The sequence below is a fragment of the Pogona vitticeps genome, chromosome 3 (assembly GCF_051106095.1).
Source record: "Pogona vitticeps strain Pit_001003342236 chromosome 3, PviZW2.1, whole genome shotgun sequence".
Taxonomy (NCBI): Eukaryota; Metazoa; Chordata; class Lepidosauria; order Squamata; family Agamidae; genus Pogona; species Pogona vitticeps.
The window spans coordinates 19,403,345-19,547,523 of record NC_135785.1 but is presented as its reverse complement, the minus strand read 5'-3'; the positions used below and the strand labels follow the sequence as shown (position 1 = coordinate 19,547,523).

At 41.5% G+C, this 144,179-nt stretch overlaps 1 protein-coding gene and 1 long non-coding RNA gene across 5 annotated transcripts; one reads left to right on the top strand and one right to left on the bottom strand.

Annotated features, from left to right (window-relative positions):
* Positions 1-65,090: 65,090 nt before the first annotated feature.
* Positions 65,091-131,863, bottom strand: ZBBX (zinc finger B-box domain containing). Of its 4 annotated transcripts, XM_020805761.3 has the most exons (21): positions 131,738-131,852; positions 125,770-125,828; positions 122,862-122,988; positions 122,323-122,436; positions 114,865-114,955; positions 112,779-112,827; positions 111,971-112,086; positions 99,635-99,730; positions 96,340-96,393; positions 93,628-93,808; positions 92,289-92,409; positions 91,691-91,842; positions 90,034-90,134; positions 82,232-82,305; positions 81,088-81,236; positions 80,010-80,284; positions 76,980-77,133; positions 75,104-75,256; positions 71,377-71,547; positions 68,879-69,008; positions 65,091-67,364 (listed from the first exon to the last, which is right to left on the bottom strand). In XM_020805761.3, exons 3-21 carry the CDS (start codon positions 122,927-122,929, stop codon positions 67,292-67,294), a joined length of 2,322 nt encoding a protein of 773 aa, XP_020661420.3. In that variant the 5' UTR covers positions 122,930-122,988; positions 125,770-125,828; positions 131,738-131,852; the 3' UTR covers positions 65,091-67,291. The 4 variants fall into 4 exon arrangements, with proteins under 4 accessions (XP_020661420.3, XP_020661422.3, XP_078245814.1 ...); XM_020805763.3 differs by lacking the exon at positions 125,770-125,828 and having other exon boundaries at positions 131,738-131,863; XM_078389688.1 differs by lacking the exon at positions 125,770-125,828 and having other exon boundaries at positions 122,319-122,436; positions 131,738-131,804.
* Positions 131,864-138,231: 6,368 nt separating this feature from the next.
* On the top strand, positions 138,232-142,618 carry LOC144587945 (uncharacterized). The gene is made up of 2 exons (XR_013543215.1): positions 138,232-138,604; positions 140,509-142,618. It is a non-coding gene; the product is annotated as an uncharacterized LOC144587945 (long non-coding RNA).
* Positions 142,619-144,179: the final 1,561 nt, after the last annotated feature.

The window sequence follows — 144,179 nt, the reverse complement described above, 5'->3', positions numbered from 1 at the left end:
TCATGGTCCCATTGAGATGGCTGTTATTATAAGTCTTCCTTGAAACAAAAAACAGTTCTTGACACCACAGGAGCAAAACATAATTCCTTCAAGAAAATATGTGTTGAACCCATTTACATTTTAGAAAATTAAACTAAAGACTTGGACCAAACTGGAGCCACTACATTAACATGAAATTGCATTTGGAGTAGCTCTTAAACAAGATGATCTGTAAGTGCGGAACAGCAGATAGCAGCCATTCAAAGTTTACACCAACCTTCCCTTAAAAAGTGGTGCATTCCCAATGTATTGTCCTTGTGGATTGGGATAACAATAGGCATCGCTCAACAAATCTAGGGAATTCTGAGTTAAGGAATGCTCAGAGGTGGAAGGGACAGGAATAGAGTGGGAATACAGATTAGGTCCATTCCAGGCGGCAGCATATGTTGCTGATGTCATTTTTTCTCAAGCTTCTAGTCTTTAAATCAGAAAGATAGTGAAAAATGAGGATTGGGTGGATTTATAATTCCTTGTTTCTGAAGCAGACACACTCTTGAATGATCAGTAGTCATGACAGTCATCATGTATCTGTTGCTCTGGCAAATGCCCCTCCCCAAACTCTACCTCTTTACAGTAGCAGGCCTTTCTTGAGTTACTTTTATAGATTCACTTTATGTTGGCTCTGCTGGAGTAAATTGGTGATAAATTCACTCCAAGGGCTCCCTCAAGCAAAACCTCTTTTTTTTTCTTTCTCGTCTGTCTTTCTTTATTATAAACATAAGAGAAGTACTGGATCTGTTCCAATGTTTCTTGGAAAAAACGTAAGATAGACATTGTGCCTATGAGCTCCCTTGTAAGAAATGGTTAGGGGTTTTCAAGAAAGAAGAATCTGGAAGCAAAACCTAATAGCTTTGGACTCCTTGATCCAATGAGTAAGAGTCCTTGTAGAAGAGTGGTGGCCAACGCATATTGAGACTGAAGTGTACATCTGCAATACCCAGTTCCATAAAGCCTGGAAACTGAATTTGTTCCAGGTTTCAGTCCAAACTTTAAAGGAGCTCTTGACCAGTTCATCACCTTGGATAGTTCCTGCAAGTTCCACCTAAAACCTTCTCCCAAGTAATTGGAGTCACCAGCATCCATTGTTGCCAAATAATCTCAAGTAAATAAGTAAAAACACAGAAAAACATGTGGATATCCAGTGTGGTATAGTTTCAACTCTTTCGTGTGGTAGTAACAGATTAGGAGTCAGGAGACCTGGGTTGTGATTCCCGATTGGACATGGAAAACTCACTGGAGAGAGGTGGAGATGTAAAACCACTCCTTTAATATCTCACTTACCCTATTAGGGTCACTATGTCAGTTCTGACTTGACAGCACATAACAACAATGACTAATAAAATAACTAAAATTGGGAAGACTGGAAGACCAACTATTGGCTGAACGGAAGCAAGACAATAACTAAGACCCCATATTTTCATCATTTAGCAGTGTGAGAATTCTAACAGGATTTCAAACCAACTGTATAGGGCCTCATGGTTAAACTGCTGTATTGCAGCCAAAAATGTGCTCAATCCCAGGTAGCTGGATGAAGATTGACTCAGCCTTCTATCTTTTTGAGGTCTGTAAAATGACTTACCAGCTTGCTAGGTGGGGTGGGGGGTCAATGTGTAGCCTGTATAATTAACTTGTAAACCTACCAGAGACTGTTTTAGGCACTCGTTGTTGTTCGTCGTTTAGTCGTGTCCGACTGTTCGTGACCCCATGGGCCAGAGTACGCCAGGCCCTCCTATCTTCCACTGCCTCCCGGAGTTGTGTCAAGTTCATGTTGGTTGCTTCGATGACACTGTCCAACCATCTCATCCTCTGTCGTCCCCTTCTCCTCTTGCCGTCACACTTTCCTAACATCAAGGTCTTTTCCAGGGAGTCTTCTCTTCTCATTAGATGGCCAAAATATTGGAGCCTCAGCTTCAGGATCTGTCCTTCCAGTGAGCATGCAGGGTTGATTTCCTTTAGAATTGATAGTTTTGTTCTCCTTGCAGTCCAGGGGACTCTCAAGAGCCTCCTCCAGCACCACAATTCAAAAGCATCAATTCTTCGGCGGTCTGCTTTCTTTATGGTCCAGCTCTCACTTCCATACATCACTACAGGAAAAACCATAGCTTTGACTATTCGGACTTTTGTTGGCAAGGTGATGTCTCTGCTTTTTAAGATGCTGTCAAGGTTTGTCATCGCTTTCCTCCCAAGAAGCAGGCATGTTTTGATTTCATGGCTGAAGTCCCCATCTGCAGTGATCATGGAGCCCAGAAAAATAAAATCTGTCACTGCCTCCATGTCTTTCCCTTCTATTTCCCAGGAGGTGATGGGACCAGTGGCCATTATCTTAGTTTTTTTGATGTTGAGTTTCAGACCATTTTTTTCACTCTCCTCTTTCACCCTCATTACGAGGTTCTTTAATTCGTCTGCATATCAGAGGTTGTTGATATTTCTTCCGGCAGTCTTAATTCCGGCTTGGGATTCCTCCAGTCCAGCCTTCTGCATGATGTATTCAGCGTATAAGTGAAATAAGCTGGGGAAACAATATACAGCCTTGTCGTACTCCTTTCCCAATTTTGAACCAATCAGTTGTTCCATATCCAGTTCTAACTGTTGCTTCCTGTCCCACATATAGGTTTCTCAGGAGATAGATAAGGTGGTGAGGCACTCCCATTTCTTTAAGGACTTGCCATAGTTTGCTGTAGTCCACAATGTCAAAGGCTTTTGCATAGTCAATGAAGCAGAAGTAGATATTTTTCTGGAACTCTCTGGCTTTCTCCATAATCCAGCGCATGTTAGCAATTTGGTCTCGATTTCCTCTGCCCCTTCGGAATCCAGCTTGTACTTCTGGGAGTTCTCGGTCCACATTCTGCTGAAGCCTACCTTGTAGGATTTTGCGCATAACCTTGCTAGTGTGTGAAAGGAGTGCAATTGTACGGAAGTTGGATCATTCTTTGGCACTGCCCTTCTTTGGGATTGGGATGTAGACTGATCTTTTCCAGTCCTCTGGCCACTGTTGAATTTTCCAAACTTGCTGGCATATTGAATGTAGCACCTTAACAGCGTCATCTTTTAAGATTTTAAATAGTTCAACTGGAATTCCATCACCTCCACTGGCCTTGTTGTTAGCCAGGCCCACTTGACTTCACTACGGGGTGGTATATAAGCAGCATACTTTTACTTTGGCCCTGCCATGCCAAATCTCTTCAAGGAGCCAGTTCTGTAGAATATGGCACAAAAACAACAACCACCAAAAGCATAAAGATTTATACTTCATTTGCTTTGCACGAACGTGCTTGCTATAAATAAGTTAGAATAACCAGGGGAGGGTCACAAATGGTTTATTGTACTGTACGGCTATGAAAACAGCCTTTTAAAGACATCACTGGTTCAAGCATCAAATCCAAGCCATGATGTTGTTATTTTTCAGGTACAAAGCAGAACGTACTGAAATGGTTGTCAATGTGTACACATGTGTGGGTGGATGTGGGTGGGTGTGGGTGTGTAGATACACACAAAATACTGTGAATAGATACTTGCGCTACAAGGAGTATTTACTTTAAAAAAAGAACAGCCGTATACTTTCTGTTGCCGTCTTGATTGAAAGTCAAAAGTTCCATCCAGAACAAGAGACTAATATATGTACTAACAAAGCAAACTGTAAAATCTTTATCCTTGTTCACATTTGCTGAAAAAATAATGGAAGGCTTCAAATAAGAAAAAAGAGCCTGTTAACCATGCTTGTGAAGTGGTGTGGTTGCATTCACACACACGCATACACAGATATATATATCCCTTCTAAGATTTAGTTTGTTGTATTAAAATAAGGTGCAAATAAAATATAATAAGTGGAAAATGTTGACATAAAATAGTGAGTTCCAGAAGGGAGAACTAAGGCCAGCTTTATCTTTCCTCTGCAATGCATATTCCATTGTTTCCCTCTGAACAGGGTCGTATATAATTTTAATGGCACTTAGGAATAAAGCCTTACCTTTTGATATCTGCTTAATTTCATCTCCCTGTTTCATACTAGAACTGCTGAGGTCCTCGTGCAGCACACACTGACCTTTCACTAATCCAGGCTTGAGCAATTCATGACCAAATGCCATTCAAGGAAGAGGTGGTGTGGGTGTGAGGTAAGAATAAGGGAATCATCCTGTGCTTAGAACAACATTTATTAATTATTTATTTTAAACAGTTTTACCTCTAACTCCTTAAAAAGGACCCAAGGCAGCTTACATCGTTAAAATACCATATTTACAGCTTTAAAAAGTACACAAATACTATAAAGGATCAAACAACAACAACAACAACAACAACACACACACACACGTCATCGCTGTCGTTTAGTCATTTAGTTGTCTCTGACTCTTCATGACCCCATGGACCAGAGCATGCCAGGCCCTCCTATCTTCCACTGCCTCCCGGAGTTGGGTTAAATTCATATTGGTTGCTTCGATGACACTGTCCAACCATCTCATCCTCTGTCATCCCCTTCTCCTCTTGCCGTCACACTTTCCCAACATTAGGATCTTTTCCAAGGAGTCTTCTCTTCTCATGAGATGGCCAAAGTATTGGAGCCTCAGCTCCAATACAAAGTTAGGCAGCACACAGACAAAGGTAGGCAGAAGAAACACCAAAAACACATTCAAAGCAGGAGGGCATGACAATCCATTAAAAAACCCTACTCAGGCAGCCAGCCGCTAAGGGAAAACTTGCCTGAAGACAAAGGTCTTTGTCTGTTTGTGGAATGACAGCAGAGATGGGGCCAGTCTGACCTCCTGTGGGAGGGAGTTCCAAAGTCTGGGAGCAGAAGCAGAGAAGGTTCTCTCCCCTGTTTGAGGAGCTGATGTAGCAGACATTAAAAAGCAGTGGGATCTTTTATGATGGGGGGAGGTATGTTTGCACAGGAATTAGTTCTGTTCACACCAGGAAATGTGGTTCCAGCCTAGACTCTTTGAAAGCAGAATTCCATTCCATTCCATCCCAAGACAAAGCTTCTTTTTTTAGGACTGTGTTTGCATTTAGATTATTGGGGTTTTCAAAATGGTTTAAATGGGTCTTGGAACTTTAATCCTATACGCAGTTTGATTTTGCTGTTTTAATTTGATTACATTTTATTTTGTTTATTGTAGACCATTTGGGCCTGTCCAAATGTTCCACTTGGCTTACCCACATTCAACACATTGTATGAGGACACAGTACAAGCAGGAAGGCACTGAGAGGGCGATTCCCTCTCCAGACTTCAGCCTCCTACAAAAATTGACAGGTTTTCTAGTCCTCTAGAGCAGTGGTCCCAACCTTGGGCCTCCAGATGTTATTGGACTACAACTCCCAGAAGCCTTTACCACCACCTCTGCTGGCCAGGATTTCTGGGAGTTGAAGTCCAAAAACATCTGGAGGCCCAAGGTTGAGGACCACTGCTCTAGAGGCAGGTATTAAGAGCAAATAGCAAGTTGCATGGACAGGGGGAAGTCCCTCCTGCCATCTGCAATCAGTGGAATGTCTCTGCTGGATCCTGCTCACTCTTAATTTATTTTTTATGTTATATATATAAACCATCCAGAATAGACACATTCTAGATGGGTGGTATATAAATCTAATAAATAAATAAATAAATAAAAGTAACCATTATTTTCATTTCTGTAAGTGCTTTATGAGTGTAAGCTTCTCAAGGTTATTACTGTCATTTCTTTTTTCAGGACTCAGATATATACAAAGAGAGACAGATGGATAACAGTGATGCCCAATTACAGGCATCAAAGACAAAAGTTATTTTATTGTCCCTTTGTAACCTCTATGAAGGGGGTGGGACTAACAAAGAGTGGGGCTATGAGTAAGAGATTTGAATCCGAAAGAGCAGGAGAATAGAAAAGGCCAGAGCTGCCGTTGCCACTTAAACTTCAAAGGCCCTTGTCAACTTGGTCTAGATATAATTTCTATATGCTTGTGTTGGAGGGGTGAATCCACTTAGTGAATTCGTGAATTGCATGCAATTGAACTGATATTTTATTTCAGCGTTTATGTAGAGTCCACATCTGGAGCTGAATCTTCGAGGTATCTTCCAGACATCTTGGATTTCTATCTGAATTTGAATACAAAGAGACCCTTGAACTTTGCAGTTCTACAAGCAGCTTCCGTATTGTTGCTGTTGCCTAGGGTTTGAGTGCACAAATATTGTCATAATTGCTCACAGTGTCTGTTATAGAACTGCGAATAAGAAAATACTCATTTTGTGAAACTGTGTCTGCAAGGTTCATCAATAGATATTTACGTAAATAGGCAAAATGTAAAAAGAATGTAGAAAGTGTTGCACATTGTTATTGTGTGTCTATGAGACCTTCTGCCAAAATCATCCTAGTTCCTTGACCAACAGCTTCCCTCTTAGACTGTCTTTCTCTCCCAGACTTTCTCCTTATTTATGGCACAGAACTACTAGCCAGAAATGACCCCATTTGGGGGTGGGGGTGGCAGGTACATAATGGAAAACTGCACAGTTCAATAGCTTAACTTCTGACCCATGTTTTTATTCTGATGGGATTTTCCTCCTCCTTCTTGCTTTCTTTAGGAATGCTGTTTTGTCCTATCTCTTGCTTCTTCCCACTGTGTATTTTCCTGTACAACCATCCCCCAACCATTCCATCCAAGAAGAAACTGCTGGTGCTGGAGGCTAGCTCTAGTTTCCAACACTGCGCGAAAATGTGCATTTCTCCAAATAAAACAAATGCCACGTTATCATTTGCCACATGAGTGTGCATGCGGGTGCGCTGAATGTTAAACTGGGTTAAACTGTAATCCCATTTTGCCATGCCCACAATATCTTATTATTCTGCTTCTTTTTCGAGGAAGCAAAAATAATTGTGACAGGCTACCACAGGCCAGTTTTATTCACTCTAGGCTTGTTAGTTCAGCTTTCTGGACAATGTGGTGTCATTAGAGTGACTCACTTATTTGGGCAGCGCTGGGAGTACAGGGAGAAAAAAATGTCCTTTATTTTGAATTCTGTTCCTATTCCTTGTCCTTTTGGCTCTTTTTCTTTTATGTTTGTATGTTATCGTTATTTATCTTCCTTGCTCTCCTCACTACCACCACCTTGCAGCTTTTCCCCTTGAGGATGCAACCAGACCTGTTCAGTTCTTGTCACTTCTTACACACACACACACACACACACACACAGAGAGAGAGAGAGAGAGAGAGAGAGAGAGAGAGAGAGAGAGAGAGAGAGAGAGAGAGAGATCCTACCTTGTTTGGCAGCCTGTTCCATGTGCCTCCCATCTACCATCTTGTGTAGAAATAAGTATTAGGCAGCTGGGTCTTTGTCCTGTTACGCAATCTGTTTTCTTCAATTTCTGGGTCATCCTCATTCGTGTTTCTTCTACTGTGTGTGTTTGTCTATTATTACTATTACTATTACTATTACTATTACTATTACTATTACTATTACTATTACTATTACTATTACTATTATTATTATTATTAGTAGCAGCAGCAGCAGCAGCAGTAGTAACATTAAGTGCTTATTACTGCATTCATAGAATCATGGAATAACAAAGCTGAAAGTGGCATATAAGGCCATGGAGTCCAACCTTTTGTTCAATACAGAAATACAAATCAAAGCAGATCTGCCAGGTGGTTGTCTCAATTTCTCTTGAATGCCTCCAGTGTTGGGGGATTCACCACCTCTCACTGTAATTGGTTCCATTGCCATACTGCTCAGCAGTTAGGACATTTTTCCTGACATTCAACCAAAAACTGGCTTCCTGTAAGTTGAGCCCATTGTTGGATGTCCTGAACTCTGGGATGATCGAGAACAGATCCTGCCTGTCCTCTGTATGACAGCCTTTCGCTTATATGAAAAGTGCAATCCTATCTCCCCTCAGTCTTCTTTTCTGAAGGCTAAACATGCCTAGTTCTTTCAGTCTTTCCTCATAGGGCAAGATTTCCAGCCCCCTGATAGTCCTTATTTCCCTGCTCTGAATTTGCTCCAGTTTGTCATCATCCTTCTTGAAGTGTGGTGTCCAGAACTGGACACAGTACACAAAATAAGGTCTAATGAATGGCTAATACAGGGGAACAAGTACCTCACAGGATCTGGAGACTATACTTTTATTAATGCAGCCTAAAATAGCATTTGTGTTTTTTGTAGCCACATCACACTGTTAGCTCATATTCGGCTTGCGATCTACAACTATTCCAAGATCCTTCTCACTTGTAGTATTGCTGAGCAAGGTATCCCCCATCTTGTAACTGTGTGTTTGGTTTCTTTTTCCCAGGCTCAGTACTTTGCACTTATTACTGTTAAATTTCATTCAGTTTTTTTCAGCCCAGTGCTCAAACCTATCTAGACTATTTTGAATTTTGTATCATCTGCAAATGTAATTAGCATTCCCTGCATCCCCTGATCCAGGTCATTAATGAAAATGTTGACTGAGCCCTGGGATACTCCACTTGTTACCACCTCCCAGTTTGAGAAGGAGCTTAATCATCATCCTCTGAGTACTTTTCTGTCTTTGTCATTTGTTATCATTTTTCCATCTGCAGTGAGTATCTGCGTCACTATTTCTTTTCTTTGTCTTTCGCTATGCACATACCTCAAGAATATCTAAATGCTTTTGATGTCTCTAGCTAACCTGAGCTCATTCTCAGATTTTCCCTCTGTGATGTTTGCCCCTTTTTGGCCCCTGTTTGCCTCCCCAAAACAGAGAGCTCACAAAAAAACAACCCTTTTCACATGCTGCCACCTGTTGATTTCTTTATCAGCGTACTTTGCTTAGGAAAGACAAAAGTCCATTCATCACTGTCTTTTGAAGAAAACAGGTTTATTGATGTTTCTATCTTCTTCAGGTTCATCAAGCATCAATAACTAACTTCTATATTATCTTACTGGTTACTATTCACTCCTCAGACTAATCACTCCTCAGATTCCCATACTAACTCTCCCTCTCTCTCCCTTCAAACTCAGATCCAGACTGTAAACTAAACTCCTCCTCTCTGGCTCCGCTTTTTAACCTCCCTGGTGGCCCCACCTCTCAACCACATCAGCATAAAACATGAATAATGCATAACCTATTCAGCATAATAAGGGTGAACGCCATACCCTCCTAATGCCATTCCTGCAATTCCTTGCTACTTGTCTGTACTCTTCCTTGGTGGCCTGTCCAGGGATTCCAGGTGGTTGATGTGCCTTCCTCCTCCGAGGAACAAAACACTTTCTCTACCTCCCTCCACACCATTCTCTCAGATCCTGTGCAAGGAGATGAGTCATTCTCATCCTGTCTCCTCCTCTTTCCCCTCTTAAAATGCACAAAGGCATTGTGATCTGTTTTATCATGCATCCAGGCATTATAATGATGGACTTATCGATTGTACTATGCTTTGGGGTTTTCTTCTTTAGTTTCCAAAGGTAGGCAAGTGGATACAAGAAATCAAGTCATTGAATTGATAGAAGAATCAGGCAAGTTACCAGCAAACTGTAACAGCTTCCTTTTGCATGGGACGCAAAATGAAAACAAGGTTAACCAAATTATACTGATGTGTGGTCTGTGATCCTTGTCTCTTGTTTGCTTGCTTGCTTGTTTGTTTTATATGTTTATATAATATAAAAGTAGTAGAAAATCAAAATCCAGTAAAATTACTACATTAAAATAGAACTAAATTCACCCTGTAATTCAAGTGAAATTAAAATTAGAACACTTCAACATCACTTGATTAAAATATGGATATTAGTTTGCCTTTTAAAAAAGGAGGAGGGAGGAGGAGAGGAACACATCATCTAAAATCTTATGGCTGATCCAGGGGAGGGAGCCAAGAGTATGTATGACCTTCCAGCTCATGACCTGCATGAGCCTCCCCTTGTGCAAGTTCATGTGAAGGGGGCTAGAGTTCTCAGAGTTCACTTTCCAGTCAATCTAGGAAAGATCCTGGTGTAACATTTAATGAGATCAGACAGTCTCTGTCTATAGTGGACTACTGTCTGATTTACTGTGAGTTTCATGTACTCACTGGCAACTAGAGTTTGAATGTCTGTTTTCCCATCTATCATATTCCGTATTTTGGTCCTTTGGCTTTCAAGGCAGCTAACAGGATTTAAACATGTACGTACCTAATTGTATGTGGCTTCCCACCTACATTCAGAGACCAAGAACCCTCCATCTCCTCCTCCCCTTATGTAAATCATTCATTCCTCTCATGCTGTAGACGAATACATATCATGACAGTTCAAGGATATGATCAGGAAAAGGAAGGCAAGAGATGGCATTGTCTTTCATCTGTCCATGCCAGCTAGTCACATTGATTAAAAATCTGGTCTTCTTTTATTTTATTTTTTACTCCCCTTAAAAGTTGATCTTGAAGTTCATCCAAGCAACTTAATGTCAAAAGTTCAAGGGATATGCTGCAGACAAGAATATGGAGTTACAAAAATCCACACAAGCTGCATGTTGTCTCCTCTGAATTGTTTGGCTTTGTGAACAATGTTGGTGTTGTTTATAAAATGCTAGAGCAGAGCATGGAGGAAAAAATCAATGGGACTGATCTAGATTTTCTCATCTGTTTTTCCCTTTCTCCCTATCCTTCTCTCTGTCACAGCGCTTCCAGCACCCAGGCAGCTAGACCCAACTCCTGCCTCTTTACCTGGATGTATCTTGCCTTCCCACTACTCCTGCCTCCCACCTGCAACTTCCTGTCTCTGCTCTCCCTGCAGCCAAAATCTCCGTTGGGCCTGCCAGATAGAGTATCATGGCCATCGCTACCAAAAGCTGCTGAAGGATTTAAGGCAATGAACAAGGTTGTGTTTTCCCTTCTTTCTCTATCTAAATTATAACTTGAAAGTGGACCTCAGATCAGCACCAAATTTGATACCATTCACACTTGTTCAAAAACAGCCCTGATAAATGCTTTGTGTTTGGGGGAGAAGTGGTTAACTGATGAAAAAAAATAGGAACCAGTTTCTAGAATTTTCCCTTGCGTTGTATCACTTTGTGAATGGTAATGAGCACAAGAGGGTTTCCTGTAGACCACCTTGACTGCTACCATTAGTGATGTCAACATTCAGGCTGTCCTTTGCTATGCAAAGCTTGGCATACTTTGTCCTGCTGGTAATACGGACACAATACTGTGCAGCAATATCGGGCCATTTCCTGACTTTTTAACCATAGGTACAGAAGCACAATGTCCCACATTCATATATCAGAGGGGTTTTTAAATGCATTGAATATAAGGACTAGTTCTTAAATTTTTCTTGTCAGTTTAGACAGTCTTCACTCAGTGAGGACTTTTCAAGCTCTCCCAGATACCTGGCCTCTAGGTAAAAGAGAGACGAGGACTGCTATTTTCACCATCATATTCTCTATAATACACACAGACTCTGTGTGCATAAACTAGTGTCCTCTCACTTTCAGAAGCATTGAATATATTCACACAACAAACACAGAATGACTGGCTGGTTGGTTAAACAACTCCTCCCACGCTTGTAGTTTTTAAAAAGTCAACCAAGAAAGCAGCCTTGGGGTCTGTTACATACAGCACTGATGTTACCTGTCTGTCATGGGTTTGGAGGGAAAGTTCCATCCTATGGGGAGTGGAAGGCGGGACATCAGGAGGAGGGGCTGTACTGTATATATATGTGATGCGTGTGTGGGGAAGTTAGAAGACGCTGGGATGTGAAGAAGCAGCAGCTGGGAAGAAGAAGCTGGTGTGGGAGTCTGTGTGTCAGACAGGGTACTACTGTGTGTCAGAGTACCAACCTGATAGGTTCAGGTGTCTGTATGGTTAGCCAGAACTGATAGGTTCAGGGTCTGTGCTTCAAGTGAAGGGTTCTGTGTGAACCAAACTGTATGCATGTATGAATGAGACTAAGCCACGTTACTATATCTTATTCACCTGATCATTTTATTTTCCCTGTGTGTTGTTTTAAATAAACCTTATTCTTTTATTGGTTAAAAATCCATCCCTGGTCTGCGTGACTTCTTATAGGGAATGGTTGGTGGCAGCTTAGTTAACGTGTGGCAGATCCCAGTAGGTCTGGGTTTGTCACATTGATTGGTGTCCAGCGTGTGGGATACGACTGGTCCAGTTGCCCAGTGGTCCAGCAAAGCCTTGGCAAGTGTGCCCAGAGCAAGGGGGGTCTAGTCAGGGACAATCTGAGAGCGCGTAGGTAATCTTCTAGGTGTACCTCACGGGGGGGTGCACTAGTAGAAGAACGTGTAACCTCAGATTGGAGGCTAGATTAGGGAGCTCTGAGGCAGCCTGTTTTGGCGGGAAAAAGCTGAGGCAAAACTGTGAAACAGCAGTGATCTAGCCTGCCTGCTGAGAGGCCCAGCAGAGGGGGGGTAGACTCTAACTCGCTACAGTTGCAAGTAGTGCTGAAGGACAGCAGCAATCTATAGGGAAAGCTGGTTCTGAGGAAAAAAAAAAGTGGTCGTTTTATTTTGAGGCTTGACTTTTTAAAGCAGCCTGTTCTGAGGGGGGATTATGCCCTTGACTCGAAGCCAAATGGCAGAAATGGGTGAAGTGAAAGACCCCCAGGTTGACCAAGGTTCTGAGGATGAATTTGGCTCAGTGCAGGGTGACAGCACAGGAGAGCAGAACCCAGAACTCAGAAAATTGCTCATAGCCCAACAGCATGAACTGAGGATGAGGCAATTTGAAGTGGAGGAAAGATTAGAGAGAGAAAGAAGGGAGGAAAGGGAAAGGCAATTTGAAATGGAGGAAAGGGAAAGAGAGAAACAAAGGCAATTTGAATTAGAGAGAGAGAAAATTGCTCTGGAAAAAGAAAGGATGGCGTTTGAATTAAGAAAATTGGAAATGATGAACCAGAACAATAATAACAATAGGGATTCTGAGGGAGGCCAATTGTCTAAGGCTGACCTGAAGAAATTCCCTGTGTACCACAAGGGAGATTGTCCTGAGGTGTTCTTTTCCTTAGTGGAAAGAGCGTTTGTGGACTTCTCAGTGAGGGAAACTGAGAAGATGACCATCATGCGATCTTTAATCAGTGGTAGCCTGGCTGAGGTTTATTCAGAGATGCCACAGGAACTGATGAGAGATTTTGCAGAGTTTAAAAAACTGGTGTTTGCAAGACATGGGATAAATGCGGAACAGCTGAGGCAAAGATTCAGGTCCCTCACAAAGAAACCAGAGCAGACTTTTACCCAAGTGGGGGCTCAATTGGTGAGGCTGCTAGAGAAATGGCTATCTCAGGAGGGGACAGAGACCTTTCAGCAGCTCAAAGACTTGATAGCGCTGGAACAGTTCTATTCAGTCCTGCATGGGGAACTGAAATTCCAGGTGAGGGAAAGGAAACCAAAATCTGTGGCAGAAGCAGCCGAGATCGCAGATTTTATTTACCAGATAAGAAAGCCCTTAGGTGAGGAGAAATCTGTAGGAAAACCCAAAGAAACCTACAGCAAGTACTCTCAGGGACCAGGGAAAAGCCAGCAAGGGGGAGGGGCCCATGGTGAAGGGAAGCCCTCAGAAATGAAACCAAGACCTCAGATTTTGGAGGGAAAACCAAAACATGATGAGAGAGACTCAAAATACACCAGAAAATGTTATTTCTGTCAGGGAAAGGGTCATCTAATCTCAGAGTGTGAGAAATTAAAGCAGCTAAAAGGAATTGTGCCTCAGGATTCGAGTGGAACCAAGCCAAAAGCTGTGTTCTGTGTCCAGAAAGAGCAAGGCTCATTGTCACTGAGGGAGCCTGTTGCCATGGCTACTCAATCTGGAACCGCTACATCTGCTGATCAGGCTGAGGAAAATGGTCCTCTTGTAGAGGTCAGGCGCTGCCTGCTGGTGAGAACAGATTCTCAGTTGTTTGAGACAGCAGGGGTGGACGTAGGAATACTTGACCGTCAGTATCGGGGGCTGCGGGACACTTGTTCTCAGGTGACCCTGTGCCATCCAGATATTATTCCTAGGGAGTATCTAATCCCAAATGAGAGCATGAAGGTGGCAGGGATTGAGGGGCAGGTGATTTCACTGCCAGTCGCGGAGGTACCTGTCAACTTTCAAGGCTGGAGGGGAGTTTGGCGGCTAGCAATTTCATCGACTCTGCCAGCAGCCGTGCTCGTGGGAAATGACCTGGCTGAACATGTGAAACGGGTGCTAGTGATTACACGTTCACAAGCCACCACGGGGACAGTTCAGGGGGGTAATGATGAGCCAGAGACGGAAGCAGAGGGGAGTTCAGAAGCTGTGGTGGAAACCTTAACCACAGACAGCAGATTTGGACAGGAGCAAAAGGCAGACGCCACTCTCCAAAAGTGTTTTGAACAGGTGACAGACGCCCAGCTAACACCTGAAACCCCAGTGAGATTTCTAGAGAAAAAGGGGATTTTGTATAGAGAGGCCCTGAGGAATATCTCAAAAGGGGGAGATGGGATCAGAAGTCAGCTAGTGGTACCTGAAAAGTATCGCCCCATGATCTTACAAAGGGGGCACTCTGACATGTTTGCTGCGCACTTAGGGGTGAACAAAACACAGCAGAGAATCACACAGAATTTTTACTGGCCTGACATAGGGAAGCAGATCAGGGAGTTCTGTAAACAATGTGATGTGTGTCAAAGGCAGGGGAATAGCCGCGACAGGACCAAAGCAAAGTTGTGCCCTTTGCCTGTGATTGACACTCCGTTCAAATGCATAGGGGTGGATATTGTGGGACCTTTGCCCAAGGCCACAAAGAGGGGGAACAGGTTCATTCTCACCATTGTGGACCATGCCACGAGGTACCCTGAAGCCATACCCTTGACTAACATTGAAACTAACACAGTGGCAGATGCCTTGGTGGGGTATATGTCCAGGATGGGATTTGCCTCAGAAATAATCACAGATTTGGGCGCATCGTTCACATCAAAGCTCATGAAACGCTTATGGCAAATCTGTGGAATTAAGCACAAGGAAACCACTGCCTATCATCCTGAAAGTAATGGGTTAACTGAGAAGTTCAATGGGACTCTAATGCGCATGATTAGGGCTTACTTGGCAGAGAATCCAAACAATTGGGACCAGAAGCTGCAATCCCTTTTGTTTGCTTGTCGATCAGTGCCACAAGCCAGTGCCGGGTTCAGTCCATTTGAACTTTTATTTGGGAGAAGGGTGAAAGGGCTCCTTGATTTGATCAAACAAAATTGGGAGCAGATCACCCAGGATGACCCACAAGGTGTTGTGACATACATAGACACCTTGATGACTGACCTAAAGAGAAACCTAGAGCTAGCAGCAGAGACCCTGCAAGCTCAAAAGGTCAGAAAGAAAGTTTGGGATGACCAGAAAGCCGGGGAGAGGCACTTTAACCCAGGGGAGGGAGTGCTTTGGCCTAGGCTCTGCAAAGAAAACAAACTGCAGCTGGGTAGCCCAGAAGTAAAGTGCTTGGGTCACATAGTAGGGGGAGGAATGATAAAACCCCTGGAGGCCAAAATAGAAGCTGTTCGTGATTGGCCTAGACCCAACACCAAGAAAAAAGTCAAATCATTTCTTGGGTTGGTGGGCTACTACAGAAAGTTCATCCCGAGGTTTAGCGAGATTGCGGCTCCGCTGACCGATCTGACGAGGAAGAAGACTGATGACCGCATCCCGTGGACCAGCGACTGTGAGGAGGCGTTCCAGAGGTTGAAGGAGGCGCTCGTCCAGTATCCAGTGCTGCGTGCTCCAGACTTCGACCGGGAGTTCATCATCTACACCGATGCGTCTAACAGCGGGGTAGGAGCAGTTCTTTGCCAGGAGGATGAGAATGGTGACCAGCATCCAGTGTCCTACCTGAGTAGGAAACTTCAAAAAGGTGAGAGACATTTGGCAACCATGGAGAAGGAGTGTTTGGCCATAGTCTACGCGATCCAGAAGGCCAAGCCTTACATCTGGGGAAGACATTTTGTTCTGTGCACTGACCATTCACCACTGCAATGGTTAAAGACAATGAAAACCCACAATAGTAAACTTATGAGGTGGGCTTTAAATCTGCAAGACTATGACTTTGAAGTGAAGGTGGTCAGAGGGTCAGTGAACTGTGTTGCTGACGCCTTGTCAAGAAGACCTGAAGAATGAAGACGGCGAAAGAAACATGGACTATGTATATATATTGATGACAAAAAGTTAAATGTACCTGGTTTTCTTGAATTTGGTTTGTATGAATAAGGGTAACTTGATGTAATGTATATGGTAAATGTTTAAATGCCTAATTGCTATGGTTAACTTAGAATGTAAGTATAAGTAAGTATGATATGGTATGTATAACTGTTGTTGTGTGTTTTATCCAGGTTGTTTTTTGGGAAAAAGCACCTTAGCTTTCCCCCTACAAAACAACTTATAAAGAGGGGAGGTGTTACATACAGCACTGATGTTACCTGTCTGTCATGGGTTTGGAGGGAAAGTTCCATCCTATGGGGAGTGGAAGGCGGGACATCAGGAGGAGGGGCTGTACTGTATATATATGTGATGCGTGTGTGGGGAAGTTAGAAGACGCTGGGATGTGAAGAAGCAGCAGCTGGGAAGAAGAAGCTGGTGTGGGAGTCTGTGTGTCAGACAGGGTACTACTGTGTGTCAGAGTACCAACCTGATAGGTTCAGGTGTCTGTATGGTTAGCCAGAACTGATAGGTTCAGGGTCTGTGCTTCAAGTGAAGGGTTCTGTGTGAACCAAACTGTATGCATGTATGAATGAGACTAAGCCACGTTACTATATCTTATTCACCTGATCATTTTATTTTCCCTGTGTGTTGTTTTAAATAAACCTTATTCTTTTATTGGTTAAAAATCCATCCCTGGTCTGCGTGACTTCTTATAGGGAATGGTTGGTGGCAGCTTAGTTAACGTGTGGCAGATCCCAGTAGGTCTGGGTTTGTCACAGGGTCCCTTTGTGTTGTTCGCTTTATTTGCACCGAAGCATTTGGACAATTTTGTTTCATTTCTACCAAAAAAAAAGTCCTTATTCTGCTCTCCTTTTTTCCAGCATGCCACCAAAAACTGCATTTAAGGGAGAATAATTTTGTGGTTATTCATTATCTCAGTATAAGCAAAACAAAGATTTCCATCCCCTAGTTGGACATTGATTACATCAGCACCCACCTGCTATACCATTTTACCAAGGAAGAGAATGTTAGTTGATCCATATACTTCTGAATGCCTGGGTACAGGCTGAAATAGGTATTCAGTAAAGTGACAGCTGGCTTTTTAAGCTAACATGCATCTAGGCCAGAGATAAAATGCAGTAAGCAGAGCTGAAGCCAACAGGGGGAGGAACAAGCTCCAACTAAATCTGGCTTGTTCCCATCTTCCTCCCTAATTACACTAATGACCCTTAAGCTGATGGATTACTATTTGGCAGAGTTTCCAAATAAGTGCCTCTTTATCCATCCCCCTTATCCCACTGCTGTTCTCGCCTCCTCTGACAATATTTCCCAGTGGAGCTCAAATTGGGATCGAGCTGCGCTTTGCTCCAGCCAGCAGGAGAAAGTAGTTCAGTAGCAAGTGTACACTAAAATTTCCATTAGCAAGTATCTTCGCAAAGACCCATGTTTGCAAGAATTCTGGTTCTTCCCAGCTGTGCAGGAGCAGATCACTATGTAGCCATGATACCAGGCACCACAACTCATTGTTGCACACCTTTGAAGGTGGCAGTATGGCAGCAGCGGGGTGGGGTGGGCGAAATAAAGACATGTGGCTACAATAGTGCTGGAAGTCACCGTCATGGACAACATGTTCCCCCGGCACAGATACACACCCAATGAAGTCTGAATCATTGGTATTTCCCGGCAAAGCAGATTCATTTTTCAAGAATGACTGGATTCATGCATGCTTGGTGGAAGCACATGATGTGAGACCAGTGTTTCATCCCAAGAATATTTGCTGTAGCATTTACGGACATCAACAATATAGATTCCCCCACCCTTCAAGATCTTTTTAATTAATATGACCATTTTTGCAAATTTAGTCAACTCATCAATCAACCAAAACTCATACAATCTAACCACTAATGTTTCTTTAAATTGGTGGCAAACATTATAGAAATAAGATATTGAAAACCTAACCATTCTCCTGGATCAGGGGTTCCCAATCTTGGGTTACCTAGGTATTCTTGGACTGCAATTCCATGAAGCCTTTGACATCAGCTGTGCAAGGTTGGGAGCCAATATCCTAGAAAATCACATGCCCAGCCCCAAAAAGCTGACCAAAAATAATTGTCCACATTTTATTTGAGATACAGGAGAATAATTAGTCTTCTCTCACTTAGTTTGACATCAGCTCTTTTTTTCTTCTCTTATATTCTTAAAAATCTTCAATTAGATGTTTAATTAGATATGCCTGCTAGTTATGTCTTCGGTTGACAAATTCATAATATGACTCCCCTTACTTCTGCTACAAAAGTTTGTTTTCCTTCTTTATTATTGTTCCCTCAGAAAAGCATCCACAGTAAAACACACACACACACAAATAGCTACAACTGGGGAAATTCTGATGCAGATATGTTTCCTTTGTTCTCCATTGAGCCAGATACTAGTGAGAGAAGCTGAAACATGCTCTTTTTCATTTCCTGCATATTAAGAAAAAGTATGTTACTTCAGTAAATTACTTTGACATGAGGCCAAAACATATCACCATTTTTTGTTTCAAAATGTTCCCTTCCATTAAGACAATGGTGGTGTGAAATGTGAGAAGTTTTAAGACAAGTTCAGGGTGTTTCCCCTGTGTGAATAGAATGGGGTGGGGTGGGGTGGGGTGGGGAGTCTTACCAAGTATGGAAAACTGCTTGCAAGATTAATCCAATTTTTTTGTTTCTATAATTTTTGCATCAATAACAAACATAAAACATAACGAGATATTATAAACATAACAATGTGTTACACAACAAAACAACTTTTAATAAAATAAAAGCTTCTAAACAATAAACATAAAAGCTTCACCTTCATTATCACCTAATTGATGAACTCTCCCCAAATATGGAAGGATATATTTTTAATAATCTCTTCTTTACTTTAATATTACACATTGGTTTATCATTAATAGCTATATCCCATACTTCCTCATATGAATGTGACATGCTGAAGCCACCATAACTGAGCAATGGTAGGATGATATTCCAAGACCAAGAGCATTATCCCATGACTGCTCAGTTATGGGTGGCTTCATTTTCTTTTAAACTTACTTTCCAAGCTCATTTTCCACATGGGCACTTATGCTGGAGAAAGTCTACCCTGTAGAGCTGAAAAATATTCCCTCAACCTGACCATTCCTTGAGAGCAGTTGGATCGCTTGTTCATCCATCCTTTGCGAAGAAAACTTTAAAGCAAAAACTAGCAAAGAAGAAGCAGACCTATATCATATCCTCCCAGGGCCACCAGCTCTGCTAAACAGTGATTCTTAACCTTTGTTACTCAGGTGTTTTTGAACTGCAGCTCCCAAAAACCCCAGCCAGCAGAGCTGATGGTGAAGGCTTCTGGGAGTTGCAGTCCAAAAACATCTGAGTAACAAAGGTTAAGAACCAGTGCTGCTAAAGATGCAAGTAAAAATACAAATCCCATGTTTGCTATCAGTGAAAGAGAAACAATTTCTAGCTAGTGCCTCAAGAGTCCTGATCAATAAAGGGATTGATCCAAACTTATAAGCAGAGACAGAAGGCTTGTCTCATCCCTCCCTCCTAGTTTTTGCATGTGGTGAACTAAATCTGAAGAAAGCAGTTTCTATTACGGATCAAGCAAGCAAGCAAACAAAATTTTGGTTCTCAAAATTTGCAAACATTTGCTCTCTCAACATATCACCAGATCACCACCTTCTCTCCTTCATTCAGGAACAAACGCTTCTTTTTTGGCACTGAAGAAATCCTGGACCTTCAAAGAAAAAATTCCCTACACTTTATTTTTATGATTATCATTGTTTTTGCTTTGCTTGTTTGTCTGATTTTATTGGCTGTAAACTGCCCATAAAAGTGCATCACACTAATTAGGTGATATATAAATCAGAAATAAATAAATACCCCAATTGATGGGAAATTATATGATATTGATGTGGCATGCATGCACCTAGTCCCATTATGGGAAAACACCGTATTCACTTTAACCTCTATAGATGAGCCTTAATGATATGATTGAGGGACTGAGGAGGAGGAGGGACAGGTCTAAAGGGAAGGTATAATCAACTGGTCTTCACATTTCCCCCTTCCTACTGCTTTAAAAACATGTTATTACATAATCACATTTATCGGAAGAGGCAAATTGGTAGTTTATCTTAGACATTCAAGATCTCCGTGCTTTTCTTTGGAATTAGGTGCAATATATAATCTTCCATGCAGTGTGTAGTGTTTATTAAATTTCTTTCACACATGGCAAGCATACATAATTGATTGAAAGGTAGAGGTAGAACTTCACAGGAGGAGCTCTCAAAAGGCACCGAGAAGAGTTGTCAGTTCATGTTATGTTAATGACTAGAAGGAAAAATATGAGTCAGCTGATAATTTGATTGCCTTCAAGTAAGCACCTCTCCTTGGTCACTATATAGGGGACATTTCAACATGATTGGGCACCCTGGTTTTCCAGTGCTCTATGATCATATCATGAACCCCATAGGTAGAAATGTCTCTCTTATATAAAGATGCTACAGTTCATATGTGAGAACTGGTGCAGGGAGTGGGGGAGAGAAAGACCCTCCTGCTGGTCTGTGCTTATGGGTCCAGCTTAACTGTTTGTTGGGGGACATGGTGGCACAGCAGGTTAAACCCTCAAAAGCCTCTGTGCTGCAAGATCAGAAGACCTGCAGTCGTAAGATCAAATCCACATGACGGAGTGAGCCCCCGCCACTTGTCCCAGCTCCTGCCAACCTAACAGTTCAAAAGAATGTAAAAATGCGAGTTGATAAATAGGTACCACCACGGTGGGAAGGTAACGGCATTCCGTGTCTAGTCGCGCTGGCCACGTGACCACGGAAGATTTTCTTTGGACAAACGCTAGCTCTATAGGTTGGAAATGGAGATGAGCACCACCCCCTAGAGTCGGACATGACTGGACAAATTGTCAAGGGGAACCTTTACCTTTACCTAACTGTTTGTTGAATGCATGAATAAGGTTATCTCCTCTCCCTAAAATGTTATATTTGTCCTGTGGTATGGAAACTGGGAAGGAAGTTTGGTTTTCCCCATTTTGAGCAAAACACAGAGGCTCAGTGACAGATTTTACTTTCTTGGGCTCCATGATCACTGCAGATGGAGACAGCAGCCACGAAATTAAAAGACGCCTGCTTCTGGGGAGGAAAGCGATGACAAACCTTGAAAGCATCTTAAAAAGCAGAGACATCACCTTGCCAACAAAAGTCCGAATAGTCAAAGCTATGGTTTTTCCTGTTGTGATGTATGGATGTGAGAGCTGGACCATAAAGAAAGCAGACCGCCGAAGAATTTATGCCTTTGAATTGTGGTGCTGGAGGAGGTTCTTGAGAGTCCCCTGGACTGCAAGGAGAACAAATCTATCAATTCTAAAGGAAATCAACCCTGAGTGCTCACTGGAAGGACAGATCCTGAAGCTGAGGCTCCAGTACTTTGGCCATCTGATGAGAAGAGAAGACTCCTTGGAAAAGACCTTGATGTTAGCAAAGTGTGACGGCAAAAGGAGAAGGGGATGACCGAGGATGAGATGGCTGGACAGTATCTGCGAAGCAACCAACATGAAATTGACAAACCTCCGGGAGGCAGTGGAAGACAGGAGGGCCTGGCGTGCTCTGGTCCATGGGGTCACGAAGAGTCGGACACGACTAAACGACTAAACAACAACAACAACAACAGGTCTGATTTCAAACAGGATAAAGCTTTTTTTATTGATATGGAGAAGTTCTTTTCCTCTTTCCCCCCTTTTTTAAAATGAACAAGACATACACAATACAAGGGTATGTAAAAGGTTTCACTTTGGATTCCAGTCATTCGAGCAGAAGATTGACTTAAACATGTTTTTGTTCCCATGCCAACTGCACTGCGGTGCAAACACTTTGGGAGGGACTGAGCCCCATAAGGCTATGCTGTTTACTCCTTCATTCATCTCTTCCACAATGCTCGTATGCTTCAACATGCTGTATAACAGGGGTTAGAGCTCTGCCATCCTGTGGGGCAACCCAACTGTAGTGAGGAAAGTAATTTAAAGTAGCATAGTATATTTTTTCCCTGTCATGATAAATAAACCGACTGCCAGATCATGATCAACAGATTTGCCTGCTGTCCTAGACAACAGGGCATCACTAGGTTTTTATCAGGTTTGTAATACAATCACAAATCTTGCAATAGGGGTCGGTTGTGGGCAGAAAACATTTTTTTAAGAATGGGAGGTGTATTACTTAGTGTTTTTCCCTTGTAATATTTATGAAAAGGTTGCACAATGTTTGAGCCTCATGTTCCATCAGAATATGAAAATATGAATATTCTTTTTATCCATGGAGAAGTATAACATCTTTCTCAATTTTGCATATATTATTTCTGTCTCTGGCTGCATATGCTGCTGAATCCTGCTTTTCAATTCCCCAGCTGTATACATTGTGGAAGAAGGGAAAATTTGCTACATCGGCCATAGGCTGGTATAGCTAACAGTCTTAGACAGACTCTTTTCTCTTGGAAGTGGAGGGATCCTAGATTTAATTATTATTCTTTAATGCTCTGGGAAGGCTTCTGGAAGTCTTTGTACTGTACCATGGAGCTTTCCAGTACAACATAGCAACACAGCTTCCATTACCACAGCTGCATCTAGGACAGTACCTTTATTTTGCCTTTACTGAAGCCTAACCCTTTCCAGATGCTAAAGTCGGGAGTCAAGAGATAAAAGGAACAACAGGAAAGTTTGGCCTGGGAGTTCAAAATGAAGCAGGGCAACGGCTAATAGAATTTTGTCAAGAGAACAAGCTGGTCATCACAAACACTCTTTTCCAACAACACAAGAGGTGACTCTATACATGGAAATCACCAAATGGGCAATACCGAAATCAGATTGATTATATTCTCTGCAGCCAACGATGGAGAAGCTCTATACAGTCAGCAAAAACAAGACCTGGAGCTGATTACGGCTCTGATCATCAGCTTCTCATAGCAAAATTCATGCTTAAACTGAAGAGAGTAGGAAAAACCACTGGGCTACTCAGGGAATAATCTAAACCACATCCCTTATGAATACACAGTGGAAGTGAAGAACAGATTTAAGGAACTAGATTTGGTGGACAGAGTGCCTGAGGCTCGTAACATTGTACAGGAGGTGGCAACAAAAACCATCCCAAAGAAAAGGAAATGCAAGAAAGCAAAGTCGCTGTCCAAGGAAGCCTTACAAATAGCAGAGAGCAGAAGGGAAACAAAATGCAAGGGAGATAGGGAAAGTTACAGAAAACTGAATGCAAAGTTCCAAAGAATAGCAAGGAGAGACAAGAGGGCCTTCTTAAATGAACAATGCAAAGAAATAGAGGAAAATAATAGAAAAGGAAACACCAGAGATCTGTTCAGGATAATTGGAGATATTAGAGGAACATTTGGTGCAAAGATGGACATGATAAAGGACAAAAATGGTAGGGACCTAGCAGAAGCAGAAGACATGAAGAAGAGGTGGCAAGAATACACAGAGGAATTATACCAGAAAGATTTGGATATCCTGGACAACCCAGATAATTTGGTTGCTGACCTAGAACCAGACATCCTGGAGAGTGAAGTCAATTGGGCCTTAGAAAGCTTGGCTAACAACAAGGCCAGTGGAGGTGATGGCATTCCAGTTGAACTATTTAAACTCTTAAAAGATGATGCTGTTAAGGTGCTACATACAATATGCCAGCAAGTTTGGAAAACTCAACAGTGGCCAGAGGACTGGAAAAGATCAGTTTACATCCCAATCCCTAAGAAGGGCAGTGCCAGAGAATGCTCTAACTACCGTACAATTGCACTCCTTTCACACGCTAGCAAGGTTATGCTCAAAATCCTACAAGGTAGGCTTCAGCAATATGTGGACCGAGAACTCCCAGAAGTACAAGCTGGATTCCGAAGGGGCAGAGGAACCAGAGACCAATTGCTAACATGCACTGGATTATAGAGAAAGCCAGAGAGTTCCAGAAAAACATCTACTTCTGCTTCATTGACTATGCAAAAGCCGTTGACTGTGTCGACTACAGCAAACTATGGCAAGTCCTTAAAGAAATGGGAGTGCCTGACCACCTTATCTATCTCCTGAGAAACCTATATGTGGGACAGGAAGCAACAGTTAGAACTGGATATGGAACAACTGATTGGTTCAAAATTGGGAAAGGAGTATGACAAGGCTGTATATTGTCTCCCTGCTTATTTTACTTATATGCAGAATACATCATGCAAAAGGCTGGACTGGAGGACTCCCAAGCTGGAATTAAGATTGCCGGAAGAAATATCAACAACCTCCGATATGCAGATGATGGCAGAAAGTGGAGAGGAATTAAGGAACCTTGTAATGAGGGTGAAAGAGGAGAGTGCAAAAAACGGTCTGAAGCTCAACATCAAAAAAACTAAGATAATGGCCACTTGTCCTATTACTTCCTGGCAAATAGAAGGGGAAGATATGCAGGCAGATTTTACTTTCTTGGACTCCATGATCATTGCAGATGGAGACAGCAACCCTGAAATTAAAAGATGCCTGCTCCTTGGGAGGAAAGCGATGACAAACCTTGACAGCATCTTAAAAAGCACAGACATCACCTTGCCAACAAAGTACCCATAGTCAAAGCTATGGTTTTTCCTGCAGTGATGTATGGAAGTGAGAGCTGGACTATAAAGAAAGCTGACCGCCGAAGAATTGATGCCTTTGAATTGTGGTGCTGGAGGAGGCTCTTGAGAGTCCCCTGGACTGCAAGGAGAACAAACCTATCAGTTCCAAAGGAAATCAACCCCAAATGCTCACTGGAAGGAGAGATCCTGAAGCTGAGGCTCCAATACTTTGGCCATCTCATGAGAAGAGAAGAATCCTTGGAAAAGACCTTGATGTTAGGAAAGTGTGAAGGCAAGAGGAGAAGGGGATGACAGAGAATGAGATGGTTGGACAATGTCATCGAAGCAACCAATATGAATTTGACACAACTCTGGGAGGCAGTGGATAATAGGAGGGCCTGGTGTGCTCTGGTCCATGGGGTCTGCTACTGGCAGAAAAATGTCTTAATTCCAGCAGGCACACATTTCCCTTAGTGCAACGGGGTAGCTCATGGACCCCCAAATTGAGGACACAGCCCTCTGCCCTACTTATGAGCTGGTCATGAGACACCTATAGTGTAATGTCCAGTTAGAACCAAAGTTTGCAAGGGTTTGTTTTTTAAAAAATAGGTTATTGTTTTAAAAGGAGTGATATAAGAAGAGGTGACCTAGGATAGATGCAGCAAAGAAGAAGAGGTTTCCAAAGAGAACTTGAGACCGGTAGGGTTGTAATTGAAGATGCCAACAAAGCGGTCTTTTCAGCCACTTTGATGTGGCAACCATAGGATAAGAAAAGCTCATATACAGCTCACCATTTTCCATTTCTGCCATATGCCCAGTGAAATCTCAATAAGCAACATGCTATAACTCTGGCCCAAATTTTATTTATCCATTGATTTATTTGCTTTACATACTACTCCTTTAGCGGATGCACTCTACTCTGGACAGTTTATAGATCAAAAACTTAGAAACCCACACTATCCCAATAATGATACATCAATATGGCAGCTCAGTGATCTAGATCTAAAATAAAACACAAAGAAAGCACAATTATAGGGGGGAAATAATATTAAAAGCATCTGGGGGATACATTACTGAAGGCAGCTTTGTATAGTTCTGTGTTCATTAATTTCCTGAATGTCAGGAGGGAAGAGGCCTGGACTACCTCAACTGAGAACTTATTCCACAGGTTTGGGGGCACCACCGAGAAGACCCAATTCCCTGTTGTCACCTTTCTGGCCTCCCTCAGTGTGGCCACTCTTAGCACCTGGATTTAGAGGAGCAGGTGAAATGGGTAGTTGTTTTTTGAGAGAGACGTTCCAACAAGTATAAGGGCTTTATAAGTTATAACCAGACCTTGAACTCAGCATGGAAACTGACAGAGAATAATGCAGACAAGCCAAAACTGGGGTTATATGTTCAAATTTAGTAGTCTAAGCCAGTGGTTCTTAACCTTTGTTACTCGGGTGTTTTTGAACTGCAACTCCCAGAAACCTCAGCCAGCAGAGCTGATGGTGAAGGCTTCTGGGAGTTGCAGTCCAAAAACATCTGAGTAACAAAGGTTAAGAACCAGTGGTCTAAATAATCAATCTGGTCTCTGCATTTTGAACCTCCTGAAGTTTTTGTACTGTTTTCAAGGGCAGGCCTACATAGAAATCATTACAGTAGTGTATTTCTGAGATTAACAATGCATGAGCCAGGGTTACAAGGCATTTCTTAAGCAGGTGGGAGTGCAAGTGGCCCTTGAATATAAATAACAGTAGAAGAAATACTCATGAACCCCCAGTGTACCTTCCCATTTAAGCATTCTCAGCTGCCACATCTGGAAAAACATGCCTTCATTAAAGGGGAAAAACTTTTTTAAAAAAAAAAACATCAAATGCTCTGCTCTTAGCAGCTTAAATAGCAATGAATTCAACGACTGCGGCAATAACTTTTAAACCTGTGCTACTTTGCACTGTAACTTTATTTTCTTCCTCTACAGGTTTTAAGAGGGAAATGTTTAAAAGGGGGCTACATTGGATTTTTTTGAAAAAAAACAATGATCATTTGCATGTGTTCTAGTTTCATCTTGAGCAAGGAAATTGTAAAAGTTTCTATGACTGTCAGGCTATTCTAATGAGTCAAAGAAAAGTGTTTTCTTATAAATTATTCATCCTGTAGCTCTTCTATTTTTGAGATTCTCCTCTTTGCTATATGACACTAATACACTATTTCTTATATAAAAGAGGGTGTTAAAAATATACAAGTTATTGCAAATGTCTGAAATGCGGTGGTGTCCAATGTTTCCACTCAATGATCGACTTTAAATCTCTGAAAACGCCCGGTTACAAAAGTAAACAGCTTGCACCCAGCTTTTTGCTCCCTAGAGGGCAGGTAGAGATCTCATTGGCTTAAAGCAGAGGAGTGTAGATTTCAGATGAACATGAAGCAACATTCCATGGTGGCAGAAGCAGAGGCGTAAAAGAACAAAATATTTCAAAGTGTGCAGTACTGGACATATTCAATCAGATGCCTGTTGGACATTGATTAAGGATGTTCTAGCTCCCATTTGTTATGGAGAAGGGTTAAGCAAGTGATACAGAACTCCATAATTTTGTGAAAACTTACTGCTCCATAATTGTCAGTGTCTATCATTTGTATGTTGGAAAACCAGAAGATATGCATAGAAGTTGCTTGGGGCTGCCAACATACACAGATGAAGATTGACAAGCACCCAATTTTGAATGGTCATGTCATACAGACATATGTTAATTCACTGCAGCATCGTGTCTGCAGAGTAAAATATGTGTTTCACCTCCATAAGTTTCCAGGCATTCATATTTTCTGAAGTGAGGTCAAAACCTCAGATAGGGTTTCAATCTGGTGATGTCAGCGAGGGGGAGCCCTTGCACAACAACTTCTAAATAATATGCATGCTTGTGTGTGTGTGAAAGAGAGAGAAAGTGAAGCAATGTGCATTTCTGACTCCCTGAATGACTATAATGTGCTCAACCCACATACAAATGCCTTGGTTCCCACTGGAGGCATGGTGACAGTAGGAGCTGAAGAGGTAGCCTTTAAAGCTACCATGCACGATAAAATCAAAGTTTCTTCCTCTCCCTCACTGCTCATCTGAGATTTGCCTCTCTGCCTGTAGACTCCGAGAAGCACAGAAATTTGCTGACACTTCAGCTGATGACATGAGACCTGACAGTCCTAGACTTATGCTATGATGACAAAGGCTTCATGAAATGGATTTTTATTCATTCATTCATTTAAGAAGGGAACAGAAGAAAGAAAGCAAGGGGGGATCAGGCAAAAGGAAGATGCCTCTAAAGCAGCTCCATGTGTAATGAGCAGGAATTTTAAAAAAGGACCAAGTTATCTGAAACAGGACAAAACCATCAGATAGTGAAGGATGGTAAAGGTGAAAGAGAGATGGCCAGAGGCAGAGATGTGTTGGGATATAAGAGTACAGATAAAAAGCAATGGAGAACTGTGCCATCACAAGATCAGGAACATGTGATGGATTCTGGAAGTATAAGGATTTCAGGAGTGATGCCCATCACACTTCTTGACAGAGTTTGGGGAATCAAGATGATAGATCGAAGAGAAGGTTGCAGCAGCCACCTGAAGACCAGGACTTAAGAGATAATCTAGTTGAGAGAGGAGGAAGGAAGAACTGCATCTGTTGGTAAAGGAAGACTCACTTTAAGAAGGATGCCAACAAACTGGAGCAAGTCCAGAGGAGAGCAACAAGGATAATCAGGGGACCGGAAACTAAGCCCTATGAGGAGAGACTGAAAGAAGTGGGCATGTTTAGCCTTGAGAAAAAAAGACTGGGGTGGGGGAGATGTGATACCACTTTTCAAATACTAGAAAGGCTGTCATACAGAGGAAGGGCAGTATCTGTTCTTGATCATCCCAGAATGCAAGACATGTAATAATGGGCTCAAACCTATGGGAAGCCAGATTTAGGCAGAATATCAGAAAAAAATCTTAATTGTTAGAGCAGTATGAGAATGTAACCAATCACCTCCAAAGGTCGTGAGTGCTCCAATGCTGGAGGCTTTCAAGGGGGGAAAAAAAGGACAATCACCTGTCAGATCTGCTTTGATTTGGATTCCTGCATTGAGCAGTGGGGTTGGACTCAATGGCCTTATAAGCACCTTCCAACTCCATTATTCTATGATTCTATGATGGACTGAATGTGGGCAACAGAGAAAATAGTGGGTTGTTACAGATTAAGCAAAACATTGTACCTCTTAAGAAGGAAGATTTTAAGAGAAAAGAAGAGTTCAGTTTTGGACAGACTGAATTTGTGATGATGGTGAAGCATCCAAGTGGAAATATCAGAAAGGTAGTTTAAGGTAAGTGAGTAGATACAGGGAGAAACTCTGGGCTATAACTATAATTTCAGGTGGAATCTGTGTATAGGTGACACTGAAAATGATGAGATTTGATAATGTCACCCAGGGACAGTGTATAGAGAAAAAGAAGAGCAGATGGTCAAAACATAGCCGCCCAGGACTAAGAAAGAAAGAAAGAAAGAAAGAAAGAAAGAAAGAAAGAAAGAAAGAAAGAAAGAAAGAAAGAAAGAAAGAAAGAAAGAAAGAAAGAAAGAAAGAAAGAAAGAAAGAAAGAAAGAAAGAAGATAGAGGAAGAGCTTCCTTCTAAAACACATAGAAGCAGTTGACTTACTTAGAGACTATCTTAAATCTTTTCACCAGCATCCAAATAGCACTTGAAGAAAATCAGATAATCAACTATTTTCTTCTAGTGCTTGTCATAGCAACTGATTAAATTAACTTCAGGCACCACAAGGAGACGAATGAAGGAGATATATATATATTTTTAAATGAGAAAGTGTGGTGCATGTTAGATAGAAAAAGGGGAAATTAACAATACCCTATGCAAGCTAGACCTTTGTTGAAACTGAGATGTCTCTTGGAAACAGGGATAATTTCAACACTGGCTAGAGGCTATATGTTTTTGTGATTTGTCTCTAATTCGCTTATCCAGTACAGTGGAATCCACAGGAAGATGGATGGATGAATTCAATGCCAGCTCCATAAAGCTGTTCTTGTGGAGTTGAACAATGCACCCTAATCTAATCCAGCAGTCTGTCTCCAGCAATAGCCAGACCAGAGGTGGGGGAAAAATTTAGACAGCACCTCTCAGAATATCTCAACCAGTATGACAAACAGTTCCTGTATCTGAATGAGAGAGATGTTTCCTGGGTCTTCACAAGCACAGCACAATGGGCATCTTTTATCAGTTGGAGTCAGGATCCAGAACTAACAGTTACACTGCCTCTGAACATGGAGCATCCATGGTAGATAGCATGGCCACATGTCCTCCTTTACAAAGGTTGCAGAGTCTCAGAATGCCAAATAAAGTATCAGGGAAGAGCTAAGTAGGTTGCCCCGGTGATAGAGTACCCTTCCAGCACAGTGGCTTAGGCATCTGGCTGCAGAGCTAGAAGTTGGGAGTTTGATTCCCCACTGTGCCTCCCTGGCAGAGGCTGGACTTGGTGATCCATAGGGTCCCTTCCAGCTCTGCAGTTCTAAGATGATAATGATGATGATTTCTTCCACATTCAGTGCTTGCCTCCAGGATGAAAATGAGATAAGGAGCTAAGGCATATTTTCAACGTATGTGAAAAATATCTCTGCAAAAACCAATGGCTTTTCCCTTTGTGGAGCCAAGCAAAGCACACATAGCAAGAGAGACAGCAAGTACAAAAGGGCTGAGTGATTGAACAAAAAGATACAAACAGCCTATCGGAGGCCCCTGATCTTACTACCCCAGGTGACAACTAGCAGCTATTGTATTACGAAATTTGCATCTAAACTGTTGCTGCCAGTGTGAAAACTCTGAAAATGCTTTATTCTTTTGCTGGCAAGGAAGGGGAAACGCAATTTCTTTCTCCCAAGCATGAGAAAGAGACAAGCAGGAATGTGCATATTTAGACCACAATTGCATTTTGCATGAGGACATGTGTCTTAATGCCTGTTCTAAATCTATAAACAATAAATGTTGTTGGGCAGTCTCAATGGTGAATTCTCTGTGCCCTTCTTTCTATCTTATGTATAATGTTAGAGCCCTCATTTGTGCTCCCCTTATTGGTGTTTTTATGAACTCTTTACTCTCTCATCCAAAAAACACATATCACCCTTCATCATAGATTCTAGAGCAATGTATGCTGGATGTTAAAACAGGTAACGTGGAACAAGCAGTAGCAAACAGCCCAGAACAAAAGATGGAAATGCCACAGAAATGCTTAAAATAGCTAAAAGGCCTGGAAGAACACACAATAGCTGAAAGATATCAAGCTAGGTACTGCCCTGAATCTGATATTCTACAGAGGAGCAACCCAGTGGAAAAATACCCACTTCCTGTAAGGATAGGGCTTCAAATCATGAACATCGTGTCTCCCTTTTCTTAAAAACATTTAATAGATTTTGTGTTCAGCAGAACATTGCACAATATATGGGAGTTTGACATGTACAGTTTCATAAATCATTCAGGCTGGTGGACATAGGAAACCCAGCATCTGGAAATGTTGATGGATACATTAGGATACGCCCCACATCCAATGTTGCTAGTTATCTGGCAGATTCTCTTCATGCTACAGAACGAGGAACCATTCAGGATGAAGTGCCAGCTGAGGAGTTCAGATGAGCCTTTGCGTGGATATGAAGGTTGAATAGGCCCCCATGTGTCAAGAGTGGCCATTACATGGCTAAAGAGTGCCTCTCCCATCTGAGTCTTAGTATGAATATTATTCCTTCCTCAGAAGGCACTGTTTGCCTCCTCGAGTGAGAAATATATTAAATTTCTTTCACAGCAGAATTTGCATATATAATCTACTCTGTGTGGTGCTGGAGGTTTATCCTGTCAAATAAACTTAGAGTAATAATTTATGCTCTCTCTCCCAGCAATCAAGCTAACACTTTGGAAATATGTAAATGGTTGGGATGTAAAAAAAACGGCAACACTTTGGAGCAAGTGGCAAATCTTCATTAAATCCATCGGCATCAATTATCTTAACAAAACTCATTTAGAATCATTGGTGTTAACATGAAAACAGCTGGAGGAGCTGCCTTTAATTACTCCCATAACTGTAAAGAGAAAATAATATACACTTTATATAATGTCCATTTTTACAAAGGATATGTAAATAAATCTTTAAAATAATTTATTCCATTAGTTGCTGGGGAAACCTTATTGTTGATATGACAACCATGGGCCACTAAATCAGTTCACAGCCGGCTTGCCTTGTACTTCTCACTTTCATGAAGAGAGCTTTTTCCTTTCCGTTGTACGACAGTGACATCTAGAGAAAAGGAAGCTAACAAAAGAATATAAAAGAAAAAGAATGCCTCCATTGGGAATTGGAAGCCATAAAAATGGCTGCTACCACTGCACAATGTGGGTCACATTAAATGGCTTCTAGGCCACATATTAGAGAGGGCCCAGGATTTAAGGCTGAATGTATATTAATGTTGCAAAAAAAAAAAAGTAACTAAGGCCGTGATCACACCAGTGAAATATTTTCCTCTTCTCTCCCTTTGATATCTCAATTTAAATTACTAGTCACATGATGCATGGTTGTTAGCAAATCATTTGCCCAGCAAGCGTGCAAATGGTGGGTCATTTCTCACTCAACCAGAGGCGTCTGCTTTTTTTTTTTTTTTGCAGATCTTTTTTTTTTTAAAAAAAGGTGTTGTTACATGTGTGAACAATCTCAACACAACTTCTTTGGACTGCTGTCACCATGTGTGTCCTTTTAAAATGTTTTTAATTTTTTTTCTGTGGTGGTTGTGTTGGTGTGTCGGATAAATCCTGTCAAATGGTCTCAACAAGAAGCTCTAGGTGCTTATTGAGTGGGATGGAAATGACTCAATAACCCAAAAACACATTGGGATGCACATCCTGGAATAAATGTCACAGGACCTCAAAGCATGACGGGAACATGATTAAAAGTCGCATAACCACAGGGGGACATTTCACTGGTGTGACCACGGCCTAAGGCAGTATTTCTGAGTTTGTGAAAAATCAGGCCTCTAAGGAAACTCATGTTTAGGTCCTGAAGAATAATCACCAAACAAAGAGAGCTATTTTGCAAAGGAAGAGGTGAGAGAAACATCTACTGTGGCACACAGTTATTTTGGGATTTCTCTTTTCAATCACGGGCTCTTTCTAACATCAGGATTATGTGCACACTCTCATTTGTTTGCTTCTTTCATGGTGAACATCTTTGCCATTCCACCTTCTGAAGGAGTGTTCCCACAATGGCTTACATCACGTTGAAGAGCCTGGAAAGGGAAGGTAGCTTGCTTCGCCATCATCTTTGTCCTATTGGCTTCTCTCCCCTCAAATGCTCCTGTTTCTTTCCTAACTTCTGATTTGTACAGATGAGTTTACCTCTAAATCCAATTTGGAAGCTCATATCAAACCAACTTTTCCAGTTTTGGTTTAGAGACAAACTATTATTTTTTGAAGCCATAGTTTTTCTAGTTGGGATGAAAGTACAATTAGGTAAAATTAGGAATTACATCACACAAAGAGAGGAGAAAGCACACAAAGCAGAGATATAGTCATGATTTGATTTGGTTAACTCATGTGAAACAAATTCTGACAATTGTCATATGTTAAGCAAGAAGTGGTTAACTGATGAAAAAAGGAGTACACTTCTGGGATTTTCCCTTGCATGGTGTCACTTTGTGAATGGTAATTAGCACAAGAGTATAACCTGTAGGCCATCTTGACTGCTGCCATTGGTGCTGTCAACATTTGGGCTGACATTTGCTATGTAAAGCTTGGCATTCTTTTTCCTGCTGGCAACAGGAGCACAATATTGTGCAGCAATATCTGGCTCTTTACTGGTGTTTGAATTGTGGGTACAGAAACACAATATCCCACATTCACAAACCAGAGATTTGTTGAAGCATTGAATTTTCTGGCTTTATGTAGAATTCTTCTTTATGTAGAATTATCCAGAGATAGAGGGTTACAGAAAATGAGCACATAATCTGTACTATAGTTGCTGGGGAAGACAGAAGCAAGAACTGGGCTGTGGCAGTAGTTCCTCTGTGGATAACAAGAATTGTTTCGGACTTAATGGAATGGTGAAGCAGAAGTGTGAGTACGTATAACACAAACAATCAAGAAACATATACACCCTTCAACCTCTCGGTTAAACTAACGTTGCCATGCCCGTTGCACAGAATGGAGACTAGAAAGACTATGTTCCACTTTCCAAACTCTTTCCTTGCATAAGGCGAATTAAGGAAGAATAGCTGTATCAGACCAAAATTATATGGAAATGTTGTGTGCACGTTTTCCAAATGCTGTCCCTTTGCCTTTTGAAATAAAAAAAGGAAGAGGTTGGAACTAGCAAAGATTGTCAGTAGAAACTAAGGTCAAAATCATCCATACTATGTGAAATGTGAAAGAAAGAAAGAAAGAAAGTGAAGAAAGACAAAACATTGAAATGTGATGTTGGGAGAGATCTGTACAGATCCAAAATATAGCCAAAAAGGCAGAAAAGTGGGTGTTCAATCAAGTCAAGCCTGAACTCTCACTAGAGAAAAAAAAAATAGATAAACTGAGTGTATCCTACCATGCACAAATAATGGAAATATAGAAGTGACCAGAATAGACTATAATTCTTGGAAAACTGGGATGGAGCAGTAGGAAAAGAGGAATACCTGAGATGAGTCAACTCAATAGAGACAGCCACAGCTGTTAATTTGCAAGATGTGAGCAGAACTTCATGGAAAAGACAATATTGCTTGGAAATGGGGCCAGTAGAAAGAGAGAACAATCTAACATAAGATGTTGTTGGTTCACAAGATCTGAGCAGAGCTATTAATGATAAGACAATTTGGAAGTTATAAATTCAGATAGTTAGCACACGTTAGAAGTTACTTGATGGCACCTAGCACCTTTGGAGGTTCTTTTTTTTTCTTAATGACGAAAAAATTATATAGAGACAAGAAGGATGGTATAGGCACCAATGCTCTGCTAACATAGAGGCAGTTCATTCCCAGTCACAAAGCAATAAACAGTATTTTCACAGCTTAGATGAGTGAGCTTCTGGATATTTATTCTCTATTCTTAAAATATATTTTAAAATATTTTTACACCAGAAACATAATCTGTTTTTAATGTCTGTTTGGCCAGGAAGCAGTTAAAAAGTTCTCCTCCTAAGAGAAGTCCTTTAATCCAAGCCTGACTTGCAGGGTCAAACATTCAGATCTCCTTTCCTGGCTCTCAAGTTGGAACAATGTTTCTATCTGTCTGGAACATTGGCTGATAATCAGTTTATGAAAAAAGTCACAATTCCACCCCCACCCTCAAAAAAAGGATTTTTCCAGAGTCAATATGTCATCCCTAAAATAACGAAAAATAAAAATATATTAAAAAGCAGCTGGGACTAACCATTATCTTTCAAGATAATCAAATTTGATATTTTCAATGTCTTTGATCAGTTTTAAATATGCAGACAAAAAAAGGAAACCTGTGTCTCCATCGGTAAGGGGAGCAAAACAGTTTTACTTTTAAAAAGCATATGTAACTTGAGAATCTTTTGCCCAAACATAATACATACAAAATGCATATAGTAGGTAGGAGAAAGTATCCACAAAATGTACATACTAGTAATGGGAAAGCAATATATAAAGGAAAATTGCCTACAATCTCATATACTAGACAAAACATGAACAAAATACATATTTGTGTAGATGTCTTTTTCTAAAATGTTGCAAACTGACACAGAAATCAAGTGGAACAAAAAAAGAACAGGCAAAGCAAAAAACTGAGAGAAGCCAAAGTGTTTGTTTCTGACTGACGGCTCCATCTATATCCCTCTTTTCTTCACTGAGCTTGAGGCACTAGACATGGCTTCCCACTTAGTCCTCATAACAACCCTATGAGGTGGTCTCGATGTGAACGAGTGATTGGCCCAAGGTCACCCAGTGGGCTCCATGGCTCAGTGGGGACTACAATCTGGATGTCCCAGTTTTCAGCTCAGCTCTCTAACTACTACACATGTTTGTTCTCTAGTGCAATGGATTGGTCCTTCTATAATTACAATATATTTACAGTGGTGCCTCACTTAACGGCAATAATCCGTCCAGGAAAATTGCTGTTAAGCGAAAACGTCATAAAGCGAAAATAAAAAGTCAATTGAAATGCATTGAAAACTGTTCAATGCATTCCAATGGGCTAAAAACTCACAGTCCAGTGAAGATCCTCCATACGGCGGCCATTTTTTGGTGCCTATATAGCAAGGAATCTGTCCTTAAACACGGCGGGGAGCCCTTTTTAATCACCCAGTGGCCATTTTGAAAACCTGACGATCAGCTGTAAAAAGAATCGGTTCCCGAAGCAGGGAACCGATCATCGCAAAGCGAAATTTCCCCATTTAGACCATCATTCTGCTATCGCAAAAGCGATCACAAAAAAGTCATCATGAAGCGGATTCGTCGTAATGCGGGGTAATCATAAAGCGGGGCACGACTGTAATTGAATCATTGCAGGTTGGACCATTGGTTCATGTAGCCCAGTGTTGTCTAATCTGCCTCAGAGACTCAGAAAACAGTCAATACTTGCTCTGTGCTGCAGCAAAGGTACTTCCAGGAGCAGCCACAGCAGGCTATGAAATATTTCATGAACACAACTGAGGATGCTTCTGAACAATCCACGACCCTCACAGGACCTCATTTGTAATATACTCCCCCTCCTTCACTGTTGCCACGTGTGACAATCTTGCTAATAGTACATTTCCAGGCAACGTTAGTTACTCTAATTGCTGAATCTACCTTATTAACAGTTCTTCAGAGGCTCTAATGCTGCAGATTTGAAGATCAGCACTTTGCTTCCTGTGTTGCAATTTGGTGTGTGTTGTTGTTTTTAAAAAAAGGCATTCATCTACAAACTTATTTATAACATTAATGCTATGCTTTTTTAAAAAAAGATGGAAGTGGCATGTGAAGGGGATCACCTTAAAATATGTTTAGTTTTGACCTTTCATGGGGAGGAGAGTTCCACCAACTTCTTACTTATGCTCAAGCTTCCACTGAATAATTCTATTACCAATGCTTAAGAGATTTTGGCTGGAAGCGACCTTTCTGAGCTGGAGTAACTTTCAGTCAATCCAGCAGTGACCAACTGTCCCCACTCTGCCTCTGATTTTGAGAAGAGACACAGTTCTCTGCCTAAAAGTACATTCCCTTCCTTTAGTGTCTGTTGAGCCCTAGTCTACAGCTAGCTATGTGTTAGGTTATGCAGTTAATGTAGTTATGTGAATGTAGTCTGCAGGAATCTGACAGAAGCAGTCTTTTTTTTAAACAATATGTTGTTTTTTAATTTGTTTAAAACTGTGAGTAAATGGAACCTTTTAATTTTTTTTCTCTTACCAATGTCTCAGACTGGGTTATTGAAACTGTTAGTGCCAGTTGATGAGGCAATAAGAGGAGGCCTGCTCTGGGGATACCTGAAGCTAATTCTGCTCTGTAGGTTATCTGCTGTGTAGCTAGAATTTTTTTCTAGCCAAAAAATTCACACTATTCCAAGAGAAATAATACTACAGGAGAATGAACGATAAGATGAAAAATGCATATGCATTCTCCATACGTAGCAACAAACCAGGTCAGGATTTACATCCCTCGTTGTCAGGTATAGATGAATTCCAATCGTCTGACTGAATTTGAAACAGCAATAATATGGTTACATTGAGCAAATCCTTATGAATATAGTGATGCTGCCAAGTGACATTGAGTGGTAAAGATCACTCTCGCTTTTTTTCACATACCAGATTGCAAAAGATTTTTCACCACACACACTAAATTTTCCACCAGGATGTTGCCACTTTGCTATGGATGGCTCAACATGTCCTGGAGTGAGCATCTTCGAGTAGGGGACATAGCTCATTTCTCCCAGAAAGTTCCAGATGTCATGATGATGGGATATATAGTCAGAGAAATGTAAGATGGAGTCAGACAGGTTCTGTGTGAAAATGATTTGAGAGACATTGGGATGTGTTTTTCTAAGTGCTACGAGAGTGTTTTTCTGAAGACTGTAACAGCATGGTTCAAGATAACAGTGAAGGCCGAACTGAGAGGCCCGTGGAAGACTCAGCACTCCGAGCTAATTGGACAAGATATAAAACACCTGGACTTTCATGAGAATTAAGGGAGGAGGAAAGTGTTACAGCCCCTTGAGGCTAATTGGTTAACAGGCAGAATTGTCAAGAAGAAGGGAGGAACTAGAGAGTGTAGAAAATGGACGATGGGTTATGTGAGAGGAATGGAGACCCAGTCTTGTTCTGGGATTTGATTCCATAATGATGGGAAAGAAAGAAACTTGATTCAGAGAAGATGTAAGTAAGCAAGAAAGAAGGAGGTGAGGCTAGCCCACTGTAGCCGACCTTAGCCCAACTTAGTGGTGTTTATTATTTTAATGGGAAAGAGTTATTTTATTTAACTGTAATGGTGTTTGAATATGTTCTTTATGCTAAAGCTTGTGCAGTATAAACTGATTCTATGAAACTCATTTTTCTAACAACATTTATTATAAAAATTCTATAAAAGGACTGGTCTCTTGAATAGCAGGGTCTGGCTAACTGAGCTGTTGTGAGTTCTAAGGAATCACAAAGCCCATGTGTCTGTACTTGCAAAGTACTGGGTAAAAGTAAAGTGTTCTTTTAAGGTCAGACTTGTTCAAAGGGCTTACGCTACGCACCTTTGCCCCATCACAAAGGTGGCAGGTAAGTGGCCTGTCAAACTTTCTGGCCGAGTCCTAGTTGCTCCTTAGGGAGACCTGTGCACCACACCAAAACAAACACGCACCTGCAGTTGAAAGAATCTTAGTTTACCACCAAGCTACCAAGTCAACTGCTTAAGATATATTTGTTGCTAGCTGCCATAAAATTGCTCTACCAGGCATGGGATTTTTTGAATTCATGGACTACAGTCCACAATAGTCTGCAGGAATTCTCCCAGATAGACGTCTTAGGGCTTCAGTCAAGAAATAAAAGTCATGAAGTATTTCACGATCCTAAGCTGATGAAATCAGATTCCAGCAGTCATTTTCATCCTGTGGAGGAGACAGGAGAAAGGGGTGGACAAGGCTAAACTCTGTGGGAATAGGCTAAACTTGCAAGGGATTATAGGTTTGGCAGTATCTGCTCATTAGAACCCAGACAGGAAGCTGCTCAAGAAACAAAAACAAAAAGCTACCAGATCATGACACCCACATGATTTTTTTAATATTTTAAATTGCTAAGAACTATGCATCTAAATTCCACAAAACAGCAAAACTTCCCTGTGGAAGAATGGGCTTCATTCTGATCTCTCTGAGTTGTCAGCAGGCTGCCTCCAAGAGCGGAGAAAGTGGGGTTAAAGAACTATGGGGATCCAAACCGAACAGTAGATACAACAACAATTTGATTGCTGTGTGCGCATGAGGTAGCGCTAAAGCCTGAGCACCTATCTCCATTCCTTCACAGCTGTGTCCTGGTTCACTGACACAGCACAAAGTTTTTTGTATCTGTGTCACATTTGTACAACATTGGCCCAACAAAAAAGCTATGGAAGAGGGAGGGAAGAGTTGGGGGGGGGAATCAATGGCTTACATGCACTTTGGCCCACTATGCCACTCAGATTAAGGCAGTAGTTTCCTACCTTGGGTAACCCAGGTGTTCTTGGACTCCAACTCCCATAAACCCCAGCCAGCACAGCTAGTAGTGAAGACTACTGGGACTTGCAGTCCAAGGACACCTGGGTTACCCAAAGTAAGAAACCACTGGATTGAGGCATGGAATAGCACTCCTCTGTTGCAATTTATGAATGTTTTTGTTGCACAAGCACAAATAGACATGCATTATTTTGCAACAAGAGGTGACCTTTGACCCTGTGACCTTTAGGTTTTACCCTGAAATCTCAAGGATTGGGAGGCTACTCAACCTAACAACCCAATCTAGAAACAACAGACAACATGACTGCTACCTGCTTTCTTATGTCCCATCATCTGTTCATAGTCAGTGACTTAAGGTAGCAGAGTGAAAATCATGTAATATCCATCACAAACATAATCTATACAGTGTGTGAGTTGTACATGGAACAATCCCTCAAACAGACATTCTGTTACTTTTGAAAAGATTTTCAGACACATTCCTTTGACCTGTTTCTTCCTGTTGCAGTTCATCACCCTTCCCCCATTTCTACTCTGGCACGTTTACGTACTTATATGTTAATCGGAAAATTAAATAGCATGACATCAAAGACTTCACATCTGTGAAAGGGAATCTGTCTTCAAAAGACTTCAAGAAAAAAAATCTTCGCTGAATTGAAGGCAGTTCTTGTCCTCCGGGATTCACTCCTCTTACAAACTTATAAATATATATTTAGTGGGGGAGGCACTGAGCAAAGTATCTGTGTTTTTCAGGCTAGTCTATGACAACAACTTCATTTTCTCCACTGGCATTAATAATCTGAAGTGACCTGTCAACAACTAACATTTTCTTAGGCCGGAAGTATCCCCTGACATTTACATTTGTAGCAAAATGCTGTATTTTACTGCAATGCCATCACAAATGTCCAGCTACAAATTTCCAACTACAAAAAAAGAGCACATGGTCGTTCTACGTTACAAATACCTGAGTCCAGTTGTTAGCTCCAACCTAAATAGGCCCATAGAACAAATGGAATTTACGGAAGTCTTGACTCCAGGTGGACATACCAGTTGGATTTAGGCCACTTTCGCCTTGCCATAAGAAAGTGGTGGAATTATCAGGTGGTGGAATCCTCAGATAGTAACTACCATCAGCCTCCAAGTGTGGCGCCATTTTGAATGTTCTCTCAGAGGCATGAGGAGATTTGTTTTATTTGCACCTTAGGAAATAAGTTACTATGGCTTACCTCATTTCTTGCTGTGCTAGCATTCCAGCTGCAGATCTGTTTCTGGACCCATTTCAAAGGGATGAATATGATGTACAAAGTCATAAACAACTTCTAGACAGAGTATTTGAAAGTCCAGGTCTGAAAATCTAAGGTAGGGTCTTTGTCCAGCCCCCTTCAGACAAGATCCCTGTCCTCCTTTCTTACCGTTCCCTTTTCTAAAAATGCCAAATGGAAAGCCCTCCTAAGCGAGTAGGCATCCTCTGACAACCCCTCAAGCAAAGGACCGCTCTCTGTTAAGTAGGATGTATGCTTCCCCATGTAGTCAAATGTGTTCATTCCATTACATCCGTCATGTAGTGAAGCATCACAAGGTTGCTCCCTCAGCATCAGATTTTCTACTTCTGGCATTTGCAGCCTTTAAAGTAGTGTCAAAGTAGGACTCCCTCTCTCTCTTCAGTTAATGTTTTATATAATACATTGGGTTTTCTGTTCCCTGGACAGAATTGTACATTGCTCGCAAGAAATGTTGCTGCTGTTGCATTTTAAGGAACTATCAAACTGTCTGCTGCTTTAATTGTGTCGAGCACATATCCTAGGCCGGTGTGTGGTAAAGTTATTGTGTTTCCTAATCATCTTTGGTCTCCAGCAGAAGTGGTTTTCATGCTCTCTTAGTAGCACGGCATGATCATGATATAAAAGCAGAGGGCAGGCACCTGTTTCCAGGCCTCCCACTAGGCAGACGATCTGTTTCTCGCAAACTAAACTCACCTGGAGTTCAGCTTATGGCAAAATCATGTTTCCTGCTGCACAACACACTAGGCAATAAGTTACAACACATCACAGTTAGCATCCCAATGCCCCCCTGAAATACACTGAAAGAACATTTGCATTCTCTGCTATTATACTGTACAGAAAGCAAGAAAGTGCTGTCTTCGTTGTTGCTGTTAATTTAAAACAAACAAACAAACAAAGAAACACCTAGCACACATTTTGTGAACACTCTTATGTTCCCTGGCCTGATCTACGCATGCAACAGAATGCAGCAGGAGCATGCAGAGGTAGTAGGACCGATTGCTGTATTTCAGACTTGAAGCAAAAAGCAAAGTGTGCTGCTTAGATATCACTCCATAGTGCTTAAAGCACTCTTGGGGTAGTTTGCAAGTTAATTATACAGGCTACACATTGTCCCCCCCCCCCCCCGCAAACTGGGTACTCATTTCACCAACCTCAGAACATAGCTGGCTACCTAGGACTGAACCCCAGGTTCAGATCCAATTTCTCCGAGCAGTCTCAAGTTAATTTAAAAAAAAACAAAATTCTATGCACGTTGAAAACCTGCAAGGTGCACAAAGGGCATCATTTGAACTTGGACATGCTAGTTTTTCTATTTGTAAAAAGGTTATAAAGTCCAACTCCTCTGTGATATATGTGTAATTATGTGTGAGCAATAGGCTTAGCTGTGCATTACAGAAGACACTGGCCAAGGCTGTTGCCCTTGAAACTCACCCAGCATGAAATACGAGAATCACTTAAAAGACAACTAAAGAGGATCGAAACTGAAACTTTTTTTTTCCAGTATTTGAATGCTGTTGAAGGGAAGAACAAATCAAAGCTCCCTTCCATGTTCTTCAATTGGGGGAGAAACAATTCTGGAATAAGCATGAACATTCCTCCAATTGCCAGTTGATTGGCCACCCAACTTTCTGTTGTCCAAAGTGATGTAAATAATGCTAATTCATGTTGTGCTACCCCCATTGCTATCCATAAGGACTATGGACATAATAGATTTCATATGCATTAAAATACGAGTTCTAAAATTAGACAGTGAACTTTCTCCATTAAGTAACTAGATGACAAGATGATGGTCAATAGAGGACCTTTGAGAAATCAACAAAGAGTTGCCAGTTCTCAGCCTTGGTGTCTGTTCTCCTGACTTCAGGCTTTAGACCTGAGATTTCAGGGAATGGGATTGCACCAGCCTCATAACCCTCTATCTGGGAATTCATTTTCAAGTCTTCATGACTGCCAGTTGAGCATGTTCAGAAACATCTTTCTCATTTCATTGCTGTGCAGGGGCTGCTTGTGGGAATTCCTATGTTGGCCTTTAAGCTCATCCCGAGTCTTTACATTTTCTGCCTGTAGCACAAGCAGCATTGTGCAATTGTTGCTGAATGGACAGTTCCTCTGTCTTCATCTCTGGTCCAGAAATCTTGCAAAATTGGACACTGCTGACCAGGCAAACGTACTGATAACCTAAAAGCCTTCAGTCATGGGAAGCTATTTATGGACTCTACTGACAACAGAAACAAACACACACAAAAATGATCAAGGGGTCGGAGCAACTCCTATATATGAGGGAAAGGTTACAACGTTTAGGGCTATTTTCCTTAGATAAAAGGGTGAGTAATGGAAGCTATAATAGAGCACACATAATTGTGCATGATGTATAAAAAATGGAGTATTTTTTCCTCTTTTCTCATAATAACAAAACCCAGAGCCACCCATGACACAAAACACAAAGCAGATATATATATATAATATCACCTTAAGGACAATGACCCCTGGCTTTCCTGACTACGGCTTTCCTAACGACCTGCAAGAAATAGACGATGTGCGCAAGACAGCTGTCATTGACATGGAACTGAGTAGACTGCAGATGGACATTGTTGCCCTGCAAGAGACAAGACTGCCAGACTCGGGATCTGTCAAAGAAAAAAACTTCTCATTCTTCTGGCAGGGAAAACCATCGAATGAGACCAGGGAATATGGTGTTGGCTTTGCAGTCAGAAACACTCTCCTGAGATGCATTGTTCCACCCACTGTGGGGAGTGAAAGAATCCTGTCTCTGCAGCTCCACTCATCAGCAGGACCAGTAACCCTCATTAGTGCATATGCACCAACACTGTCATCCACTCCAGAAGTGAAAGACAAATTCTACGACGATCTGGCAGCTACTATCAAAAAAGTCCCTGAAAGAGAGTCACTGTTCATTCTTGGAGACTTTAATGCTAGAGTTGGTGCTGATCACAATTCTTGGCCCACTTGTCTAGGCCGTTTTGGCATTGGAAAGATGAACGAAAATGGCCAACGCTTACTGGAGTTTTGCTGTTACTATGGTCTCTGTGTCAGCAACACATTCTTTAATACGAAGCTGCAACACAGAGTTTCCTGGAGACATCCAAGATCCAAGCATTGGCATCAGCTCGATTTGATCCTCACTAGACGTTCTAGCCTTCCTAGTGTTACGATCACACGCAGCTACCAGAGTGCTGATTGCGATACTGATCACTCCCTGGTGTGTAGTAGAGTAAAACTGCGAACAAAGAAATTGTATCACATGAAAAAGGAAGGAAGACCACGTATTGACATCAACAAGACTCGCGATCAAAGAAAAGTGAAGGAATTTGCCCAAGCACTCGAGGAAACCCTTCCAGGTCCAGCAAATGTAAATGCACCTGAACGATGGGAACACTTCAAGAACACTGTCTACAACACTGCCTTGTCCACCTTCGGCAAGAAGACCAGAAAGATGGCTGACTGGTTCGAAGCCCATTCGGAGGAGTTAATGCCAGCCATTGAGGATAAGAGAAGAGCTCTAGCAGCAAACAAAGCCTGTCCTAGCGAGTACAACCTGCAAGCTCTTCGAGCCGCTCGTAGCCAAGTCCAACAGGCTGCCAGGAGATGCTCCAATGACTACTGGCTTCAGCTTTCCTCTCAGATACAGATAGCAGCGGACACAGGTAACATCAAAGGAATGTATGATGGTATCAAGCAGGCCTTAGGTCCATTACAGAAGAAATCTGCTCCCTTGAAGTCTACTACAGGTGTGATCATCCAGGACCGAGCACAGCAGATGGAACGCTGGGTGCAGCACTACTCCGAGCTATATTCCAGAAAGAATGTAGTAACCGAAGAAGCATTAAATAACATTGAGTGCCTGCCTGTCTTGGAAGAGCTGGACAGCGAACCAACCCTAGCAGAAATAAATGCGGCCTTGGATTCCCTCACCTCTGGCAAGGCACCTGGAAGGGACAACATCCCTGTTGAAGTGCTGAAATGCGGTAAGGAGATCATCATCACCGAACTGTATGAAATCTTTTGTCTCTGCTGGAGGGAAGGTGGAGTACCACAGGACATGAAGGATGCAAACATTGTCACGTTGTACAAGAACAAAGGTGACAGGGGTGACTGCAATAACTACCGTGGTATCTCTCTTCTTAGCGTTGTAGGGAAGCTGCTTGCCCGTGTTGTGCTGAAGAGGCTCCAGGTGCTTGCAGACAGAGTCTATCCGGAATCACAGTGCGGATTTCGAGCAAATAGATCCACCACTGACATGGTATTCTCCCTCCGACAGTTGCAGGAGAAATGCAGGGAACAACAACAGCCACTCTTAGTGGCCTTCATAGACCTTACAAAAGCATTTGACTTGGTTAGCAGGGATGGCCTTTTCAAAATACTTCCCAAGATTGGATGTCCACCTCGTCTCCTTAACATCATCAGGTCCTTCCACGATGGAATGAAAGGCACTGTAGTTTTTGACGGCTCAACATCAGATCCCTTTGACATCCGAAGCGGAGTGAAACAGGGCTGTGTCCTCGCACCAACACTTTTTGGGATCTTTTTTGCTGTCATGCTGAAGCATGCCTTTGGAACTGCAACAGAAGGTGTCTATCTCCGGACTAGATCAGATGGAAAGCTCTTTAATCTCTCTAGATTGAGAGCAAAGACCAAAGTCCAGCTGAAATGCATGAGGGACTTCCTCTTTGCAGACGATGCAGCCATTGTTGCCCACTCTGCTGAAGACCTCCAACAACTCATGAACCGTTTCAGCAAGGCCTGCCAAGACTTTGGACTAACAATCAGCCTGAAGAAAACACAAGTCATGGGCCAGGGTGTGGACTCACCTCCCTCTATTACCATCTCCACACAAGAATTGGAGGTTGTTCATGACTTTGTGTACCTTGGCTCAACCATCTCTGACACCCTCTCTCTAGATGTCGAGCTGGATAAACGCATTGGGAAAGCAGCCACCATGTTCTCTAGACTCACAAAGAGAGTATGGCTCAATAAGAAACTGACAACACATACCAAGATCCAGGTCTATAGAGCCTGTGTCCTGAGCACACTCCTGTACTGCAGCGAGTCCTGGACCCTTTGTGCCCGGCAGGAGAGGAAGCTGAACACCTTCCATATGCGTTGCCTACGACGGATTTTTGGTATCACCTGGCAGGACAGAGTTCCAAATAGAGTAGTCCTAGAACGAGCTGGAATTTTCAGCATGCATACATTACTGAAACAGCGACGTCTACGCTGGCTTGGGCACGTTGTGAGAATGGCTGATGGTCGGATTCCAAAGGATCTCCTATATGGAGAATTAGTGCAGGGAAATCGCCCCAGAGGGAGACCACAGCTGCGATACAAGGATATCTGCAAGCGGGATCTGAAGGCCTTAGGAATAGACCTCAACAGATGGGAAACTCTGACATCTGATCGTTCAGCCTGGAGGCAGGCAGTGCATCACGGCCTCTCCCAATTTGAAGAGACCCTTGTCCAGCAGGCTGAGGCAAAGAGGAAGTCACAAAGGAAGCAAAACCAGGGAGCTGGACAGGGGACAGATTGGATTTGTCTCCAGTGTGGAAGGGATTGTCACTCTCGAATTGGCCTCCTCAGCCACACTAGACGCTGTTCCAAGTCCTCCATACAGAGCACGATACCATAGTCTTTCGAGACTGAAGGATGCCTACTACTATATTTACTGACAAACCATGGTTACTTTGACCATTATCTGTAACCTCACCTAGTCATGGGGTCATGTATAAATATGAGAGTCCTATAGTCTCACTCTAAAGTGGAGCTGTTCCAGAAAAGCTCACATTAAAATATATCAGTTAGTCTTTAAGGTGGCTCATTAGTAGTTGCTGCTGCTGCTGTTTTCTCTGACATGCTTGCAGAGACCAACACAGCACCTTCTTTGAAAACAAAACACCTAAGTAAAACATGAGTTTCACCACCACAGATTCAAGGATGACTGCCATCACGATCTGGATGGAGCATCTGGGAAAGCTACGACTACCATCCTACAGGCTTTTTTTTCTCCTGTTTTCTTTTTAACATAACTCTCAGAAGCCAGGAGCCATGGTACCTGAGGAAATCTGGGAGTTGTCATGAGAAGACTCCCTGGAAAAGACCCTGATGTTGGGAAAGTGTGAAGGCAAGAGGAGAAGGGGACGACAGAGGACAAGATGGATAGACAGTGTCATTGAAGCTACCAACAGGAATTTGACCCAACCCTGGGAGGCAGTGGAAGACAGGAGGGCCTGGCATGCTCTGGTCCATGGGGTCACAAAGAGTCGGACACAACTAAATGACTAAACAACAACAACAACAACAACAAGATCTGCTTGGCTGCATTAAAAAAGAACTGGATGAATTCATGGTAGACAGAACTATCTGAGACTACTACTCACGATTAGCATAAACTCCTCTCATATCAGAAGGTGTACATTATGTCTCTGTATACAAATTGCTGAGATGGAGCTCTACTCTGGTCCTGCTTAGGGCTTTGCATATATATCTGGTTATCCACTGTTTGAACAGATTGCTGGATTGGATAGGTCATGACCCTTTTTAGATTCTTACATATAAGAGAGAGAGAAATAGCCGCCTAGAGTGGTCCTTAGTTGACCAGATAGGCGGGATATAAATAAAATAAAATAAATAAATAAATAAATAAATAAATAAATAAATAAATAAATAAATAAATAAATAAATAAATAAATAAATAATGTGAAATTCATTTTGCAGTGTTGCATTCTTCTCGGGAGTTGCTTATTTCTCTCTCTCTCTCTAAGCACTACCATTAAATTTGAATATTTACTTGCCTTGACTTAGCACTTTTTACATTAATTAGCAACATTGCTAAACCAATCACTGAGTTGCTTTGCCTAGTTTTCCCTTTTAAGAGCTCTGAAAGAACCAGATAGTAATGGATATTTCCAAATAGCTTTTGGTTATTATATTTCCAGTTGGGCATGTATTTTTTTTTCCTCATGTACTGTTTTGACTCTGAAGTGTGTGCACTGCTTGGTGTGTCCAAGCACGACCCTTTCACAATCTAATCCACATGTGTTCTTCTCTTACCTCCTGCTCCTTTCTTTTAGAACAAAGTAGATCTCTCCAGCATAACCATCAGCCTGGTCTTATAGCATCTATATTTTTTAATCTTTGCTCTGAAAAGTTTATGGCTCAGAGTAATTTAACATGCAAGCCTACTTCAAGTATTCTAATGATAATAAAGCTTCAGTCCCCATAGTCCTTATGAGCTAGAAAAAGGCACATAAAAGTATTCCATGGTAACTAGTGGCTCCGAACATAGAAGAGGGACTCAGTGATGGAGCACACAGTTTGTAGGCAAAAAGTCTCAGGTTCAACAGATCGCAGGTTGTATCAACCCTATAATAAGTCACACTAAGATTCATGTCCCAGGTGGCACAGGGGAAACAGTGGACGGTGAAATGAGCACGCTTCTACCATCTGGTGGAGATCTTGCTGCATTGTCAGAATAAGTCCTTCCAAGGTTGCTGTGCCCCATGAGCTCTAGGACTCTGTAGACCAAGGCAGCAACCAGCCTAGACAAATAATCCATGTCCAGGTTGGCATCGTGCTGTGATGTTCAAGGAGCAGACAAAAGCAGGATAGAAGTGCAAATACAAAATAAATTCCAAAATCTACACTGGGATGATCCTTTTATTAAATAATAGTGTTCTGTCAAGTCTATTTCAACTTGTGATGACCCTTTTCAGGGTTTTCTAAGTGGAGAGTACTCATTCCCTTCGTCTGAGGACACACTAAGACTGTGCAGCTTGCTCAAGGCCTCACAGGCAGGTTTTTTCTCCTAGAAGTCACAGTGAGGAATCAAGCTTTCAACCTCTGGCTCCACAACTAGGTACATAACTTGTACAAGCTTTTGAGGTCACTGGTGAATTCTTCAAGCAAGGTGTTACAAAAGAAAGGAAGAGAGGCTTAATCTTAAATTCTTGTAGTCTACATGGTATCTTGAAATAGAATAGGGAAAGAAGACTCTACAGACAATTAAATAGGGCTTATCAGGTGATGCAATGGTATTAGTTTCATCTGGAGCAGCAGGTAAACCTGCTGGGAGCTGAAATGTTAGAATACTTTGCTCCTTCATCTAGAACAGTAGTTCCCAATTTTGGGTCCCCAGATGTTTTCGGACTACAACTCCCAGAAATCCTGGCTAGCACACCTAACAGTAAAGATGTCTGAGAGTTTTAGTCTAGGAACATCTGAGAAACCAAGGATGAGATCCAAACAATCCAAACAAACTAAGGATGATCTAAACCATACAACCCCCCTCAATAAACTTAGAGCTATTTTCATAATTTCTTAGGGCTGAACTACACACTTCAGTGATCTTGTTGTAAGATGTGGCAATTATTTAAGTGTTTAAAAGACTGAGCTTTCCATGTGAGCTTTTCTTGTAAATTAACTTGCTTTGTTTTGTGATTGGTTATCAGGAGTCAAAGACTGGGGCATTCTGATTGCTGAGGCACAATAACTTGGATAGGACTGCCCAGCTGAAATACAAAAATATTTGCACCTTCTAATAAGGTGCTAGTTACGGTGTCTGATTTGCACCATAAAGGTAAAGGTAAAGGTTCCCCTTGACAATTTTTGTCCAGACGTATTCAACTCTAGGGGCGGTGCTCATCCCCGTTTCCAAGCCATAGAGCCAGCATTTTGTCCGAAGACAATCTTCCGTGGTCACATGGCCAGTGCGACTTAGACACGGAACGCTGTTACCTTCCCATCGAGGTGGTCCTTATTTATCTACTCGCATTTGCATGCTTTTGAACCGCTAGGTTGGCGGGAGCTGGGACAAGCGACGGGCGCTCACTCCGTCGCATGGATTCGATCTTACAGCTGAAGATCTACAGACCTTACAGCACAGAGGCTTCTGCGGTTTAACCCGCAGTGCCACCACGTCCCTTCCGATTTGCACCATAGTCTGTGGCAAACGAGAAGCAACCAAGCCATCACTTTTCCCTTCTGGTAGGTTGCTTTCTCTTCTGACAAAACTGCAGCAACTGCTGTGCTTTAAAAAGCAAAGGAAGTGAGCAGCTTCAGCTACCCACCTGGGGTCCTCATGGCCACCAGCATCCACCAGGCTAGCTAACAACTGAAGCACCCAGAAAGCAGCTCACATATTGAAGCCAGCGATGTTGCAGGGTTTCTCCCACGTTTTAGCCAAGCAGGTCTCACAAAATATCACTAAGCAGGTATCTACACCACACTGTTTTAACAGATTAAATATCTTGGCTGTATCATAGGATCTGTAACTGAGGAAGCACTTACAATTCTCTGGTAGAAAATATTAGCACTATACTGCAGGGAGTGCACTAAAGCACTGTAGCAGAAAGGTCTGAGTACCTCAGCAAATTGCAAATCCCAGGATCCCATAGGAGAGAACCACAGCAGTTATAGTGTTATTGAGTTTAGAAAGGGCCACATACTGTAAACTTCATGAGACGTAGCAAAACCTTCATATGATCTGGGACTAGGTTCTGCTCTGCAGGTATTGGCTGCTGGCTGGGCAGGAGGCAGAAACATATATCATGGTCCAGGATCTTGTAATGGCTTGACTAGCAAGTCTACAGATCTTTTTCTGAGCCAAGATTAAACAACATTGACTTGGATCACAGGCCAACAACTCTCTTCAATTTGAGAGCCAATCTCCTGATCCCACGAGCATTTAAAAGCCAATACAGACCACCCAACCTGGCCCCAGACATTTTTTAAAGGAAGAATCTGGAAACAGCACAAAGTCTACCTCTGGCTTTGAAAAATGGATCATTTTCAGTGTTAATCAAGGCAGGGGAACCTGTGGCCAACTAAAAAGGTGAAAAACCACTCCCAGAAACAGATCCACCTTTCTCCAGAAAAAAAGAGGAAACATTTATTTATTTTAATTTTATAGCCTCCTTCACCCACAAGGATAGGGGGCAACCTTTATAACAATTCTACTCTAATTCTAATTAGAAAGCACTATGTTACTATGTTAAAGAAGAAATCACAATTAACATTCAATCTGTTTTCAAAATCAGGTCACCCCTTTCCAGATCCAATGATCCTGTGCATTTATTGTAGACGAACATTCAAAATCTCTCGGATCTGATGCACTAGATCAAAGCCTACACAAATGTAACCAAAATAACTTGAATTTTCCGACTGGCTATTCATGGTTGCCTCTCAGGTGATACACACTTCTGACCTCTTTTGGATGTCTGAGCCTCACAGGCAGTTAAGTGGTGGTGGAGATTGCTGGAACTCTTTAAGTTCAGGATATGTGGTTGTATTCATCTTGGCGAGTCATCAAATGAGCATGCATTGGAAGCCACCTTATAACATATGATACAATTTGGTCCATCTAACCCAATATTCTCCACAGTGACTCTCAACATCTTCCTCAGGAAGGGTTTTTTTCCCCTCTTACCTATCTTTTCTAAATAGAGTCATAGAGAACCTCAGTCCCTAGAGTTGAATTTGGCCCTCCTAGTGTCCCAGTCCTGCTCTTTGGGCTGCTCCATATATCTCCTTTCCCACACTACTATCTCCCTTTCTGGCTTTTGTTGTTTTCTCAGCTTTTCCAGAGGTTCTAGAGTTTTAAGTTGAAGCATGCTGATAATTTTAGCCCTACCCTTTTGCCGTTCATCCCTCCCATTTGCGGGAACTTCTCTGAAACCCAAGCTTGTCATTTGGAAGCCAGCTCTTGGTTTAAAAGAGGTCCCACACCCTTACTTTAAGCAGAGATGGCACAGTTTGAGCCAGAGACAGATGACATGCAAAGCATAGGCTTCTGAACTAGAGTCCCACAGACTAGACTAGACTAGACTAGACTAGACTAGACTAGACTAGACTAAGCCTGGCATCAAGTTAGAAGATATTGTTTGGGGTGGATAGAAGGCCGTTCTATGGCAAGCATGACAGGTGATTTGCATTGCCTTTGGGCTCAAATCAGCCAAGGCCACCCAACCCTAACCTCTCAACAAAGGCAGCAAACCCTAGGAATTATCCATCTTAATGACAGTGACAATTTTACTCTTTCATATTTCATACTCTCACCACCTACTTGATACTTCCCTTTTATAATAATCCTCCATAAGCATCCAATTTTTCCCCTACTTCGACTCTGCCAAGTTCCAGGTTTCTTAACTACACACCAGATGAGAGATTTTATAATGAGCATTATATACTTGATCTTTTCCAAGAGGCTCAAACGTCATTTTTTCCCCTTCCATGTCAAGGATTTTGAAGGATCTAAGAAATATTTCTTGTCCCAACAGCAACCACCTTAGTAAATTAATTATCTAGAATAGCCGTAGAGAAGACGTAAGTGTTATTATAAAATGGGAAAAATAACTATGAAGAAACATACCAAAATTCCTGGAATCTGACTGTTAATCATGTTCATGGAGAATATATATTTATTTTACCCAGTACAGATTCAGGTTAATAGCTTTCATTTTAGCTCAGATGTAATGTTTCACAGAAAAGCCTTTGATTTACTGGGGAAAGAAATGCATTAATGGAGTTTCTAAAGTTATCAGGCAGAAGTGAAGCCCTTCACTGAAAAGAAATAGTCATGTTATACAAGAGGAAAAGGGGAAAGCAATGTAACAATAGGCAAAATCCTGTTGGAGCAAAGTCATTTTAAGACTTTATTGGAAGAGTTGCTTGTTGGTTAAGGCTATCCCATCCTTCCAGTGGAGGCTGGTGACTTTTGCAAGAATGGTGAATTTGGTCTGGGTTTTGGTCCAAACCTTAAAAGAACTATCCAAGGGAGTGACCTTATTTTGGGCATGTGGTCCAGAACCTTGGATAGCTTTTGGAACATTCAAACTAAAATCTGGAGCAAATGCACTGCCCCCATGAAACCAGAATCAACAATCTCCACTGCCATTTCCGTTATAACCCTAATGCTCAGGCCAGCTCACAATATATTAAAAATAAGTGGCAAAGTTTTTTTTTCAAGTTAAACATATTGGCCAAATCCTGTTGCTTAGCATATTTAATTGCATTAGAATAGGCCAATTGGATCAAATGGGATTTGGTGAATCATCTCTTCCGTAAATTCAATTCATTCAAATGGGTCTAACAGTGACTTGCTATGCTAAAGTAAGTCGCAGTTAGAGTAGGCCCATTTGAATCTATGAAACCTATGGAAAAGTTGACTCATCAAACCTCCATTGATTTAATGAGCTTATTCTAGAGTGTGTTACTACACTAAACAACAGGATTTCAACTACTCTTTGTCTTCCTCTTCTTCTTCAATCATCTTTCATCTCCAATGCCCAACTGAGCAATGAAGAAAGAAAGGTAAAAGCCCTTTCCTCTTCAATCACTCCTACCACAATTCCATTCCTCCCATGCTTCTTCCCACAATTGAGCCCATGTGACATTCAGGGGTCACATATTCCACAAGCCCTGCCTCCTCTCTTTTGTCAAAGCAAACTTCTCATAATTAAATGTCATCAGATTCATGTTTTATTTTGTCAATACATTTCTCTTCTGGAAAAGCTGCAATCTCCCCTCCAATGCTTCCCTCTGTGTAATTTAGTAGCCCCCTCCAGTACCAAGATCAAAATCAGTCATGCCAGCTTGGATTCCTCCAATTTGGTCAAATAATGGTTGCTTGGGGAAGCCAACATCCTGACCTCTGGGTGAATGACAACAGTAAAAGTGTTTCCCTTAACACCATATTTGCACTAATTTCTCCATGGTGGATTTCCAAACATGGAGACACAGAATGCACAAACCCCTACATATATATATATAGGGAGACATGCCCTAAGAAAGCGTGGTATCAAAAGATCGTTCAAAAATATTTTTTCAGAAATGGATTCTGCCCTTATCTATATCAAATGCTGAGTTTTGCTTGCTGACCTGTTCTGGTTTCCACATCCATATGTAGAACAATAAAAGCATTGTGTGTAAGTACGGAGGTACATATGTAGCTATTTCAAAATGACCATTATTTCCAAGCTGAACATTAATACTTGGACTGTTTGTTTATCTGAATGTTAGCCACCTAAGCACTCATTGTTTTCACTCCCAAGATCTTTCCTCCACTAACAAACAATTGAGCATTATTTAAAATACAATCCAAATGCAATTAAACTGAAAGCAGTGGCAGCATAATAATATATTCATCTCAGCAGTGATCAAAACAGAGAAGGGTTGCCCTCTGATAATGAGGGCAAAACAAAATTACATTTCAACAGCAATGCAAGGAGCAATAACAGAGTTATTTTATTACGGTGCAACCCCCACGAGCTAAGACGGCTGAGGGTTGGCTGAGCTGACACAAGGGCAGATGAGTCTGTGCTGAATCCCACTCCCACTGATCACAGAAGTGTTGAAAACAATGTGAGACTGACCTAGCCTAACTTTGTGAAGGCACAGAGGCTGTCAAGTCTGAACCAAGAGGGCTTCGGATCTTGCCTCGGTTCCTCTCTTTTTTGGCTCTTCTGCCAGCTCATCTTCGTCAGCAGGCCTGAGGTCAGCCAAGAGGATTTTACTACCACACGGGCAAGCAGCCAGCACAGTGCCAGCACAAGTGGCTTCCACACATTCCAAACCTATTACTGTATAACCAGGGCATCTTTGAGTGCTGATCCCACTGCCCAAATAAAAACCAGTATTTTCCAGTAACATTCTGTGGTTCTTTTTTAAAAGGTACTTCCATTTTTCAAATTTTGCAAAAGAAATAAAAGTGAGAAGGGAAGTATGGTTTGTGTTGTGTTTTGCATTTAGGCATCTTCCATTTGAGAAAGCCTTGTGGTGCAGTGGTTAAATGGCTATTGTTGTTGTTGTTGTTTAGTCATTAAGTCGTGTCCAACTCTTTGCGACCCCATGGACCAGAGCACACCAGGCCCTCCTGTCTTCCACTGCCTCCCAGAGTTGGGTCAAATTCATGTTGGTCGCTTTGGTGACACTGCCCAACTATCTCGTCCTCTGTTGTCCCCTTCTCCTCTTGCCTTCCCCTTCTCCTCTTGCCTTCACACTTTCCCAACATCAGGGTCTTTTCCAGGGAGTCTTCTCTTCTCATGGGATGGCCAAAGTATTGGAGCCTCAGCTTCAGGATCTGTCCTTCCAGTGAGCACTCAGGGTTGATTTCCTTCAAAATGGATAGGTTTGTTCTCTTTGCAGTCCAGGGGACTAAACATGCTCATGACCTGGGGTCCAATCCCAGGTAGCTCAAAGTTGATTCAGCCTTCTATCCTTCCAAAATCAGTAAAATGAGTACCCAGTTCACTAAGAGGGGGCAATGTGCAGCCTGAATAATTAACTTGTAAACTGTCCAGAGAGTGGTATATAACCAGCACACTTTGCATTTGCAATCTCAGAATTTTACAGTAGAGGGAATCTGCTTGTTTTGCTGACCATGATGAGAATAGAGTGTAACGGTAAACAATGATCAGGATGCCTCAAAATAATCATGTGCTATCAAGTCAATTCTGATTTATGGTGACCCTTTTCAGGGTTTTCCAGGTAGAGAATACTCAGAAGTGGCTTAAACTATTCCCTTCTTCTGGAGGCAGTCTGAGACTGTGTAGCTTGACCAAAGCAACACAGGCTGAATCTACTTAGTGGGGAATCAAACTCCCAGGCTCTGATTCTGCAGCCAGATACCTGAACCACTGCAAGGACTAATTCACTGTGTTTCTTTTTAAACACAGGGCTCTAGCCTTGCTAGTTACAAAAAGGTATTGTGCTTATTGAAAAAAGTCTTCTTGCACTCTCTGATGGCCAAAAAATATTTAAAACACAAATTAGCCAAAATCTTGTTGCAAACAAGCAAACACCTGATTTTCTTTTTTCTTTAGTTCTTTTCCCTCCATCTTGAACTTTTAAATTTATTGATTTAATCGTGTGATTGTTTTATGATATATTTTGATAGTTATGATGATTTTATATGATTATATTTTATGATGTTTTATAACTGTAAACTGCCCCGAGTAGACTCTGTCTAGAGGGGCGGGGTAGAAGTCAAATAATAAATAAATAATAAATAAATAAAGTTATGCCAGTGGAAAGGAAATGGTGTAACAAGTAATGGCATATTGCCACTAATTAATTAGGATACTTGGTCATGTAATCTGATGTCACAATGAGAATTCAACAGCAATTTTCCTCCAGGAGCCACACCATTTCTATACAATAAGATCTGGGCCATTAAAAAAGTGGAGGGCAAAGGTGCTGGGAATATACAAAACAAGCCAAAATTGTACCTATGCCCTCTTAGACAGCACAAAAATACTTTCTGAGCTTCCACTTTGTCAAGGAAAACTACAGGCCTGAGCAGAATGGAGTGTATTAATGAGAATCCATAATGATCAGGTGTGTTAAAGCTGAGTCAGGATGACTCAGCAGAGCTGATGCAACTCATGGATGATGCAACTCAGTGATGATGCAATGTGTGATCTGATTGGTCCTGTGAATTGTACAGTCAGTTGTATCTTCTTCCTGCTTGAAGATCACTTCTACATGTTATGCTGCCAGACTACTGTAAATACTGCTGTAAATACATGTTGCTGAAGGAAATGCTGCTGGACTGTGTGTGAGTTATTTCTGGACTGCCTCGACTGCAAATCACTCTGCTAAAACCACGATTTGCCTTAAGAAACGCTGACATGCTTTTTGAAGGGAAAGTCTTAAACATGGGGTGTGTTGATGCTGGATGATACCTAATACCCTAGAAGACAGAAACAAAATTCAAAATGACCTTGATAGGATGGAGCACTGGGCCGAAAGCAACAGAATGAAATTCAACAGTGATAAGTGCAAAGTCCTGAACCTTGGAAAAAGAAACCAATTGCACACTTACAAGATGGGGGATACCTGGCTCAGCAAAACAATGAGTGAGAAGGATCTTGGAATTATCATAGATCACAAGCTAAATATGAGCCAACCACGTGGTGTGGCTACAAAAAAGGCTAATGCTATTTTAGGCTGCATTAATAGAGGTATAGTTTCCAAATCCTGCGAGGTGCTAGTCCCCCTCTATTCAGCACTGGTTAGGCCTCACCTTGAGGACTGTGTCCAGTTCTGGACATCACGCTTCAAGAAGGATGCTAACAAACTGGAACAACTTCAGAGGAGGGTGACAAGGATGATCAGGGGGTGGAAATCAAGCCTTATGAGGAAAGGCTGGAAGAATTGGGCATGTTTAGCCTTGAGAAAAGAAGACTGAGGGGTGATATGATAGCACTTTTCAAATATTTGAAAGGCTGTCATACAGAGGAAGGGCAAGATCTATTCTTGATCATCCCAGAGTGCAGGACACGCAACAATAGACTCAAGTTAAAGGAAGCCAGATTTCAGTTGACTATCAGGAAAATCTTCCTAACTGTTAGAGCAGTACGACAGTGGAACTAGTGACCTCGGAAGTTGGTGAGTGCTTCAACACCACAGGCATTCAAGAAAAACTTAGATAATCATGTGGCAGCTATGCTTTGATTGTATCCCTGAACTGAGCAGGAGGTTGGACTTGATGGCCTTGTAGGCCCCTTCCAACTTCACTTTTCTATGATTCTATGATTGCACTTGTGGCCCTCCATGCCACGTGTGATAAGCTAGTTACATGTTGCCCACCCTTGCTAAGCACTACAATCAATGGTGTGACATGCCCCTTATATGTCCCCAGATTATTTCACTAACCAAAGGCCCATGCCACACATTCTCTCCTTTACGCTGCCACCAGATGATCAACAATATTTATTTAGAAAGATGGAGGTCCATACTGCGTGTAAAGTTTAACAAAATCGGTTTATTGGATACAGTTCACATAAACAGGTTCCTTAAAGACGTTAAGGATACTTTTCAAAGTATTCAGTAGTTTTGTAATAACTTGTTTCACACTCAACCCTCTATAAGTTCCACACTCTCAACTGCCTCCCTTTCTGACTTCTCATGTCAGACTCTCTCACTATCTAACTCTAACTGACCAAATGACAAAACTCTTCTCTGTCTTGCCTCTCCCTCCTAGTTTCTCTGGTGCCACCTCTCAACATCTCCCATTGATGCATGCCTTTGTTCAGACATGACAGGGCATCTCACGGACTTAGTTAAGATATCACTCTCACATAAGCCGAATAGAGGATCCTCTGAAACATAGGGTGCAAAAACCTCTTTGGGTTTGCAAAAATGGGTACCACAAAAAGTGACAGGTTATGGCTTTCAAAAATTGGTGATGGTTTAAAACTGGTGAATATCAAGGAAAGCTTATGGATTTCCCAATTTTTACTACCCTCATCTACAATAATTGTGGTGCTGTTTGAGTTCGTTACACCCTATCAGCTCAACTAAAATACCAGTTTCTCCTTCACTGTCATTGTAGTTTTTAAAGCTTAAAAGATAATCCTACTCACGAAAAGATTTATATGGGGAATAATCACAGATGGTCACCAAAGATAAGGACCATAGATTTAAATCAACAGATTACATCTGAACACAGTCAATAATATTTCCAGGAAATCTACAGGTTGTATCCAACTTTTTTAAAGAGGTGGGTCCACAGAGGTTTTCTGCAAGGGGAAAGTGGCACTAATGAAGCAATATTGATATAATAAAGCACTGTCTGTTTAAAAGGTATGTGGAGTGGAATCACCATAAGCCATCCACAAATTATAATGCTATGAACATATTCAGCAGGAGGAAAATTTAGCATGCAAAATATGCTGAAGGAAAGATATTTTGACTTGCAAAGCAGACTCCATCTCTTCCAGCATATGAAATGTAAGTTGCTGATGCTTATCTTAAGACAGTTAAGAGAATTTTAATTTGCACTGCAGAATGGAATTGCATATACTAAAGAAGGCTGGCTTTTGAAGTCTCTGCACTTGTAAATGTCTGTTAAATTGTCAAAGGTACGGCACATCGGTACAGCAATACAGAAAATAATATGCAATCACAAATGATATGCATTTGTATATTATGCTTTGATGAAGTGAATAGCTTTCCTCTCCCCCCCCCCACCCCTTTGAAACACTAAACTTTGTTTGGACAATGACCTTGTAGGATTTTTCCAACAAAATTTGTACATACCAGCAAATCATGGTATACTGGAAAAGAGGAATAATTTCATTTCTTTTAATACTGGCGTATTCTGAACACAAATGCATTGAAAGGTCTAGGTAGCCTGAACAGTACAAAGAAGGGGTTCTTTCCGGCACCTGAGACAGAATCATAGGAAATTATCATATACTGAGTCAGAGCATTGGTATATCTAGTCTGCTCAAATCTTACACTACAAATTCTTCAGTTTTCAGGCAGAGTCCGTTCCTAGTCCTGGCTGGAGATCGCTTGTATCACTCAGTGGTCTTTCCCAAGCAAGAAGTAAACAGCCAAAACTGTGCTTTGTTATTGTTATGTGCTGTCGAGTCACCTCCAACCTATGGTAACATTATAAATAAGCAATCTCCAAAACATCCTGTCCTCAACAGCCCTGCTCAGCTCTTGCAAACTCAAACCGGAGGCTTCCTTTAGGGAGTCCAGTCATCTCATATTTGTTCTTCCTCATTCCTTGCTTCCTTCTACCTTTCCCAGCATTACTGTCTTTTCCAGAGAAACCTATCATCTCATGATGTGTCCAAAGTAGAAGATCCTTAGTTTCAACATTTTTGCCTCCAGAGATAGTTCACACTTGGTTTGATCTAGGATCCACTTTTTTCAGGGTAACCTCCAGCAACATATTTACAATGAATCCATTTTTTCCTGCTAGCTTTCTTAACTGTCTAGCTTTCACACTCATATGAGATGTTCAGAAATACAAGAGTGTGGGTGGTCTTGGTCTCTAGTGACACATCCTTACAGTTGAGGAGCTTTTTTAATCCTTTCATTGCTGCCATTCTGAGTCTCAGTCTTCTGATTTCTTGGCTGTGGTCCGCAGTCCTGCTTTGAAACTTTCCTCTTTCACTTAAACTAAAAGTGGTTTCAAGTTGTTGCTTCTTTCTGCCAGTAAGATGGTTTCATCTGCGCATCTTCCATTATTGATGTTTCTTCTGCAAATTTTCATTCCTCCTTTATTTGAATTTAGTCTTTTCCTGATGATATGTTCTGCATACAGATTGAACAGATAAGGGGATCAAATGCACCCTAGTCTGACACCTTTGCCTATAAGAAACCATTTTGTTACTCCATATTCTATCCTAACAGTAGCTTGTTGTCTACAATACAAGTTACACATCAGGACAATCAAGAGTTGAAGCACACCCACTTCTCATGATCTATACAGTCAAAGGATTTGTTGAAATCTATATAGCATAGACTGATCTCGTGAAACTCTTTGTTGCTCTCCAGTAGCCAGAAGATATTTGCAATATGATCTCAAGTGCCTCTTCCTTTTTGAAATCCAGCTTGAACATCAAGAATTGTTCACTCCATATAAGGTAAAAGCCTTTGTTGCTTAACTAACTGTGATCAGTTTCTTATGTTTAGAATTGGGTACCCAATGTTCTAAATAGCTTTAAATAAATGAATAAAGATACAACATTGTCACCTTGCTACAGGATCATGCATCAGTTTCAGTGTTTTCTTCATCACCAAGATTGCTATGAACTGTACCTGAGAGCAAATGCTGCTTTCTGTGACCAGTGCAATCTACAACTGTTAACTTATTTGCTCCCAGTCACGGTTGCTGCTAGTCTCAATTTCTGTGTTTCTATTGCACTACTTCAAACAGATAACCATCTGGTTATTCAGATACTCTATATTTCCGTAGTAAACTTCTGCACATATGCCTCAGTGAATAAAACAACTGTGTACCTAGAAGGCAAGGAAAGGCAGTCTGCTAATTAGCGTACTTAATCTCAACACCCAGATAATGGTTTTCTGCCACATCCCATTGGAAAGAGCAGACAGTGAGTTTCACAACTCTAAAGTGGCAAACAAATTACGTTCCATCCCTTTTTAAATGCTACACGCACACATGCAACAAAACAAGAACAGGGAAAAAAAACACTGTGGGAGATCTTGAATTGCCTCATCTATGTCTTTGGCAGACTAGCAGCAACATCAAGCAACCCTGAGAAACTAATTCATTGCGAGTTTAACTATGCTGTTTTGCAGAGTTTTCAGGGGAATTCGAACATCTGTTCCATGCTGTATGGTCATTATAGATTCTACAGTGTTGGGCTCTGGTTAGTCAATGGAGAGGAAGCTGATGCATGATGATGCAGTGGGGAAAGGAAAAACATACAGCACATAGATGCATGCTCATTCATACAACTGCTTGCAATCTAATGTAGCCTCCCCCACCAAACATAACGATGAACTGATAAGTACAGAATTCTAATTTATATTTTACCATGAGCTCATAATACAGCACAGCCAAATACATCCATCTGCAAGACAGCAAAGTACCTTAAAACTTATTTTTAGATGTGGTTGGATCTAATACCATTGCAGGGCAAAGTGTGGCTCCCTCCATTTTGTTGAACTACAGCTTCCATCAGCCATAGCCAGCAGAGCCAAATGAGGGATGATGGAAACTGTGCTACAACATCTAGTAGGCACACTATTGCTATTTACTTATTTGCAAGGAAGTTCCACTGAATGCAAGGATATAGCAGAGCAAGAAACAAAACAAAACAGAAGCAAACACAAACAAACAAAGGCAAAAACACTGTGGCACCTTAAAGATTAATTGCTATATTTTAATAAGGTATAAGTCTTATACCTAAGCAATCCACTTGCTCAGGTATAAGACATTACATGGTTAATATTTATACATTTATGATGATGATGTGCCATCAAGTCAATTCTGAGTTACCCTTTTCAGGGTTTTCTAGGTAGAGAGTACTCAGAAGTGGATTACCATTTCTTTCTGAGGGCATCTTACAACTGTGCAGCTTGTCCAAGGCTACACAGGCTGGCTTTTCTGGGATGCAAAGTGGAGACTCCAACTCTCAACTTCTGTCTCTGCAGGCAGATACCAAACTCACCAAACTACTCAGCCACACTTATACATGGCTCCAAATAAAGAGACTTTCTTCTGAAGGCACACATGATTCTACTATATAGTAATAATGCCGATTTGCAACGCTTGAGCCCTATGGAGACCAGAACTCAGAATATTTAACCATAACTTCCAGCTATCATGGCCATGGATAGTCATACCAGTGCACATATTCTGGAAACTGTAGCCTGAAAAAGTAAGATTTCCAATTTCTGGTTAACAATCAGACAGTCTGTTGCTGCTCTATATCAAATTTGAAGAGGTTTGGAGACCCAAATACAAAACAATTATCAGAGCTATTTTTTTCAAATACTTCTCTATGTATCTTGCTTTGTGTTTGGGTGAGAATTGGTTAACTGATGAAAAAAGGAGTCAGGTTTTTGGATTATCCCCTGATTGGTGTCTCTTTGTGAACAGTAATAAGCACAAGAGGGTATGCTGTAGATCATCTTGACTACTGCCATTGGTGTCATCAACATTCAGGCTGCCCTTTGCTATGTAGTTTAGCATCCTTTTTCCTGCTGGCAATGTGGGCACAATATTGTGTGGAAGTATCAGCCATTTATTGGTGTTTTAAATTGTGGATACAGAAGCAAACAATCCCACATACTCCCCAAAGAGAAGAGGAGGTGTGAGAGAAAACAATTCTCTTCTTCTCTTCCCAAGATCTCCCTTCTCCCAAATCTCTCCAAAAACTTGTGGACAGTTTGGCCATCCTGCAAAAATGCCCTGTGGTTGCTGCTGTTTGCTTTAGAAATCAATTCTAGCTTTGGGATTTGTTTTTGTTTTCCATTTGCAGGGGAGGTCATTGAGTCACTGACAGTTTCCTGTTCTAGCTGGCAAGAACAGCAGTTCATTCTTCCTTAGAAATCAAATGTTGTGGTGCAGTGGTTAAACAGCTGTACTGCAGCCAAAACTGTGCTTGTGACCTGGGGTTCAATCCCAGGTAGCCGGCTCAAGGTTGATTCAGCCTTCTATCCTTCCGAGGTCAGGTCGGTAAAATGAGTACCGCTGGGAGGGCAATGTGTAGCCTGCATAATTAACTTGTAAACCACCCAGATAGTGCTTAAAGCACTATGGGGCGGTATATAATCAGCACGCTTTGCTTTGCTTTTTACACCAGCTCTTTGACAAACACTGAACGAACCTTCTCACCGAAGGTTTTTATTTGTGGGATTTGGGTATTTCTTCTATTTTGATGATCCAACACTTTAGCTACCAAGAGTAGAGGCTCATTCTCTCCCTAGTCTCCTTTAGAAATAAAATCAGACAAGAAAAAAAAATTTAAAAATTAAAAGGAGACAAAACGTGGTGGCAACTTAAAAACTAACTTAATGTGAGCTTTTGTGCACCAAGTCCACTTCCTCTGACATAAGAGCAAGACTACATGGCAATCATTTATGTGTAACCCCATGACACGCTGTGGATACAGAAGGACAAAGAGATAATGGTTGGTTAGTATAGTAGACACAAGCTGCAAATTTTGTGACTCAGCATGGCATTTCACACTTGGTAATGACTTAATTTTTCATGTCTGCCCTATAAAATGCTTAAAGGCTAAAGATTACTTAAAGTAATAATGGTTTTTTTTTTTTTTTTTTTACTTTTAAATGATGTGTTTTAAGAGATGTAGCCTCTGTTTTTCAATGTGCCTTTTCAGGCTACTGTACAAGCTTTTTCATTTTTTAGAAGGTAAGCTACTGCAATTTTGAAAATTAATTATGGAGTATTTGCTTGCAACTTACATTTAATTTTCATACATTTTAAAGCCTTTGTGCCTGTAAAACTTCTGAATGTTTGCAATATTTGAAGTATTTTTGTGCTTATGGAAAATAGAATGCAGATAAATAAAGCTTGAAGAATTTGACAAATAGACGTTGGCTGGCATCACTGCAACAATGAGAAGACTTATATCCTGATACCCAGACGAAGTTTGTTATGATTGGAAATCACTGATTTGATTCCATAACACTTTTTTTGGGTGGAAGGCGGAGAGATAAAAGCCAGGTGATATAAACACAGGCTTCTGATTTTCCCCTGGAGGTCTATAAAGTTCTGTAGGACTCTTATGAGCTTCAGGCCTCAGTCTCCCTGAACTGACATGTATGTATTTTACCTTAGCTGTTTCCCTTTGAAGTATTGCTTTGTATAGCTTCTTTTCCAGGATCCCAACTTTAAAATTTTGTTTGGTTAAATTGAAATGTTCTAAAACAGGTTTCTGTGTCACGCCATTCTTGATGTTTATGCCCATTAACTCTTTTGTGCACAGATTGTCCTGCTTCTCCCATGTAGAGTGCAGAAGGGCATTATTGGCAAAAGAAAGCATAGATCCTTAGCAGAGAAGCAATCTGCCCTTTAGAACTCAAATATCCTTTACTCCAGTGATCTGAGACACATTGGGGAGGCCTCTTCAGCAAGGTCAGTTTTGCTGGATTTGGGTTTTCCATTTTGGTAGGAGTTGAGACACCTGTTAGTGGCTCAGTTTTCTTATGGCAGCAACTGAGTCCCCTCATCCTTTCTCAAGGAAAAGAAGAGAAAGAACTGAGAAGGATTGTCTTAATGAAATCAGAGACATCTTGGGGCGCCTGGAGGAGCCTCAGGAGTTCTTAAGAATGTATAATTCCCCGGAATTAGATTTTTAAAAAGGGTACACATGACATTACATAAAAGTGTTGTCTTTGTTCCTTGGCCTTTTTTCTCATCTAAAAGCTGTTTGCAGCTCTTTCATATGACATACTTTTGTGCTTTTATCTTATCGGTGATCTGTTTGGAACTTTTTCATTTGTTGCACTGTTGTATTTTTGTTTATTTTAGTCTCCCATGGGGTTGTCGTAAACCTCTGCAGGATTTCTGCAAATCAAAAATGGTATCATTATAAACATATGCATACAAATATTAATGGATGATGAATGAAGGAGAAGCACCAGCACTCTTGGACACCTAAAGGCAGACAAAGCTTGATAAGCCTTTTACTGCTTATCTGGATTTACAAAGCCATAAGATCAGTCTAAAAAACCTAGATACTGTAACTGGCTTTACTCCAAATTGAGGTGAAAGAATGGATGAAGTTTTCCATGTCAGTTAAAGCTATCTGCATAATATTAGCTAATGGTAATGTTCATACAAATAAACATCACACTGTCAAAAAGTATAAAACAGGTATTTGGAGGTTTTTGGACTCATCTCAAAATCCCAGAGATTACTCAGTCATGAGCTGTCCAGCTAACTCTGATGAGTACTCGATTCTGTTTCCTGTGACAGATTACAAAGAAGGAGAAGGCCTGTTTAAAAAGAGAGTCCACTGGTGTGTGTGTGTTTTGGGGATGTACTTTTAAAAAATCCCTCAGGAGGTATCAACAACCTTCATCTCCAACACATTCATAACTCTGTATATCCAAGAATAATGAAAGCAGAAAAACACATGTGCAGAGCCAGGGGAAGTAATTTGGAAAAGGTTAATGACTGTACAAAAAAAAAGAATAACAACTGTCCATACCCTTTCCACAAATTCTTCAGAATGTTCTTTGTTCTCAGTAAGATGAAACTAATGTTCTAATTGTGATACAAATGTTCTAATTGCCTTTTTACTGCAGGAGACTTCAAAGAAGGTAAACACTTATCAACAGGAACTGTATGTCAGACCTTACATGACAGTTGTGATTAATTTCTTTAAAGAGGCATTTAAATGAAGTCCAGTGCTACAGACAAGAAAACACTTTGACAAAGTTAAAAGCTGCTAGTGATCTAAGATGGTACAGAAAGCTAGTGAAATGTGAGAATTAAGATTGTCTAAATATTCAGAGAACATAAAAGCGATTCATAATTCTACAGTTTCTATGTGATCTTCTCAGTTGCATTCGCCAATTAATTCAAAGATTTTCAGTGAAACAACTTTCATTGCGAAAACACCACTCCAGGATGAAAGAGTCCATGAGTGCAATCCTTAAACATAAACACTTGTAGAACTATGGTGTTCACTGATATCACCGTTCATTAGCAGGAAACACTGATGGCTGCTGCTGCTGAAACACTAAACATAGTAAGAAACTGAACTGAGATAGCTCCTCTTTCTTCCTCTCCTTCTACTAGAACTGAGGCTCATCCAGTGAACCAGAATGGTAGGAAGTTCAAGACAGAAGATGTATTTAAGTATTTCAAATAGTACACCATAAAATTGTACATTTTAAGAAGACACAGTGATGCTTGCCAACTTGGATGACTTTTAAAAAGGCAACAGAAAAATTCACAGAGGATAAGGCAATGACGGTTGTTGATCTCTTGACTCTTATACATGCCTCCTGGGATCAGAGGCAGTATGCATCTCAGTACCAACTGCAAGGTAACATTAGCAGAAGGATGTTATTGCATTCATTTTCTTAAAAGAAAAATATTATCAGGTAAATGGACACCGGATTATTATTCTGTTCTCACCAATCAATACTGATCAACAGCAGAAATTGTGCTCCAGATTTATCTGTAGGATGAGTCTTGGTGGGTGGCAATAAGATAAAATCCATTATTTTATTTCTACTTCAACTGTATTTTTACCAAATCCTTCCACTAATAGTAGCGTGCAATGGCAAGGTAGCTAATAACATCATTTACAAGTTAATGGCTTCAGATATTACTTCCAAGGAAAATTCAAGGGCACATCCACTTTATGTTGTCTTTTTAAAATCTATTAAAAGCCATGGGCAACATGTGGCCCATATATGCCCCCTGACTTATTTTTTGTTGCTTCCAGAGATCACACAAACACCAGTGTGAAAGCACGCTCTTATAATTTCCAGTGAGCATGATTTTCATTTAAAACAAGCCTCCAAGCAGTACACGTTGCCTTGACTTAAAACCATACAAAATTGTAAGTGCGTATCCAGCCAATTCTGGTTTCTGGGCAGTGCAGTCCACAGCAGAAAAACTGCCCCCTAGACCTGCCAAACGTGCCCAATGTTGCTAGACATGCCCTAGATGACTTGTTCAAGGTAATCTAGTAAACTGAAAAAGTTAACTATCATTTTAGTATTGAATTTAGCTTATCGACACCTTACTAAGTACTCAGGTATAAGGCTAATGTCTAGCCATGAACTCTATCCCTTTAGTACTGTATGACACACCACGGTGCATTTTCAAGAGCAGGAAAGGAAAAAAAGAGATATTACATACCCTTTCCTGCTCCAGGAGTCTCAAGAAGCACAACAAGACTCTGATACTAACTTGTTTGGAGCTGTGAGCAAGAGTGCTCTTGTTAAGGGATGAAACATACCCTGCCACTTTGCTGTAGATCATCCCTTATACATAATGACCACACACTTATTTTCCACACCACACTGCTAACCTCAGCATTAGACATAGCATGCCATCCTCCTCCAAGGCTTCTATCTCAAGCAGCTAGAAAGCCTTATGGCCACTAATCCTCTCTCGGTGAACATTCTTCTTTTGTTTTTGGGTGAACTACCATTTACAAGAAGTCAATAAAATATTGGAACATGAAAAGCCCAAGCTGTTTTCACTGTTGCTGTTTCTTTCTTAGCATCAACATAGTACATTTTGTTTATTTAAGGTTCATAATAAGCTATGTTTATCAAGAGTGCATCATTCACTAGACTTGAAACAAACAACTTGGCCTGGTGATATTTTATGCCAGAAATAGAAGATTGTGTCTGGTAAAGTTCTTCGGTTTGTCTTTTTTTCTCTCTCTCTCAGTGCAATTCTATCACCTGCTGTCTGTCCCTCTGGTCTTCCTCATCATCTGTATAGCTTTCATCATAAACTCTAAAAACAAAACAAAGTTTAAAAGGTTCAGTTATTTATTTCTGTAAAACACAATGCAAGTTATCAAGATTGAAGATAAAGAGAAACATAATCATTGCATTTTTCTTCTGATGGATCTTTACTAGTCTACATCTTGTTGTTGTTTAGTCGTTAAGTCGTGTCTGACTCTTGGTGACCCCATGGACCAGAGCACGCCAGGCCCTCCTGCCTTCCAGTGTCTCTCGGAGTTGGGTCAAATTCATGTTGGTAGCTTTGATGACACTGTCCAACCATCTTGTCTTCTGTCGTCCCCTTCTCCTCTTGCCTTCACACTTTCCCAACATCAGAGTCTTTTCCAGGGAGTCTTCTCTTCTCATGAGATGGCCAAAGTATTGAAGCCTCAGCTTCAGGATCTGTCCTTCCAGTGAGCACTCAGGGTTGATTTCCTTCAGAATGAATAGGTTTGATCTCCTTGAAGTCCAGGGGACTTTCAAGAGTCTACATCTAGCAACTATCTATTTGCAAGAATCAGTTTTTATTGCCCTGTTTCTTCCTTCAATTATACTGTTTTGGAAATATAAACATAAAGAAAACTAAAACACAGAAAATAAACAATCCTTTTAAAAAAGTGCAGTATAATACAAAACAAGGAAAATAAACAGACCAGGAAAGGGAATCTTTTACCACCTAGACTAAATGTAGACAGAGAGAGGTTTCCCATTCATTCCTTAGATTCATTTATTGTTACGTCTTAACAACCATTTGAGATAAGAGGCTATTTAAAACTTACAATACCAACCAGCTATCAACCAGCTGAAATCTTAAACACAAGCAAACGGAAATAGTTAGAGGTCTTTATCTTTAGAGCCATCCAACAAAGAATTAAGATGTGTCAGGTAAAAATAAACTGGCAGACCTCCTAAATTTGGAGGATATTGTTACTGGCCTATGGGAAATGGCCAGTAGTGCCGTGTTTTCAAGGAGACATAGAACAGGGCTCAGGAAAAGCTCTCAAATGAACACTAGCAGGCTTTGATAAAGCAGAATGAGAGCGTGTCCTGAATAGTTTTCTCATTAGAGGACAAGTCCTATTTTTAACAAAAACTGGAAAAGGTTAATGCTTTTAAACCTTGTATAATTAAACATTTTCTCGGATGAGCTGATAATTGGAAAACAAACTATATTACCAAATAATTGGGAAACATAAATTAACCTACATGACAGCGCCAATCCTCTGGCAACCACGGAGACCTGTACTTTATGCAGAGAGAACTCTGTACCAAAATGCCAAATGCATTATATACAGGAAGTGTGGCTTCTTTCACAAAATGAGGGATCTTACATTTAGTGATTTATTTTTAGTTATTTGTACCATCTTTTATAGTTTCACTTTATAGCACAATAAACAGTTGGGCTTTTTCCAAGAATACTTAAAGATAAACAAAAGAACAGATAGAAAAAGAATAATTGGACATAAAAGAAAATACTACAACAAATGATTATTTGATTAAAATTTTGGAGTATGATTAACTGACCTTATAGTGTCACCTTTGCTATAGTCTCCTATTTCATTGCTATTATGAAAATCAGAAAGATTTTGCCATGGCCCCTTTGAGTGCCTGCTGAAGTCTCCAGAGGTTAAGCCACTGAAATTTTCACAAGGATCTGAAATGTTGTATATAAGTTTCAGTAACAGGAAATGTAAACTCTAAAATGTCTAAAATTCTTGCAGAAGAAGAACAGTCAGGTCTATCAAGGTATGTCAACTTGCACATTTAAAAAATAAGAAAAACATTCTAGTTAAAAACATTGCTAAGGATTCTCCAAATGCAGTATCATGTTCTACAACATATATGCCTCTTATTACATCCTCACGGGAGCAGCCCACACTACGTTTCAGCACATTAGGGCTAAATTAGAAGTGACAGCAGTAATATATGGAAAAAGCAAAAGCTATAATACTGAAACTGACTGTGTACAATATTTCCACCTAAGCATTGTGCCACTCTAACTTGTAGTTCTCCCAATCCACAGAATACATTAATAAGGATGGACACAGTCACTGGGTAGGTTGTGACAATCACATCCACTAAGTGAGTACATAAATACCTGATAGGGAATGGTTTATGCCTCAGGCTATTTAGTTACTGTCCTTCCACTATTAGGAGTCGGATGACAAGAATCTGCCTTATGTGGATGTAGGTCATTGGCAGCTGTGACAGTATCCCTCCAGGGTTTCAGAAAGGATTATTTCCTACCCTTATTTGGAGATGCCAAGAAATCAGCCGGGGACCTCTACATGTGCTCTACAACTGTGCTCTGACTTTGTTCCAATCCAGCATCCAGTATCTGTTGGGGCCTCCTAGCCAAGTACTAATCAGGCCTACCCTACTTAGCTTTCAAAATCAGGTAAGGGTGGGTGTGTCTGGGATCATGTGACTGGCTTTGGGGTTGGTAAATTGCTCAAACTAAAATGCATTACAGTAATAGAATTTATAAGCACAGGAATCCTAGTGAGGAACGTTAAAAGCTAGACCTGGAGATTTCCAATGTGGAACATTTTTCTTGACAGCCATTATGCTCCCTAGCCCTCCGGATTTTATTATTATTTTTAATGCATAATTCAGAGGCAGGACCCAGAGGAAGTGGGCAGGGAAGTCAGGGCATTGCCTCCAAGTGGGTGCTTGGCTTTAAAACATCAAACACCTGTTCAGCTGATAAAAGAACTGGCATGAACCTCTGAACTGATAGTTTGTGCCCATTTCTAGTCACTAATGCACAAGGTTGCCTTAAGAGAGAAGCAACTTGACAGCACATAACAACAGCCAGTTTATCCCAAAGGAAAAGCTAGTAGCAATCAAAGTAACACATTAACACTTTGAGGACTCACACTGACTTGCTGAAAGAGGCTATCTTAGCTAGGGAGTCGATGGCCAGGAGTGCTTTTTCCAAAAGAAAATGTTTACGTTGAACACTGCAGTTACAGTGAAATTGGTTTGGAAAAGATTGCCAAATTTTACAGGTGAAAGTGAGGTGGCCCTTGTCCAAATAAAAAAAGTTTATTGTGCCCATCTAAAAATGAAAATCTTCCCCTTACAGAAGGAATACAATTTGAAAAAAAAAAAAAAGCAAAGGCCGTAGGTCAGTTGAGAAAGGGACAGAAAAACATGCTAAAGTATGAAAGTGAATGCTAAGAAAAAAAATTGTATTAAACAAAGTTGAATAAAATAATAAAGATAATAAACAACTTCTATCAACACATAGACACATACCCAAGGGTTCTGAAGGATAGCTTGTACCGTTACAGCCCCCAATGTATGGCCCACAAAAGAAAATTAAATTATCAAGTGATAACTGCACAACATGCAAAATAATCCCCATTAATGAGTTTGCTAATCCTTTCACAAGCTATGCCATTTGACTTCAACCAATTCAAGATATTTTTCTGCCCCAGTCCCAGGCTTCTCTTGATGCTCCACAAGCAGTTCGATGGCAAACTGATCTACAACAATGACCTACCCTGCCAAAAACCACCCCCCAGCCCAATTTTGCGTTGGTTTTCCTTTGCTTGCTAATCCAAGAAACCAGTATGATGGAGCTGTACCATGGGAACTTCCCCATGGGATCTTTGGAGGTATGAAGAATACTATTACAGTTATTCTCTTTTTAAAGTCAAAGAAGAAAAAGGGAAGAGAAAGTGGTTCTTATTTTAACCGAAAATAGGCCTTTTTTCCTATTCTGGTTCAATGAAATACAAAAAGTATTGAAACAGGAGGGAACACTGCAGAGCAAGGCTAAATTGGTCCATCAGTTTATGTCTCCCCTCCCTTGCCCAATATTGCCTAAGAAGTAGAGCAAGGAAACATGATAAATAAAGCTGCTTATGTCCCAATGTTCTGTCCTTCCTTGTGCATAATGTAGAGAATATGGAAAATGAAAATACCAAGTTGTACATAAACACACACTATATAGATAATCAAGCAACCAAAAATACATCTTTCAGAATAGGAGTTTAATGATGTTGCATAATTACCTGAATTACTTTGCAATTCATCTACTAAATCTGCTAAAGCTTGTTGATCAGTACTATATTCCCAGAAAGGATCATCATGTTCAGTGACATCAATGCTTTCAATTTCTGAAATTTCAGAAGCAGCTCGAGATAAGGGCCAAGCAGCTGGGTTTGTGGGTCCTGCATCAAGGGCTGAAGAAGGACAAGGAGTTCACTTAATGACTTTGCATAGGGAAATATCTGCAGACAAAGATTTTGAAGAAGGACTTTCTGAAACAAACATGGAAGATAATTTGGTGTTTGTAGCCTGCTTTAAAATTTTAATCAGTGAAAGTTCTCTACTCCAGTGTCCTTCCTGTTCTAGATAAGATATTACTTGCTCAAAAAATGCTCCCATGCAATTTTGGAGCTAGGAAGCTCTTTAATATATACATCAATAATGCACTCCAATTTAAAGCAACATTTAAGGGCCCCTTTCATACTTTATAGAAGGTTTAAACTAGGAAGATGCCCGATTATCCAAACATTACTGGCCTCCAACATGTGAGCAAAGGAGTACTTGTTCTCCTCTCTTTATTTTATTTATTTATTCTATTTATACCCTCCTATCTGTTCATTTTGCTGTGTTCCCTCTCTGTTTCATTTTCTCCATATCAACAATGAAGCTGTATAGTAGAGCTTTTTACTTGCTTATGCAATCTCCACAAAAGCAAGAATTCTAGAAAACCAAAGCTGTTGCCTGCATGTATAACCTACTTGTAAGCAAGGACATCTCCTCTGTGGATATGTTAATTTCCATGTGCAGAAAGCAGTAATGAAGACTGGAGATATTAGAAGTTCCCACTCATATGTTGGAAAGAACTGGGTAAATAATGCCTCAGTAAGGCTACACTGATTCAGATTGTTGACCTGCCTCCCCCAGTACTGTCAACACTGACTGGCAGTGGCTCTCCACAGGTTTGGGCAGGATTCTTTTCTAGAGATGCAAGGGATTTAACCTTAGACATCTACATGCAAAGTTCATACTCTATTACTAAGCTTGACCCTTTCCTTCTAGAAAATACAAGTGGGATTTGCAACAAAATGTACTGTGCTCCAGCTCAAGATCCAAACTACCAACCAGGTCCTCTTCCAAGATGCTCCATCTTATTCCGTCTCCTGACTCCCATCCCATCAGTCAGTCAGTCAACATTCTTGGCTCATTCATGCACCATGCTCAATATTTGTCACACTGTTTTAGTCCAACACCCACCCTCCAAAGGTTTCTTCTTCTTTTTTAAAGTACTGTATTTTTCGCTCCATAAGACACGCCTTTCCATAAGATGCACCAATTTTTTAGGAGAAGAAAACAGGAAAATATAATCTGTTTTCTTCACTCCATAAGACACACAGACTTTCCACCCCCCTGTTTTGTAGGAAAAAAGTGTGTCTTATGGTACGAAAAATACGGTATTTATTTAAGGACAGGGTGGGGAATACAAAAAGTAAGGGGAAATAGGGAAGAGGGAAAAGGGGTTAGGGGGATAGGAGAACACAGAGTATACCATCATCCAATCAATTCATATTAAAATAACAAATCCACTTTTTACTTTTTCGCAGTTTGATTACCCTCCTGCTTTCATCTTATCATTTAATTTTGTTTAATTCTATGTGACTCCAACACTATCTGGTAACTGCAGCCATTTATACAATACATCCCATCGTTCAGTTTCCTTTTGAATTAACAGTCTTTCAGCCCATCTGACAGAATATCCATTTTTGTCACTTCCCATATTTTCACAATAAGATTCTGTTGTTTCAGTATCTCTGCTTTCCTGAGATTTTTAACATAATGCTTTTTAATTTTGGAAACTGCATAGGTCACTAGATAACTCTCTATCCCATCAATGTTACCTGGTGTTGTGCCCAATAAAGATGGTTCCAAAGTTTGTGCAGCTTCATTTAAGTTTTGTTTGGCATCTAAGGTCCCCTCTTTCGTCACTTTCATCAGATCTTCTATTTTGCTGAGACCTTCATTCACTTGCTGAAACCCTGTTATTATTGTCTTTTGCATAATAATCTGCCATTCCTTTTCTATTTCTTGTACCACTGTTCCAGAACTTTGGGATTGAACAGACCAAGTCTCCATTTGTTGTCTTAAATTTTTGGAAGCCATCTCAGGTCATCTCATTGGAAAAATGAATGGGGTTTGTATAGATAACACTATGCCCTTAACCACAATGATCGCCCCTTATATATCCTTCAACAGTTTCCACAATTTTATCAACAATCCAAACCCCTAATCATAAACCTCCTCTTAGATCTCCCTCCAATCTTTATCCAAACATTATAATATAAAAATCAACTTTTAACCCAGCAAATTCAAAATCAAATAGAACAGTGGCACAATTATTTCTTCTTCTCCCGAGTTTAACAAGCTTCTATTATCACTCTCACACGCAGTCTGGCAAACAAAACAACAATCACAGAGTCTCAAACTGTCCAGTAGTTGTCCTTGAAGCCTGTCTTATGATCTTTCCATTAACCCCTTGATGCTCCTCAGTCCAGTCGACCACGTCAGCTCCTTCTTTCTTCTCCAGAAAACAACCAGATTCTGTTATTAACAGTTCACAGAGTCCAGGAAAAGGCAAAGAGAAACATGTCCCAGCCAAACTGCATTCACAAAACTCACGTCTCTTAAATCCTGTCCGATGGTATTAACATCTAGGATTCTTCTCCAGAAACATAAGATTTATTTTTCCGTCTCACTCTCTCGGCTTTGAAACCAGCCTGCTATATTAAGAGTTCACTTGGGGAGGAGAGTTAGTTTCGCTTTTGAAGCAGACTGATAAAATAAGTTCGCCGCTGCTTTTCTTTTTTCAGCCAAATATTTTTATTCTTATTTTCAGTTTAATGGGGCTGTTTCATAAATCAAAGGCTTCAGCTTACTTAGCTGTTATATATTTTAAGCTTATATTGGTTGTTTTCCTCTCCCTCAATAAAGGGTTACTCACGGCTCCATGCCAAATATGGCTCCCACTCCGATTTGTGCTGGGTGATTTCTTCAGAGGGAAGAAGTCAGGGTTTGCCTCCCATTCTTCTCCTTCTGCTGCTCACCATCTGCTTCAGAGATACTTCTAGACTCTCCTTCGATCCCCATTTCAAAAGGGGGATCCTGGACCAGACGGTTCCAGTTTTTCCAGAGAGAGCTCTTTTCTGGAGCTATGGCAGCACCGCAACAAAGCCCTGCCCAAAGGTTTCTTCTTAAAGATGTTTGTACTTCTCAAAATCCTGTTGAACTGGGCCCTAAGGCTGAACTGTTCCCAGGTGGAACAGAAAATGGTCCCATACAAATACCATTAGTTGCTTTAATTATGGAAACAGTAGTTGCTATCACTACCAAACTTGTCACCAGGGAAGGGAAAGGGAGAGCATGCAAATTACTAAAATGTGTCAAGGATACTGCCACTCCCAACAGATGGAAAATACAGTTCAGCTGTCAACTTTCTGAGTCACTCTAGCCAATTGGTGAGTTCTAATCCAGCAAACAGCTGTAGTGCTCAATGATGATAATTCAGCTAAAATACTGCAGTTTAACTATAAGGTTCATTCAGCTGAAACATTGCAGCAATCCCATATTTTCAGGAAGTGTGCTGAAAAAGGACTAGTACAGCAAGTTAGCACCTATATCAAGGGACAAACTTGTTCAAGGATGTACTTGGCTTCTGTTGTTTACAGTGCAAACTTGCTGCTTTAAAAAGGCCCTCACCTCCAGGCAAGACTGATGGAAGAGCTCCATGGCTTGGGCTTTTTCTTCCCAATCTACTTGATGGCCTGCTGAGCTCTTTTTTAAAGACTTCTTGTACTACACAGTCATCAGCACATTCACTTAAACTTAATTGCTTCACCCACAGCTCAGGCCCTGAAAATGAAAGGACAGTTATAATTAAGAGGACTAAAATGTTCAGATTAAGCACACAGCTCCATTTAAAAGAATATTTACTTGAAACACCTGTGCACTTCATCAAATGACCTGTGGGTCATACAGCACCCAAGTTCTGTTCCCCCCCCCCATGCTCCATCTTCCTCTGCCTTTAACGGTAGCCTGCTGCGCAGGTGAGTTTTTTCCAATAACTTACAAAAGCTGTATATCAAGCTGCTGCTAGAGGCACAGACTCAAGACTGGTAAAGTACAGTAGACTTAAGCAGAACTCAGTTAAAATTCAGGAAAATAAAAATAAAAGGAGGATGCACACTTTCATTGGTTAATCAACTATATTTTTAAGTGATTAACTGGCTATTGGTTAACTGATTTACACAGAGTTTGAATTTCTTCCTTCTGAAAACAGACTATAAACTTCCAAAATAATGTATTAATTTTTTTTCCTTCCACCTCTTCAGCAAAGCCACTTATGTGAATTTTTTAACAAGCAAAACACACTAAAATGAAACAATACATTAGTTTGCTGAAAGTCATGAGGGTAGATTTCTAAAAAAACAGATGACTAATCAAAAACTTAATGCCATCCCTTCCTATTTATAGTCAATCTGCAGGCAGGTCCAGATAAAGTTGGATCCAATGTTCAGTGCTGTAAGACAAATGGAAAATTCCCACTTGTCCTTTTCCTATGTAGCCCTCTAAAAATCTGACCATAAGGTCCTGATAATACATTCCAGGTTCATATGAGGGTGGGGGCACATTTATTCTTTTGACTATAGGCTTCTCCATATTTTGCAATGCAGTGTTTGGTTGAAAAACTGTGAACAAAAATGCATATACATGGGAAATTGAATGCACAAGGAAAAACAGCATGTGTATATTCATCAAAACTGCATACAAAAATAAATGTAAATAGTTTTTAAAATTGCAAAAGGAAATGAGATGAAACAGATCTATTACTGAACTGACAAGAACTTAAAACTGACATGGACCAGAAGCAGGAAATACTGTCTCCAGTACCAGATGTGCTTGAACACCATTTGCTAATGAATGTGAGTATCGGTATCGTGTTCTATTTCTGTGCTTCCTCATAAGCCCCTGTCAGACCAACGGGGGGGGGGGGGGAGGCATGGTGGACTAGATAGGTTTTTGACCTTGTCCAGAATATCACATTCTTAGATGAAGCCAGGAGTGAGTTGTAAAGGTTAATTCCTGCTATCCAAACTTTCACTTCAAAGACGCACATATATGTTAAATACACGTAAGGTTTAAGATGGATAAGTCTTGTTAATTTTAACATAACAATTAGCTTGTTTACTCACACAATTAATTCATGATTGCTAAGGTTCATTAATAATTTCCCAAACAGAAACTAGGCCTCATCAAAGTTTAGCTTCAAAGAAAAATGAAGAATTTTCCAGGTAAATGAAAAACTACTAACTTGGCCTTATTTAAAATGTAAAAATGAAGCTGTGACACAGATTTTTTTCTACTTCCTTTCTTTTCTGCAACTTTTCCCTGTACAGTACATTCTCAGTATGCCAAATGTATGCCAAATTCATTTATGTGTGATGTCCTATACCTGGCGCATGCAGATAAAGATATTTCTGTGTACTTAAATATGCAACTAAGACTACCATGCCCTAAAGCAGATGTGCTCAGCAAGCAATGCATATGAAACTGGAGAAATTTAGTTATACATTACTGCCTGAAAATGAAATAGTGCTGCTTGGTGAATGCCTGGCAGTACTTGGTGAAGGAAATGAGTCCACCGTAACTTGTTGACAGTTTGTATCCACTGTAAAGAATCTCTCAAGTCCTCGGTATGCGTTACAAACTGGTTTTTCTCTCAGGGCAACCTAGAAGAATCATGATGGACCAAATAAAGAAAAAGAAAACACTAGGTTTTGAAGCCAAATTATTTAAGTTCTTCAAACTTCAGTAGGTTTACTCTAATTTGGACTACCAGTGGCATTTACAAGATTTCTGTACCAGACTATACAAGATTTTTAATTTTTAAAATTTTGTATGGCCTTTTACGGCGATCTTGTAAATGCTACTGGTAGTCCAAATTAGAGTAGACTTACTGAATCAGTGGAATAATTATAGCATTAATTTACCATCACGCAGTTGATACAATGTGGTATTCCAGCTGGAACTAGTAACTGAATTAAGGCCAGTCAATCTAACCATGATTAACACTAAACTTGTTTTGTTGGAATTACTTCTGTTAAGATTTCAAGTATACAACAATATCTGTTTCAGTTTAACCAAGTTCAGAATCCAGAGGGTGTGTAGGGAAATAGCAATATCTTACAATAATCGTAACATGGGTGCAGAGACTTTGAAATTCTCTTAACTATGGTTTATTTAGGCAGATGAAACTGTCCACAATGTGGCCTTGTATACTCCTACTCAGAAGTCCACTGACTTCAATGGAACTTACTCCCAGGAATGTATAATGACAACTGCAATATTAATCAGGATTTGAAGAAACTTCAAACACTAGTTTTACATCATGATTTGCAGTCAGTTCTCAACTATGGTTCAGTAAATCATTGTTAAGCTATGTAGGGGGCTACTGTATGTGTAATATGAAGGGCCTGTGCAGCTTTGCCCATACAAATACCTTTCAATACCATATGGATATTAAAAGCTAAAGTTATCCATATTTACTATCTTGGCCCTCTTTGTGCAACAAAGAAATTCTAAGCAGATTTAGCGATAATGAAAGACTAAATTTATGCTTTAAAATTTAATACGGAGTTTTAAAAGATCACAAAAACTGGAACCTCAACAATTGGAATGTCGTGGCTGTAAGAAATCTAGAAGCAGAATGTTAGTTATAAATGAAAACAAAAATAGAGGAGGGTGGACGTGGGGGGGAGAGACTCCTCTATTGTGTATTCAACTGCAAACTAGGTTTTGGGGATAGTTTTGAATATTCTGCAACACTTATCAATCATCAAACAATCATAACCTGCTTTCCTTCAATATGGGTCAATAATCATCTCCACAATTTCTCTGCATCTGAATGCTAGGGGCGCCTTACTAGCCAGTCTTATCTGTCTTCCTTTTCAGTTACTTGGTATGAATCATTGTGGGGAGTGAAATGTAGCAGATGGGTAACAATCTGGTTACTAGTTTTAGGTTTCACATTTGTGCAAGGGGTGAAGAGGAATGATTATACTGTACACATGTTTCAGGGCTCAGTTTGTATATGAAAGACAAACGCAACACAAATCCCATAGGATAGGGCTGGGAAACCTGTGACTTCTAAGATATTGAGGAACTACTGCTCCCATGATTGCCTAGTACAGGCCAGGTTGGAGGGGGATAATGGGAACTAGAAGCCAACAACTCTGGACAGCCAGATGTCCTCCTCTGAAAAGCTGTTACTGTGCAAGATAGACAGATAGGATAGTACAGAAGTAAAGAAGATGAAAGCATGTACAAGAAGGGGGCAAGGAACTTCAGTCTTCTTCCCAACACAATGACTTTTGAAAGTTTAATTTATGAGTGAGCAAGGCACACGGGGAAGGGCTAGCAATGTAAATGTTTCAAAGATCTCATTAACTGCTCACAGAGGAAATCCTCTACCTTGTAGGTCTAAGCATCCCCTCCACCACCTCCCACCAACACATCACTTATATATAAAACAAAGTTCTCATTGAAGTGTGGGTGGTGGTGGAGGAGGATGCTGTGCCAAGGATGCAAAGCAACTGGAAAGGAGCAAAAAACAACAACAACACAACAAAAAGTGTGTGTGTGTGTGTGTGTGTGTGTGTGTGTGTGTGTGTGTGTGTGTGTGTGTGTGTGTGTGTGTGTGTGTGTGTGTGTGTGTGTGTGTGTGTGTGTGTGTGTGTGTGTGTGTGTGTGTGTGTGTGTGTTTTTACTGGGGTGCAATAACCTTGCTCATTTTTGGCTACTGACCAAAAGCCTCTGCACTTTCTCCCCAAGGGAATGAAAACTTCAAACTGATAAAATATCTTCCCCATTTCCAAGAACTCCCAAGTTTCCATCAAAAAGCCACTATGTGGACTGGGAAAGAGAGAGAGAGAGAGAGAGAGAGAGACAGAAAGAGAGCTCCTCCACACCAGCAATTATTTAAGATCCGTCCCTCCCAAAAATGGTGAAGAGAAATTCAGCATTCTGGAATTTTGTGGGGGCAGGGGTGGGGGAACAGACATTCACTTCATTCTCCCTTTATAATGGATCCTGGAAAAAACATACGGGGATGCCTGCATGCTCTTGATGAGTTCTGCATCCCATGCTGTCCTGTTCTGGCCTTTCCTTCTCAACCCTCCAAAGCCCTATGCAAGTTTTAATAGCATAAAAATGGCACCATTCTAAAAATGAGGTTGAAAGTATAGCATTGTCAATATAATCCACAAATGTACCCTTACTAATATTCAAGAAAATACAGAATTCCACTAATAATAATGAAATAAACTCCAAAAAAAGCTGGAATATAGTTCTATTATTATTATTATTATTATTATTATTATTATTATTATTATTATTATTATTATTATTATTATTATTATTATTATTATTATTATTATTATTATTATTATTATTATTATCATTATCATTATCATTATCATTATTATTATTATTATTATTATTATTATTATTATTATTATTATTATTATTATTATTATTATTTTATTTTATTTTATTATCATCATCATCATCATCATCATCATCATCATCATCATCATCATCATTTTACCAGTGAAGCCTTTGTAGTGAGTGGTGAAGCTTCATTCAACTCCAGGGATAGCTTGCAGTTTTTGGGCAATTCCATCACAGGGGAAGGCTTGCCAGGAACCAATTTGGGAGGACTAAACGTTTGCTCAAATGACATGTGAGAGCTACTTTTTTTTGTTTCAGGCCATTTTTCTTTTGTTATTGCTCTTTTATTAGGGATAGTGGGAACAATTTCTTCTACCCCAGAACAGCCGCAGGCAGCATCAGCTCTTTCAGACTGTGAAAAAGGTGCTCTCACTAAAAGAACGAAACAAAGAAAAAAGATCATGCCAATTTAAATCCCTGCATGTAGTCTCTCAAATAATTACTGTAAAGTAGGCCATTAACACACCAGTTACATTGGCTCACATGTAAAACCAGGGACCTGCATTTAGGACTGCTGTTCAGAGAAATGCTGTGACTTAGGCTGAAACTGCTGTACTACACAAATGACTGAAGGAAAAGGGCTTCTATCTTTCTCATTTTAGTTTTCCAAATTCAAAACTTAATAAAATATTAATGGGAATGAAAAATATGTCCATGCCACCTAAGAATTCCTTACGCAAATCTAAAAGCCAACACATTAGTTCATTTTCCAATTTATTCCTTTTCACATTTCAGCTTTACCCATTTTCTTCCAGTACCTTGTTAACAAGATGGCAGGTACATAAGTAATCAGTGCACCTCACCAACTTCACGCATCAGATACTGATCTGATGGCTGGGAGGTTCAGCCTATGTTGGCCTCCTGCCTAACCACAGAGCCAATCACAATATTTTTAAACCTATCTGGAGGCTAAAGGTGTCTGCCTGTTCCTTGGAAATGTAATATACTTCCAGTTCTGCATCACATTACTCAACTGGACATATGAACAGCTCTTCTGAAGACATGCCCTTGGGAATAAGCACAGCAGTTGCATCTCAGTGCTGCATTCAGTCGACAAAACATTATTCGTGCTTGCAAGTTGTGAACAAGCACAATATAACTTGCTCTACAGGGGAAAAAAAGCAATGTTGACACAAGTCCTATTTTAGCAACAGAAGCAAATGCTACAAGCTTACCTCTAGGAGTTTCTTCAAGATCATTATGAAGAAAAGTTAAACACTTCTCACTGCCGACTGTAGGAGAAAGAGGTGACCTTGTGGTAATATTACCAGCTTGTGCCAGAAAAACGTCTGGTTCAGTTTTCTCATTTTTTGACATGGTACCACTTGAGATATGAGATAAAACATTAGAAGAGAAAAATAACCTGATTGCCATATTTAAGGTATCTTCTTACAGCTGTATGAGAGATAAATGTATACACACAGATGGATTTTCTATTTGTTATTTAATTCGGTAAGACTTACATTACCTTGTAAATGGAGACCTTCTACAGTAAAGCCAATTGAAACTCATTTTACATTGTATTTTTCATTTTCAAAGAGGTTAAAAATGACTTTGCATTTTATATCCTGCCACAAAAATTTGACAATAACTGCTCTGCATTTTTAAAGAAAAAAGGAGAGAAGTAAAATATAAACTATATATTTAGAAAACATAATGGAGAAAAATGAAACCAAGTTAAACAAGAAAGGAAGTCTGCTTTCTTGATAAATTTTATTATTGCACATAGAAATACTAAGTAGACCCATTTGCTTTAGCTGAAATGACTCACAGACATGAGAAATGTCTCATACTGCCTAGATTCTGAGTCTGAAAACACCCTGAACTTACAAAATAGAAGAGCTCTTCATGCATTATTCACATAGACAGTTAGCTCTAGATATTGAAGGGGCTAAAATATGAGGCCACCCAGTCCTTACCTTATAGCTCCTTCAGACCCAACCCTGACATCTGCACAGTAAGCATAAATAACAGCAAAAAGGAAGCCTAGATGTATAGTTCTCTATGTATGTATGCTTCCACAGAATCAATAATCCAAATGTTATAGGTTTCTGATCCTATGGAAATCTATACAAATAATATTCCCCCATACCAGCATGGGGGAAGCTGTGTGATGCTGGGGACAAGTACAGTATGCCTGTCAATACTTATGATTCCCTTATTGGCTCGTCAGCTAAACAATGTGGAAAGGGGTACGGTCTTTCCAATATCTATCTATTCCAACTCCCATTGGTCTGTGGCAAAGCAAGAGCTTGGGGTGCATAGCAAATATGCGCAACTATGAACACCTAAACTTCATAATCAGGTAGAAAACATTACCTGTAATCAAACTCATCTGATCCTGCTTCCATCAACACAAAAGTAGCAGTCTCTTCTGACTCTTCTTTGAAAGTCTAATGAGAAAATATATATGCACACATATACCTATTTAAATCTCCTAAAGTCTTAGGGCATGAATATATTGCATATAATAGTAGATAAGATAATATACTACAGTTGAGAAGATACTACAAATCCTTGGCTGCCTTAATGTTCAGTCAGAATGGCTTCTTGTTTCATTAAATGTTTTATTTTTTTCTTCACCTTGCCCTATTAAAGTGTAACAAGGCAAGACAATGGGGGAATTCCAGAATGTGGTATCTCAAATTCACATTTATCAAGCTATTGCATTATTTTTTTATAAATCCAGTGAATTCATTCTGTATTAGTTGCTTTGAGACAAATTCATGTTACTTATGTGCATGTATAAAGGTAACATTGAAATCAATGAACAATTTTGGTCCAGAACAGTCAGCTGTATGCACCATAATTATATAAGCATGTGTGCAATACATTCAGCTATTGGTAAAGCAACCAATAGCTGTTTCAGAGATGTCCTCCAAACTATCATCTGTTCCTCAGAATTTCAGGCATATAAGGAATGAGTTTACTTCTTTGCTACTAAGGGATGGATATGGAAACTCAGTGAAATCTATGGAACCTATGTTATTCATGACTGAATCTGGAATCAGTGCATAGTAATCCTGTTTTCATAGATTCTCTCTGGAAGTCACAGGCACTCATTATCTCTCAGAATAATTTAGGATATTCCAGAGCATCAAAAACACAAATACAAGGGGTAAATGTACATAAATTCTGACTCAAATTAACCTTGAATATTGTTTTAGTTTGTAAGGCATGTCATGATCTCTATGACAATATGCTGCTTTTTATTGTGGCCATTATATATCATTATTGTACCTAAAGATATGTCAAATTAATAAATAATGTGGAAATATTTAGACATGCAACATACTTCAGTTCTAACATTGATGAATATTTATAAGAAAAGCAGCCCCCCAAATATGAAAAAATATGCAATAAGCTTATCATCTGTTCTCAAAGTTGTTACGTGCTATCAAGTCACTGCTGACGTATGGCAAACCAATGAATGAGCAATCTCCAAAATGTCCTGTCTTCAACAGCCCTGCTCAGCTATTGTATGTAAACTCAAGCAATCAAGCTGCTCTTTCCAGTAGTTGACTGAGTGCTTTCTGACCTGGGAGTCTTATCACCCTCTCTTGTTCATTTGGGATGTCTCATCATGGAGTCTTCAAGGTAAGAAAAGTTCATCAGTTGTTTACCTTTCCCTTCTTCTGCACAGTAAGTTAGCTTGAGTGTCAACACCATTGCCTGTGAAAGATCCTCTACCAGTGTCATTTTCTCCTGCTGCCCAATAGTTTCTCAACCCTTATCAACACTGAAACTATTCATTATCTTCTCCTGATGCAGCCGTTACTCCTGAAGAAGTTACTCCTGAAGAAGTTACATATACAGCACTGATGTTACCTGTCTGTCATGGGTTTGGAGGGAAAGTTCCATCCTATGGGGAGTGGAAGGCGGGACATCAGGAGGAGGGGCTGTACTGTATAAATATGTGATGCCTGTGTGGTGAAGAGGAGATGCTGAGACAGACTGTGAGACACTGGGTTGGGACGAAGCAGCAGCTGGGGAAGAAGAAGCTGTTGTGGGAGTCTGGGTGTCTGACAGGGTACTACTGTGTGTCAGAGTACCAGCCTGAAAGGTTCAGGGGTCTGTTGGTTAGCCAGAACTGATGGGTTCAGGGTCTGTGCTTTAAGTTAAAGGTTCTAGGTGAACCAAACTGTATGCTTGTGTGTGTGAGAATAAGCCACGTTACTTTATTTTATTCACCTGATTGTTTTATTTACCCTGTTTGTATTTAAAATAAACCTTATTCTTTTGTTGTTTAAAAATCCATCCCTGGTCTGTGTGACTTATTATAGGGAATGGTTGGTGGCAGCTTAGTAACTGTGTGATAGATCCCAGTAGGTCTGGGTTTGTCACATTGATTGGTGTCCAGCGTGTGGGATACGACTGGTCCAGTTGTCCAGCGGTCCAGCAAAGCCTTGGCAGGTGTGCCCAGAGCAAGGGGGGTCTAGTCAGGGACAGTCTGAGGCGCGTAGGTAATCTTCTAGGTGTACCTCACGGGGAGGTGCGCTAGTAGAAGAACGTGCCAACTGGGGAGACTTAGATTAAGGTGCTCTGAGGCAGCCTAGTTTTGGCGGGAAAACGCTGAGGAAAAACTGCGTAGCAACAGCGAGCTAGCTTGCCAGCTGAGAGGCCCAGCAGAGGGGGGTAGGCTCTGACTCGATACTGTTGCAAATTTAGTGCTGAAGAACAGCAGCAATCTCTAGGGAGAGCTGGTTCTGAGGCAAAAAGGAAAAAAAGTGGTCGTTTTATTTTGAGGCTTGACTTTTTAAAGCAGCCTGTTCTGAGGGGGGGTATGCCCTTGACTCGAAGCCAAGTAGCAGACATGAGTGAGGTGAAAGACCCCCAGATTGACCAAGGTTCTGAGGATGAATTTGGCTCAGTGCAAGGTGACAGCACAGGAGAGCAGGACCCAGAACTCAGAAAAATACTCCTAGCCCAACAGCATGAACTGAGGGTGAGGGAAATGGAGGAAAGATTAGAGAGAGAAAGAAGAGAGGAAAGGGAGAAACAGAGACAATTTGAATTGGCATTGGAGAGAGAGAAAATGGCGTTTGAATTAAGAAAACTGGAACTGATGAACCAGAACAATAATAATAATAGGGATTCTGAGGGAGGCCAATTGTCTAAGGCTGACCTGAAGAAATTCCCTGTGTACCACAAGGGAGATTGTCCTGAGGTGTTCTTTTCCTTAGTGGAAAGAGCGTTTGTGGACTTCTCAGTAAGGGAAACTGAGAAGATGACCATCATGCGGTCTTTAATCAGTGGTAGCCTGGCTGAGGTTTATGCCGAGATGCCTGAGGAATTGATGAAAGATTTTGCAGAGTTTAAAAAACTGGTGTTTGCCAGACATGGGATAAATGCAGAGCAGCTGAGACAAAGGTTCAGGTCCCTCACCAAGAAGCCAGAACAGACTTTTACCCAAGTGGGGGCCCAATTGGTGAGGCTGCTTGAGAAATGGCTGTCGCAGGAGGGAATAGAGACCTATGAGCAGCTTAAAGACTTGATAGCCCTGGAACAGTTCTATTCAGTCCTGCAGGGGGAATTGAAATTCCAGGTGAGGGAAAGGAAACCGAAATCTGTGGCAGCAGCCGCAGAAATCGCGGATTTTATCTCCCAAATAAGAAAGCCCTTGGGTGAGGGGAAATCTGTAGGTAAACCCAAAGAAACCTACAGCAAGTACTCTCAGGGACCAGGGAAAAGCCAGCAAGGGGGAGGGGCCCATGGTGAAGGGAAGCCCTCAGGCATGAAACCAAGCCCTCAGAATTTGGAGGGAAAACCGAAACAAGAGGAGAGAGAATCCAAATACACTAGAAAATGTTATTTCTGTCAGGGAAAGGGTCATCTAATCTCAGAGTGTGAAAAATTAAAGCAGCTAAAAGGAATGGTGCCTCAGAATTCTAGTGGGACCAAGCCAAAAGCTGTGTTCTGTGTCCAGAAAGAGCAAGGCTCAGTGTCACAGAGGGAGCCTGTTGCCATGGCTACTCAGTCTGGGACAGCTGCCTCTGCTGATCAGGCTGAGGAAAATGGTCCTCTTCTGGAGGTAAAGCGCTGCTTGCTGATAAAAACAGATTCTCAGTTGTTTGAGACAGCAGGGGTGGACGTAGGAATACTTGACCGTCAGTATAGGGGGCTGCGGGACACTTGTTCCCAGGTAACCCTGTGCCATCCCGATATCATTCCCCGGGAGTTTATAATCCCAAATGAGAGCATAAAGGTAGCAGGTATTGAGGGGCAGGTAATCTCTCTGCCAGTAGCAGAGGTACCTGTCAACTTTCAAGGCTGGAGGGGAGATTGGCGGATAGCGATTTCATCTACTCTGCCAGCAGCCGTGCTCGTGGGAAATGACCTGGCTGAACATGTGAAAAGGGTGCTAGTGATTACACGCTCACAAGCCACCACGGGGACAGTTCAGGGGGGTAATGATGAGCCAGAGGCGGAAGCAGAGGGGAGTTCAGAAGCTGTGGTGGAAACTTTAACCACAGACAGCAGATTTGGACAGGAGCAAAAGGCAGACGCCACTCTCCAAAAGTGTTTTGAACAGGTGACTGACGCCCAGCTAACACCTGAAACCCCAGTGAGATTTCTGGAGAAAAAGGGGATTTTATATAGAGAAACCCTGAGGAACATCTCAAAAGGGGGAGATGGGATCAGAAGTCAACTGGTGGTACCTGAAAAGTATCGCCCCATGATCTTACAAAGGGGGCACTCTGACATGGTTGCTGCACACTTAGGGGTGAAAGAGCCCCTTGATTTGATCAAACAAATTTGGGAGCAGGTCACCCAGGATGACCCACAAGACGTTGTGACTTACATAGACACCTTGATGAATGACCTAAGGAGAAATCTAGAGCTGGCAGCAGAAAACCTGCAAGCTCAGAAGGTCAGACAGAAAACATGGTATGACCACAAAGCTAGAGAGAGGCACTTTGACCCAGGGGAGGAAGTGCTTTGGCTTAGGCCCTGCAGAGAGAATAAGCTGCAGCTCAAATGGGCAGGACCATATAGGGTCATTTCCAAGATGTCAGATCTGAACTACCTAATAGAGCAGGAGGAGAACCAAGCAAGGAGGGTGGTTCATGTGAATGCCCTAAAACCCTACTACAGAGGGGAACAGAGGGTTTTATTCGCGATAAAAGCAGCTGAGAGTGAGGAAGCTGAATTACCCTTCTGGGAGGGTAGAGGGGAAGTAAAATACAACCCAGAGGAGGTAAAGATCAGTCCTGCACTCACCCAAGACCAGCAGCAAGAACTAAAAATGCTGCTTAGAAAATATCAACAGGTGTTTTCCAACAAGCCGGGGATAGTGAAGGGAGTGATGCATCGGATCCACACAGGGGATGCACCCCCGCAGGCAGTATCCCCATACCGAGTAACGGGACCCTATAGGGACAAGGTGCGGAAGGAGCTGGACGAGATGCTGAGGGAGAACATAATCGTCCCCTCGTCTAGTCCTTGGTCCTCTCCGATAGTCCTTGTGGACAAGCCTGATGGGAGCATTAGGTTTTGTGTTGATTACAGGAAATTAAACCGTGTAACCACTCCTGATGCCTACCCAATGCCCAGGCTAGACAACCTGATTGAAACCATAGGGGGTTGTCGGTTCATCTCATCATTGGACCTGGTAAAGGGATATTGGCAATTAAGAATTGATCCCAGGGATCAAGAAAAGACTGCCTTTTGCAGCCCTTTTGGTCTCTATGAGTTTCGAGTCCTGAGCTTTGGTCTCAGAAATGCACCAGCCACATTCCAAAGGCTGATGGACCAGACCTTGGCAGGGCTCAGTGACTTTACAGTGGCCTACATTGACGACATAGGGATCTTCAGTAATACCTGGGAAGATCACCTGTTACACCTGGAGTTAGTGCTGCAGAGGTTAAGTGCAGCAGGGCTAACAGTAAAGGCCAGCAAGTGTCAGCTGGGTAGCCCAGAATTAAAATACTTGGGTCACATGGTAGGGGGAGGAATGATAAAACCCCTGGAGGCCAAAATAGAAGCTGTTCGTGATTGGCCTAGACCCAACACCAAGAAAAAAGTCAAATCATTTCTTGGGTTGGTGGGCTACTACAGAAAGTTCATCCCGAGGTTTAGCGAGATTGCGGCTCCGCTGACCGATCTGACGAGGAAGAAGGCTGATGACCGCATCCCGTGGACCAGCGACTGTGAGGCGGCGTTCCAGAGGTTGAAGGAGGCGTTAATCAACTATCCTGTCCTGCGTGCTCCAGACTTCGACCGGGAGTTTATCATCTACACCGACGCGTCTAACAGCGGGGTAGGAGCAGTTCTGTGCCAAGAGGATGAGAATGGTGACCAGCATCCAGTGTCCTACCTGAGTAGGAAACTTCAAAAAGGTGAGAGACATTTGGCAACCGTGGAGAAGGAGTGTTTGGCCATAGTCTACGCGATCCAGAAGGCCAAGCCTTACATCTGGGGAAGACATTTTGTTCTGTGTACTGACCATTCACCATTGCAATGGTTAAAGACAATGAAAACCCACAATAGCAAACTTATGAGGTGGGCTTTAAACCTACAGGACTATGACTTTGAAGTGAAGGTGGTCAGAGGGTCAGTGAACTGTGTTGCTGACGCCTTATCAAGAAGACCTGAAGACTGAAGACGGCGAAAGAACATGGACTATATGTATATAATGAAAACAAAAAGTTAAAATGTACCTGGTTTTGAATTTGGTTGGTATTAATAAAGGTAAATGGATGTAATGTATATGGTAAATGTTTAAATGCATAATTGCTATGGTTAACTTAGAGTGTAAGGTTATGTAAGTATAATATGGTATGTATAACTGTTGTTGTGTATTATATACAGGTTGTTTTTTGGTGAAAAGCACGTTAGCTTTCCCCCTACAAAACAACTTATAAAGAGGGGAGGTGTTACATATACAGCACTGATGTTACCTGTCTGTCATGGGTTTGGAGGGAAAGTTCCATCCTATGGGGAGTGGAAGGCGGGACATCAGGAGGAGGGGCTGTACTGTATAAATATGTGATGCCTGTGTGGTGAAGAGGAGATGCTGAGACAGACTGTGAGACACTGGGTTGGGACGAAGCAGCAGCTGGGGAAGAAGAAGCTGTTGTGGGAGTCTGGGTGTCTGACAGGGTACTACTGTGTGTCAGAGTACCAGCCTGAAAGGTTCAGGGGTCTGTTGGTTAGCCAGAACTGATGGGTTCAGGGTCTGTGCTTTAAGTTAAAGGTTCTAGGTGAACCAAACTGTATGCTTGTGTGTGTGAGAATAAGCCACGTTACTTTATTTTATTCACCTGATTGTTTTATTTACCCTGTTTGTATTTAAAATAAACCTTATTCTTTTGTTGTTTAAAAATCCATCCCTGGTCTGTGTGACTTATTATAGGGAATGGTTGGTGGCAGCTTAGTAACTGTGTGATAGATCCCAGTAGGTCTGGGTTTGTCACAGATGCATCTTAGATTGATGTTTCAGCTATGAACATTGGGTGACCCTGTTAGGAGTCCAGGCTTCTAATGGAGTCTAGCCTCCTGACAGCACTACTCCCAGTTTCTCCAACACATTCAAACCCCTTCACAACATTAAGGTGTGCATCCAAGAAGGGGGTTCCCAAAGACACTTTTGATTTTTGCTCCTGGCAAGCTTGTACTGCAAACAATCCCTTGTTTGTTTAATTGTTGCTCATTTTAAAACAACCTCAGTTCTGCTTAAATGATACAGATTGTTCCTCCCAGTCCTCAGCATGTCACAGGGGAAATTACTGTGGTCATGCAATATAAGACAAATACGACTTTGTTAAACATTATCGTACAGATGCAAACAATTGAATTGTACATAGTAGATGATCAGACTGTACTCATTCATGCTATCTATATTCTGCGAAGATTTCCAAAATGGTAAAGATCCCCAGTGAGGTGGACAGAGTGACAGACTAGGACTCTAGAGAACAGGGTTGAAACCCCATTTAGCCATCAAAACTAACTAAGGGAAAGGAACTGGCAATCCTTAAATATTGCACTTACCTATTAGGGCCATTGCAAGTTGGTTTTGACTTGATGGCACAGCGTGCACACCCACACCCAAATATTCTATGAAGAATATTAAATGCAATTAAAAATATGAGCTATATTGACCAGGCAATACATATACTCACATCTTCAAGAATCTTGATTTTTAAGGAAGGTTCAGAGTTTATCATAACTACTTCTGGCTCTTTTTTGAAAACATCTGTCCAGTACTTTTTCATTTCTTCAGCTGGAATTAAAAAATAAGTTCCACCATTATTTGTGTTTATGATTTCTACCCAATTGCTCCAGTAAAGCTATGAAATAGTTATGCTTAATGAAGACACATGAACAGCAAAGTATTATCTGGCCTCATAGTGTAAAAGCAAACAGCCAGAATAGTTAAAATAGTACAATATAGTTCATTGAAAGTCATAATTTGCACTATAAATAGAGGGCCCAGGCTTAGCTGACACCATTACATTCTGCCTCAAGCCTAGCAGGCCATTTGGCTCACCGCTGAGCAACATGTGGCCTCTATGTCAACATCCCAGCACAGTGCTAGAAAAGTTGAGATGTGTGCTGCTGCAGTGCCCTTTTGCCACCCCCACCCCCAAGTGGCAGGCGAGCCTGGGGAAGGCAGAGGAGCAATACAGGCAGACTAGAAGGAAGGAAGCTTCAGTGCCCCTTTGAAAAGCTGCAGGATCTAAGTCAACAGTAATAATTTATCCTAAAAGCATACTGGAATATCATGTGCCAAGTGTAAGAGAAGCACCTGAACCCTAGACATTCTACTTTTAGTAGGATGGGAAACATGCAGCGCTCCAGATAGCACTAGATAGAAAACTCAATGATTCCTCATCATTGGCTATGCTGGTTAAGACTGATGGGAATTGCAGACCAAAAGCATATGTAGGGTAAAAGGTACCTCTCTCTCTACTCCCTCTAACCTGAATGTTGCTGCTTCACAGATACCAAAATCAAGATCCACAATTCTGCTGTCTGCTTTCCAAATGCAAGTGCCTCTAAAAAGAGAGGAACCCTCCCAAAAATATCAGACAAGCTTCCACTTGTGCAGAGAGAAAAACAAGTGCTCTCCCATTGGGTCCCCCCCCCCTTAACAAAGAAAAGTATCTCATCTCTTCATCAGGCAAGAAACTAGAGAGAAGGAATCATTCATCAGCTTGCCTTGACTCTGGATATGAGAAGCAGCAGACGACAATTTTTTTCCAACTTCTTTCTCTATCCAGATTCCCAATGAGACAGAAGTTCTTTGTATTTGTTAGGACTTTGGAGCAAATGGAAATATGAAAGCCTGGATATTTGTAGGCCCCAATACATTCCTCAAAAAAACTAGCAGTTCATACTAGTTCTGTTACAAGAAGAATCACTGAACGTAGCTTGATTTTTCACTCTCTTACTGAGGACAAGGTGAAAATGCACATGTAATTACTTCAACTGCACATTTTTATGCAGGAATGCGTCACTGTACAAACTGATCGCATACAATGGCTTAAATCCAACAGTAAGTTGTAACTAGAGGAGACCTATTGAATCAGTGAGGATTTGATGAGTCAGCTTCTTCAAAAGTTTCTTTAATTCAATGGGCCTATTCTAGTTGTGACTTATTACTGTATTTAACCAACAGATCCTAATTTAGTTTTGTGTCCAATGTTCAGTTGTCCTACTGTGGATGATCAGTGAATATTATTCTTCCAAAAGCCCAATGAATTAACAGGATTGTTGGAATGACGTGTCTATGGGGAGAATAAGATACTTTACAATGTTCTGCAAAGCCCAGCAAACCTTCAATACGAGCAACTGCTATGTCTTCTTCTTCCTCCTCCTCCTCCTCCTCCTCTTTTTCAAAACAAGTATTTTGAGTTTCATTTATCAATGATGTTTCAAGTTTCAGCTCATCTTCTATAATGCTATATGGCAACTTATCTACTGGAGTTCTGCAAAAAAAAAAAAAAAAGGAAGTGAATGCTTTACCCCTTCAGTCTATTATCATACCATTAAGTAACTTTGTCGGCACAAATAATATAACTATCCTCAATGTTCAGGTACTTCGAAAATAGCTGAGTCTTTTTCATCTCTTCCTGGGCCTCAATCATCTTCCACTGAACTACTCAAGCATAATTTTAAAAAACTGTTCACCACATTAAAACACATCCAAATAATTTTCTTCTACTAACACAGAAACTCAAATCCATTACAATTGTTCACTAGCCAGTTTTATTAATTTTTTTTCATCACATGGTAACGTAACACCATAAGATATATTGACATCTAGTATGTCATTCCTAATAAACATTTCAGATCAGCAACATATTGGACGGAAATATTTTCTATTATTGCTGTATAGTTATGTGAAATGGTATGGCAGTAAACCAATAAATACCTTCTATGCTTCTTAATCAACAATTTTTCCATATATGACAAGCTATCTTCTTTGAATTCAATTTCAGTAGGCTTTTTCAGAACTGGAGGACTTGTCTGCACCTGGCAGGTACCTGAATTTTCTGTAACAACATAGAGAAAAGATTAGTTGCTATTCAAATATACAGTATTAGGACCTTAATTGCTTCTACCTACCAGCAGTAACTCAAGCACTCTAACACAACTAACAAGTTTTCCTTTAAACTCCACAAAACAGTAACAGAGAAATGTAAACATTGCTAGTATAAAACACAGTACCACCCTTACACATAATATAGTACTGTACTACCCCTTGTGCACATAAACACAAGGTTCCCTTGCCCCCAAAACCAAGGTACTATTATGTCATTAGACAATACCAACATTTCCCAAATGCCCATTTGCTCCCAAAGCTCAGTTCAGGGCACTGGACTTGACTTTGAGAGCTCTAAATGGCTTGGGACTAAGATAACTGAACAAGCACCATCTTCTTTATGAGCCTGTGTAGAATTTGAGATCATCAGTGAAGATCTCATATTAAAACTATATATTCTGTCCTTTACCATTTTTAAGACAACATTTCTGGTTTTATGTATCACTCCAGGGCAGTGAGGGCAAACCTTTTTGGGTTTGAATGCCCAAACTGGGGGGAAAAAACACATACAAAACAAAAAACCCAGTGGGTGGCAGGTGCAGCCCACTTCTCAGGTTTGGCTGGGGGGGGGGGAGTACCGATCCGGTGACTTATGGCTTGCGTGCCTACAGAGAGGGCTCTCCGTGCCAGCTGTGGAATGTGTGCCATAGGTTCGCCATTGCTGCTCTAAGGTCTCTCATGGGCTGAAATGTGATCAATGAATGCGTCTAGTATTAAATAAGCAAGCAGGCAGAGGGCTGAATAGCTCACTGAATTAGGTATCTGGCTGCTGAGTCAAAAGCTGGGAGTACGATTCCCTTCTGGTTTTCTTGGGAGAACAGCCAGCCTATGTAGCCTTAGGCAAGCTGCACAGTCCCAGGGCACCCTCAGAAGAACAGTAAACCATTTCTAAGTATTGTATGTCTAGAAAACCGTGGAAAGGGTCACCATAAGCTGAAATCAACAGCACATTATAATTATTGTAAATATACAGTATTTTTTTAAACCCACGAGCAGATACACACAATTCCTCACCTTCTGGGGTTTACTATATAATGTATTCATATTTAGGTGAATACAAACATTTGAGACTAACAAATACCCTAGTTTTGTATGCTGATCATGTATAATGAGCAAAATAGATGCAGTCTGCTTTTCCAAATATTACTTAGCATGTAATAACCCATACCTGATTCAACCTGACATGAACGTTCTTCCTTATATTTTTGAGAGCAGTTTCCACTTCTCCACTGATTCAGAACTTGCTGAAAAGACTTTGCAGATACTTCTTCATCAAAAGTACCTTGTAGTAATGATCCTCCATTCTGGCTCTCCGACCTAACCTCTGAAGAAGGAGCTGTAGAAGCCCCCTGAATTAAGTTCAACAATTACTTAGGATTAAATAAAATTCATTCCAGTTCAGCATGGATGTAAACAAAAGACTGAATATATGAATATATATCTGTAATTTCAATTGTTTTGGTCATTCCTATAAAATATGACAGGAGACATATTTTACAGGAATGACCAAAACAATTGAAATTCTAATTATAAAAATGTCTGTTGGTGCATCATGACCTGTACTTACAAGTCCAGCAAAAATCAATTGTTTATATCTGAAATATAAATAGAGCAGGCAGGAAACACATGCACATCACAAGGCAACACAGCAGAAACCAACAACAATTGTATAACAATAGCAACAACAAAGGCAGCAGACATGGACAACATGGATTTTCCTCCATAGATTCATACTGGCTTAGCTGGTTGAGCACTTAAAGAGTTATTTTTGTGTGTGTGTGTATTATTAAAATACGCTTAAGGGCTATGAAATGAATTATACTTTATATATTCTTACTTTTAAGAACTTTGATATTTTAAAGAGATACAGTGGTGCCTCGCTTAACGATTGCTTCGTACAACGAAAAATTCACTGCTTTTTCGGAGCGATCTTGTGCTTCACTTAATGATTTTCCCTATGGGCGATTTTCGCTTAACGATTTCGGGACCATGCTTCACTTAACAATGACATTTTTAGGTCCCCTTGTTTCGCTTAACGTTTTTTTTTTTACAGCCCCGTTTTTGCTATTTTTAAAATATTCTAAAATGTTTAAATAATGTTTAAAATGGTTGGAATTGTTAGTGCACCTAATAAAACCTTCGTTAACTTAATTTGGCTTTGTTCTGAGTCTCTTTGAATTTTTTTGTGAATTTTTTCCCCCATTGAAATAGGCTTCAATGCATTTCAATGGGTTTCGCTTAATGTTTTTTCCTATGGGGATTTTCGCTTAAGGATGGTAATCCGTTCCAATTGGAATGGATTATCCGGTTTTCAATGCATCTCTATGGGAAATGGTGTTTCGCTTAACAATGTTCTCACATAGCGATATTTTTTTTGGAACCAATTAAAATCGTTAAGTGAAGCACCACTGTATTGTTTTTAGCTGCCTTTTTAGACTATAATCACTTCGATTTTTAGAATGTAATGCTTTTATTGTATTTTGCATTGAAATCTGCTTAGTTTTCATGTATTTTTAAGCATTTGTGCCTACAGTTTTTACAAAGCTGTAAGATTTTTGTTTTCAACAACTGTGAAACATTTTTGTTCCTAAATGCAGATAAATAAAGCTTGCACAATTGGAGCAGCTGATATTGCCTGGAATCACTGCAACAATGAAAAGACTTATTCCTTGATACCCAGATGAATTTTGAAATGATTGGAAATGACTGTTCGATTCCATTCTGAAGTTAACCCTTAACTGAGATTAATGCCAGCTGTGACAAACACAGGCTTCTGATTTTTCCTTGGAGGTATATAATGTTCTGTAGGGCTCTTGGGGAACTATTCAGGTGTCAGATTCTCTGATCTTACACTATCTGCTCTGGCAAAGGTTCTCTAAGATATTTCACAGCCCGGCTCTCCTGAGACCTCCTTTCCAATAGACCAGAGGACCGGGCCGCGAAGACAGACCTCCCACCCCCCTGTACGTACTTCCTTCCCCACAGCTGCTTTGCACACACGAGCGTGTGCCAGCGCCAGCGTGAGTGTTCCCCCACCCCTTCATGCATGCGCCTGTGCACGCAAAACAGCTGTGGGGAGGGGAGAGGGGAGGGGGAGGTCTGTCTTTGCGGACCGACGGCGGCAATCCCCCACTGCTTTGTGCATGCATCCAAGAGTGTGAGCGCAAGGGGGTGTCCACCTCCCTCAGAGGCTCAGCCAGTCCATGATAAGAAAAAAATTGACGACCTCTGCAATAGAGAACCTTAGGGCATCAGAATATAAAGCATGTGCTTTGCCACTGAGGTATCTCCCTGTTTTGATTATCTGTTTGTTTTAGGTCCTGCTCTTTCATATGAAGTGTTTGCACAAGGAATTTCCTTAGCTTCGTTTATTTATTTATTTATTTATTTATTTATTTATTTGATTTTTACCCCGCCCCTCTAGACCATGTCTACTCGTTGCCCATGTATGAAGCTTAGAAATGTTTAACCTTGGCTGGATCACACCCAGTTCTTGACTGTATCTACAAAACATACATTTCTAAGCATACATTGGCCAGAATTGTAGTAGTGTTCACATAAGGGTGGCTTCCCTTGTGGCACCTAATTGCTGCTGACACAGTGCCAGGGCATGTTTCAGTCACATGCCTGGTCACACGCTCTACTGCACAACCAAGATGCACCCCAGCGCCTCAGTCCAGTTAGCTGCAACAAGTTATACAAAACAGCAACAGGAATCTGACCAGTGCTTTTAACAACAAACTACTTGTTTTCCCTCAAGATTATACATTGGTACTTCGGATAAAAGTGAAGAAAGGTCTGATCTATCTTCTAATTTATCATTAATTTCCTTCTTTTCTTCCTTGTTTATCCTGCCATTAGGTTCCTCAGGATAAACTACCTTCAGGAACTGCTGTGCAGCTTCTAGTTTTCCAACAGGGACTCTTGACTTTACCTGTGGACAAAAGAAGTAATCTGCTGAATCCAAACCAAGCAGATCAAATAAAACAACATTTAAATATGTTTAAATAAAATTTCTGAATAATCAATGAAAGGAGATTATCTTGTAGGTGCAGCTAAATTTTCTACTGCAGTACCTAAAATCGTAGATGCAGTCAACAAGGAATCTCTTCCACTTGAATAGATTTTATGCAGGATTTGCACATAGTTTTCTCAGGAATTTCAAGAATTATTTTAATATTCTGAATAAAGTGGGGAAAATAAGAGAATCAAAGAAAATAGCTTAGCACACAGATGGCTCACAGCCTGAGCAGAGGGGAATACCCTATGCCAGAATTTCAGAGAGAGTTGTATCTCTGCAACACTGAACTACAAACTGTCCCTGGTTTAGAGATTACAAGTATTTAAAAACATACACTGCTCTGTAAACACTATAGAATCTGGCAGATTGCACAACAGAATCTCAGTTGCCACAATAAGCATAAACTGAAAATAGTAAAAGTAAAGCTTTACCAATTAGATAAAATTAATATAAAATGAGAAATTGCTGAGACCAAAATCAGGTGGGGACCAGGGAAGGAGAGTTGATAAAACCACAGCAGGCAAGGGGACACTGAGCTAGTTCACATGAAAATAGTCAGTCACTCCTAATCCCAATTGTTCCTCCCTCCCTCTTCCTTCCCCTCCTCAGATTCAATCAATTATTCTGGGTTCTTTTGCCTATTGCATACTATTGTTTGTATTTGCATTCCTTAGGAAAACAGAAGGTCTTATCCAGTGTTGATTTGGAAAAGTTAAACATAGCTCACAGTTTGCCAGTTTGAAAGATCAGAAACATCACATGCAAATCTATTCAATGGCATAAACTTTTAAAATATTCATACAAAGTGTTGGGTGGGATTATTTCAACAGCAGCAACAAGCTATTTTCTAGCTAAAGGAAGAAACAAGAAGCCTAAAGAATTTTAGAGGCAATTCTACAAGCAACATCTTTGTTAATGCACTTAAAAAACAAAACAAAACACTTTTTATTGCATGCCCATGAGGCAGAAGATGCACCTGAACCACTCACTAGCAAATGTTTTGAAGAGCAATACTTGAAACTGATGTTCCAATAGAATCAACAGCCTGAACAACAGACTATGTAAATTCTCTAATTCTTCTGCAGGAATTAGCAATGCTCTTTTATGTTGTAAAGAGGCAGTCTAATTGCTTTGCACTACATTGCTTGTTACTTAAGCACCTGACATTCTCTACTCTTTTGCCTTTCAGAGTCTGCATCACTCTTTGTACATCTGTTTGCCTGATCTTGCTACGTGTATGAAGGCATCCTGAGGTTTCTGTGGGTATTTGCTTTTTGATAATAAACATCAGGAAGTAAGAGCAGGACAAAAGTCAGTTTTAAGCCGTGTAATTGTCCCTCACAGATATGTGTAATTCAAGTCATGATTATTTTGAAAAAGAGAAGATACTTTGAACAGCCAGCATCATAGAGTGGTCAATATCAAGGCTGGAATAAAATCAAAGAAAAAGAATAAAATGTTTCAGGAAGGCAGATGAATTATAAGCCTCTAGTCAGATCATACTGGTATATACCAAAAGAAAAGTGCTTATGATAAAAGATCAACCTCAGCAACCACAATTGTCTCAACATTTATTTGCACCCACAAATCAGGAGCAACTCCTGATGCCTCGGATAATTCATTTCATTCCAGCATTTTTCTTCACTGTTAAGACAATAGATTGAACTTAATCTTGCTTAACAGAAGATCCACTGAAATCAAGTAGTCTATGCTAACCACAACTACGTTTGGATCCAACCCACTATATCCTATCCTAAGCATGTAACCTTGAGCCTGTAATTTGTTCCTCTTTCCCCTTCACTAGAACTCCTGAAATGGATACATTTTGGAGTATATATAAGGTATCTTCAAAGAACCCTATCATTGTCTATCACTGTTATAAAAACTATGATTAAATCAATCAGGTGATTCTGTTAATATAATTTATGGGGCCTTATTTCATGTTTTAGATCTAGACCACCAAGGAAAGATATGACATAGTATTCTGTTGTTCAGATAGTGAAAAACTCCCACCTGAGACTCTTCCCATTAGACTGTATTTCAGTCAGAGAAATTATATACGCCGTCTTCTCTATTGTTCAGGGCTGCATGATGTCATGTACTGTTTTACCCAACAATACATCATAATTGTCTCCTTAGCTTAGAGCAAGTAGCTACATTCTTGTGGTATATTTGACTTATGTTTGTCGTAGTAATGGCATGACTTCTGCTTGCAATTAAGGCTATAGAAACAGTATTGCTGGATCTAGTCTTATCACCTTGCTTCACACAGCAGTTGAATCAGACACCTTGGGGAAGTCCAAAGAAATGATGAGTAGGCAACAGCCTTACCCTGTTGCTTTCCAGAAACCCATACTCAGCACTAATAACTCATGCAGACATCATGGCAAATTCATGCTGACAGACCTATCCTCCACAAATTTGTCTAATTCCCTTCTAAAGCAGAGGTACACAACTTCAGTGACTTCCATGGGCTATTATTTTGCTTTCAGGATCTTTCAAGAATTCTATGGACCACCACAAAATTTAAAAAGCTGCATGATTCTGGCCACACAGAACCATCTCTCATAGCACTGTGATAGTATATGTGAGTAGGCCCATTGGAATCAATGTCACTTACAGAAGCACTGGCTCTGTAATTCCCCAATTCAATGGAACTACTCTAGTTACAACTTAATACTGAATTTTGCCCAGTATCTCTAACAGGAACAAATACATAAAAAAATACAGCTAAAGAAAAAAAAACGGTATGCAAAAATCCTTGCACTATCAAAATGTACTAGTTTCGGTTTCTGTACGATCAATCTGACAAGGGAGAAAGAAGGTGCTCTGAAAGACAAACTTAGTTTGATCGAAGCATCCCACCTGCAGGAAAGTTTAAGCTATGCAAACTGAATGCTTTTGTTAGACACATGGCACTCAGAAATGGACATCAAGCCCTGTCCCTTTCATTCACTAACGAATCTATGCAAGAGCTGCTCTGCGCCCAAATTGTCATATATCAAGAGACCCAACCTAACAAAAGAATTGTACATAAGATAATGAAAGAACCTCACACCATCACCATCAACATCTTTAATATTTATACAGCCCTCCTCGAAGAGAAAGATTTTGCAACTGTAAGAACAGAGCCTTAAAATGAAATACAGTATACCGGTAAAGAAGTTGTTCTGTGGAGCTTCAGTGCCCCCTTCTGGTGCATTCTGGCAAAGCAGCCTGGACAATAGTCTTCTCCACATTCTAAACACATCTGGAGAAAAAGAAATTGAACATATTAAAACAAATAGCACTTTGTTTTAGTCTACTCAGATGTTTCTCCCCGCTGAGTTAAACAGGACTCCCAGGTACATCAGTGCAGGCCTCTGCTCTACAGTCATTATATTAATTATTCATTATCAATCTCTAATCTCATGACAAAAGGTTGAAAACAGAGAAAAGGATATGTCGGTTGGATTTAAGTTTCCAACTGATGTTTGATCATTCATTACAGCTTTGTCACTCCTAAGACAAATGCCTCCACTGAAGATTTATCATCCTATTGTCACTGTCTGCCTCCAGGAAGTTTACAGTAAAGCCAGCAGGAGCTTTAAACAGATGATCAAACAATATTTTTGTAAAAAAAATCTAAACATGGATGAAAAACTTACTTCACTTATTTCAGTTTTAAAAACACAGATTCTATTAAAACTTCACTATCTTATTGCATGCAGATTTCTTACACATTTTGCTCATTAGAGATATACTTCTTACCCCAAGGTAACATACCACTCTTTCAAGTAATTGGATGGTTTTTTATCTTCTCTGCTGGACACTATTTTTATTTTATATGTTTTAAAGTGCTTTTAACAGTTTAAACAAATTATTTTAATTTGTTTAATAGTTACATGTTTAATTTTTTCCCCAGTGTTATAATTTGTGGTTTTAGTTGACTTTTTCATCAAGAGCCACCTTGGATCCTTTAATTGGGAGAAAATCAGTATACTAATGAAAATAAATAAATAAAATAATAAATTAATTAAATAACACATCGATAAAACAAAAAGTGTTTTATAGCTGAATGAAAAAGTGATCCATGTAGCTCATTAACTGCATTAGTTAACATCTTCTTCTTCTTCTTCTTCTTAAAAGTGCAGAGCTGAAAGGGACCCCACTGATCATTGCAGCCAGGCCCTGCTGTTGCAATATCGCATCTCCTGAATAATATTTATTATTTATTGTTTTATTTCAAATATGTACAGTATATGTCACCTTTCTCCCCAATAGGGCCCAACACAGCTTACAATATTACATAGTAAGGAGTTCCACAGCAAGAGAGGAGCACTAGAAAAGCCCCCCCTCTCATGTTCTCACTAAACGCACATGTGAGGGTGGCATGACTGAGAGGCCTCTCCTGATGATGCACGCAATATCAATGCCAGTAAACAACAGAATCGTCAATCAAAATCATTGTGCTCTATTCTGAATACTTTTTTTCCCAGTTCAAAAAACTATATGCTTCCTTACCATTACTTTTCAACAAAGAGAGTTTAAAATTCAGCTGGTAGATATAGCCACCCTGTAATATTTCAATGTGCTTTATTTCTGCTGAACTGTGCTCAGATATTTCAACTGGTCCAAAAAGAAGCAACAGTCATCCTTATTGGGACCTACAGCTTGGAGCATACAGTAAAACTCCCATTCTTTACCGTGTTTATTGGGAAATTTGACACCTGACTTATCTATGGGGAAAATACAAATTGTTGGACCTAGCCTTTAAGGTCCCAATGAACAACTTCATCTAATATGGCCCTTCCCAACCCCATCCAAGGTAACTGGTTCCACTGTCCTGCTACTCTACATTTTTCCTGATATTTAACTCAAATGTGGCTTTCTGTCAGTTGACCCTCTTATTGCATGTCCTGCACTCTGGGATGATCGAAAACAAATCCTGTCCCTCCTCTGTATGACTATCTTTAAAGAATGCTATCATATCTCCACACTGAACTTGTTCCAGTTTGCCAGCATCCTTCTTAAAATGTGGTGTCCAGAACCAGACACAGTACTCAAGATGAGGCCTAACCAGTCCTGCATAGAGGGGAACAAGCACTTCATAGGATTTGGAGACTATGCTTCTCTTAACGCAGCTTAAAATAGCATTTGCCTTTCTTTGCACTTATCCCTGTTAAATTTCATTCTGTTGTTTTCAGCCTACCTTTTGAATTTTGTTCCTGTCTTCCCAAGGTATTAGCAATTCCACCCAATTTCTTGTCATCTGCCAATCTGAAAAGTATTCCCAGCATCTCCTTAGCAAAGTCATCAATAAAAATGCTGAAGAACATCAAGCCCAAGACTGAGCCTGTTAGTATCTCATTTGTAACCTCCTCCCAGTTTGAGAAGGAACCACCGATGAGCACTCCCTGAGTACAATTCTGTGTATCCATCTGCCATTCTAGCCCACACCTAGTTAGCTTGCCAATCAGAAAATCATGAGGCACTCTGTCAAAAACGTTGCTGAAGTCAAGACATATTATGTCTGAAACTCAAACCATCAAAACCTTTTGGCTGAATTCTAATTCAGGCTCCGTTGTCACCAAAATTGTTGATTCATTCTCATTCAAGTGATGATACTAACAAGGCAACCTGAACCACCTGGTACAATATGTTTTGATATATCATCAGTTCAGCTTCACTGCACATGAGTGAATTCAAATACAAAGCACACATTATATTGTATTAAATTACATTATATCTCACGGAGTGAGAGGCACCTAATAGCCTAAAACTATTACAATTAAACCACAGCTATGCATATTGCCAAGTACTGTATATAGGAAACAAACAATAAATGCCATGTACTGAACAAATGAATTCTTATTTTATTTGTAAGCTTTTAACTATACAATTAGAGGCATGCGTAATAGCAGGTAGAAATCTGCAACCAAATCCATTTTTAAAAGATGAAAATATTAATATGATCACTAAACTGTAACTGTGATTAGTTGATTTAAGGCTTCGTATTAGTTTCAACAGATTCAGTATCACTAGAGAAGCAAAATTATCTGTCTTAAACAGATAGATTTAAAGTCGATACAGGTCTGTTACATTTTCAATACCCTTGATCTACCTGGTTTGTTTTTCAGTCAGTATTACAACTTCCTCTATCATCTGTTCAGTCTCACATACATCTTCTGAGATTGTATCCTCAAATCAAATCTCTGGTGTAACAAAAGCTAGTTTTAAACTTGAAAGTACGAGTTTGGTGCTTACTAGGGTTAATGTTACAAACAAAGCAATCTGGTACAACTCGTATCTAGGAACTTCCTGAGTCTACCAGTACTTAAAAATATTTACATTTTATTTATTTATTTATTTTATTTATTTATTTAATTTATATGCCGCCCACTCTACCCAAAGGTCCCTGGGCGGCTCACAACAATTAAAATACAATGCAATAAAATAAAATGATTAAAATACAGTTAAAATACAATTAAAATACAATTAAAAATACAATTAAAATTGCCATCATTAAGACCCACAGTTAATGTTATTTCAATTAAAAGCCTTCTGGAACAGGAAGGTTTTGACCTGGCGTCGAAATATCATCAGTGTCGGCGCCAGGCGAATTTCAGTTGGGAGGGCGTTCCATAGTCTGGGGGCAGCTGCCGAGAAGGCCCTTTGTCTACAAGACGTCCCTCTTACCTCCTTGAGGGATGGCTCTTTCAAAAGGGCCCCCTGGCTAGATCTTAACAGCCTGGTAGGCTCATATGGAAGGAGGCGGTCCTTCAAGTATCCAGGGCCCAAGCCGTTTAGGGCTTTATATGTCAAAACAAGCACTTTGAATTGGGCCCGGACAGCAACTGGTAACCAGTGTAAATTATACAGAATCGGCTTGATGTGCTCTCTGGCGGCCCCACCACTCACCAGCCGCGCAGCTCGATTCTGGACCAGTTGCAGTCGCCGGACCGTCTTCAAAGGCAGCCCCACGTAGAGCGCATTGCAATAATCAATACGAGATGTTACCAGTGCATGTGTAACTGTCATGAGACTCCGCTCGTCCAGGTAGGGCCGTAGCTGGTATAGTTTCCGCAGCTGGAGGAAGGCGCCCCTGGCCACCGAGTCCACCTGGGCTTCCAGTGTTAGACTGGGGTCCAGGAGCACCCCCAAGCTGCGGACCCTGTCCCTTAGGGGGAGTGTAACCCCATTCAGGACAGGGAAGTGGCCCTCCAACCTGTCCGGCGAAGCACCCACTAACAGCACTTCCGTCTTGTCTGGATTGAGTTTCAATTTATTAACCCTCATCCAGTCCATTATCAGGTCCAGACACGAGTTCAGCACAGAAACCGCCTCACCTGGATTGGTGGAAAACGAGAGGTAGAGCTGAGTGTCGTCAGCATATTGCTGACTCCTCAGCCCAAACCTCCTGATGACCTCTCCCAGCGGTTTCATGTAGATGTTAAACAGCATGGGGGACAGTATCGAGCCCTGAGGAACCCCATGACATAACTGCCATGGGGCAGAGCAACTGTCCCCCAGCACCACCCTCTGGATACGGTCAGCTAGGAAGGAGCGGAACCACCGTAAAACAGTGCCCCCAACTCCTAACCCAGCCAGCCTATCCAGAAGGACACCATGGTCGATGGTGTCGAAAGCCGCTGAGAGGTCCAGGAGTATCAACAGGGTCACACTCCCCCTGTCTCTCTCCCGGCAAAGGTCATCATACAGGGCGACCAAGGCTGTCTCTGTACTAAAACCCGGCCTGAAACCCGATTGAAATGGATCCAGAAAATCCGTTTCATCCAGCAGCGCCTGGAGTTGCCCGGCCACAACGCGCTCCAACACCTTGCCCAAATAAGGGAGGTTCGCCACTGGTCGGTAGTTAATCACCAGCCTTGGATCCAGGTTAGGCTTTTTAAGGAGTGGTCGAATTACCGCCTCTTTCAAGGCGGTAGGGACCGCTCCCTCTCTCAGAGAGGCGTTCACGGCCTCCTGGACCCAAGTGCGAACCCCCCTGGCAGATCTTCCAATTAGCCAAGATGGGCAAGGGTCGAGCGGCGTGGTGGTAGAACGGACAGATCCAAGCACCCTGTCCACATCCTCGGGTCTCAACAATTGAAACTCATCCATTAAAGTTTGACCTAAGCACGGCCCACTGGACACATCTTCCGATTTTGCAGTAACAGTGGAGTCCAGCCCACTGCGAATCTGAGTGATTTTTTCCTCAAAATGAATAGCAAACTCATCACAGCGAGCTGATGAGCAGTCCGGGACCTCCACCGAGTTTCCCGGTTGAAGAAGATCCTGGACCACCCGAAACAGCTCTGCTGGACGACATTCTGAGGAAGCAATACGGCTGGAGAAATATTGCCGTTTCGCCAGCCGTATTGCCACGAAATAGGCCCGATAATGGGCTCTAAGTCGTGTTCGATCGGATTCCCAGCGGGACTTCCTCCACCTGCGCTCTAGCCGTCTCCCCTCTTGCTTCATCGCCCGCAGTTCAGAAGTATACCAGAGAGCTGTCTGGGCTCGGCGAGCAGGGAGAGGGCGCTTAGGCGCAATCGTGTCAACCGCCCGGGTCATCTCCCTATTCCATAGGGTGACCTGAGCTTCGACAGGAGCGCCAACCATATCAGACGGATACTCCCCCAGAGCATTCAGGAAACCATCTGGATCCATTAGTCTCCGGGGGCGGATCATCTTAATCGATCCCCCACCCTTGCAGAGGGAAGAAGAAGCTAATAGACTAAATTTGACCAGGAAGTGGTCTGACCATGACAATGGGGTCACGACCAGCCCCTCCACATCCAAACCACCACCTTCCAGTCCCGTTGTGAAAACCAGGTCCAAGGTGTGGCCCTTCTCATGTGTTGGGCCGATGACACATTGAGACAGCCCCATGGTTGTCATGGCGGCCATGAAGTCCTGAGCTGCCCCAGTCAAGGCAGCCTCAGCATGGATGTTGAGGTCCCCCAGCACCAGCAGCCTGGGAGTCCTCAACACCAGGTCCGAGACTGCCTCCGTCAGCTCAGGTAGGGAGACTGTTGGTACGCAGCAGGGTGGGCGGTACACCAACAGAATCCCTAATCTGTCTTGTGAGCCCAACACACAATACAGGCCCTCAAGACCTCCTCTCAAAGGGATAGGAAGCCTGGTCAAGGAGATAGAACTCCTATAGACTATAGCAACTCCCCCTCCCCGACCCTCTGAGCGACACTGGTGCTGGACTGAGTACCCAGGAGGACACAGCTGGGAGAGGGGGACACCACCTTCCTCTCCCACCCAGGTCTCAGTAATGCACGCCAGGTCAGCCCCCTCATCCAGAATTACATCATGGATGAGGGCAGTTTTGTTTTGTACTGACCTGGCGTTCATCAGCAGCACTGTGTGGCTCGAGGGTTTGCTGATATGGTTGCCTGATACCATTTGGTTGGAGGTAGGACTAGAAGAGGGGATAGATGTAAGATATCTAACCTCTCTTCTCCTACGCGGGCATGTTCTACCCCCACCGCCATTCCTTCCCCTACCCAGCACCACCTCAATGGCTGCCCCCTCCAACGCCCTCCCCCCTTCCTGTTCCATCAGGTCCACTGTGGGTCTCTATGCAACCTGATGGCAATTAGTAATACTAACAGTTAAAACAAACAAACAAGAACAAACCCACACACCCTTCTAATGCCCCTTCTCCCCTCCCAGCCAGGTGGCTGGTGTTGAGGAAGGGGTGGGTTTGCCCAAAGCAGCAGCAGCAGCAGCAGGGTCCCGGTCCTGAAGGGCAGGGGAGTGCAGGCCAGAAATACTCCCAGGCACTGTCTCTCACCCAGTGCCTGGGGATGGCAGATGTTACCAGCGACTCCCCCGAAGACAGGAACGTTGCTCTCAGAGGGCCCTGGCACCGGCTTCTTGCTTTTAAAGCTTCCCTCCCCTCCCAGCCAGGTGGCTGGTGTTGAGGAAGGGGTGGGTTTGCCCAAAGCAGCAGCAGCAGCAGCAGCAGGGTCCCGGTCCTGAAGGGCAGGGGAGTGCAGGCCAGAAATACTCCCAGGCACTGTCTCTCACCCAGTGCCTGGGGATGGCAGATGTTACCAGCGACTCCCCCGAAGACAGGAACGTTGCTCTCAGAGGGCCCTGGCACCGGCTTCTTGCTTTTAAAGCTTCCCTCCCCTCCCAGCCAGGTGGGGTCATCTACAAATACCTAGACCAATGATTAATTCTATATACTTGCATGTCAAAAAAGTGTGAATTTTGCTGGGTCAAATCACTTTCAGAGTTCACCTGTTCATTTCCAATGGGCCTCGCCTTGTTATTTCCTGTTTCCTGGCCCAAATATGGGTATACGGACTAATAATAATAATATGGTGTCAAATCAATTCTAACTTAGGGTGATAACCTACAAGAGTTTCCTGCATATAAAGCACGAAGAAGTGGTTTACCCATTTCTTCCTTCTGGTGGTGTTGTGGAGCCATATAGTTTGCCCAAAGCCACACACTCTCAACTGGCTTCTCTCTCAAGAAGACAGTGTGGATTCAAACTCCCAGCCACTGGCTCCTCAGCTAGGTGCTACAATCGACTGAACTGTACCAGCTCAATATTTCATTTTACACTTGCTTAATTGCATTTTCAATATAAATAGTTCTCGATGGACATCATTGAGCTTGTCACATATCTCCCACCATTATATCACCCTACAGAAAAGTTTTATGTTCTTCTCTTTCACCTTGTAACTTTTATGTTGCCCAGGCCTACATCTCAAAGGATAGAAGCCTGCAGTCCACTCTAAATGCAGTGGTACAAAAACTTTTCCTCCTGCTCCAGCAGCCAAATTGGCATTTAGGGACACATTTCAGCAAAGGGTGAGGCTAAGGATATGGAGGTTGACCAGGAATACAGCAGGTAAGGTCAGCTATAATTCTTACCCATCTGTATGTCTCCCTAGTAAGCATACTAAACACTGTTTTTTCTGCATGTCAGCACTAATGCAACAACCTGCAAGTACTGGAACTGTAGATCAGTGCTATGCAGGGTTACTGAAATGCCTTTAAATGTTTTCTTATCGTTGATCATCACCAGAGATACTAGAACCAGCTCCCAGACTTGATGAGTAATTCAACCCCCTCACACCACATTTGTCTCATGGGTCTGTCATTCTCTATCCCTGCTTCCTAGACCCATCCCTCGAAGATGACAGGTTCACATTCAGAAACATTTTAACCACCTGACTGAACAAATTTTAATATTTCATTTGTGTTTGCTCCCATTTTTCTTCTTCTAAGCAACCATTTATTATCTATAATGCAAATGTCTATTTAGCCTAACTTTAGAAGCTTAGAATTAGCTTACCCACAAAGCACCTCTCAAGACACAATAAGGCAGTGTATGTTTTGGAAACATTGCTGACTAGCCAAAAAGAAACAAACACAAGGTCTAAAAACATGAGTAACCTTGTTGAAAGTCCAGAATCAAGAAAGTCCACAGGGGAATTAAAACCCACCTAAGGGCTAGGTCAGCATTAGAAGGCAAAGGCAAAGATGGACATCTGAAGACAGCCCTAAAGGCCCGTGAATATCTAAAATGGGTCTTTAACAAGGCAATGTCCTGACCCAGCAAGACAATGGAACAGTCTGAGGCTCAGAGCTGGGGAAAAACCTGGTCATTTCCTTACGTGGTGGGTGTGTCTGAAAAGCTCAAAAGATTTTTGGTAAACACCACATACTCGTGCACTAAAAACTCACAAACACACTAAGGCAAAGACTCATCCATCCAAAAGACCGTACACCAAAACACAACAGGAACAATATAGTATAGGCAGTCCAATGCAGACGAGTGTCATTGGAAGGATTCACTGAAGATGTACTCATTTTGGACCAAGAAGATAAGTGGTTTGAGAGAGGGGTCAGAGAAGCCATACATGTGCATATAGAAAATCCCTCCCTTAGATACAATCTGTTTCCTATTTATCATGCTGCCCTTTCATCCGTCCCCAGAACGATCAGGACCTCACACGTCAGAAAGACCACGGTTAATGACTCATGACAAAGGGTGGAGAAGGACTGCAGAAATGAGGTTTTCACTCAACTCCAATCCTTTTTCCATCTAAAGAGCCTATTCAGACCAGGGTGAAGTGAAACCAATGTAGAAGATATATCAGGGATCTCCAACCAACTCTCCTCAGACTGAAGAAGCTACTTGGATGAGTGCCATAACATTTCAACCTGATAAGAAAGAAGTCCAGTTGCAATGACTCAATTTCCAGATAGAAAGCAAAGAATACATGACTGTATGCCTTTGTATTCTCAAAAGATCTACAACTGTCTGAAGGATCAGGACAGGCCAAGGACATATTCTGATGCTTTTCAGGGCAACAGTAACTATTTCAAAGAGTATATGTAATTTTACACAATTTTAAGTAAGGATTAGAGATGGGGATGAATCGCCATTTTGGTGATTCATCCTGCTTCATGATCCATCAAAGCTGACGAAGCACGGAGCTCCCCCCAAGAACCTACGAAGCACAAATTTATTTGTTGATTTGTGGGGGATTAGACAGCCATAGGCTGTATTAAAAAAATCTGAGCCCCCTGCAGCCAACGTTCCACCCCACCACCGCCCCCACCGCTGTCACTGCCGCTGCCACCACACCACCACCACTGTTGCTGCCATCGCCACCACCACCACAGCAGTGGTCTCCAGCTGGTCTCCGCCACTATTGCCTGTAGTAAGGGGCACTGGCTGCCCTTTGCAAAGATGGTGGCTGCGGCTTCATTTAGGGTAGGGAAGCTGCAACCTCCATCTTTGCAAAGGGCAGCCTGGATTAGGCTAAGGGAATCCAGGCTGCCCTTTACAAGATGGCAGCTGCAGCTCCCCTATCCTAAATGAAGCTACAGCCACCATCTTTGCAAAGGGTAGCCAGTGTCCCTTACTGCTGCCCATGGCTGCGAAGGCTACCACAGCAGGAGGCAATGGATGACCACTTTGATCCATGCGCCCGTAGTCTCAAGATTAGACTACTGTAAGGTGCTCTACATGGGGCTGCCTTTGAGACTGATGTGGAAACTTCAGATGGTACAAAATGTGGCGGCCAGACTTCTCAAAGGGGTGGAAAGGTACCAACATATTTCCCCCATGCTGGCCGCCTCGCATTGGCTGCCCATTCATTTCTGCATTGATTTCAAAGTTCTTACGATTACATATAAAACCCTAAACGGTTAAGGACCTCGATATCTGGCAGAGTGCCTTCTCCCACCCAGTTCTGCCAGAGTCACTCATTCCAGCCAGGCTGGGTGGCTGAGGGGCCTAACGCCGAGGGAGGTCCAGAAGGAAAGAATGATGAACTGGGCCTTCTCAGCAGTGGCCCCTCGCCTTTGGAACAACTTGCCAGTAGAAATCCACCTGGTTCCCTCTCTGGGTATTTTCAGGAACAGACTTAAAACCTGGCTATTTGAGCAGGCTTTCTCTCCTGCCATATCTTAATATGTCTTAATGCCACCTTGGATCTATATGTTTATGGTTTTATTGCTTTTAAATTTGTAAACCACCCAGAGTAGACCTTTGGTCTAGATGGGTGGGATAGAAATCCAATAAATAAATAAAATAAATAAGCCAGAAGATTCCTAAGAGAATAGTGAATCATTTATTCCAGGGATTTTTAGAAGACATCAATCAAGAGGACAAGGCATATGCTACTGCAATGGTCTGCTGTTTGTCTTATCTACAGGAACTCTGTCACTTTCTCTTTTACCACCTGGCAGAAAGTGCTGTCTTTTTTACTAAAACATTACAGTGGGGTCTTGACTTGAGAACTTAATACGTATTGGAAAGCAGTTCTCAAGTCAAAAAGTTCTCAGGTCAAATCTGGATTTCCCATAGGAATGCATTGAAAACCATTTGATCCGTATCTGCTCTTTTCCGTCCATAGAAACTAATGGGAAGCGGCTATTCTGCCTTCGACCACTAGAGGGGGATATTTTGTTTCTTTTTTTCTTAGGTCAAGAAAGGTTCAGGGAAGGCAGGGAAAAGACAGTCCAGGCAGTACCAGGCAGTCTGAAGACTGTCTCCCAATCCACTCTCTAAACACTGGGAGGAGTGAGGAAGCAGACAGGCACCCTTTTCACTGGCCAACAGTTAACTGAAAGTTCACATTTTGCACTTTCCCTGCCTCCCATGTGGTTTTTTTCAGTTCTTAACTCAAATCTAAGTATGTAAGTCAAGTCAATATTTTCATATGAGAGTGGTTCTTAAGTCAAAATGTTCTTAACTCAAGCCGTTCTTAAGTCAAGACCCCACTGTAATTCACTGTGAAATCAGAGAACATGCAAAAGCTAATCAAACTTTACTAATTTTAAAGGCTCACATAGAGTAAGCATGAGAAAGCTTGCTCACAAAATCTTTTGAAACCATTTATAGGTCAAATGCTGTGAAGATGTTAAATTCTAAGATGGGAAAAATATATCAAAAAGACCCTAATAGTAAGTTCAATGTGAGCAGCAAAACAGACACAATGATTGTGAATTACTTCTGTTTGGTCTGTTGAAGTGGACCAAACAGAGGCAGAGAGATAAAGAGATATTGTAAGAAGTATTATACATTCACAGTCTACTTATCTTAACAGGGATTTCACTAGTAATTGGTGCATTGTATTCAGGTCATGCCATCACAAAACTGAAAGACCTGCATGGTTTACCAGTTGCTTAATGGGCCCCATATTAAATGATGGCATAACCTTTAAAGCCCTAAACTGCTTCATGCCTGGCCATCTAGGAAACCACCTGTCTTGTTACAGATCTGTTTGAAGGTTAACATCTTTAAGTGAGAGTCTCTTGAAAGTGCCACTCCCTGGGGAGCCTTGCCGCTTTCTCCCAACTTTTGATTAGAAATGGGCATGAATCACGGTTTGGCAGTTCAGCTGAATTCAGTGCAGTTCCCAGACAGGAGTTCTGTGGGTGCCACACACTTTCCTCCCCCACCTCCTCAGCACCGTCGCCCATTCACTGGCAGCAGTGTGCTTCCTACCTTTGCCTCCTCCATGCAATCGTCCACTCACCAGCAGCACTGCTGGTTTCCCTGCCCCACTTCCTCATCTGAGTGTGCCCATCTCTCATCACAGGTTGGGAGCATTACCGGAGTGGGTGCCCACCAAAAAAGCTGGGTCTGGGAATCGCCAAACAGTTGTTCAGACAAAAAACAAACTGGCACAAACCATCGAACCAGTGATTCATGTCAGTCTCTAGACCAATTTAATAGTTACAGCTACCGCTGTTCAACTTCCAACAGAATGCCAGTTATTCCAAAATATTTTTAAGAAAATATTATTTTTGCTACCTTTTGCTGTCCTTTGCAGACATACAAATCCTTCACAATGGCAGTATATAGCTGGTTTTCATGAATAACCTGAAGAAGTCTGGCATTCCTCACACACGTTTGAGCTTCTTCCTAGGTTTTCACTCAAATATCCTCACAAGCATTCTCACATTTTCCACAGTCAGGATACCTCTAATTTTATTTCTGTTTTTTGGTTCTACTTACCAAGAGTGCACTCTTTATCTCACACTGACCACAGGCCCTTCCCTTAACTTTCGGTTTTTCAGCTGAAACATCAGTCACTATTTTATGTGCAGTGGCTTGTTTTGCTGCCTCTGAAACTAAAAATGTGGCAGCAAATTTAAAAAACAAGTCATATCGTAAGAAACATTAATACATATTGCACCGATGAATAGTGGAAGGAATTAAGTAATTGAATCTAAACTAATCACGGTACATATACGTTGGAAGCACTGACATGAACAGGTTTAAATTTTAGGCAAAGCATTGTTTAAAACTGAAGTATGAAGTCAGGTTCATTTCTTTTAAAAGGTGATTAAGATTTTAGTTTACAAGCTCATGGTTTCACAGTATGCCACTATAATTAACAATGAAATTTCCAAAATTGTCAAATCTAAATAGGGTATTTATCATTCCGAAAAATAACTGAACAGTATCTTACAAACCTCACTTTATGAATATATTTTTCAACGTGTATTTAGGGTTAATACTATTTAGCAAAAAGTGTCCTGATTGTTTGCTCTAAAAATGAGGTGAAATGGCTTCTAATACTGTACGGATTAAATGGTTTTCAATGCATTCCTATGGGAAATGCAGATTCAACATAAGAACTTTTCAACTTGAGAACCACCTTCCAATACGGATTAAGTTCTTAAGTAGAGACCCCACTGTAAATGACCCAAGGTCATTGTTTAAGCAGAATCCAGACTGCGATTCACAGTATTCCCAAAAGTCTCACCTGAGCCATCAGTTCCAACTTTTATTACATCACAAATCCAACACTTGCCATTACCTTGATCTTGTTCTTTGAGAACCCTCAGTCTGACTTTGCCTGAAGAAACCTGTTTATTTTGTAAAAAAGACGACTTAAGTTAAACTGAATAATTCTTATGACCATTTCTGAACTTTCTTTTCACCCCACGTTAAATGTGTATGGGGTGAAGTAACTGCACAAGTGTGTATGTGGTTCAAGCAGGTATACTAAAATAAACAGAAAACATGCAACACTATTCATATAATAGGGGAATGCATCCTTGTTGATTCTCCTGAACCTCTCAGCGGCTTTCGACACCATCGACCATGGTGTCCTTCTGGACAGATTGGCTGGGAGGCACTGTTTTACAGTGGTTCCGCTCCTACCTGGCTGATCGAGTCCAGAAGGTGGTGCTGGGGGACAGGAGCTCTGATCCAAGGCGGTTGTGTCATGGGGTTCCTCAGGAACTGTCCCCCATGCTGTTCAATAGCTACATAAAACCGCTGGGGGAAGTCATTAGGAGGTTTGGGCTGAGGAGTCAGCAATATGCTGACGACACCAAGCTCTACTTCTCATTCTCTACCAATCCAGGTGTGGCAGTCACCATTCTGAACTCATGCCTGGACTCCATAATGGTCTGGATGAGGGTCAATAAACTGAGGCTCAATCCAGACAAGTCAGAAGTGTTGCTGGTAAGTGCCCTGCCAGACAGGTTAAAGGGCTATTTCCCTGCCTTAGACGGGATTACACTCCCCCTAAAGGACAGGGTCCACAGCTTGGGGGTGCTCCTTGACCCCGGTCTGACCTTGGAAGCCCAGGTGGACTCGGTGTCCAGGGGTGCCTTCTTACAGCTGCGGACAACTTCATTCTTACCTGGATGAGGGGAGCTTGGCAACAGTCACTCATGCACTGGTAACAACCAGACTGGACTACTACAATGCACTATACGTTGGGCAGCCTTTGAAGACAGTTCGACGACTGCAGCTGGCACAGAACCAGGCTGTGCGGCTGGCAAGTGGTGCCGCCGCACAGACTCATATCATGCCGGTTCTGAAAAATTTACACTGGCTGCCAGTTGCTGCTCGGGCCCAATTCAAAGTGCTTACTCTGACATATAAAGCCCTAAACGGACCAACTTCTTCCATACGAGCCTGCCCATCCTCTAAGATTAGGCCAGGAGGCCCTTCTGAAGGTGCCATCCCTGAAAGAGGTGAGGGGGATGGCATGTTGAAATAGGGCCTTCTCAGCTGTTGCCCCCCAACTTTGGAATGCCCTCCTTATAGAGATCCACTTGTACACCACCCAGAAGCCACTGGTAATGGTGCAGCTAAAAATATTGTAAATAAAAATAAAAAATATTGTAAATAATGATATATTCATCTTTAAACCCAACTACAGAAGGTACACATCCATTTTAACAAATAATCCTTAACAAGTTAATATAATTAATTACAACTCCTTGGGGTAACTGTGCAACTCTCAGAACAACCTTTTTCATAATATTATGAAATACTGGAAGAATGGCAAGAAGTACTAATAATAGGACTAAGAGTAAGAATAATACACACAACAATAATCAATAAAATAGCATACTTTGGAATAAGACTTTTGTTACTGAAAACTATCCTCAGGACAGAAAATGGGATAAATTTAATTGTTCTTTCTAGCCAGATCACACTTACTGAATGAATGACACTTTTGAAATTATCCCTGATATAAGTTGCATTGATTAAATAAGACTGTTCTAGTTAGGACTTACAAGTGAATTATTTAGCTACTGTTAGAATTTGTTGGGATCCTGGTATTCAGGCAGTGATCCTCTTCTTATTTACTTGAGAATAAGCCCCACTGAATTCAAAGGGTCTTATTTAAAAAGAGAAGACACATATAAAAATGTACTGTCAATAAAGTAATATGCTTCTCTACATTTGGGTCTCAATTTGGTTGTTTCTGCAATACTGATTCACATGAAACTTTTCCTTAGATATGTTTTTTAAAAAAAAAAACTCAGCTCGATTTATTCTAACAAAACAGATGGTGAAATATTACAATTAATCTCTCCTTTTTTTGGAGTTGCAACTGTTACTATAAGCCTAGCTTAGTGAAATTCTAAAGACAACATTACCTTTCCAATATTTTCTTTATTTTGGGACAACAGCTGGGGCTGTAAACCTAGGCCAGCCTGACCTGACTTCCAGTGATATCCATTTGCTTGCCTGTAAGAAATTCCAAAAAATATTTTTACATCCTTTATATGAGGAATATACATTTTACCACTCCCTATTAGAACAGGGGGAAATCAAGCACGAAGAGACAAGCAGAACTTTTAGATGGATACAAAACAAACTTGAGAAAATAAATGTGAATTGCTTTTTTTAGACTTCAAGTCCTGGAAAATGTCTGCTTGTACTTGGTGTTCTGGAAACTGCAAGAGGAACTTTCTAAAATAATAATCATCTTAGAACTACAGAGCTGGAACGGATTCTATGGATCATCAAGTCTAGCCCCTGTCAAGTAGGCACAGTGGGAAGCGAACTCCCTACCTTTGGCTCCGTAGTGAGATATCTAAACCACTTTGCCCATGGCTGAGTACAAGCAGAGCAGAGGATCTGTCAATCATGTCTCATTACCGGAATGAAGGCATGAGGTCTGTGTTTATTTATTTTTCAACTGTTCTGGGAAATGGCTTCCCTATGGGCGATCTTCGCAAAACGACGACTATTTTCCCCATTGGAACACATTAACCGGATTTCAATGCATTCCAATGGGGAAATGCTTTTCGCAAGACGATGTTTTCACAAGACAGCGATTTCAATGGAACAGATTAACATCGTCTTGCAGGGCACCACTGTATAAGGACTACCAGACCTATAAATACGATTGCATTATTCTATCACTGATGTATCACGCTAGTGAGATAATGTAGTGCAGTGGCTAAAAGACTGGAATAGTGAACCTTGAGATTCTCTCATTAGTCCTCATATCTGCAAGGGCCTCACTTTCTCTTTCAGCCTCAATCATCTTCCCATTTACAATTTTGATTTACCTCATAGAATTATAAAAACTACATATAAATAATATACTTGGAAGATTTTGAATGCACGAATAGGCTCACATGATAGAAAATTCACCATGGAGAAAAAAAAAGTACCATGAGAATAAGAGGGCATGGTAATTCTGCCATGCATGTATTTTTGTAATTAGAACTGATGAGAGATTTGAATAATGAACATCAGTAAATGCCTGAATGGTATACGGATGAGAGAGGGCTACTGTGACTGGCAGATGGAGGACTGAATATTGAGTGCAGGGCTGAATGGTGATGGGTTTGCATGATTGGGATGTGTGCGGAGGTGGGAGCTGAGAGAAGGTTGCTCTGTTTTAGGTAGTGTGTTGGAGATGTCTGGTTTTGAGAGTCAGCTCATAAGGGTCTGTTGAAAAATCTGATACGAGAATTAATGAGAAAGTTTGTCCTATAAAAGATTTGAAAAGAAATTTATTTAGATTGTGAAAGTCTGCAGAAGTAGTTACTTGGGATTTTGAATTTAAAAGAATACTCATGAGTAAACCCATGCCTTCAGCAGTCCTTACTCTTAAGTAAACCCACACCTTCATCAGTCCTTACTTATGAGTAAACCCACACCTTTGTCCCCACCCTCACCGACACCCTCCTACCTTAATCATCACTACTGAGGTCTTTTGGCCTTGGAGCCACACATGTAGAAATGGAGACTGCCTGCTCTTTGCAAAGATGATGACTGTGGCTTCATTTAGGGTTGGGAAGCTGCAGCTGCCATCTTTGCGAAGGGCAGCCTGGATTCCCTTAGCCTGCCTTAAGGGAATCCAGGCTGCCCTTCACAAAGATGGCAGCTGCAGTTTCCCTATCCTAAGTGAAGCTGCAATCGCCATCTTTGCAAAGGGCTGCCAGTTTCCCTTTTTACACTCCATGGCTCCGAGGCCAGAAGACCTCAGCAGCAGCAATTAAGATTATGGTGGCAGGGGGACCCTCGCGGTGCCTTCTGAGGCCTCTGGAGGCTTGGGAGTGCAGCAATGGCGGCAGGAGGCTTCGGACCGGTAAGGTGCTGCTTTTTACTTTTTAAAAAATGTTCTGGGTGATTTTTAGAGGGTAGGCTTGGGTTGGAGGGGTATGTTTTTATGTTGCTTTGTTTTTTGGGGAGTGTTTTTTTTTTTTTTTTTTGCAGTCCCAGCGTGGGACTTGCACTGTTTATTTATTTAATTGCCCACCCCTGATACAGAGGAACATTTTTCCTGTTTTCCTCTTCCAAAAATTATGTGTGTCTTATAGTCAGGTGCGTCTTTTGGCCCAAAAAATACGGTACCTATGTTACCTGAGTAACACCCTTTTATTTATTCAGAACCAAACTCTAATTGTTTGATATTATGAGTAACTGAAGAAGATATTAAGCAGTCAATGATAAGAAAGCATTACACCCATATAACATAATGCTATGTATTACCAGAGGGAACAGAAGAGATTAAAAAAGACAAAAATCTTTTTACTCACTATCTACTTGGGCCAAGGAGGATCTGGTTCAGAAATAGTAAAAGAGGCAATGTCAAATATTTGATATAGATTTTGGGGTGTGGTTGAACTTTTTAGGCTAACATCTGTCCTAGTACCACTCAGGATTGGTGACTAGGTTTGTGGTGAAGGTGCCAAAGAGGTGTTTGCAACTACCACAGGAGTGTGTGACCTGCTACTGTGAAAATTATCTCTCTAGGCAGAAAGATGACAAGGGGCTAGACTAGAACTCTCATCATCTAACATTTAATCTTCTGTGAGCTTTGACAGAAGTATATGGAGGAACACTCAAATAATGTGACCAGGTTTAATACAAAACACATAGCAGATCTAATAAAGAAAAACAAATCTCCAGTCAAGTGAGATTCTGCCACCATGCACATGATTGCAAACATGTATATACAATGCAAAATTGCCTTTCCATACAAATACTGTAAGCCTACCATTATCCAATGTCGTAGGATCCAGTGTACATGCAATTAACGAAGAAGGCTTATTTCACATTCCCTGTCTGGAATACAGCAATTATAGCCTCCTTAACTTCTTAATGGGACTTGCAGTTTGCTAAACAAGCAGGTCAGCATCATGTTATCAAGTCCATTAAACCAGGGTCTAGTGTTAAAGCATGATCAACATGTTCAGAAATGTCCTATTCTAGGAAATCATAATTGCTTCCAACTCCATGACCATTTCACTTCTTTGAAAGCAAACAGCAAAGCAAATGGTTACAAACTAGAAACTGAAGACCCAGCACTTTTTAAAAAAAGGTTTGGGGTTAGAGAGAGACATAATCACCTTCCAGTACTAGAATCCAACACTAAATGCTCTAAAAGAGTTCAGAAATTAATGATGATGATTGAAGGCAATTAGCAACACTTAACACTTAAACAGAATTATGTATCCTGCTAAGTGCGGCAGAACAATAATAACTGTGCCCTTATAATGCTCTGTGGAGGCATGAATGTAATTCACATTACTGAGAAAAGGAAACAGATACAGAGAGGTTAACAAAGTGGTACTCAGAACAGAAAAGAAAAGTTACAGATATTCAAGGTTGTGCTTTGTCTGCAAAATATTCTGACTTCGTAAATGGATTCTATCAGTACAGAACAATTACAACTTTCTTATGTTTTCGTAAATGCATGCATATGCACTTAACACTTGCTTAGGATTGAGATTCTATTAAAAGATAACAATCTAGCACCAACAGTGAAGCACTCTGGGGGAATGCAAAGTGACTGTTCAGCGGATGAGAGAGTACTTGAAATTGAATTCTGATATCAAAAGTCTAACTGTGGAAAAAGATAAAGGTTGTAGTTCTACAGAACAAGACTCTGCCAAACAGCAAACTATATGTATATCTTGAAGCTTCTGCTGCAGCTGCTTGAACACAGAAACAAGCAAACCAGTTTTCTAAGATCAGCTTTATTTGTGTCAGCTACCTAAGTGGCAATGATTCTTTCACCTGGATATGAAGCATCTCAGGGAATACCCGTAAGTACTGGTAGGACTCCTGCTGTCGGAGAAAAGAAGGAGTAGTAACACTACTGAGGAAGGAGAAAGCATAAGAAAAAGGAAAATGAAAAACACTTGGAAAATATATTTTATGGAGTGAACCATGAAGCATTCTGGCATGTGACGCTAATGTGCAAGTTTCCAGGCAGTATCGAACAATCATGGCCTCATTTATATAGCCTTGCAAAATATAAAGAAACCATGCAAATTGTCCAATAAGAAATGCTGTAATCATTTTCCTACAATGCAGCATCATTCTTGGCTCTTCTTTTTAATGAGGAGGTATTCCTACATACTATCAAGTTACCTCCAGCTTATGGCAAACGTATGAATGAGTGACCTCCAAAATGTCCTATCTTCAGCAGCTCTGCTCAGCTTCTGTAAACTCAAGACGATAGCTTCCTTTAAGAAGTCAATCCATCTCATATTTGGTCTTCCTCTTTTCCTGCTGCCTTCAATATTTCCTAGCATCAATGTTCCCTTTAAGCGATATGACCTTGCAACATTGCATCAGTGCCACACAGCTGAGCAAGTGTTACCGCCCATTTGCTTCTACTCGCGACCGAAAACCTGCACACATGGGCCAGGGGCCCCACCCAACAAAATTAGAGGGAACGCTGCCTGGCATTATGGCCTTTTCCAGACAGTCTTGCTTTCTCATGATGTGCCCAAAAGTAAGCCAACCTCAGTTTCAGCATTTATGCCTCCAGAGTTAATTCAGGCTTGATTTGCTCCAGGACCTACTTGTTCGTTTTTCTGGCAGTCCAGGGTATCTGCAAAGCTCTTATCCAGCACCATATTTTGAAAGAATCCTTTTTTTAAACCTACATAACAACAGCTCTGCTGGATCAGGCCAAGGGGCCATATAGTACAGCTTCCTGTATCTCACAGTGGCCCCACCAGCTGCCTCTGGGAGCACGTGAGACAATGTATTTATTTATTTATTTATTTGACTTATATACCGCCCCATAGCGCTACAAGCACTCTCCGGGCGGTTTACAATTTTTAATTATACAGGCTACACATTGCCCCCCCCAGCAAGCTGGGTACTCATTTTACCGACCTCGGAAGGATGGAAGGCTGAGTCAACCTTGAGCCGGCTACCTGGGATTTGAACCCCAGGTCGTGAGCACAGTTTTAGCTGCAGTACAGCGTTTTAACCACTGCGCCACGAGGCTCTAGATACATATCTCCTGATACCACTCCCCTGCATCTGGCATTCTGAAATACAGTATCTTCCTTTCAAGCCTTTCATCCCCATTATAGCTTGTAACCTGTGATGGACTTTTCCACCAGAAATCTGTCCTATTCCCTTTTAAAGGCATCTAGGCCAGATGCCATCACCGCATCCTGTGGCAAGGGGTTCCACAGACTAACCACACGTTGGGTAAATCAATATTTTCTTGTGTCTGTTCTCACTCTCCTAACACTCAATTTGAGTGGATGTCACCTGGTCCTGGTATTTGCCCGAGAGGGAAAAGAGCTTCCTTCTATCCACTATATCCATCCCCTGCATAATTTTATATGTCTCTCTATTGTTTCTCTTCTCTTTATTTTATTTGTCCAGACTCATGATCCTTTCCAGCATTTTCTAAGTATGGTGGTGCCTTGCTTTACGATTGCCCCGTTTAACAACGAAACCGCATTACAATGAACTTTTTGCAATCACTTTTGCGATCGCAAAACGATGTTTCCTATGGGGGAATTTCGCTTTGCGATGATCACAAAACGGCGATTTTCCTACAGCTGATTGGTGGTTTCAAAAAGGCTGCCAGGTAAACAAAATGCCCCCCCTGCTGTTTTCTGGGACAAATTCCTCGCTGCACAGGCAGCGAAAATGGCCGCCCTATGGAGGATCTTAGCTGGACGGTGAGTTTACAGCCCTTTGGAACACATTAAATGGGTTTTAATGTGTTTCAATGGGTTTTTTCTTTTCACATTACAACGTTTTCGTTCTACAGAGATTTCGCTGGAACAAATTAACATCATAATGCGAGGCACCACTGTAGTAAATACAGTGGTGCCTTGACTTACAAACTTAATTGGTTCCGGAAGTCCGGTCATAACTCAAAATGGTTGTAAGTCGAAGCACCATTTCCCACTGAAATACATTGAAATGTAATTAATCCATTCTGGAAGAAGAAAAAAATCACACACACACACACAATCACTGCAAGACCCATCGGAAATGCTATTAAGCCGTTTCGGCCGAAAGGGGGTAAAGAAAGGCAAGCAAAGCATGCAAGACGCATCGGAAATGCAAAGAAAGCAAAGCAGAAAGCAAGTGAAGCGTGCAAGACCCATTGAAAATGCAAAAAAGCAAAGCAAAAAGCAAGCAAACCCCCCAAGACCCACTGGAAACAAGGGGAACCCCAAAAGCAAGGAAACCCTCCAAGACCCATCAGAAATGGAGGTAAAAAACCCCAAAAAGCAAACAAATTCCCCAAGACCCATAGCAAATGGGGGAAAAATACCAAAAAACAAACAACCCGCCCCATCACAGCACAGAAACATAACCCTCCCAGCCCAAAACCACACTGCAAACCCCAACCAGAACAGTTTTTAAAAAGCAGAAAGCAGCACCTTACCTTACCAGGCAGTCCGAAGCCTCCTCCGATTGCACTCACTCTGTTAGTGCGAGAGCTAAGAGCTATAAAGAAGCAGCCTCTTCGCCTACCAATTTGAATTCCCCGCCTTTTTCCCCTGTCTTTTTCTGTTTGTAATAGGAAGCTCCGGCCGCAAGTCAAAGCAAAATTTTGGAACCGGAGCTGGTCGTAACTCGAAATGGTCGTAAGTCGGGACATTTGTAAGTCGAGGCACCACTGTACTCAGAAGTAATTTATCATCCTCGTCTTCTGAGGACACTCTAGGACTGTACAGCTTTGTCTAAGGTTTTACAGGCTGGTTCTTCTCCCAAGAGGCACAAATCGGATGCCTTCACAGAGCTGCTACAGACAACTGAGTGTCATGAAAAAGCCCTTTCTAAAACTTTCTTTGATGACCATTCAGTAGCAGATCAACAACATTTTACACAGCTGTTTGGCATTATAAGCTGATTTTTTTCTGTACCTTTTACTGTTTGAAAGGATTTTCACTGATATTTTTCCCCATAAGATTGTTTTTACCAGCTCAGATAATTTACTGTTACACATTTCAGTATAATGAGATTGTTTTTTCTATGTACATTATCACACTTCATTGTTAGAAACTTTAGGTATCAAGTGCTGCAATAGGCGAAATGCAATAAATGGGGGGGAAGCCCTCTGGAGACGCATAATGGCTTATGGAAATTCTTGGCATTGAACAGTGCTGAAAAAAGGACTTATCTTTCCTTATTCATTAACTTCAAATTGTAATTTTGAATTGTTCTAAGCTGTTTTTTTAATGTAACTGCTTTAATATATAATTTCTTATTCAGTCTTTCTCAGTCCCATTTGAGGAAGGTGAAATACAAAATACATAATTCTATTTACCAACAAATAACTTGATTTAAAAAAACCTTTCAGTTCATAAAATTTTACCTACTCTCTTTCCTGTTTTTCTCTGCTCATGTTTTCTTGAAGTTGCTGCAGTTTTTTCTCCATCTCCTTATTTTCAAGTTCCAGATGAGTCTTCTCCAGCTGCAATTCTCGTATGCTTCTAAAGAGATGTCCAAATACTAAATTTTGTTTCAAATTATACCTTTTCTCCTCCATTTAAGGTAGTTGCAATATACATTTAATAGGCTGCAGGGATAGTTGAACTTATATTTTGATGTTTTGAGACTATACTGTAAACTTAAAGGGGAAAAAATCTATTTCCACCATTGCAGCTAAGGAAATTTTTAAAAGAATCAGGCCACCAAGAGAAGAAAGTTAAAATAAAACATCAGAAAACATTAATGCAAATGTTACTGGCATCCAAATTCTGAACACATTTACTTAGAGGCACGTCTCAATGATTTCAAGGAAGTGGTTTTGGTATTACAGTCTTAGTGGCAATAAATAGCTTGCACTTTACAGCACATATAAAAACCCATGAATTAACAAAGCACTTCAAAAACACTTAGAAGGAAATGAACTTACTTTGCCTTCAGTTTTACAGATAAGCCAGTTTTTGAACCAGGAAGTATCACAAAATCATTGACATTCATGATTGTCAAATCAGTCCAAGTTAGAGTGATCTTTTAAATCACACCAGCTGAAAACCAGCCTATAGATAGGGGAAAAAAGATTTAAGTTAAAGCAATATTATAACCAACCATTACTGATTCCATTTATACTAAAACATAGAAGGTAGGGGAAAAAGCACAAAAAGGGTCTCTACCATCTGCCCCAGTATTGCCACACATAGGAATGCCTTTATTTTTCTAATAATCTAGAACAGAATTTGTAAAAGTGTTTATTTTCTTATTTAATTTATATCCCATCTCTCCCAATAAAAGGACATAAGACAGTATATAACAGCTAAAATATATATGTATTCAAATCACTGCAAATTAAAACATTAACGCTCAATTATGATTAAACCAAAATGGTGGTTAAAACATCAATAGTTAAAACAAGTTAAAACATACTTGAAACACCACATAAAATACGTTATTAAAAAATGTTGCAAGGACATTTAGGGGTCAAAAGCCAACTTTAAATGGACAGTTTTCACCTGTCAGTGGAAGAGGCCAACCTACCTTGTGAGGTAGCAAATTCCAAAAACTGGCAGAAAATGCCCTATCTTGTATTTCTCACCAAACCTTCCTGGTATGGAAGTAGGACCAAGAGAAGAGCTCAAAGACTGTTGGCAGGGGAGGGGGGCGAGCAGAGCAGGATTATACGGGAAGTTTACAGTGCTTCAAATAGCCTGGTAACCAATCTATATGTAGCTTTATAAGTCATAACTAGAACTTTGAATTGGACCCAGAAATAGGCCAGAAGCCAGTGACGAGAGAATTCAAAGATTTGGACATAACATTACATTTGTTGACCAAATAAATGTAATAACTGAAAATGTAGTGATAATTTTAAATTATTTTGTGTGTGTCGTATAGACATAAAATAAATATGCACACAACGAAGTAAACATTTATCCCTTACGATGTTTATATTTCAAGTGTTAATACTATGGAAACGATTAAGCAACACAATCCTTTCTGGTAAATAAGGTATTATACCTTTATTGTTATTGTGTGCCCTCAAGTCAGAACTTATAGTGACCCTAATAGGGCTTTTAGAATTCTCAGTATGGTGTAGTGCAGGGGTTCCCAACCCCTGGTCCGTGGACCATACTGATGTAGTGCATGGACCAGCACCACGGACCTGGTGCTGGTCCGTGGCCTGGGCTGGACTGGGCCGCGGAGACAGATCTCCCACCCAGCCCACATGCACTCCCCCACACAGCCCATTCGCACATGCACGTGCCCTGTGAGTGCCCCTGCCCCTTTGCGCATGAGCCCGTGTGAGTACCCCTGCCCCTCTGCAAATGCATGTGAATGCACACACGCATTCCTTCATGCATGCGCACAAGTGCACCCTCGCCTGTTTGCGCATGCATTTGGGTGCCCCACCTTCCCCGCACACGGACCCCATCCTCCCCCAACCGGTCTGCGGTGTCAAAAAGGTTGGGGACCACTAGTGTAGTGGTTAGGGTGATAGACTAGGACTCTGGAAAACAGGGTTCATATCCCTGCTCATCTATGGAAACTGACTGGGAGAGTGGAACTAGTAAAACCACTCCTTAAATATCTCACCTTGAAAGCCCTATTAGGGTCATAATAAGTGAGTTCCTATTGGATAGCACAACACATACTAGGGATTTCAAGCTAAGTAAGATACTTTAGTAGAGGTTTTACCAGTTCCACCAGTTCCGTGGCTGAGTGAGGACTGGAACCCAGGCCTCCCGAGTCTTAGTCCACCACTCTACCCACTCCACCACACTGGGTATTTTTGGATGCAAATGGTTTTTCCACCACTGATGTATGGAAGTGACAGCTGGACCATAAAGAAGGCTAAACGAAGAATTGATGCTTTTGAATCGTGATGCTGGAGGAGAATATTGAGAGTCCCCTGGACTGCAAAGAGAACAAGCCTATCCATTTTGAAGGAAATCAACCTTGAGTGCTCACTGGAAGGACAGATCCTGAAGCTGAGGCTCCAATAATTTGGCCATCTCATGAGGAGAAGACTCCCTGGAAAAGATCTGATGTTGGGAAAGTGTGAAGGCAAGAGGAGAAGGGGACGATAGAGGACAAGATGGTTGGAGAGTGTCATTGAAGCTATTAACATGAATTTGACCAAACTCCAGGAGGCAGTGGAAGACAGGAGGGCCTGACGTGCTCTGGTCCATGGAGTCACGAAGAGTCAGATACAACTTAATGACTAAACAACAACATATTCACCAAGTTCCTTAACTTGTGGTTCGAGAAGGGGAACTAGACTATACGGTGTCATCATTGGTAGTAAAAGATTCAGGATGTCAAACAGCGCTCTAAATGCACAGGGCAAGTGAGAAAGAAGCTCAAACTATGTGGGAAATGGCAGATGAAAAATATCTACCTGTGATCCTGGAGCATCTAGGGCAGTGGTTCTCAACCTTGGGTCTCCAAATGTTCTTAGACTAAAACTCCCAGAAGCCTTCACCACTAGCTGTGCTGGACAGCATTTCTGGGAGCTGTAGTCCAATAACATCTGTGGACTCAAGGCTGGGAAGCACTGATTTAAACAGATGCCAATTGAAACAGCCTGATCTGCTCCTGCATCATTACACAATGAATAAATAATAAACAATTTGAATATCAAAAGATACTTTCTATCTGCTACTGCCTACATATTAAGTATGCTGAAAACAGAGGATACATATTTTTATTCTTTTCCCCAAAGGTCAACCTTCCTATGTCCAAAAATTTTGGTATGAATGATGCAAAAGACTGGATAGAAGGAAAACTAATGGTAGAGTTTAAAGCCCATACAGAAATATTTCTATTAATAATTTGATACATACCTGCTTTTGTTGTAATTAAATGTCAGTACACCTCAGGTTCAATTTTCAATACTTCCTGCCTACCAGAAAGAACCACAGGTTAAAAGAAAAGGTTTGGAAAGACCTTGGAGAGCCACAGTTAGTCAAGACAGCTAATAAGAAGAAGCCATTGGCAATGGTGCGGCTAAAAAATATTGTAAATAAATAAATAAAATAAATAAATAATGGGTCAGTGGTTCTTAACCTTTGTTACTCAGATGTTTTTGAACTGCAACTCCCAGAAACCCCAGCCAGCACATTTGGTGGTGAAGGCTTCTAGGAGTTGCAGTCCAAAACTCCTGAGTAACCCAAGGTTAAGAACTAGTGATCTAACCCATTGGTTCTTAACCTTGGGTTACTCAGGAGTTTTGGACTGCAACTCCCAGAAGCCTTCACCACCAGCTGTCCTGACTGGGGTTTCTGGGAGTTGCAGTTCAAAAACATCCGAGTAACAAAGGTTAAGAACCATTGGGTTAGATCAACCACTAGTCTGACAGAGCAAATCTCTTTAATTGTGTGGCCAACAGAAATCTGTGCACGCATTGAGAGAAGTTCAACAGGATTGTTTTCCAACTGAGGGCATACAAAATATTTATTTATTTATTATTTATTTATTTTATTTCTATCCCGCCTATCTGGTCATACTAGACCACTCTAGGCGGCTTACAACTGGAGCAACAATAAAATTATTAAAAACATTACAAATAGACAAAAATGGAAATCAAAGAATATAAAAGAAAAATCGTCAGGGATTATCTGTTGGGAAAGCCTGCCTATACATCAGTGTTTTCAATTGTTTCTTAAAAATGCCCAGCGAGGGAGCCGCGCGAATCTCAGGAGGTAAGTTGTTCCAGAGGCGAGGAGCCACCGCCGAGAAGGCCCGATTTCTGGTCTTTTCCTTCCGGGCCTCTCTCGGCGTCAGGCTCCTCAGCCTCACCTCCTGGCTCGCACGGGTGACACGGGTAGATCTAGGTGGTCCTAAACCGTTTAGGGCTTTGTAAGTAAGCATCAACACTTTGAAGTCGATGCGGAATCGGATGGGCAGCCAATGCAATGCGGCCAGAGTGGGCGAGATATGTTGGTATCTTCTCACTCCACTGAGTAATCTGGCCGCAGCATTCTGCACCACCTGTAGTTTCCGCAGCAGCCTCAAAGGTAGCCCCACGTAGAGCGCATTGCAGTGGTCTAATCTTGAGATTACAAGCGCATGTACCAAAGTGTTGAGAGCCCCCACATCAAGGTAGGGTCGCAGCTGGGCTATCCGCCGAAGATGGAAAAATGCGGTGCGGACCACGGACGCCACCTGGGTTTCCATAGTAAGCGCCGGGTCCAGATGAATCCCCAAGCTGCGAACTCCATCCCTGGCAGGCAGGGTCACTCCCCCAAAAATGAGGGAGTTTCCCAAATCCCCAACTGTGGGAGCGCCCACCCTCAGTACCTCCGTCTTGTCCGGGTTCAGCCTCAGCCCATTCTCCTGCATCCATTCCCGAACGGTCTCCAGGCAGCGCTGAAGGGACAGAACGGCATCTCCTGTAGTTGGAGAAAAGGAGATGTAGAGCTGCGTGTCATCCGCATATTGATGGCACAGGGCTCCACACCCCCTGATGACCCCCCCCAGCGGCCTCATATAGATGTTAAACAGCATTGGGGAGATGATCGACCCCTGTGGAACCCCACAATTGAGGCTCCACAGGGCCGAGACATTCTCCCCAAGCTGTACTCTCTGGGGACGGTCCTCCAAGAAGGAACGGAGCCAGGCAAATGCCCGGCCACCTATTCCCAACTCGGTGAGCCTCCCCAGGAGGATACTGTGGTCAATGGTATCGAAGGCCGCTGAGATATCGAGGAGGACCAGCAGAGACATTTTGCCTCTGTCGGCCTCCCTCAACAGGTCATCACACAGGGCGACCAATGCCGTCTCTGTTCCATGGCGCGGCCTGAAGCCCGATTGGAATGGATCCAGGGCATCTGTGTCATCCAGGAACGCCTGAAGCTGATCGGCCATCACCCTCTCGACTACCTTGCTTAAGAAAGAAACATTGGCGACGGGCCTATAATTGCCAATTTCGTCCGCCGCCAAACTAGGTTTCTTTCTTATGGGCCTAATGAGTGTATCCTTGAGGGCAGAGGGAAATCTGCCCTCAAGGAAAGACCCATTAATTATTACAGTAGCCCATTCCGTTGTTGAAGGCCTGGCTGCCTTGATTAGCCAGGCCGGGCAAGGGTCCAAAGAGGAGGTGGAAGCACGGCAGCGATCAAGCGTCCTGGCCACAGTGTCGGGCGAAACAGGCTGAAAGGAGTCAAAAATCACCGGACAAGACGGAACGCTGGACATCTCAGCTCGACTCACTGTATTCAAAAAAGGGGAGAGGTCCCGGCGGATGGCCTCCACTTTAGATTTAAAAAATGCTGCAAATTGGTCCGGTGTAAAACTAGGGGGAGGCCTATCACCCGGGCCAATTCCGGATAGGTCACGTACTATACGGAATAATTCCGCCTGCTGATTAGACGCCTCGCTTATCCGGTTAGCGAGGTATGTTCGACTGGCAGCCTTTACCTTGGCCTGGTAAAGGTTAGTAGCGACCTTAACAGCTATGCGATTAAAAACCGTCGGGTCCTTTCTCCATTTGCGCTCTAGCCGTCTCCTGACCCGCTTCGACGTCCGGAGATCCTGGTTAAACCAGGGCGCCGGGCGATCTCTGCGGCTGAGAGGGCGTTTAGGCGCGATCGTGTCTACGGCACTAGCCGCGGCTGTGAACCAGGCGTTGACCAGAGCCTCGACAGGAGCGCCAGCCAGGTCAGCCGTAACCCCTCTCATGGCATCCTGGAATCCAATCGGATCCAGTAGCCTTCGAGGGCGGACCATAACAATAGGTCCCTGCTCCCTGCGAGGGGGGAGAGCCATCTTGATGGTACACTTTATTAGGTGGTGATCCGACCATGACAAGGGGACCGACTCGAGGTCAGTCACCATCGGACCACTCTCACTCCCATTGGTGGAAAAGACCAGGTCTAATGTGTGGCCACCCACGTGTGTAGGGCCGTTGACATGCTGGGACATGTTCAAGAAGGCCATGGTCTCCAAGAACTCAAGAGCTGGTCCGGACGTTTCTGCCCCCGCATGCACGTTGAAGTCCCCCAGGACTAGTAGCCTCGGGGAACCCAGCAGTGCCGCAGAGACAAAGTCCACCAGCTCTGGTAGGGAAATGTCTGGGTCGCGGGGAGCACGGTAACCCAGCAAGATCCCAATACCGTCCCTGGCCCCAATCCACACGTGGAGAGCCTCAAGACCCGGCTTTACCACCGAGGAGCGCCTAACTACCTCCAAGGTGGACTTATAGAGGATGGCTACTCCCCCTCCCCGTCCCTCCAGTCTACCCTGGTGTTGGACAGCATAACCAGGCGGACAAATAAGAGCTAGGGGGGGACCCCCCTCTCCGCCAATCCATGTTTCCGTTATGCAGGCCAGGTCTGCATCTTCCTCCAAGATAAGATCATAAATCAGTTGGGTTTTATTAGATACAGACCTGGCGTTCAACAACACCAGGCGTAGAGTAGAGGGCCGGCTGGTCTGGCTACCTCGATATTGGGGGTTGGTCTCCGTCTCAGAACAAGGAACAGCCTGTAAACATCTGTTCATAGTTCTTCTGACACGAGTAGGGGCGGATCCAACGCCATATCGCCCTCTACCCGTAATCACAGTGATGTTTTGTGGCCCCTCGCTGGGAGGGCAGGCACCCCATTCCATGACAAGAAGAGAAATAAAAAGAAAAGGGGAAAGAAAAAACTAATAACTTAATTCAAATATACAAAAAAAGGATAGTACAATAAAAAGCTAAAGTAAGTACATCAATAAAAACATATAAACCAGCAGTACCAAACTTAATAATAATTAAATTAAGTTAAACAAAAATAGTAACTTAAAAAATAAATACTAATGAGAGAAAAATCACAATAGCTATCCCCCACATATATTAAAATTGGACTTAGTGCTATTAAGTCAGATGTTCTTCGTGCAAAAAGGAATAGCAGCAGCAACAGCGCTGACGGGGACCAGGCGAGAGATGAAATTTGCGCCACCATTTCCTCCTACGGGAAACGTCTCTCACTCAGTGAGCTGTAGGGGCTGATGTTCTTCGGCTCCCCTGGGCGCAGGCACGCTGGTCTAGTGGGACCCTAGAAGCAGCACTGACTTAAAAGCCTTCTTACCCCTTGAGCCAGGTGGCTGATGTTGGAAAGGGGGAGGCAGCCAGAAGCAACAGGGCCCAATCCTGCAGAACAGAGGAAGACCTAGCCGGCTCTCTTGGCAAAAAAGGCTGGCAGCTACTCAACTACAAACCCACTGTCTCTCACTCAGTGAGCTGTAGAGGCTGATGTTCTTCGGCTCCCCTGGGTGCAGGCACGCTTAGAAGAATGTTGCAGGAAGCAGTCATGAGAGGAGCCAGAATTGTTCATGGCAGAAAACTGTTGCCTGGAGTGAAATAGTCTGAATAGCGTAATTTAAGTTTTGTCACAGAACGATTATGCAAATATTGCTCTTGCTAGGCAAGATTTTTCCCCAGCCACTGTATATGAAAAAGGTCACAACTCTAATCAATGAAAACTTTTTTTAAAAAACTTGCTCCTTAACAATTTATTGTCACTCATGTTAGCATTCGGAAGAAACTGGATTATAACTTTACTAGGAAGATAAAATTTGAGGCCAAACCTCAGGGGCATGGTTTGTGTGCCCTACAAGAGGGTCTTCCATTCAGTTCTCGGTACCTCCTCTTCAAAGGAGCGGACAGCAGATACTGGAGAAAATCTCTCTCTGGGAAACAGAAAAGCCACTGCTGGCCATTTCAGGCTAGGCAGACAATTTGGTTCTTTTTGTTTCCTATGGTCCCTATTACTGACTGCAGTCCTAAACTCAGACCCTATTTTTAAAAACACATAGCAAACAACTTGAGACACTACAAATGTTACTTTTTATTGGTTATAAAGCCAGTCCCCTAGCAACCAGGGTTTTCCACTCCTCCCCCATGGAAGGCTTCTTCTCTTTTCTTTACAGTTTCATGACAAGCAGAGGTTTGACAGAATAAGCTTTTTTCTGACATGGAAACAGAAAAAAAGGGGAAAGAAGTTTAATCCAATAGATTTCAGCCTCCCTTGGAGCTTTTCTACCATTATTGACAGTTCTTAAGACACCCCAGCTTCGGGGAATGGGAAGGTGGGGGAAACTGAACCCAATCACAGAAACTATGCCTCACTTTTGGAGGTTGCTCCTGTCCTTTCAACAGCTTAGAAACAAGTAGTAGTAGTAGCAGTAGCAGTAGCAGTAGTAGTAGTAGTAGCAGTAGCAGTAGCAGTAGTAGTAGTAGTAATAATAATAATAATAATAATAATAATAATAATAATAATAATAATAATAATAATAATAATAATAATAATAATAATGATGATGATGATGATGATGATGATGATGATGATAGTAGTAGTAGTAGTAGTAGTAGTAGTAGTAGTAGTAGTAGTAGTAGTAGTAGTAGTCTGGAAATATTAAAAAGAAAATCCTAGAAATATGTATTTTTAAAGATGAAGCTATTAGAGGGAGGCAGAAAACGTGCTGTCTTCAGCGTTCGCTATAATCAGCGTTTTTCAGTATCTACGGGGGTGCTTAGTACCTGTCCCCCTCGAATACCGGGAGTTAAAGGCACGGAAGGCGAAACGGGGAGGAAAGGGAAACTGTCTTCTGTAGAACTTAATTGTCCTCCTTTTCAAGCCTGGATCCCTTCCTGCCTCTCCTCCGCCCAACCACCACCATCTTCCCCCCCGCCCCATTTCGTCGGCCCAGGCGGCGTCAAGCCCCACGAGTCCCGGCTCCCCCGCAGATACTCACCGTCGCCAGCCAGCGAGAGAGGGAGAATGGGAACGAACCCCTCACGGCTGAAGAAAAAGCGACTTAAACGCCCACCCTTTTCCTGAAGCCTCTCGGTCGCTTCGGCCGCTTCCAGGGCCTTTCTCTGAGGCGAAGCAGGCGCGCCGAAGCCGGCTTGGCCGTCGTCATGGCAACGGGGCGCTTTGGCTCCTTCCACCTTAGGAGCTTGAGAGGGGGAGAACGCGGGTGCCGGTGGTAGCTAGGACGGTTCCATTATGAAAACGGGGAGGTGAAGACAAAAAAAGCAGTTGGTGGCGCCTCAGGCCGTGCTTTTAAGAAGGCTTTTTATTCGGAGCCTCGCGCTTCCCAGGGCCTCAGGGGCCGCTGGCTGCGAAAGGCGGAAGAGCCCAACTCTGCTCTTCATGTTTATTCAGGAGTTTCCCTCTCAATTCTGTGGCACTTTTCCTTGACTGTGTGTGGATACAGTGTGTGTGCGCGCGCCTGTGTTTTCCTCAGAAGTCAGTCATGCTGAGATAGATAGGATTTTTTTTAAAGGATAAGAAGTGACCGAAAAGGTTAAAAAGAAGCAGACCTGTGGATTTAATAGCAAATTGGAATTCAAGAACCGTTGTTTAAGCCCTTGTTGGCTGCTTGAGGCTCTCAACGTGTTGGACTACAATTCCCATCACCCCTCTCCTTGGCAGGAGCTCAGGAAAGTTGCAGTTCAGCATGGTTATACCGTAATTTATGAGGGTGGTTACAGTTTTTCCACCCCAGTTTTAAGTTGTGGGGCCTAGAATGCAGTAAAGCTTCCTGGGTGATCTTGGACTAAAATCTCTGCTTTTAAGAAATTAGTAAAAACAATATTATTTAAAGCTGCCTTTTATTAGTGCCTTGCCACCTGATATGCTCAATTTTGTTTAATTTGCGTAAGATAGGTTTTAGTTAGGTACAGGGCTTTATTCTATTTATGGTATTTAGTGCAAGATACTTGGTTTCATTTATTAATGTGTTTTAACATGCTATGAACTGCTGAGATAATCCATGCATTATGGGGTGGCAAACAAGCTGAAATCATAAATAAATATTACTGTTATAATACTAGTAATCATCATCATCTTAGAACTGTAAGGCTGGATCATCTAATCGAGCCGGTCAGGGACACGTAATGGGAAATCAAATTCCCAACCTCTCCAGAACCCCTATCCAGCTGTCCTTTCTTAGCCCAGATTTGTTTCCCTAATCTTGAACGAAGAGTGAGATAATAAAGTAAATAAATAAATTAGAGGTATTAGCACCCCAAATGGATAACTAGGTTTGCTTGTTTGTCTTTGAAGAGCTACAAGGACTTTTTAAAAATAACCAGCAAGTGCAGACTTCCTCAGCTCTGAACCTAATCTGTAGTACATCTCGAATGTCCCTTGCAACACATGAAGATACCGGCACCCTGTGGTTCCCATTCCTCTGTCTGGACTGCCAAATATACACAGAATGCACATTTCTGCATTTCTAGAGGCAACAGCCACTGACACACACATGTTAGTGTGGCTATTTGTTCATTAAAATATCTACACCATATCTTAATTGTAAGGTGATAAAAAAGAGAAATGATGCTAAAATATAACGTGTAAAAGCAAAGCAAACAGGTACAAGCTTTCTTAGAGATCACTGAAAGCAAGGAGGTTCACCAGAGAAGATTTGCTAAGAATACTCTCAGTCTCAGTCTTAAGAAGTTAAAAGTACAGTACAGTATGGGTAAATAAGGAGACAGATCATGGAACACATAGGGAATGTATCAAATAAGCAAACCTATGATTTCCTGTCTGCCATACAGATCTTATAGCAAGTCTAAGGAACATGGAGCCATGTAGATATTGCTAGACTGCAACTCCCATGATCCATGTCAATACTAAAGTGTCATGGAGTTTCAATCTACCATGATCTGGAAAGTTATATATTCCACATCTCTGTACTGTAGGAAATAAAAATAGTCTCCCACAAAATGTTGGAGAACGCAACCCTTGCACAGCTCTAAACGTTTCTCTTTGTCAACCCACCTAAGGATCTCCGTTTATTTCTACATTTCTATTCTCTATAGAGAATATTTCTATTCTCTTGCGCTCCATGATCACTGCAGATGGTGACAGCAGCCATGAAATTAAAAGACACCTCCTTGGGAAGAAAGCGATGACAAACATAGACAGCCTCTTAAAAAGCAGAGACAAAGGTCCGCATAGTCAAAGCTATGGTTTTTCCAGTAACAATGTATGGAAGTGAGAGCTGGACCATAAAGAAGGCTGACCGCCAAAGAATTGATGCTTTTGAATTGTGCTGCTGGAGGAGGCTCTTGAGAGTCCCCTGGACTGCAAAGAGAACAAACCTATCCATTTTGAAGGAAATCAACCCTGAGTGCTCACTGGAAGGACAGATCATGAAGCAGAGGCTCCAATACTTTGGCCATCTCATGAGAAGAGAAAACTCCCTGGAGAAGACCCTGATTTGGGAAAGTGTGAGGGCAAGAGGAGAAGGAGACAACAGAATATGAGATGGTTGGACAGTGTCATCAAAGCGACCAACATGACTTTGACCCAACTCCGGGAGGAAGACAGGAGGGCCTGGTGTGTTCTGGTCCATGGGGTCACGAAGAATAGGACACGACTTAACAACTAAACAACAACAATTCTCTATAAAGTTATCCCAAATTGGCTTAAAAACTTAGTGGATGTGGAAGGATTGCTTTCTTTGAGCTGTATAAATCAGACCTTAAGTTGGCATGAGATCACTGGATAACTCAGTGAGTAAAGTATCTGGCTGTGGAGCCAGAGGTTGGGTGTTCGATTCCCCACTGTGCCTCCTGCAAAGTAGAGCTAGCCTATGTGGTTTCGGACAAGCTACACAAGCCCTAGATGCCCCCAGAAAAAGAGAATGGTAAACCACTTCTGGTACTCTCCACCTAGAAAACCCTGAAAAGGGTCACAAGAAGTCAGAATTGACTTGAGGGCACACAATTATTATTAAGTTGCCATGAAAGCTATCTTCATATTTATTTGAGAAAAGACATGTTTCCACTGCACCAGAAAACAAATTGTTCCCTTAATTAACAGTACAACCTCAAGACAACCAAGGATCTTTGAGATGGAGAAGTCTTATCTGTCACTGGCTTTAGTGGATAGTAGCCCATCAGATAAATGGAACAAAGTGAGATACATTCTGCAAATATTTTTTTTCCAAACTGAACTTGTAGTCTTTAAAATACCAGAAGACTCTTTGCTGTTTCCACTGCAACAGACTAACATAGCTGTTCCCACTCCCCGCAAAATTAATGCAACCCTGCATATGTTTATTTAGAAGTGTATCACAAGTTCAATGGACCTCTTCCCTGGTGAGTGAATATATGACTGCCTGCTTTAATTTACTGTAATTCACTTTGTACTGGTTGGTGTGCTCTGCATTCCTTGTAAAGAAAGGATCTCAAGAGACCTATGTTTTGAGAGGTCAGCTGTTTATTTTTGCTTTCATGAACAGGTACTGGTTCGTCAAAGGTCTATTTGACTCATTTATTTTGTGCCTGATAATTACTTAGCTAAATGCTTGGGAGCGGCTGCATACTTTCTCATTCACCAAGTGGCATTCCAGCTTCTTAACTGTACACCAGAAAAATCAATATAATATGCAGCATGAAAATTACATCCTTGGGTAATGTGGACTGGCCATCCACAGAATACCTCTCAAAAAGGTCACAGTCCAATTCATAGCCATTAAAGGTAGTTTACTATGAAGTAGATTACAGTCACACTAAAGGAAATCCCCATCTTCTGTGTGTTATCCTACCAATACATGATATAGCTTGAAGCCATTTAAGCAGTCTGACAGCTAAGCCATACAAAATAAAGAAATCCATTTTTAAACTTGTATGATTCATCTTTCTTCACATTATTTGCTTCAAGGCAAGATTTGTCAATTTTCCCAGTAGACAATATTGTCATTACAGTAGGTTGTAGGAGCAAACTGTGTCTTTACATGAAAGTTGCCAGTTTGGGATGTAAGGAATGGTTCCTTGTTTTTAATTAGAGATGTGATTCTATTCCAATTGATACCAACATTACAACTGCCTACAGTGCTGAAGTTATAAAATGCATTGTCTTCAAAGATAGCCTGTTTCAGTGACAAATTGCTTTTATTATTAGGCAGTTCTTCCTAATGCTTGGATTGGTTCAGAGAGCCCCATGACACACTAGTTAAACTGCAGTACCTTAGTCAAGCATCTGCTCATGACCTGAGTTTAATCCAGCTCAAGGTTGACTCATCCTTCCAAGATGAGTACCCAGTTCACTGGGAAGAAAAGTGTTCCTTACATAATTATGTCGTAAACTGCTCCAAATATTTGAAGTAGACAAGTATATCACATGGTCTCCAGACTATTCACACCCTGCTCCCTCAACATTACTCAGTTTGGTTTCTAAACCTTTTCAAGACATTTGTCCACATCTGTAATATTTTTCCCTTTTGCATCATGCTGAATAGCATAAAGCGAGTAACATGTTTTCTTGAGTCAGAGCACATTACTCATGTTGTAGGTCTGTAGAATTCAACCAATGAAATTAAGAGAATACTGTAAGAGATTATTTCAGCCCCAGGGACCTGTTCTATGAAACCATCCTCTGATTTGTCTAACTTCTGAGTAAATGGGCATAGAACTGAGCTGTGCTTCGTATCTATGTTAATGTTCAAGCTAGTAAGAATGACACTGGCCCTGCCTACTTTGCTTTGGCCAAACTTTCATCTGGTATATGGTCCTCAAGGCCTTTCCCAAATTGGGATTCAGAACCTGTCCTGTATTGGTCATCCACTTCTGCAATAGGTCTTGGCAGAGCCATGTTTTCCTTTTCTATGCTTTATAGTGGCCACATGAGATAAAGGCTCTTGTGCCTTTAATGGTGTGAGATCCACTGGCTCTAGCTGGGTCCAGGGAGGCTCCTTCCTCCATCCCTGGATCAACAAATGAGACTGTGGATTATTTGAAACAAACAGGGTTTTGTTTTTGTTTTTTTACAGTTGGAAGATGGGATACAAATGAATGGCAGTTTGGCTTCTTCAAGGTAGTTCCTTTCACTTCCCTTAAGTCAGAATCCAAATCCTGTAACCCCCCAGTTAACTTTACTGGAAGGATTGCCAGTTCACTCCTTCCTATTGTGGCACTCTGTGGGCCCAAACTGTGAGGCCTGCAAAAAGGAGGGTTGATATGCCTGCGCTAAGGGCAACAGAGGCAGTCCCTGAATTACAGGCAGTTCCCCTGGTCTTGGTTCCAAGGGATGTGTCTCTCCTCCTTATACTTTTGTTCTCGTCAAAAACAGGGCCAAGGAGGAGGTTGGGAATTGAATTGCTTCTCCCCTTGTTCTTTTGACACTCAAAGCTGCATCAACACCCCAGCCCAAGGGTTCTCTTTGTAAATATAGTCCCACTCTTCTGGGAGCTCAGGCTCCTCCAAGAATCTCCATTTCCCTGGAAGCTCTTGTCTGGTTCTTCCAAGGCATCTCCCGAGGTCCTTCTACTTCAACCTCCACCAGGATGTTAGGGAACATGTCCTTACTTTGGGTCTTTTGTTCTACCTTGTCCCTTGTGTCTTCCAGCAGCATCTGAGTCTCTGCCTGCAATGCCTGCCTTATGTTCCTCAGATCCCAGAGGCCCTCTCCCCCCCATTCTCCTCCAAGGGTTGTTCCTCCTTGGCAGGCTTTCTGCTCAGATCTCTCCCTCTAGGGCAGGGGTTTTAAACTCAATTTACCTGGGGGCCGCTAGAGACAGAGTCTGGGTGAGGCTGGGCCACATCAGATTTTCCGCCAAGCGGAGCAGGAGCCTGAGGAAGCCGCCCAGGAGTTCCCTTAGCCGACAGATAGGTGGGCTGGCTGGCAGGCTGCAGTTCTGGATGGAGGGTGCAAGAGGTGCTGTCATGGAAGAGAGCCGGCGAGCGAGGCAAGGCTCTTTTTTTTTACTCTTGACAGCAGAGGATGTGTGGGCACTTTGGGGGCACAGGCAAGGCGAGGGCCACAAACTATCATCTGGGGGGCCGCAAATGGCCCCCGGGCCACATACAGTATTTAAGACCCCTGCTTTAGGGCCTCCACCTGAGTTCTCTGTTCCCAAGTCCCTTCTGTGCCATTTCCTCTGGTGACAGTTCTGCCAAACTGGCATCTCCCTGGTCTGCCAGGGAGCTTACTGTATTCCCTTGGGTCGTAGGTGGAGGCAAGATGGCCCGCCCGCAGGGTGACCTGTGCCCCTGTTGTCCTCACAAATAATCATGTAGGAAAGGAATTTCTACAGGGGTAGCTTGTGTGTAATCTGTAACTCCTCTTCCACACAACTGTTAAAAGTACATGAGACTTCTCCTCCATTTATACATTCTGCCAAGTTGCTTATGCTGTGATTCACATGATTAAAGTTTTCCTCGTGCACTATTGAGAATTAATCATGGTTGGCACCTAGCTTAGTGATATTGTGCACAGCTCACAAATCAGGACATTTGCCTGCTGAGTTTTTTGTGGAGCAAAAGGGAATGCCCCCAGAAGACCAGTTAGAGTCCCCCATACAGATTGTTTAAAAAATAATATGCTCTCTATCATCTGCACAAAGTGTAGCATAGGTGAAGTAAAGGTTCCCCTTGACATTTAGTCCAGTCACTCTAGGGCGTGGTGCTCATCCCCGTCTTCAAGCCATAGAGCCAGACGGTTTCTGTGGTCACGTGGCCAGGGCAACTAGACCCGGAATGCTGTTACCTTCTCGTCGAGGTGGTACCTATTTATCTACTCACATTTTTACATGTTTTTGAACTGCTAGGTTGGCAGGAGCTGGAACAAGCGACGGGAGCTGACTCCATGGCATGGATTAAATCTTACGACTGCTGGTCTTCTGATCTTGCAGCACAGAGGCTTTTGCAGTTTAACCCACAGCAGCACCACTGCACTGCAGGTTAGTGTGATATACATAGATACAAATTAAGAGGTAATTGCTCTGACTCAGAAATCAAATGCATCTCAGTACAAGGTTACTGCGGGTCCACTGAGCTGGCTGTCCCTTCTGATGATAATTATTTAACTTTTAAAAGGATTTCAATGGGATAGCCTTCCTGACATAGGACTGCTCTCTGTAAAGAAGGATACCTGGCCACCCTAAGTACCACTTCCATTCAGTTCAATGGAATGTACACAGAATTTCCTTCTGGGTGATTCCCTTGTTATTTCCATCTTATTTGTTCAGTACTTGTGTATTTCAACGTGTGCATTGGCAAAAGAAGAGACTCCTGAAATTCTGCCGAAGTCCATTTGGTGGAGTTGCATTCTCAGTTATAAACAATCTACATTTCTCAGAACTCTAAACTCCCATCATATGCTTTTAGCTTTAACTTAACCATAAGAAACAGGTGATGCAGTGCTTTTTCAGAGTATACTTTCATATTAAAGCATATCTTAGAAAACTTTTAAAGCAATCTGTGAAATATTTAAAAACCCGTTAAAAAGGGAAGAACTTATGAGAATCTTTACAGCTGATTGAAATATTTGTCACACCCACATTCCTTTTGAAGTAGTGATTCAGAATTATATATTTTATTTCTAAGGGGAAATAAAAACAATGATGTGAAGCAATCAGGAAATCACAAATGCAAATGTTGTGTTGGAAAGAAGACTGCAAAGCCATGCACGATTATCCTTTTGAATTCGCTAAGGCCAGATCTTAGAAGTAATGAGTTACAAGTAATGCAATTGCCTGTGATGAGTTGCCTTTTTTGTAATGAGGCAGTAACCAATTGCATGTAAAAAGCAAAGTAATAACACAGGAAAAAAGTTATTTTAGTGGTGCAGTAAATAACATGTTCTAATTATTTTAAAAATTAATTCAATTTTTTTTAAGCCTTTTGATGATATGCTTGCCATTTTGTGTCATTCTGTTTTTCATACCACAATTTCTTTTTAAAAAAAATTCAAAACAAGTATCAAACATATAACAAGTAATGCAACAAGTTACTTTTTTCAGATTGTGACAAGTAACAGCAATGAATTATATTTTGAACACTATAGTGAATGCAAATAACTTTTTACAAAGTAGTTTTAAGAAGCTCAGAGAGCAAGAGAGTTGCGTTTCCCAGCAAATGCGCAGGGAGTCTAATCTGCAATCTGCACATATATGTTTAAAAGTAAAATCTGGTGCAGCAGAACTATCACTGATATTACTTCTGTTATGTTGCTTGGGCAAGCATACGCAAAAGGGGATAGTGCTCTTCCTTTTAGTGAAACCTGTCCTTTTTTCCACTAGGCCATCCTCTATTGGTTCAATAAAAGTACAATAGGATTCCTGTATCTGCAGGATTAGTATCCATGGTTTACTGCAGCCTTGTATACAACATACAAGGAACAGGCCTTGTGGCCTTTGTCCCACTCTTTGCATGTTGTACATGGGGATTGCTGCTATCAGTGGTTTCAGGCATCCGCAGTAGATTGTGGAACTTATTTCCTGTGGATAGCGGGGCTCCTACCATATAATGCTCTAACAGGGGGAGGCTGATGATGACCAAGATGCCAACTGTGTGCACCTTACAAGAACAGAAAATACATGCAATTTCCCTCTTCTGCCCCAAAGTATGTGCTATAATCACCAGGGTTCTTCTTTTTCTGAGTTTACTTATTATATATTCTTCAAATAACTATAAGCTCAGCGATTGCACAGGTCAGCTATTATTGTGACAGGGAGAGGTGAGTCTGCAAATATTATTCCCTCACGATACTTTTCTTAAGTTCAGCCAGCATTTCTAGTAATTGCAAGGTACAGACATGAATACTCACAGAAAGCAATCTGAAAAATTATATGTTCACACACAGATAGGAGTCAGATTTTGCAAGTCACTCAGGAAATGAGAAGTTAAGCCACCAGGCCAGCAAACAGAAGAGCTACCTTAATGACCTGTTCCAGCACGCCAGTAGATGCCTGCATTGTACAACCACTTGAAGCTTTCTGAAGTCAACACGTATGGCCTCTGCTTGATCATATTACTGTCAAAGGAAAGGTTATCAAAATGTCTGCTGTGCAAATGGTGTAATATTACTAGCTGGCAATGTAGGTGGTCTGCAAAAATTGCTTGATGAAGTCAATGAAGTAAGTAATTAACATCGCTTAGAAATGAATGTTAAGAAAATCAAGTCCATGGTAATCAGTAAAACTCAAGCAGCCCAAGAAATACAATTAAAATCCAAAATGAAAAGAAGTATTATTCTCAGTTCTTCAGCATGGGATGAAATCATGGGTTTTTTTTTAAATACAAAAAGATAGAAGCATTTAAAATGTGTACTTATATCACAGTTATTAGTAATTTCTTGGATTAAGAAGGTGACCTGTGAAGAAGTACTCCAGTGAATAAATAAAGACCAAGAAACCACAAACGTAAAAAAGCAGGTAACAAAAGCACTTTGATCATATCTTGTTGTTATGCGCTATCAAGTTGCCTTGGACTTGTAACAACTCTATGAATGAGCAGTCTCCAGAATGTCCTGTCCTTAACTGCCCTATTGAGCTCTTTTAAACAAAAGCCTGTGGTTTCTTTAGGGAATTAGTCCATCTCATATTTGGTCTTCCTCTTTTCCTACTGCCTTCCACCTTTTCCAGCATTACTGTCTTTTCCAGATATGATTGTATAATAAGGAATCAAAAGTGCAGATTGCCATAGCTGTTTCTTGGAAGTAAAATAAATGAAGAAAGAAGTGCGGGAAGGAGAACAACTTACTGAGTGAAGAACCTGGGAGACTAGTTTGGATGGAACATAACATCACTGTTTAAGACCACCACATCTCTAAGTCTGAATAAGGTTCCCCTTGACAATTTTTGTCCAGTCGTGTTCGACTCTAGGAGGCGGTGCTCATCACCGTTTCCAAGCCATAGAGCCAGCGTTTGTCCGAAGACAATCTTCCGTGGTCACATGGCCAGTGCGACTTAGACACGGAACACTGTTACCTTCCCACCGAAGTGGTCCCTATTTATCTACTTGCATTTGCATGCTTTCGAACCGCTAGGTTGGCGGTAAGTCTGAACCGCTAAGTCTGAATACTCATGAGGATATCCAAACTACTGTAGGAGAGGAGAAGGAACAGGTAAGCCACCTTTAACTTCAGGGATATACATCTCTAAACTGTGTGTGAAGCTTCCTGCATGTTACCTGCACATGGCATGCAAGATTTTGATGATTAATATTCCCTTTTTTACCTGGCCTGTACCTTGGAAGGCTCCCGCTGGGTGCTTTTTAGTGTCAGAATAACAGCAGGACTTCAAGTCTTTTAAGCCAGTGGTCCCCAACCTTGGGCCTCCAGATGTTCTTGGACTTCAATTCCCAGAAGCCTTCACCAGCACCTCTGCTGGCCAGGATTTCTGGGAGTTGAAGTCCAAGAACATCTGGAGGCCCAAGGTTGGGGACCACTGTTTTAAGCCATGTATACATCTTTCATTTCCTGGTGCCAAACGCAGAGTTGCACTTCCATCTTGTACTTCTTGTAAGACATGGACAGCCTAATTCAGTTTAGAGATGCCAATATCAGCATGAAAAAAAGAGTACAGTGTTGCATACCTGGAAATATATAAATATTCTACAAAGCTGACGGAAGTAACAAGGGCACAGTCAGGCAGAAACTTTACCATACATCCCATTGAACTAAATGGGAGCTATAGTTAGGGCCATCAGTCCTACTTTACAGATGGTAGTCTTCTAGTAACAATTTGTACTTGGAAATACACAAATGCTCTGCAGAGTCTACAAGTCTGATGGGGAGAGCACAATCCAGCAGGAAGTTCTACATTTGTTTGTTTCAGTGTTTACCCCACCCATCTAGTGGCAAAGCCATTACATATGCTCCACTGAACTGAATGGAGTACCAATTAGATGGTCAGGTGTCCTACAGAGGCGGTCCTCTGTATGAAAGTCTATTTAGTCCAAGACACCTAAAAGATAAGGAACCATCAGAAAAGAGAAGTGGCCTTTTAGTTATTCCCTCTTCCGACAGCTCTAGACAGGGCAGAAACACAGTTTGCTGAGACACAATACCATGGTGTTCAGTTGTATTGCACTTCTGTTTAAATTATGTTTTAGGAAATGGAAAGGTGTTCAGGTATAGTTTTATTTGACTAAAGAATACTGTACAATATATAAGCCTTGGTTCCAATTCTCCCAGCTTCCTATGCAATCACTTTTGTGCTACTCCATTTGACATGAAATCATGCTGAAGCATCTTAAACTGTCATCGCAGAATTTTCTCTAGTGATCATCTTGTATTGGAAAATTTAAAATGTGGATATATAGTGCCATTACCTTCCCCTTGCAACTTGTCCATCTGATTGTATTCATCTGTGCACTTGCATGAATGGCTTTGAAATGCCAGAAAGACCATCCAAGTGATGCATTCCTAAGAGCCAAATATTTCAAGGAGAAATGTAAACACATGTCCCTGTCTCCCTTATTATACCCAATGGGACAAGAAAGCTTATTTTCAGCTGGATCTTAGCCAATGTGGTTTTATGCACTGACAAGTCACTTCCGACTCATGGTGACCCTATGAGTTATTGGCCTCCAGAAGGTCCTTATCATTAAAAGCCTGCCTCCGATACGTCAAAGAAAAGGCCATGGCTTCTTTTATTGAATCAATCCACTTTGTATTCAATCTTTCTCTTTTCCTGCTGCCTTCAGCTTTTTGGCTATGATTGTCTTTTCCAGTAAAGAGTATCTTTTCATTATGCGTCCAAGGTATGATAGCCTTCATATTATATCCATAACATTTATTAAATAACATAAAATATATTAGAATGATTCCTTCAGCTATGCATATGTTGACAAATTAGATATCTAGCAGAGCATCACAATAGCATGGGCACACTTGGGGTTAGCATCACTGGGCATTTGCCAAAGCCAGTCCCACAGCAAAGTGGGCACTACTCCAGAGGGAGAACATGAATGAGCAACAGAAACAACTAGCTGGAGGAACAATTGTGTTGACCTCATTCATTCGTCCTTTTCTCCTTGTTTATTATATTTATTTAAAATATGTTTATCCCGCCTTTCTCCTTTAAATGACTCGAGGTGACTTGCATTATTAAAAAGACTATATTTAAAAGTTTAAAACAGTAAGTATCCAAATATTAAAAGAGAATTAAACAAGTATTATATTAAAAACAGTAAATAAAATAACTACTAGAAGACATTTAAAACAACAGAGCACAACGATCCGTTTAAAAGCCCCTCTCAGATCAACAATCATTAAGGAAAAGCCTGCCTGAAGACAAAGGTTTTTGTTTACTTGTGGAAGGAGAACAAAGATAAGGCCAGCTTGGCCTCCTGTGGGAGGGAGTTCCAGAGTCTGGGAGCAGCAACAGAGAAGGCCCTCTCCCATGTCCCCACCAAGTGCACCTGTGAGGGTGGTGGGACTGAGAAAAAGATCTTCCCTCATTATCTTAACACCCAGGCAAGCTCATAGAGAGAGATGTGGTCTTTCAGATCAGCGGTCCCCAACCCCCG

What these genes read in the sequence shown, in the direction of transcription:
- ZBBX (XM_020805763.3), bottom strand. Translation starts at nt 122,929, where the DNA reads ATGAATGTCAATGATTTTGTGATACTTCCTGGTTCAAAAACTGGCTTA. An exon ending in TCAGATGAGTTTGATTACAG is followed by an intron (nt 81,237 to 82,231) that starts GTAATGTTTTCT and finishes TCATATCTCAAG; the next exon opens with TGGTACCATGTCAAAAAATG. An exon ending in AGCAAAGGTGACACTATAAG is followed by an intron (nt 67,365 to 68,878) that starts GTCAGTTAATCA and finishes TTTTGTTTTTAG; the next exon opens with AGTTTATGATGAAAGCTATA.